At 50.4% G+C, this 105,673-nt stretch overlaps 4 protein-coding genes and 1 pseudogene across 8 annotated transcripts; all 5 read left to right on the top strand.

Moving 5' to 3' along the window:
- Positions 1-13,087: 13,087 nt before the first annotated feature.
- Positions 13,088-20,294, top strand: LOC131834650 (interstitial collagenase-like). Its single transcript, XM_059179321.1, has 10 exons — positions 13,088-13,267; positions 13,710-13,954; positions 14,045-14,193; positions 14,433-14,558; positions 15,223-15,378; positions 15,492-15,609; positions 17,297-17,430; positions 18,827-18,989; positions 19,486-19,589; positions 19,770-20,294. The coding sequence occupies exons 1-10, from the start codon at positions 13,151-13,153 to the stop codon at positions 19,868-19,870; spliced, it is 1,413 nt and encodes a 470-aa protein (XP_059035304.1). The 5' UTR covers positions 13,088-13,150; the 3' UTR covers positions 19,871-20,294.
- A 5,546-nt stretch (positions 20,295-25,840) lies between these two features.
- Positions 25,841-39,883, top strand: LOC131828489 (stromelysin-2-like; annotated as a pseudogene).
- Positions 39,884-43,074: 3,191 nt separating this feature from the next.
- LOC131834604 (interstitial collagenase-like) lies at positions 43,075-65,218 on the top strand. 4 transcript variants are annotated; one of them, XM_059179297.1, is made up of 14 exons: positions 43,075-43,215; positions 44,134-44,394; positions 51,665-51,909; positions 52,000-52,148; positions 52,344-52,469; positions 53,237-53,392; positions 53,554-53,671; positions 55,136-55,269; positions 55,813-55,975; positions 57,300-57,403; positions 57,572-58,772; positions 60,944-61,099; positions 62,275-62,406; positions 62,895-65,218. In XM_059179297.1, the coding sequence occupies exons 3-11, from the start codon at positions 51,758-51,760 to the stop codon at positions 57,679-57,681; spliced, it is 1,212 nt and encodes a 403-aa protein (XP_059035280.1). In that variant the 5' UTR covers positions 43,075-43,215; positions 44,134-44,394; positions 51,665-51,757; the 3' UTR covers positions 57,682-58,772; positions 60,944-61,099; positions 62,275-62,406; positions 62,895-65,218. The 4 variants fall into 4 exon arrangements, with proteins under 4 accessions (XP_059035280.1, XP_059035275.1, XP_059035272.1 ...); XM_059179292.1 differs by having other exon boundaries at positions 43,075-43,323; XM_059179289.1 differs by lacking the exons at positions 43,075-43,215; positions 44,134-44,394 and adding an exon at positions 51,098-51,245.
- A 7-nt stretch (positions 65,219-65,225) lies between these two features.
- Positions 65,226-79,652, top strand: MMP8 (matrix metallopeptidase 8). Of its 2 annotated transcripts, XM_059179309.1 has the most exons (13): positions 65,226-66,042; positions 66,821-67,040; positions 68,611-68,901; positions 69,092-69,346; positions 71,321-71,565; positions 72,192-72,340; positions 72,423-72,548; positions 75,072-75,233; positions 75,577-75,694; positions 76,406-76,539; positions 77,064-77,217; positions 77,875-77,978; positions 78,131-79,652. In XM_059179309.1, exons 4-13 carry the CDS (start codon positions 69,221-69,223, stop codon positions 78,229-78,231), a joined length of 1,419 nt encoding a protein of 472 aa, XP_059035292.1. In that variant the 5' UTR covers positions 65,226-66,042; positions 66,821-67,040; positions 68,611-68,901; positions 69,092-69,220; the 3' UTR covers positions 78,232-79,652. The 2 variants fall into 2 exon arrangements, with proteins under 2 accessions (XP_059035292.1, XP_059035296.1); XM_059179313.1 differs by having other exon boundaries at positions 66,824-68,901.
- A 3,097-nt stretch (positions 79,653-82,749) lies between these two features.
- Positions 82,750-93,061, top strand: MMP27 (matrix metallopeptidase 27). The gene is made up of 10 exons (XM_059155727.1): positions 82,750-82,871; positions 83,660-83,898; positions 84,889-85,037; positions 85,130-85,258; positions 87,766-87,927; positions 88,107-88,227; positions 89,474-89,604; positions 90,373-90,532; positions 91,292-91,395; positions 92,713-93,061. The coding sequence occupies exons 1-10, from the start codon at positions 82,770-82,772 to the stop codon at positions 92,955-92,957; spliced, it is 1,542 nt and encodes a 513-aa protein (XP_059011710.1). The 5' UTR covers positions 82,750-82,769; the 3' UTR covers positions 92,958-93,061.
- The last annotated feature ends 12,612 nt before the right edge of the window (positions 93,062-105,673 follow it).

Genomic DNA, 105,673 nt, shown 5'->3' with positions numbered 1-105,673 from the left:
GCTGTCCCCAAGCAGGGCAGGCTCGAGAAAACACTGTGACACAGAATCTTAGGACTGTCACGGACCACCTTGTTCACAGGCTTCTCTGTCAGGTGCAGGAAACCAAACCTGTTCTTCGTCTCCTCCTTCCACGGACAGCCCCTCGGGGGGCCCTCCCACCCGCCCTAGCAGCAGATCTGCTCACGTCCATGCACACCTGGAAACACCCTCTTGTACTCATTGTCTAGTTGTCCATGCTTGAAGCCCACGGGCAGATGCTGCTGTGAAGAGAGACTCATGGCCCTAGGTCAGGCGCCCAGCACGGCACCTGCCACACAGTAAGAGCTCGTTCACGCCCCGACGGGTCCGTTCATATGAGGACGGTGCACTCACCGTATTGCACGTGCCAGGCCAATCCGTGCTGGGGTGTAGGTGTAGGACCCTGCGTGACCCTGCGTGAACGGACACAGCCCCTACCCTCATCAAGGTCATAGTCAGCGAGAAAGAATGTATGCAAAGGAGCACACACACGTGCGTACTACCGTCAACCTAACGGGTGCTGAGCCATCGACGTCTTCGGTAGGCTAGCAGGACGGTCACCGGCTCTGGGCCGTGTTAGGACTTCTGAGGGGATGGCCCTGGAGGTTTGGAGGGGAGGCTGGAGAACCGGGGGAGGGGGTCACAGCTCAGGCAAAAGCGGTCACACTGCAGAGTCAGATGAGAGCACGGAAGACAGCAGGACTCGGCAGGGGGTTCGAAGAAGAGGAAAGAGACCACGCACCATTCCCCGAGAGCTTCCTAGAGCAGGAGGATAGACGTCACCTACCGTGGCAGCATGTGCTGGGCTCGGGGACAGCTCGGAGACACAGAGCTTTGTGAGGAAAAGGTGAGAGTGGAGAAGAATGGCTGAGGTTTGCCAAGTTTTGAAACGTCTGTGAGATGCCCAACGAGGCCATGAGTGAGTGAGTCTGAACTTAAACACGGTGACCCAGAAACTCGAGGGACTGCTCTGTGGGGACTGTGCGCAGTGTGGACACAGGCGGAGTCCTTCCTCATGCACCTCAAACAAACCCAGTGGGGTCCGTCGATCGTACCTCAATTTTGTTTTTTAAAGAGAGGAGATACACATCTGTGAATGGTCAGCATTTAGACCATCCTTAGGACGGTGAGCACGGAAGAGACCGTGTGGGAGACTGTAAGACAGAACTCTAATACATGGCAGTATTTTGGTCGCAATTGAGCATTTCTTTATTTTATAAATTCCCTGAATTTATTTGGATTATGCTTTTGCAGGGGTACTAAGTGGCCACACGTCTGAAAGGTAGAAAACACGGTGAGAAGTCAGTTTTCCTCACACCTGTCCCCACCAGCTGGTGCCTTTCCTCAGGGGCTGGTGTGACAGCCCCGTCCTCATGGAGCGCAGAGTCCAGCGAGAACGAACACACCCAAATGCAACCCTCCAGCCACCCCGTACACACGCAGACATTAGCACGTTACGTCTCCTAAAGTGAGATCAGTGGCCGCGAATCTCGCCACCGTGCTCTTCACTCTTCCCACGTGAAACACCGCGGCATCCCCTCCTGGTTAGCACAGGCGCCGTTCTTCTATTGGCCACTTTCTCCGAAAGCCTGGCTTCATTTCCTCAGTCCCTTACTGGTGGCTTGCGCCGTTGGCTTGTTTCCGCCGGGGGCAGAAGTGAAAATTTAGAGGGACTCGGGGACTCTGCTGTGGTCACGCTGCACACAGCTGAGTCAGGAGCTGATTTCGTTCTTCCTGGTTCCCAAGACCATGCTCTGATTTTGTCTAGAGCGACGGGCAGTAAACCAGCGGGGACGGCCCTATCTTGCTGAGTTTGGACTCGGTCTGAGCCGGGCGCCATGCCGTGCACGACCTGCACCACCTCAAAGAGGGCAAGTCCACTCTTGCTCAGTCCAGCAGCTTAAAATCCCCACAGCCCCAAGGCCAAGGTTCTTGTATCTGTGTCTGACTCCTGGCCTCTCCCGCCCCCCCCCGCCACTATCCTCAGTGACGAGGGACAACGGGGGACCACCCACCTGCCACTGCTCCCTGCTGCCCTTTACCCCAAGACATCTCGTTCCAGAAGGACTGGAGTGCACGTGTGTGTGTGCGCGTGTGTGTGCACTGACCAGCCGGGAACCCATGTTCCCTGACACCGAGCAGAGACCGAGCTCCAGGGACCAGCCTTGCAGCCCATGTTGGGGCAAGTCCAGCCCCGCGGTGACGTGCTGCTGAATCCCAGGACGATGTTCAAGAACTGGCTTGACTTCTCTGGCCTTGGAAATGTGGAGCACGGCCGCGCTACAGGGAGTGCCGTCAGCTCGGGGGGTGAGGGGATGAGAGAGCTGGACGGCCCGGGACGGGAGAACACGAGAAGGGGCTGGACGGGGAAGGACGTAGCTGCTGGAAGCGTGGGGCTGGAAGGATCTGCTGGGCCGGTCCGAGGCTCGCCTCCAGACGGGCTGCGTATTCGAGGCTATTCGAGGCGTCTATTCCCATCCAAGCACCAACCCGAAGCCTCGCGGTCGTCCGTCCGATCCAGCAGGAGAACGAGTGTGTCAGAACCTGTGAGTGTGGATTCCCTCTTCTTGCTCTCGGTGAGAGCCTGGGATGACTACAGTCACATCAGCGTGTCTGACACAGCGGGCAGGACGTGGTGTGCTGGCGGCATGGACAGTTTGGGACGGGTGCGTGGGAGCCCTCATAGGTGACCCAGCGGTGAGCCCGTGGTGGGTGGGGGAGCATCTCGGCAGCTCGAGGGAGGTCAGGGAGAAGGGAGTGAGGAAGGGAAAGGATTAAGGTATTACGATGACAGAATAGAGAATCACAGGAGGAAAGTAATCTAGATTGGTCACGTAGGAAGTGGGTAGGGAACCAGGAGGAGGGAGGTGTCTGGAGAGAATTTTCATCCGGGTCCCAGGGTGAGGCTGGAGACCACAGGAGGGCTTCCATTCCTCAGGGACTAGGGGTCAAGAATGCCCTGGCTGGTCCACCCGAGAAGCAAAGCCAGACTTGGCCCCTCAAGCAAGGAAAGAGGTATGGCTGTGGCTCTCTGCCTCCAGCCCTCCTGTCCCCATGTTGGGACAAGATTTATAAGATCATCAAAGCTTGAAACTAGAATTAAGACCATTAGACCTCAAAGTCCTGCACAGACTGATTTACAGGGAAACATCATCCATAGAGCAAAGCTGGTCTGCAGAAAAAGGAAAACCAGCAAATACTCAGGCTCAGACTAAGAACAAGAGGGAGAGATAGAGAGAAAGACAGAGAGACAGAGAGCCTGAATCTTCCCATTTCTCAGGACGGTTGTCCTGAGATTCTATTCCATGAGATTCCCCAAGTTCCTTATAATGATTCTACTCTAATTAACCCCCAACGAAATGATTCTTGGTTTGGACATACATGGGAAGTGGGCTGACAGACCACAGACCTTCAGAGAATATGTGGAGTTGGCTGTGGGGTCCCAGCAGGCAGAGGGAAATGTCCTGTCAAGGTGAAGCCAGCAGTCTGTGAACAGAGAAGCAGCAGCTGGTCCCACTACGGTCTGTGTTTCCATGAGTGTGTCTTTGCTCTCCACATCCTGCCTTCTGGCTGTGTTCAGTCTTCCTTTTCTGTGCACCCATTGACCCACAGTGTGCTCTCACTGTCCTCAAACGTCCCTCCTTGGACTGTCCCCAGTGTCCAGCATGGCGCCTGCCTCTTAACCTTTGCTTATTAATAAGCTTTTATTTAATGAATGAATGAATGAATGAATGAGTTTAGGAAGGAGGCAATGCTTGATCCTAGATGTTCCTCAAGCAGCAAGAGTCTAGCAGGCTGAGCGTGGAGGGAAAGGAAACATCACGTTTGTGCTGTGGCGACAGGACGGCTAACAACATTTGCAGAGCATCACACAGAGTTGGTTTGACTATGGTGAAGAAAAGATGTTTTTTTCTGAGTTACATCATAGAGGGAAGAATAAGAAGAATTCAACTTGAATTACATACCTAAAAACATTACATTTCCATTAATATAAGAACGGAGAAAACACCCCCCAAACATACTAGTTAATTGATTAATTGATTGATGGATTCAGTCCGTGCGTAATTCAGCAGTACATCCATCGTGGAAGTCATCAGGCTACAACCAACCGACCTGGTCACGTCAGCGAGCATCACCTCCTGTAGGCACAGTACGTTTATCAAGCATTCAAACTGGGGGCACAGCGTTTGGGGGAGAAGCGCTTTGGCCTTTCAGATTGACCAAAGAATCCACAGTTCCAGTGTCCTTTGATCCCTGTTAGTCAATAGGGAAAAGCCACTTCGGGGTTGGGGGTGGATCGCACCCAGAACAGACCGACAGCAAGAGCTGATTTAGAACATAACTTTATTTATCGATAAAAGCTCCTCCGTGACGAAGAGAAAACTGGTCCACTTTCCCAAGATAAAACCAAAGGTGAGTATGTGTTTTACATGACTTCCTGGCCATGGTCTATGCAACTGAGAAATCTGCCACCTGGATGTGTGGGATTAGAGACCCATGCAGCCCGTGCCAAAGGGGAGGGTGAAACATTGTATAGCGTGTCTGCCTCGTGGTCGAGCTTCCAAACTAGTCAAGGAGTCACTCACCACCATGGCTTTTATGATGGGCATTTAGCCAAAACTGCTATGGCCAGTGACGTGCTGTACCTCGTGGCATAGCAACAATTTCTTCAAGAATTGCTATTAATCTACATTATCGATGGTTTCTTACTAGCCATGTTTGGCATTTTGCCATGTTCTCATCAGGACTCATAGTGGCAAGAGTTTTGCTTCCAAGAAATAAAACACAGGAAAGTATAGGACTTCACTCTCTTCATGGCCAGTGCTGGATGCCTAACGTGGATGATCTCAGGTGTCTCCCCCCCTCACGAGGAATGGATGCTCATTGAGCAACTATTACGAGACGAACATGACGTGTATTTTTATTTGGGGATTCACGTAGCCCTAAAGCTGTCCTGGGAAACCTCGGTATTATTGTTTGCGTTTTATGTGGGAGAAAATGAGATTTTGAGAAGATTAACATGCCCAAGGCTACAGGTCTAAAAAGCTGCAACATCGAGTTTTGAATTCAAATCTGCTTTACGCAAAAAGGCAATTTCTTTCACAGTCAGAATCCTGCCTCTGGTTCTGGGTTCCGTTTCTGTGTCTGCGTATCACCAGTCCACGACTAAACCACGCTCTCTGGAGGGCCCTTCGACGGGAGCCAATTAAATGTATAATGCATGCGTAGTATTTTGGCTAATATTCTAAGAGAAAAATTGGTCTTTCTGTTTCTAGAAAATGCTAACTGTAGACCCAGAAATTGAGTTTCATGTCTGTGAAGCCCCAGTTACCTTACATCGCTGTGGAGCCCCATGTGCAGTCATGCCTTTTACGAGGTACCGACCAGTTCAATCCCATCAGAACCCCGTGGGCTAGGTGTTCAATACATTTCCTTTTTGCAAGTGGTAACAGCCAAGATGGCTCAGCTGTGATTCAAACCTATGTCATTTGACTCAAAATTCTGAACTTTTCCTACCACACCTTTTGGAGGTGGCAGAAAATTCTCTTACACATGCCCTCCCCAGGTATGAGGAAGGTAACCATCCTCGCTGGCTGCAATTAGGAAGCCTACGTTTGGTAACTAAACGTTGGTGTTGGAAGGCACGTGGACCTTGGAAGCGGACGGGGTTTAAACCTCCGCTGCGCCACCTACCGGCGCCTTGGAGAAGACAGTGTGTGTTTCCATGTCCCCCCGCCCCGGATTTTGGGTGCATCCAGGCCAAAGGAACCCAGCCTCTTCATTCCACTGGACAGGCGCCCCCAGGAGCTTCCAAGGAGCAGGATGGGGAGTGCTGGTCTTTAGGCCTGGGGGGACTGCCCCAATGTTCCGTTTTCCAGTTTAAGGAAACTGCTACTGTCCCTCAGGCTTCCTTCCAAACATTTTCCTTTCCCTTCTTGGTTGAAGACACGTCATGTAACCTCCCAGAATGACCTCAGGTTTCCCAGAAGCTGGGAAGAGATACTGCCTTTAATCAAGTCGCTTTTGATTGCAGTCCTAAAGACAGCTCTGAACCGGGAACACACTGTTCTTCGTCAGTTCAGGGGGCATTATGGGACAAAATACCATTTTACATCCCGTCCGATGTATCATCCAATGACATATGTTCCCCATAGAACTGCGTGTATGCACTCTTCTGCAGACACTGTGCTAAGTGTATTTATGCATATAAAGTTAATCACACAAGCATGTTTATAGATTCTGAGTCATGAAGATCCATATAGATCTACCTGTAAAATATGCAGTCCACACTGGTCTGCCTTTATACAGAGCCTGGGCTAACCCTCCATGTAAACAAGGACACAGATTTGTTCTCACAGCCTGGACAGCAGGGCCCTGGGAGGGAGGAGGACAGAGGACTCTGGGGATTTGATGGGGTCTGTGACCTCAGGCTGAGCTCAAGGCCAAGGAAGAAAACACCCCAATGTTCTAGCTGTGTAGCTTTTAGGATAGAAGCTTCTAAGAGCTTCTAGCTCTTCCTTTGGGGTAAATTTCTCTAAAAACCCTTATGCCCTCTCCACCATATGTGTACATATCCTCCTGCTCCTCTTGAAAGCCGTGTGTTCTGGGACATGCACCTAAGGAGAGTTTCTGTATGGAGCCCACGTCAGGCTCAGGCTGCCGCAGACTCGGGCTGAAAGGAGTCAGCTACAGGCACCTCTGTGCCTTACGTCGGAGTCAGCTGGTTAGGGACAACCGCACCTGGAAACAGTAAGGCTAACTCCTCTCTAGCGCTCAGCCAGTCACAGAGTTCCAGGTTCCGTCCTGGTCGCATGTAATTCATTTAGAAAATAGTCTGATGCTTCCCCAGCACAATGGCTGTTATGTTGTCACCTAAGCTAAAATGGGGAAGCAGAAGTTGATGACCTTTCAACTGATCTCTGAGATTAAATTATTTCATGTGGCAATTCAAGGACTTGGCGAACTGCCCGCCTTCCTGGAATGGAGTGAATCTCCGAAATTCTCTGCCGTGTGATGCAAGAAGAGCCTGAAATGGACAAGTTGCATGTCTTTCCCGCTGCACCGAATCCCAACCGACCCGTACTCGAGGTTTAGTGTGCAGAATGGCTGGGGAGCCCTTCACTCTCATCAGCTGCCCGGGACCCAGCAGGAGACCCTCCAAGGGGGCTTACTGAAGGGTAGTCGAGACACATGTCTAAGCACGCAGCCCCTGTGTGCCCCCTCCACCTGTCTCTCCAAGCACACCCACTGAAGCTGCTCACACCAACACGACAAGATGTGTTACCAGTGCTGGTTTCTCAGAACTGAGTACCAGAACCAGGAGAGGGGAGCTGACGTGAGTGGCAAAAAGAGACCACAATTGGATTTGTTTTGGTCGTTAGTGGATTTCTGGGTACATTGGCTGAAAAGTATATCCTTGTGCTTCAAATCTTATTTTTTCTGTTATCTCCCATAAAATTTTTGGAGATCTATGCCTACATAAATATTCATTGATATAATATAAATTACACCTATAATTTTTAACAGCTACTTCGAGAAATGATTTCATAGCAATCAAGCCGTAACCCCTTCATGAGAACTCCCTTCTGAGAGCAAAACTGGGATCTGATTAGTTTTGCAATTCCTAGCAGGGGGCCTATCACGCCGATTTAGTAAACGAGACTGAGTTCCGTTGATACACAGGCAGTTTTTTATAGAAAAATCAGGGAATAGGTAACTGGTGTGTTCTTACCCACATGTGCTGCGGTGACCTGAGCCTTCCCATCTCTTCCGGAGTTCACTCTGGTCCTTGGGTTTAACCATTTCAGCCCCCAGAGTGGCTATGGCTCCTCCCAGCCAAACCAAAGTGAGAGAAATCTCTCCAAAAGAAGAGACGCGGGGCGCCTGGGTGGCTCAGTGGTTTGGGCTGCTGCATTCGGCTCGGGTCGTGATCTCAGGGTCCTGGGATCGAGCCCCGCATCGGGCTCCCTGCTCCGCAGGAAGCCTGCTTCCCTCTCTCTCTCTGTCTCTCTCTGCCTGCCTCTCTGCCTACTTGTGATCTCTGTCTGTCAAATAAATAAATAAAATCTTTAAAAAAAAAAAAAAACAAAACAAAAGAAGAGACGCCCTCCGAAGTATGAATGTGTCCATTTTTCTATCCCATAGAATTTAGCCTAACACGTTCCATATCAAGGAAGTGGTATCCAAATCTGGCGTGCCCTGGAAAGTGGACAGAAATGCGCACACAGAATGCCGGCCCTCTTCCCAGCAATCTGCATTCCGTTAGGGGAGTCAAGTCAAGGTAAGGAAACTATGAAAACTGCCTTAAGAAAGAGGAATGGTTTGTGAAAACTCAGAGTGCGGAGGAGAGAGGAAAAGTTGTAGATGAAGTGGCCCTTGACTGGGACCTGGAGGGACAGCAGCATTCTGTGACGTCAGAACAGAGGGGTCATGACCCTAGACAGGGCAGAGAACTGGGTGCAGCGCACATGTGGGGAGCAGTATAAGTCGGTTGGCGTGCGAGAGAGGGAAGCAGAACCCAGACATCACTCTGGGCCTGAGCATGGTACGTTCTCCACATGCCATCTGCTTTGGTTAATAAAGGAAACCAGGGAAGGATTTTATTCCAAAAAAAGAATTACTGGACTGATGTCGTTCCCGCAGACCGTGTCCCAGCCACCAGACTCAGTACATCCGATCTGTGTGTCTCATCTCTGAAACCTGCCTGGCACCGGCAGGTTTAGGTGGGAAAACCAAGACGTAAAAAGACTGCTTAGATGAAAACAGAGACAGAGACAAACCATGTGTGACTCTTAATCATAGGAAACAAGCGGAGGGTTGCTGGAGGGGAAGGGAAGGGGGGATGGGTGGCCGGGGACAGACATGATGGGGGCACGTGATGGAACGAGCGCTGGGTGTTGTGCACAGCCGATGAGTCACCTCCACATCTGAAACCAATTAAAAAAAAAAAAAGACCTAGAAAGACCAAGTCACAGGCTCTGTAGTTGGGGCACAGTCTGAACCCCCGTCTGTGGTTTAGGAAGCTCTGTTCCAGGTAGGAAGTTAAACAGTGAGTGAGTCCAGCTCCAAAGGAAACGATGCCACCTCCAGGTGGAGCTATCCCGGCGGCCAGAGGCTAGGGCCTGTGTTCCGGGAGGAACGGTCCTGAGGCTGCAGGCTGAGCTTGCAGGAGGAGAGAGCCCTGCCCTGGGTAGTAAGTGGCCAGAGGTGAGAGACGAGGGCTCCGCGCAGGGCCTGAGCGAACAGAGAGATTCCGGAAGGGAAAAGGGAGAGACCGCGCCGAGAAGAGGAGGCGATCAGAAAGTACAGGGAGAAAAAGCAAAGTGTGGAGACTCCTGAGCCAAGGAGAGGAGGGTCTGTCCAAGACAATGCAGGCAGGGTCGGGGCACCGTAGACCGAGGAAGCCATTTGACCCCATGGTGGACGTTCATGTCACCGCGGAGAGCCCGGGGCCAGGGATCAAAGTCAGGGTCAAGCTTCAACAATAAGGTAGACGGTGAAGAGCAGAGAGATGTTTGGGGAGCTGCAGTCATCAATCTGGTCCACAGAGCAGACAAGTTCTCAGCGTGAGGGAAGACATTTACACGCAAGGAGCTGCTGACAGCAAAGCGAGAAGAGTGGCCATCACAGGGGAGGGCGTCAGCCTACACACCGACGGGCTGCGCCACCTCCCTGCCTTTTCCACACTGACCTCCCGTTAGAATGAAGAGAGGTTTTCCAGCGTCAGGCACACAGGGACATCAGGGTTCAGGAAGATCCTCTCAGACGCGAGGGTCTGGATGGTGGCATGGACACGCCACTATGGCATGACAGAGCCCACGGAACCAGCCTCGCATCCCATGACACCTTCTCTGGTAGGAGGTAAAGTCCCTTACCCAGAGCCTGTGTGTGGCATCTGGCGACAGGGCACCATGAAGGCTGTGGACTGGAGGTACACGCACGCGACCGTGTGGGACGATGTCAGGCATCTCCGCCTGGAAGGTAGCCATGACGACGGAAGGACGACAGGTGCACTCCGATGCGTGCACACACGCGCGCACACTCACACACACACACGCTGGTTGGCCATGGTTGGCCATTCGTAAGGAGAACATACTGCATGGGGCAAAGCCGTCCTTCACGTTACTCCCCAAGCAAAACAGCATTAAATATTTAAAGATTCTGCTGAAGGTCATTTCACGACTTTTAGGACCAAAAAACTAGCAGGAAAAAAAAATCTGACACTCCTGTTGAATTATCAAATGAAAAGGCTGAATTTCCAAGTGTGGGAAAAATGTGAGGCGAGATGGCTCTTCCAGGACGGAACTTAATATGGAAAAACAGGAGCATGTCTGAGTTGCTCCCCGAAGCAGCCAGCGTGAAGCGACCGAGAGGACTTGGGAAACACGTTGCCTGTTTGGAGATAGTCAGGAGCCCGTGGAGGCCACCGCAGTCTCGAGTCTGAGTTCCCCTGAGTCCGCCATCCTCCTGGGGAGCACGGGACGGAGGAGTGATTTCCGCCAAACTGCAGGCCATCGGGGGCCAGAGGGATGGACAGAGCCCCCCGGGAAGAAGCTTCCGAAGCTGAGGAGCAGATGACGCCATTTGAACTGTCCTGAGCTTCTGGGGAGCCGCGGGACCCTGGCAGGACTTGACCCCCAGCTTTCGGTCGAGATGGTTCTGTCTTCCTTCCGCTCGGGCCGCAGCACGCGCCGGCGGTAATCTGAGCACCTCCCTGGGAAGTTCAAGACTCAGGACCCCTTGAGTCTTTGAGGCCGGCTGCCTACCCAGAGCTTAATTTTAAAAAATCCTTTGTCCTTTGGGGAGAAAACTGCACAAACAGCTGTTTCGGTGACCAGTCTGCACCCGCGGCCGCATTCCTGAAGCTGCGAGGAAATGCGTGCGGCTCTCAGGCCAGAGCTGCGCCCCCAGACCCGGAGCAGAAGGCAAGAGCCAAGCTCCTCGCGCTCTCCCCAGGCCGCGACACCCCGGCCCTGAAGAGCTGTGACTCCTGGCCCGCGGGCGACCTCTCTCTCTCTGTTCGCATCTTTTCTTCTGGGAGTAGGGCTGCTGGGCCGGACGCCGGGTTCCCGCGTTTCACTGCACGGACATGGGACAGTGGGGGCCTCGCCGGAGGACAGGGGACGGGGGACCCCGTGGGCGGGAGGGAGGCAGGACGCTCAGGCCCCATTTCCCACTTTCCAGAGGGCACTTCTGCTCTCATCAGCTTACGGGTTGGCTTCCCAAAAGGGATTTCGTTTGTGGACAAACAAAATGTTTGTTTGAAGGACATGAGGGTCCGCAAACATTGGAGGACGCGCCGACCACAGTCTGTGCAGAGCCCTACCCCGCGGGACGTCAGAAGAGCCTCTGCCCCGGGCTCCGTTGTAATTCCGGGCCCAGCCCCCGACGCTCACATGCCCTCGAGCTACCGCGGGCACCTGGCTTCCCACCGCCCCCTGGAGCGGCGTGCAGCCTCCTCACACCGGCCAGACTCCCCAAGCAAGAGTCAGGGCGTGTCTGCTACCCCTTGACTTTAACTGCGAGCTCTAGCGTGGAGGGGCTCTGGCAGGATTTCCGTGGCCTGCACTGAAGTCAGTTCAGTCGCTGGTGCCCTGAGGTCCCCGTCCCACTGTACCACTCGCTCCCGCGGATGCGGGGGGCAAGGAGAGGGCACCAGCCTCCTGAGAATTTCTTCCAGTTCCTCTTACTGTCTCTAACTCATGAGTTGCTCCACATTGATGAGGAAGTTGCGGTCAGACAATTAAGGAGGAAATGAGCCCTTCCACACCAATCCAAAATACACTGAAGCAACATTTATGGACAAGACGTGGTGCTTTGTGTGGCAAGGAGAACGGAAGTCGGAAGCTGGCGAGGTGAGAAAGTTTGACAGGTGGGAAGGCGGGGGGCCCGGCAGCTGCTGGCGGGGAGGCAAGTGGTGCGGACTTTACATCTCATTCAACACTTTCTAGGCAGGAGGGTTGGGCATGAGTAGAGGAAGCCACAGATTTCCATCATCTTTTCTCACCACTGGTAGAAAGGTCACCCCCAAAAAACACTCTAATATGACACAGGGATACAGAAAGGCACAGTTTTCATTTCATAGTCATAAATTTATTTTGACATGCATGGAAAATAATAAGCCACTAAACCCTGATGTTACAGATAGGAGAGCCTCTAACGAGGCAAAACTTGGGGCACCCAGGTGGCTCTGTCATTAAGCGTCTGCCTTTGGCTCCGGTCATGATCCCAGGGTCCTGGGATCGAGCCCTGACTAGGGCTCCTTGCTCAGCGGGGAGCCTGCTTCTCCCACTCCCTCTGTTGCTCTCCCTGCTTCTGCTCTCTCTCTGTCAGATAAAGAAATAAAATCTTTAAGAAAAATAAGACAGCAGACTCCCAATAAGACAATAAGACTTGGTGGGCCACCAGCCCCAGCCTCCCCTGGTACGTTCCGACGGGTTTCAGAGAAGGATCCTGTGTGTCCCATGATGCCAGTGTGCAGGGTCTACGCAGGGTGTGAATTACCACATGTCCCACTTGTGGGCAGGGGTTTCTCAACCAAGGTCTTCACCCCTGGGGCTGAATAAAGGTAGAGAGCAACTGTGGGACCCTGGAGAAGGTGTTCCGGGAGACTTAGCAGAGGAGGCCGGGATAACCACCCCACGGCAAGCACCTGCAGGGCTGCGGACTTGGGCAGTGCGGGCCCTGAACAACCACACAACACAGCCACAGGTCAGCCCCTCTGCCCTCTGCCTGGGGATCAGGGGCTGGGGGCCACCCGGCGCACCTCACGGCCAGCAGGATCAAGGGGCAAAGCCTCCATTTCCAAGTGCTCCTGGAGCCCTCTACACGATGCCCAACAGGGTAGAAAGGGACTGAGGCAAACAACTGTCTTGTGCCTCCTTCCCACACGTCCTGTTTGGTATTAATCATAAGATTGCAACACCAAGAGAATCTAAATAATCTGCAGGCGTCACCGTTTCTGATAATCGCGAGAGCTATTCATCGCTAATCAAAGAGGATATTATGGAGCATGAGTCAGCCAGCCTCGGGCTTTCTGGAAGCACCGAACTGTATATAAAGAGGGAGCTTCCTCGTCGAGGTGCTGGAACTGCAGGTGGGGAGCCTCACAGTTCTCCAGCGGGGCAGGAGCATGAAGGCCAGCATGCCCAGCCTCCCTCTGCTGCTGCTGCTGCTCTGGGGCGTGGGGTCCCACGGCTTCCCCGCCACGACCTCGGGAGCACAAGAGCAGGACACGGAGCTGGTTCAGGTAAAAGCAGAATTTCACACAGCACAAAGGCAGGAGCCTTTATTTGCATTTTTGCTCAGTGGTACAGAGTAGCAGTCATAGTGTAAAGGATTTTACAGAAGGGTGGATTTCTTCCAAAGAGAAATTTTTGGTAGAAAGGGCTCTTTCCCCAAAACTCTGTCCAGCCATGCACAGGGTCTCCTCTTCTCTTTCCAGCTGGAGGTGAGTGGGGGCTAAGGGACGTATGCAGATGTCCCCATGAACTGTCATTCGGACTGCGTGCTCCCTAGTGCCAGGGAGATTTCTACTGGGGACTCGTCTCCACCCATCAGGATTTCCACCATGAAATCGAAACACGGTCTTTAGAAGTGGTTCTCCGCTGTAGCTAGGGCTTCTTACTGCCAGTCTTGAGAAATGAGAAAGAGTTCTCATCCAGCATTTCAATAATTTTATCTTTCATCAGAAATACCTGGAAAACTACTACAACCTGAAGAGTGATGGGAAGCAAATCCCAAGGCAGAGGAACAGCAGTCTGGTGGCCGAGAAGCTGAAGCAGATGCAGGCATTCTTTGGGCTGAAGGTGACGGGGAAGGTGGACGCCGACACCCTGGCTTTGATGAGGCAGCCCCGATGTGGGGTGCCTGACGTGGCTCCGTACGCCCTCGGTGAGAGGACCCTCCGCTGGGAGCACACCCACCTGACCTACAGGTAAACAGACGGGCACCAGAGCGAGGGCGCCGTCTCCCAGCAGAGCCATGAGCCATGAGTCCTTATGTCTCTTTTTTATTCCATTTTAAGGATTGAAAACTACACACCAGATTTGTCAAGAGCAGACGTGGACAGTGCCATTGACAGAGCCTTTCAGCTCTGGAGTAATGTCTCACCCCTGACCTTCACCAGGGTCTTGGAGGGCCAAGCGGACATAATGATATCCTTTGTCAGGGGAGGTAAGCGCTTCTGGCCGCACAGCAGCACTCTCACCCTAAGTCCCACGTGCCCCACACCCCTTCATCTTTGCGGCTGGAGTTGCTGGTTCAGAAGTGGTGTTGACTTTGTAGGCTTAAGGAGGGAAACGAGATCCCATCTGGTGGAAGTCTGTTGTCCTCTCAGCCGGCCAGTGCTTTCTCTCCTGGGTTAGCCTGACTGGGAACCAAGAAGGACGTGTCTCGCATTCTGTTTCTGGCAGATCACTATGACAATTCTCCCTTTGACGGACCCGACGGAATCCTCGCTCACGCTTTCCCACCAGGCCCGAATCTTGGAGGAGATGCTCACTTTGATGAAGACGAAAGCTGGACCAAGGATTACAGAAGTGAGTCGACTCGTCTGGCCTCTCCCGATCTCCCCCTCCCTTCTCGCTCCATGGGAATCCTGTTTGGCTTAACGGAAAGAACGCATTTGTAAAGGAGGCATTTTCTACTGCCGCTTACGAAATGAATGATACATGTGACAACCGGAAGAGAAGGCTGGTTTTGTTAGTAATGTCATCTTGTTGGCTGCCAACAGCCTGCTCCAAAATTTCTGTTAAGACAATGTTGAAAATCTTAATGTTTTTCTTGTGGGCATCTACAATAGAATCATTTTTTTATTAGAAGGATGTGCCACAATTTAACAGTGTTAGTAGGAGTATGTGAAAATTAAGGGAGGAGAGATTGTATTTTCCGAAATTTCTAGCATAGGCATGTATGAGTTTGTAGATAGGAAGAAAAAATCGTTGCCAGAACTCCACTGCGTCTCCGTGAGCTAGTACTCAGGAACGCATCCAAGACCGGTCTGCGCGCGACGCAGAATCGGCCGAGCTTACTTTCTCATTGTATCAGTGCACACACAGAGCTTGGGTTTTAGCCTGTGTCTTCCCTGTCAATAACAGCCTCCAGTCCTCCCCCCTTGGGGAAAGGCTTTCTAGCTCTTTCATGCCAGGTCCCTCAACGGAGAACACTGCGAACAGTCATTAATGGCTTTATTGGACCTTTTAGATTACAACCTCTATCGCGTGGCCGCTCATGAGTTGGGTCATTCCCTTGGACTTTCTCATTCTACTGATATCGGGGCTCTGATGTACCCCAACTACATGTACGAAGACCATGTCCAGCTGTCTCAGGATGACATCAATGCCATCCAGGCCATATATGGTGAGTGGACAGAAAACTAGGGATGAGGGGCCGTTAGAACAGCTGTTGGCTGCCTCCTTTAAGAAGCTGTGCGAGACCAGGCAGAACTAACCCCATGTCTCTTTTTCTTTTAGGACCTTCTCCCAATCCCGTCCAGCCAACAGGCCCCCAGACACCACAAGTGTGTGACAGTAACCTAGTCTTCGATGCTATCTCTACGGTTCGGGGAGAACTGATGTTCTTTAAAGACAGGTAGGACATCCCTGTGCCTTGTGCTTGTGACAACACGGCTCTCACGGCCATGGGCGCACACATAGTGTTCATCCTGCACTTTCATGTACGTACAGTTAGAATTACAAGGAACTGCAAGCAGTTACACACACCAGCACAGAGCGATGAGCTCGTAACAGCCTTTCCCCGCATGTACTCTGTTGTTCGGTTCTCAGACAAAAATACCACTGAAGTAGAAAATTCAGTGGATAGAGTCCCGTTTCACAGATCAGTAAAGTAAAGCAGGGAGAAGGAAAGAGATCCTTTCAGGGCACAGAGTTCTCTGGTGACGGAGCAGTAGCTGCTCTGACTCCCACCCCGAGCTCTCCTCGCCAACGCCGCTCTTCACGATGAACCGTGAATGCAGGAGGGTCCTTCTCAGGAGAAACAGCCCGTGATGCTGAGCAGGGCCATGCAGCCGCTCTGTCCCACTGAAGATGCCCCCAGCCCAAGCCCGTGACCTGCAGAGACCTAGAGAAGGGGAGGAGCCACCGTGGGGAAAACCTCCAGGAGTTCACGAGGACCCTCCCGCGAGCACATACGGGTGGTCCCCGCAGGCTTCTCTCACCACAGGAGAGTTCTGGCGCCCCCTCCGCAGCGTGGGGGCTCAAAGATGCCAGGATCACCTCACATGCAAGGCCCAGGCCTGCTGCCTGTGCCACCCTGATTCCTAAAGGACCGTGTGCAGGAATAGTAGGTCCTTTTCTGGAAGATGCTGTCCCTGGGATGGGGACAGAGGCCGGGCCGGCGCGTCAGCACAGAGAAAGGAGGGGGTTCGGATTGGCTCAACGTCTTAGCTGCTGTTCCTGGGGTCTGGTCCGCACAGTTTGGTCACTCTGGTCAGACCCACGCGAGAGTAGAAGGCGTTGGTTCCAGATGCTTGCCATCCTCCCCCTACGAAGGAAAAGGCTGGGTGCAAACCCTAGCAGCTGCGGCTCAGAGCTGGGCAGGGGCTACCGAAAGAGTGGGTCTGAAAGGAAAGGTTTTGGTAGGGCAGGACATGCCTCTCAAAGCAAGGACTCAAGAGATTTCTGCAAGGAACAGACACAGGCCTAGGATTCTCAGGAACTGAAAGGACACTGAGCATCCATGTGTGACCACGTCCTGAAGCCGTGGGAGGCTAGAGACCGCAACAGCCTTGCCCAGGGTATCCCAGCAGTCGAGGTGGGATCAGAGCTGCCCAGCAGGTTCCACCGGCGGGGGCCTTGGTGTCCCCCGTGGACTGTAGGTCCAACCGGAGGAGGAGGAACAGAGTGGCTGCCAACTCTGGGTCTAAAATTAACCTTTGCCTCTATCTTATCACAAACGTGGCCGTAAACAGCTCCTTCCCCTCGCCGCCCTTGATCTCTCATCGGTGAGGTGAGAGGGCCAGGCTCTCAGGTCGGGGGGTAGAAGGTGCAAGGGAGAGGCCCTGCTGCCCCGTCTGCACGGGGTGTCGGCCACCCGCGGTGGGCTGCGGCGCGGGTGTCCGGCTCCGGCTCCAGACGCCGCCAAAGCCAGCGGTTTCACTGCGGAATTCACGCGCCGCCCGTCCCTTTGTACTGATTCGCTACATGTGACTGTTCATGCTCTCGAGGTTGGCTGGGCCGTCGTGCTTGCTAAAGGTCAGCCCCCCCCCCACCCCCGCATCCAGGAGATCAAAACCTTTGCCGTTTTTTTTCTACATCAGGTTCTACATGCGCCAAAACCCCTTCTACCCGGAAGTTGAGCTCAATTTCATTTCTACTTTCTGGCCAGAGCTGCCGAGTGGGCTTCAGGCTGCTTATGAATTCTCTGAGAGAGATGAGATCCGGTTTTTCAAAGGTAACGCTTCCCCCAGGGGTCCCGTTTCTGTGGATTCCCATTTTGGGGCTGAGAAATGAGTGAGCTCTGGCCGCTTTCTCTCGGTGGCCTTTGGAAAATCTGACGCTCTCACTTCCCACACCGATGGGAGTCCAGTCCCTTACCTAAGCATTACCCCGTGCATTTCTGAGTCATTTTAGATAGAAAGTGTATCTGTGGGTGCTCTGCGGGGCCACGAACCTGGCTTAGGAAAGTGTTTTCTCTGCAAACTACTTACATACCCCCCCTGGGACCCACAGAATAGAGCAGATGACACAGAAGCATTGGAGTGTCCAGATTTCCTGGAGTCTATTTTCATACCAGTGGGTCTCCTGAGGGAGGGAGAGCCAGCTGTCAAAGTAGGGTCCTCAGACCAGCAGCATCGACAACCCCGGCGGGGGTCTGTTAGAGACCCAGACTCTCACTTAGCACAATGTGCTCAAGGGCCATCCACAAGATCGGCTCCCACTCCAGACCTTCCAGAATTCTAACAAGATTCCCAGGCAATTTGTACGTTAAAATACGACGAGCCCTACCGTGATCAAGTGGGACAGACTTTTCTTATTCCATCAGAATGAAAATAATGATGGGCTCTTGGCTTGGAAGACACTGTGCCAAACGCCGGTACTTCTGCAGACAGATGTCTGGCCTTGTACACACGAGCATTCGAGTGCTTGACCCTGCCGAAGGACTGACTGCGCTTTGGACGGGGAGAAAATATTGACACAGGCTTTCTGGCCCTTCTATCACAAAGTTAAACAGGATTTTAGAGGCACAAAATTTCAAGCCGCTTTCTCATAAGGGGCAAATGAGTGTATTTGTGCCGTGAGGATCATCCCGGCTTCAAGGTCTAAGACCCATTTTATGTGACGTGGGCTATTGAGTATGAACACACAGATCTGGAGCCAGCAACCACTGGCTATTTGGTGCCGTATTCTAGTGAGACACGGTGGTTCTTATTTACAGAGGTTGCATGTCGTTACAGCCTGTGAGTCATTACGACCCCCTGGCCTTTGGGAAACCACTGGTGTGACTGTGCCCAGCCCTAGGCTGCCAGAGCAGGGAGCCCCGTATCGCCACCGGATGCAGCACGGGCAAGAATGTGGTCGAGGCCGCAACTGGCTTTGGGAAGACACTCTCAGCCCCACAGGCCAGTCGCCCTCCAAGCTCACTGCAGATTCAAATGATGTAGGAAACTTCAAAGTGTATATAAATTTAAGTGATCTGGTATATGATACTGGCATCGGTATCTTTAAGAATCTCTCTAGACAGTCTTATGTGCGGCCAGGACGCTGGAGTGGGCTCGCTGTCTTCTGTTGTCCAGGACAAGTGTTTCCATCCTTTGTTTTTTGTTTTTTTTTTTTTTTTTGATTGGCAGGTAATCAGTACTGGGCCGTTCAGGGACAGGAAATGCTGTACGGATACCCCAAGGACATCTACCAATCCTTCGGCTTCCCTCAAACCGTGAAGAACATCGATGCTGCTGTTTCTGATGAAGAAACCGGGAAAACCTACTTCTTTGTTGCTAACAAATACTGGAGGTAAAGATTGAGCATAGAACATGTTTGCGCAGCACCTCTTTCTAGCTAGAGAGAACCTTCTAGATCGAACCATAGCCAAATGAGTCTCCGACGGCCCAGCAGTCCAGCCGCCAAGTCTGTGGCTGGCGACCGTTACGCAGCCCCTGCAGTGGGGATGCAGTGAACACGTGGGGCTGAATTTGGAAAAGGACAGCTGAGGAGGGGCGTCTACCTTCACAGAGCCCCTTCTGCCAACAGGAGTGTATCTTTCACCGCAGTTTACCTTAGCAGGACAATGGGCGGCACCTCCTGGAGGATTAGAATTAGTTGTTGGCATTGACACGGACTTTAAAGTTCTGCTCTTCACCCAGCGTCCTACCTCCCCCTCCCCCATACTAGACAAGATCTATGGGGTTGAAAGTTCCTCTAAGAGTCCCGCTACCAAAGTCCCCGTAATGCCTTTGAGAAGTCTACACACTTAGCACGTTCTGACATTTTCAATCACTGTTTTGACCAGGTATGACGAGTATAAGCGTTCCATGGACGCAGGTTACCCCAGAGCGATCGCAGCTGACTTTCCTGGCATTGGCCATAAAGTTGATGCTGCGTTCCAGAAACACGGTAAGTAAATGTGTCTATTTCTTTCCTCCACCTCGCTGTCACAGAACAGTGTCAACGCAGTTATTTGGAAGAGCGAGGGCCCAAAATATTTGTCCTCACAGATGGCAGGATTTTTCCAGAATTCAGGTCCCACCTGAAATCATGTGGGTAGAGTAGTGAGTCTCGTCTGCTTATTTCTAGGGTTCCTCTACATCGTGCATGGGACGACACAGTACCAATTCGATCTTCGGACCCAGAGGATTCTGAGTATCGACAGAGTTAATAGTTGGTTCCACTGCTAACGGAGATGACTGACTGTCGCCCCAGAGAAATACACGTCAAGAGCCCAAGGAGGCGTCTTCCTGAAGAGTCATTTGCTTACATAAAATCAGAGCTATTAAGTGTTTCATCCCAATACCTCCTTTTGCACTTACTCTTTACGCCTAGGAGTGCGACGTGACACACACTCCTGTAACTCAGCCCCACAGCTGAGCTAAGAACGGTCGGGCTTTACGGCTTGTGGATTCAAATGGACCAGTTTTGCAAAGAAAAAAAAAAAAGCTTTTCCAAAGTATAGGACCCTGACATTGACCCTGGAGTGCAGCTCTTCAAGACAGCAGACCAGAGCAGAAATAGCTCCTGAACACAGAAGCAGCCACTAGACCATCCTCATATGCAAGGAACAACTTTGATTACAGAAAATAAAGCACTTGTGTTTCAAATAAAGCCTTCCGTGTCGTTACTGTTTAATATACTTTCTAGTACATTTATTACATGATTATTTCCTGATGATAAAGACATACTTCCAAAGATTAGCATTCAAATTTGAAGTGGGAATAGACAAATACGTAGAATATTCACATGGGGAGCTAGGATATGCAAAAAGTTGGACTATTCCCCTATTTTCATGGAATTTACATCCTGTAGAAGAGGTTAAAACCTACTTCCTGGGTCCCGTGTAAAGATTCCAAAATTGGCTATTGGTAGATACTTCTCCCTCTGAGCACGTTGGGGGCTCTGCTGTCCTGGGGTCCCACTCCCTGCCATTGTGGAGGAGAGGGGACTAGGGCATGGTGGGGGACCCGTATCGCCCCAGATGGAAACATGCAACCACTGGTGCAAACTTCTCTGGCGGCCCCACCTTGCCATGGGGATCGCAGAAGCCCAGAGGGAGCTTCCACGAGATGGAAGAAACCAGAATTCTCAGGCCACCACTCAAGACAATTACTCTGAACCTCAGTAGAGTTTGCTTAAGAAGTAAACTGTGGTGGTTCTAGACCACTAAGAGTCTGGATTTTGTTAAGGCCACACAACCTAGTTTTTCTTTATGGAGGTTTTCATGCCTTGTCTGGGGGAATGTTAATGTCAGCGGGGTCCCCAGTAGTAGCTCAGCCCATGGGGTGGGGGGGCGTGTTCATGGTGTGTGCGGAATTTCCTAATACGAATATTATAAGGTACTCACGGTTCCGAGGCAAGCAGCTCTTGACTCAAGAATTTGGAAAGACGTGTCACCTCTCCTTTGGCCAAGTCTCCCCTCTTCTAATGAACATTTTGATACTGAAGTGTACGTCGCATAAGTACAGAGAAATGTGCAGATGTCAATCACTAAGTCCTGTCACTGAGTTATGACAACGTGAACAGCCCATGTAACTCTCCCCCAGGATGAAGGAGTGCAGCATCGCCTCGAGATCCCGCTCAACACTCTCTGCCTAGCCCATGAGACTCAGAGCCTGAAACAGGAATACCTCAGTGGGGCCATTGGGGGCGGGGGGTTCTCAGGAGAAGATTGGCAAAACATTCTAGAGCATTCTGCAGCTAAAGAATGCGGTCCCAGATGGCTCCAATCCCATGAGCAAGGGCTCTGGAGCGAATCCTGCATCATGGTCGGCCCTACCAGAAGGCATGGGGCCAGGCGTCTGTACCTCAGGGTGGATCCATCCTCAGCTGAGGTCCGGTCTGGGGGAGAGGCAGAGCTCCCGGGCAATATGGCTCCCACTGGACAAAGAAACGGGATAAGTGGGAACAGCAAGCCACCGCCAGAGCCCCCCAGAGTAGCAGGAGAGTGCGTGGGCTGGTGCTGACGGAGGCTGGAGACGCAGCCAGCCACGTTCTCTACCCGTTCTCTGTTCCCCAGAGGCAACCGGCACACTGACTTTGAACCTCTGAGATGAAACCTACCTATTCTGGAACTGAACGAGATCAGGTTTATATCCTCCTGCGTCTACCTTGCTGCGTCCGGCACCACGTCTCTGCGCTTCGTTCACGGGCGATGCATTTTGACTTCTTACATTTGGGGTTTTTTGTAAGTTATGCTGCACTTTCGCAGGCATGTCTGCTGGTTTTGTACCTAACAGTGCCCCTGCTGAGCTGTAGACGTCCATGAACAGGACCACGGCAGACCTGCCCCCAGCCTCCGGGCCTCCCAGCCACAGCAGCAGGAACCCACTCTCTCCAGCTTTGACGCCAGCTTCTCGCCTTCCGGCTGCCCTCCCTGGGCCCATGCTTCCCGCTTCAGGGCTCAGGTGCCGCCTCTGCTGTTGCGGGTCCAGCTCTGCCGTCGACCTCACTCAGAACTCACGCAGAGGCAGCCTGCGAGGGAGAAGCCCCGCCGCGGGTGGAGCCATTGTCTTCAACGTGAGAGACACAGAGGAGTAAATGCAACGCCCTCTCTTGTCCCAGAGCGATGTTGTTACGACGCCGTTCAAGTGTGTCCTCAGCTGGTCCCACTCTAAACAAGATGTTTCTCGTCTCTGCCTGGCTGGCAATCCAGCTTTGCGTTGTCTCCCCTCCTTTCCCTGTTTTGCTCTCCCCAACCCTCTGTCTAGCCCTCTCTCCGGCTCTCAGGCTCCGCTTTCTAAGAATGCCGGGTTAAGCTTGCTTCTGCTGGGAGTGGGGTAGAGAGGACCCTTGGTATCACTGTGTCATCACAGCTACCAAGACTCTTCTCTGCCGTTGATGACGGAGAAGTAGAGATGGCTGAGGAGCAAAGGGCCATCAGCTGGCCGTGACACGTAGATGGCACGAGAGGGTTGGGGCTGTGGGAAGTGGGGAGTGGGCTGGTCAACCACACTGGGACTTTGGTGGAAAGAAAGTCATTCGTTCAAGGCAGCCGAGCATCCACCGAAGACACACTGTGAAAGTCAAAAGACAAGGGTGACATTAAGGAGCTCCTCACCTGAAACTCCTTTCCCACTGTGTGTTAATTAACTAGAATTTAAATAAAAATTTTTAATAAAAACTTAAAAAAAAAAAAGAAAGAAGTCTTATGAAAGTTAGAGGTAAGTAAGGCTCTGACTGCAGCTCATGCCGGGTCTGGTGGGCCCATGGACCATCCTGCGGCCATTTCTCTGGTCAGACTCTCCCCCGGGCTGGCTGACTGCTGGAGTTAGAGGCTTAGAGCCAGAAGGATCCATTGGAAGTTTCTGGAAAAGCTCCTCCCTACATTCTCTGTCAAGAAAGTCAATTAGAAGCAACAAAACCCATACCACCTCTGAAGGACTACAACGAGCCGTCAGACCCTTGAAGACTTAAAAGCCACAGGGATGGATGGGGCTCCCTTTCGTGACCCCATTCAGCTTAGCACCGGCCTGTGCAGAAACCAAGTGAACCGCGGCGGGTGATGCGGACTTCTGTCACCTCACCAGGTGTAGCATGCATCCCTGCGACGGGGTCCGACACGGTTGCTCCCCTGCAGCAAAACAACCCGCCCAGAATCTCGGCGCGCCGTGACGCAGGAGGAACAGTTGAGGATGTCGCTAACTTTCTACGGCCCAGACGCTCTGAAAAGTAGAGTGTTCACTAGTTTTTGCTTTGTTCTGGTTTTAAGCAAAGACCTAGCTTTTCTAGTTAGAGGCTTTGGGAAGAATTTAGCCTCCAACACTACCACAAATGGAAATAGACCTTTTTCCTAGACCCAGTCCATGTCTTGAAGAGGCACCGTGCTGGCCAGCGAACTTGTGAGAGTGTGAGATCCGCTCCACCGCGCAGGTCTCCAAGGTCTCAAGCAAACGACCCGAGCTTTCCCGAATCCTTGTTTCCTGTCTGTGACGAGGAGCCTGGATTAGCGGGACAGTGAGAGGGCTGACAGGAGAGCAGAAGCTGGAGGGTGAGCTGGAGGCAGTTTCAGGCGTCAGTCTCCAGAATGAGGGAGAACAATCAGAGAGTGTCCGAAAACGTGAGAGAAAGCCGTGGGAGAGAGCCAAGGTTCACAAGCCAAGAGGCTTTGGGTAAAAATGTAAGTAGTTATGGTTAGGATTCTTTTCATTTCTTTTTATTTATTTATTTATATTTATTTTCAGCGTAACAGTATTGTTTCTGCACACACCCAGTGCTCCATGCAGTCTGTGCCCTCTCTATTACCCACCACCTGGTACCCCGACCTCCCTGCCCCTTCAAACCCCTCAGATTGTTTTTCAGAGTCCACAGTCTCTCATGGTTCACCTCGCCTTCCAATTTCCCCCAACTCCCTTCTCCTCTCCATCTCCCCATGTCCTCCATGCTATTTGTTATGCTCCACAAATAAGTGAAACCAGATGATAATTGACTCTCTCTGCTTGACTTATTTCACTCAGCATCATCTCCTCCAGTCCCGTCCATGTTGCTACAAAAGTTGGGTATTCATCTTTTTATTTCTTTTTAAGATTTTAAGATTTTATTTGCTCCTTTGAGAGGGAGAGACAGGCACAAGCAGGGGGAACGGGGGCAAAGGGAGAAGCAGGCTCCCCTGGAGCAGGGAGCCGACGCAGGGCTCGATCCCACAACCCTGAGACCATGACCTGAGCCGAAGGCAGACGTTTTGGAAGGCCCGCAGACCGAGGAAGACCCTCAAAGGCTGACCGAGGAGGCCCGCAGGTGCGCGTGATGGTCAGCACCCTGGGTCCTCCTCTCCCACCTGGCCGCCGCCGGCCTCGCATCAGTAAGCCATTTTCCTGCTCCGAGTCTACCCCGTTGGGTTGTTCTAAGCATCAAGGGCCTGGCGCCCAGGGTTTGTACCTAGAAACACTTTAGCTTTTCTGTAAGGACCAATTCTGCACTTGCCCGACCGCGCGCACCCTGGAACGTGATCCACGTGAAGAGTTGGAGCCCCTCCGGGCCAGCCCGACGCGCCCGCCCGGGTCCTGAACTGCGCGCAGGTGCGCCGGGTCGGTGTGGATCACGCACGCGCAGGGACCACTTCGATCGCGCACGCGCCGGGTCCGGGTCGATCGCGCATGCGCCGCTTCGCTCCCGCGAGAGCCGCTCCTCTTGTCAGTCAGAACCGCGGCGCCGCTTCCCGCGCGAGGTCATGCCGCGTTGTCCCCCCGCGTCGTCCGAGCACCGCAGAGCCGTCAGCGGGACGTGCCCACGCCGCCGAGGCGGTGACTCCGATGCAGACCAGCATCCCGGGCTGGCTGGGTGCTGGGGAGCACCGCCCGCGCACGCCGCCGACACGCTTCACCGGAAGACCCGGGAGCCGCGGAGAGAAGCCCGGTGCCCAGCGGAGGCCCGCAGGACGGCCCGTGAGGGAGGCTGCGTCCGCCCCAGTTTTCTTTCTTTATTTAGGTGAGAGAGCGAGCGTGAGAGGGGAGAGGGCCAGAGGCAGACGCGGACGCCCCGCCGAGCGGGGAGCCCGATGCGGGACTCGATCCCGAGACTGCAGGATCGTGACCGGAGCCCAAGGCAGTCGCTTAACCAGCTGGGCCACCCAGGAGCCCCCGTCCACCCCATTTTTACAGACGACGAAACCATGGCCCCCCAAAATGGTAGACCCGCTCCCTGTCCCGCTGTCCGCCCAGGCCGAGGGCCACCCACGCCGCCGTGCCCGAGCTAACCCTGTGGCCGAGAGCCGCCTCCCCCTGGAAGCCCACCGCGTGCCGGCGGCCAGCTTCCGCTGGGCGGGGCCGTGAGGGACTGTCCTTGCACAGTCGGGAACTGACCGTTCCGTGGCTTCAGCGGGACACGTCCTTCAGGCACGGTGGAGTTAATACTCTGGAGTGAGAGAAAATCGGGGTGCGGCTCTACAGAGAGTTCAGGGTCTCCGTATTAGTCAGCGGATTTTGTAGAAACAAGTCACTGCAGACCTGGGATGCGAGGAACACCGCCCTGGGCTGGGGAAAGCAGAGGGAAAGTGAGGTGGCCGGGAGGACTGAGCATCACTCCCCGTGCCCAGTCCCCACCCATCCCCTCCTGGGCACTTGGGGCTGGGGGCGATGAGGATGAGGACGAAAACATGTTTTTTAAGCGAAGAAGAAGAAGAAGCAAAGAAGAAGGTAGGATGTAGTTTTCAGCCCAATATGCGATCTGATTGGTTGCGAGGTAATGAGCTCTGGGGGGTGGCCACTGTGAGCCAGCCTGCCTTTCCGGAGTGCCTGGCGTCCACTCGGAGGGAGCGGACAGGACAGGACGGTCCGTGGGCTCCTCCCTTCCTCAGCAGAGCCTCCTTTCCAGCGCCGGCTTCCTCCGCTCGGGCCCCCCTTCCCCAGGGACAGCGAATCCGTCTGAAAATCAGTAAGGGCTGAGATCTGGAACTCCAGAAAGGAAGCCTCTCTCCTAGGATCTTCTGGAGCACAGCGCCCACAGTTCGACCAGAGTTATATCCATGCGTTCCTAACCTGCTTATATTTGAGTTTAAAATCCAGTCTTTTTAGAAGGAAACGGCCTGCTTTGGAAATGGCTGCTCGGGCACCACATGGCCAGGCCGCCTGGCCGTTTCTCAACACACACACGGAGGTGAAGAGCCCGCCCTTCCTCCTCCGTGCAAACACAGAGACCAGTTCTTGGAAACCGGTCCTCCATCTTCATCCACGTTTAAAAGGGGAAGGCTTCCCACTACATTTTTATGAGTGTTCTTGATTTCAGATTAAGAAGAAAACACAGGTGTGAATCATGCTGTTCAGATAAAGCCCCGTCCCCTTATAAAGGACATCCGCCGAGGGGAGACACGGAAGCCGACAGCAGGTGTTCTCTCAAGTAAGGACAGTTGAGAGTGCAGCGTCTCGCCGTCCTCATGCTGCTGTGTCTGCCCGTTGTACCCACTGAGGGGAGCCGCGAGCAAGGAGGACTCCGACGTAGACTTTGTGAAGGTACTTGGTGAGGGCGGCCACCGCAGCCACGGCCCATCCCAGGGGCGAGAACAAATGTGCCGGCTTCGTCCCGCAACCCGGAGGAGGCTTGGACTGGTGGTCCCTGTGCAGGAATGAGTTAGCCCCAGGAAACCGGCAAGTGCTGGAGATGGGTTGTCGGTAGCTTTGAACGGAGAAGGGAGGCAAGGGGCAGGAAGGGCTTCGAACCCCTCCAGCTCATGGAAGAAGACACTAGCAGCTGTTTGGGGCCAAATGAGGGGAGCAAAGGAAAAATGCATGAAACGTCCCTGGCTTTAGAATGTCTGTGGTTGCAATAGGGAGGACAGACATACTCATTTTGATTTTCAAATAATTGTAGGTAGTAATTTTCATATCATTACTTGTCATGTGTAGGCAAAGGAATTTATCCTACATCAGTCTTGAACAGGGTCTGTATTAACAGTATAAATTTCGACCCCCTTTTTGCCTTTCAAAACCCCTCCTATTCTGTAGCTGGATGGAACTCCTTTACATGTCTTAGATGGGTTGCTGACAACTCATGAACTAGTTAATAAGGTCAATTTGATCTTTTATATTATTATGTTGAGTTTCTGTTGTTTACTACCCCATTAGCAATACCTGGAAGAGTACTACAGCCTTGCAAAAGATGTGAAACCATCTCTTAGAAGGGACGGTGTTCCCCTCATTGAGAAAATCCAAGAAATGTAGAAGTTCCTCGGGTTGGAAGTGATGGGGAAGCTGGACATGGACACTGTGGAGACGGTGTGTAAGCCCAGGTGTGGCGTTCCCGACGTCGGCGGCTTCACCACCTTCCCTGGCATGCCCAAGTGGAGGAAAACCCACCTTACCTACAGGTAATGGGACAAAGAGGTTTTCACACACTACCCAGATTTTACTAATGACTATCACAGGAGAAAATAACTTCGTCAATTTTCCTCTTAAAGGATTATGACTTCTACACTGGATTTGCCAAGAGATGCTGCTGATTCTGCCACTGAGGAAGCCCTGAGCCTCTGGCAGGAGGTGACCCCACTGACCTCCAGGGCTGATGACGGAGAGGCTGACATAAAGATCTTCGCAGTTAGAAGTAAAACAAAGGGAAAAAAAACCCCACAAAAACCATGAAATGCATCCATTTATCTAGTTGCTATTGGGGGAGGGTGCTCCAAAGAGATCCGAATTTCCTATCCTTCCAATAAAAACACTTTCTCTGTTAGATCATGGAGACTTTAGCCCTTTTGATGGGTCCGGGACATGTTTTGGCGCATGCCTACCCGCCCGGCCCCGGCATAAGAGTAAGTCTCCATAAGAGATGCTCACTTGATGAGGATGAACTCTGGGTGGAGAATCGGTCAGGTGGGTCACCTACCTCTCGGGACGGTTTCAGGAGTAGCGTCTACCACTGTCCAAGAATACCTGGACCATTCAGAATGAGCAGTAAAGGTAACATACTAATGACCACGATGTGGAATTAGGTCTGCGTGTCCTTCCTCCTCCCAGCAAGCGCAAACCTGGAGGCACCATTCCATCTCACTTCCACAACTTAGGGTCCCAAGGAGGTTTTAGAATGGGCATTTTCACAATGCTTTTGATGATTTTAACTGGAAATGATAAAGGTAGAATGAATTGCATTGAATCACTTCCAACCTAACATGTGCCCTTGGGTTTCTTCTTGTCTTTCCATTGAACTCTTTCTCTTAAAATATCAGCGAAAATGTCGGAAAATAAAGGAAATTGTTAAGTCCTCTATTTAAGTGAACCTGTAACTATCTCTAGCTTAGGAGCTTTTTTTTTTTCTTCCTAAGTTAATTCTGAAAGCTTTTACTAGGTTTAAACACAATGACTAAAGCTAACTACATTTTAGTTATTTTTTTTTCAAGTGGTGCCTGAAGTTTACAAACACTATTGAGAAAATTGCTATTTTCAAGATTGTTTGAATTTTTAATGCAAATGCAAAGAGCATCTTTACTGAGAGTAAAAAACTTGTGCTGCAAGATATGTTCTTATTTTATTCAAACAACTATTCTATTCTGCATAATTACTTGGAGGTTTGGTTAAATTAACTCTACTGTTAATTTCAATAAAAATGTTTATCATATAAAGAAAAGCTGAATTCAGCTGTCCTTGGGCTGCAGAAAACTGTTATTGGACATATTTCTGTTTTAAACTAAAGATTGTGTCTATCCCTTTTGGCACCTACTCCTGGAAAGGTTTTTAACCATCAAAAATTATTGGATTATTTTGAAAAGGAGGAAGAACAACTCTGGTTAAATCCCCACAGGAAATGACCAGTTTTTGTTGCATAAGAGTTTGAGGAATAACATAAATCCTCTGCGATTAATTTCAAACAAGGTTATCTCTGGCACATGTTACTAAATTTGAACAATAACCGACTTTGTATTTGTAGAGACAATGATGATTCACACATGATGACACGGTAGTCTTGGTACCTCCCAAAAAAATATCTTTTGGAAACGATGTTTATCATTGTCACTGTGGTGAAGTGACCAGCTTTCCCTGACCAAAGAGATGATTCTGAGTCCCTAGAACGTACGCTGGATGAAGGCATGGGGTCTTATGTGTGTGGTTCACTTTTGGGGCCCCAGGACCTGGAACAGGTCTGGCCCACGTGGTGAGTGAGTTGAATTAGTGAATGAGTAATTGCTACATTTAAATCCCATCAGCCCCGTCCTGTTTCAGAAGGCACAGGTGCGTCTTGAGAAGTAGAAGTGTATCTTTACCTTTGCTGACAAATGCTACTACTTAAATTAATTTCAGAAAAAGTGTTTCTGGCACAATATTCAAATAGCACCAAAAGACAGAATGAAAAGAAAAATCTCTCTCCCACGTCTGACCTCTGCAGAGCCTTGTTCTTCCCGTATGGGGGACCACCTCGACCCACCCTTTGTCCCTTTACAAAAACACTCCATTCCCATACAAACATAAATAGGTGTATTTTTCCTGCTACTTTTTTCAAAAATGTTAATGAGTGCATAATATATCTATCATGGATGGACTTTTTTTTTAAGATTTTATTCATTTATTTGACAGAAATCACAAGTAGACGGAGAGGCAGGCAGAGAGAGAGAGGGAAGCAGGCTCCCCGCCGAGCAGAGAGCCCAATGTGGGACTCGATCCCAGGACCCCGAGATCATGACCCGAGCCGAAGGCAGTGGCCCAACCCACTGAGCCACCCAGGCGCCCCTATCATGGATGGACTTTTAGAATGCTTTGGGGCCAAGTGACAGCCGCCCCAAAATGTGTCACTTGGGCATCTCGAATATTTTAAATGAAAGTCACTCAGGAGCCAGCCTGGGCAGGAGGGACACCGAGACCGTCCTCTCTCTCCCTGAAAGCAGGGGGTGAATGTTCAGGTGAAGGGCGCCCTGCCCTCCCTGTTCCCGGAGGTAAAGACACGTCCTCCTCACTGGAGATGGGGCATTTAGAGCAAGAAGGCCGTGTCCACAGCCCTTGCGAACTGTTACTACTGGGCTCTGCCAGCCCAAGTCTGTTTACAATTCCTTAGCAACCGAAGCACCCAGAGTTACATTTCCTTTGTCCCGACGGTGCCTCACAGCTCCGTGCGCTCTCTGCCTCAAAAGTGTAACAGCTGCCCCCCCGGGTCATGTCTTCAGGTCTCAGTCTCATAACGGGGCTCTGTGTGCACATAATAAACTCTGGGTTTTTTTCTCCTGTTAATTTGTGTCATGTAAATTTACTTCTTTGTCCAGATGGAAGATCTTGAAGGTCAGGAGGAATTTTTCCTTCCCTTTGAACATTACTAAAGCGTAACAATTACATGGTCATGGATTTCATTACTCTGGGATCACAGGAAGGAAGATGGTCCCATACCAACTTCTGAGTTGCCATTGTTTGAAAGAGAGAGAATATGTTCCTTTATATACATATCTAAAGGAGAAAAACAATTGTAATTAATTTCTGTGTGTTCCAGATATTTCTGGCACAGATCTGAGTGGAGCCTTGAACTGAATTTCATTTGATTTCTACATTTTGGCCCTCTCTACCCTCAGGCTTGGATACTGCATATGAAGTTACAAGCAAAGATACCCTTTTTGTGTTTAAAGGTAAGTGCTGTGCAAGAATTTTAATTCGATGAAATAACTTCCATTACAACAATTTCACCAAGACATTAATTTTCTCTATTAAATTAAATTTATTTTATTTAGTTTATTACTGTAAGGCCTAATGTTGATGCTTAAATAGGATGTGTACAAAGAACACTGTAAGTTATATTTTAAATATCCAGTAAGAGGGTGTCTGGATGGCTCAGTGGGTTAAGCGTCTGCCTTCAGCTCAGGTCATGATCCCAGGGTCCTGGGATCGAGCCCCGCATCGGGCTCCCTGCTCAGCAGGAAGCCTGCTTCTCCCACTCCCACTCTTCCTGCTCATGTTTGCTCTCTCACTGTCTCTCTCTGTCAAATAAATAAAATCTTTTTAAAAAAATTAAAAAAACAAAATATCAATGAGACCTAAGTAATAGATGCTATTTCATGTTCATGAATAGAAAAATAGTAATAACTAATACAGAAATGTAACAATAATAATGTAATATAGTAGTATAGTATAATAATAGTAATGTAATATAGAAATGATAAACACAAATGATAGACACATCTGGATACATAAGGAATTTTCCATTCAAATGCCAAAATATTTTCTTTTCAAATGCCAAAATATTTTTCACAGAACTTCACAAATTAGTTCCATAACTTGTATGGAAGAGCAAAGGCCAAGAATAGGCAGGATGGGGCCCTGGGTAGCTCAGTCAGTTAAGCAGCTGCTTTTGGGTCCTGGGTCCTCGCATTGAGCCCCGCATCGGGCTCTCTGCTCAGTGGGGATCCTGCTTCTCCCTCTCCCTCTGCCTGCCTCTCTGCCTACTTCTGTTCTCTCTCTCTCTGTCAAATAAATAAAGTCTTTAAAAAAATAAAAAAGAATAGGCAGGATGCTCCTGGAGAAGAAGAAGATGAGGAGGAATGTCCTTTATTGTAGCGCTTGGGCGGATGAAATAATGTAGTGTCAGTGCAAGGATGGGTGCAGTAGCTAATGGGACAGACACGGCCTCTTTGCTCCTGTATCAGATTTGTAAACTGCTGTTTCCACTTGTCCCACAGTTAATCTCCTCTTTGAGCTGCTATTACTTCTTGAATCAGTTTTGCTAGCATATTTTTCTAAAACTGTATTGACTTGTTGTGTTTTTAAGTCAACTGGTAAGGAACTTTCTGAGTGTTATTTTCTTATCTTCATTATTGCTGAAGTTTTGCTCACTTTGTCCTTCCTAATACTGAATCTTCATGCTTCTCTCTTTACCCGTCTCTGGGACTACAGGATGTGTAATGATTTTATTCATCCTCTCAGAGAATGAATGTTCAGCTTTGCTAATCCTCTATTGTGTTTTAATGGTCTATTTAAGTTGTTTCTGTCTGCAGCATTGTTGCCCCTTCTGTGCTGTCTTTGAACTTATTCTGTTGTGTTTTACACCTTAAGCTTGGTCCTTAACTTGTAGCTCTTTCTTCTTTTCTGGTGTAAACTTGTACACCTGCAAATACCCCTTTCTCAGCTTTTGCTTCATTTCTACAAGGTTTGATATGTAGTGTTTATAATTTTGTTCATTTTTCAGGTTTTTTTTTTTTTCAAATTCCATTTTTAATTTTTTCCCTTGACTCTGAGTTTTGGGGAAAATGGTTAAACCTCAACCTGTGTGGGGATTTTTCGAAGTTAGGTATTTCTGACAATCTCACTTTTATGAGGAGTCAACGAAACGTTGTGACGCTGTGCCGGATGTCGCAAAGGGTTGTGTAGCTCTGAAGCACGGCACTCGGCCGTTAGTTCACCCAGCGCTTACACGGTCTTGCGACGAGCTGGGCACTGTGCTCGTTGGCGGGCGGAGAGCCCGAGCAAGGCTCCTGTTCTAGAGAAGGCGGCTGAGATGAAGCTGGGAGTGCGGACACGCGGGCAGAGCGGGGTGGAGGGTCCAGCCGGGCCCCACACCCAGGAGGTGGAGTGGAGGAGGAGGTGCCGTTAAGGATGCGTGTTGAAGGAGAACTTTGCTGTGTGGTCCGGGGCCAAGCGTGTGGAGGGTAGGAAAGGTCTTCAGGGCAGAAGGCGCCGTCTGCCCCCGGGGGAGACTGCGCGGGAGCCAGGCGGATGGGATCGGCCTCATGCAGGTGAGGCAGGAGAGCCGCACCGCGACGGGCGTTTCAGACGTGTCAGCCCGGTGAGACGTGAGGCGGCGGTTCGGGATTGGCCTGGAGGGGAGGTGTGAGGAGGAGAAGCAGAGACGCTGAGGGTCCCGCTGCCCTAAGTCGCTGAACTCCGGGTGGCTTCCTAAGGTGTCAGAAGAAGCGCAGTCCACACCTGTGACCACGAGATCCCAGGGAAAGTGTCCCGTAAGCAACCAACCTAGTGACACAGACACACGAATAGCTCCACGTTAGATACTTAGGTTAAGAAGTCACCAGTGACCAGGACCAGTCACCATAATTATAAACTGTAATAAACTCTCCTATTTACAGATAATAAACATACGACCCAGAAAGGGCAGGGACTAGAGTTAACAGCTCATTGACTCACTCGCTCACTTGGGGCATATTGGTGAAATACTGGCTATTGCCTGGGCTTTGGGTTAGTGGTTGGAATTAAAACCAAGGATTCCGGTTTTGCACAAAAATGTACTAAAACCTTTTCTAAAACCACAAGTCTTCACTAAAATTTCTTGGCTTTCCTTTTTCAATAGGAAGTCAGTTCGAGGCCATGAGAGGAACGGAGGTACAGGCAGGTTATCCGAAAGGCATCCACACCCTGGGTTTTCCTGCAACTGTGGGGAAAATTGATGCAGCCTTTTCTGATAAGGAAAAGAAGAAAACGTACTTCTTTGTAGGGGACAAATGCTGGCGGTAAGACTCAGATGGAATGGCTTTGTATGAAGCCTTGTTAGGGAAATTACCCTCTTTCCTGAAGGAACTCCCCCACTCCCACCCTCTACCCTGCTCTAACTAACAACCTTCTGATTGTGAAGAAGACAACTTACAGTTACTCGGCTTCTCCCATATAGTAATGGGCTCTCAGAATGGCTGGGTACTGGGTCATAGATCCAGAGACCAGAAGACATCAGGAGAGGCCACCTGCGGTCGTCCAGACACCAGGCCCCCATGGGAAGTGCAGGTGTGTCAGGCTGTAGAGACAGGGTCTACAGGGCAGGTGCAAGAGCAAACGAGGAGCTTTTCAGCCAAATGACGAACTCACTTCCCATGTCTTGTGCTTGTGGTCCTCATGCATTTCTGGCAGGAAGGCATCAGGCCTCTGGGTCGAGGCTTGGAAACTTGACCTCAGACATATGTAGAGAGAACTCCCATGGCACAACCTGATACTCTGGTCCCTGGAGAAAAAAGTTTCTGTGCTAAGCTTATCATCCAGGAAAGTGATAAATTTTTGTAGTCCTAAAATGTTTGACACTTGTTTCTCCTGACTTGAGAGGGATCTGGGATCCCACACTGGGGCAGTAATACTACGGCGTGCATGACGTGGAGCTGTGTTTTCTTCACTCGGTACAGATTTGATGAAAACAGCCAGTCCATGGAGCAAGGCTTCCCCAGACTGACAGCAGATGACTTTCCCGGGGTTGCAGAGGTTGACGCCATGTTTCAGCAGCACTTTGGTAAGGAGGCACTCCTTTCGTTGCCAATGGGGATGCTCGGGGGCATTTTATGGTATGAAAATCACGTGAAGAATCTGAATGATTTTCAAATCACTCAATCTTATACCCTTTTTATTCTAAACTTCTGAACATTTTAACTTTCTAATTTCTGTAATTGGAGTTTAAATTTTGTTTTTCCTGAATAATTTCCAAGTCTCTGCTTCATACCTGCCCATACTGCCAAAGGTGCTTTCTCACACCACGTGACTCAGGTCACTACGTTGCTATAAACATGCAACCAGGTGCGAGCTAAGCTTACGGACGGCAGGTGTCCTCCTTTCTCATCCTCTTGCCTGCTCTCTTCCATCCCATCCAGACCTGCCTGGACTTCTGCGGCAGTCACGCATTGCCTACATTAAATAATTCACTTGCTAAAAAAAAATAATAGACTTCCCATGTCCTTGAGATAGACGAAATTTGATCCCTGGTAACGGGCAGATGAGAAGGTAACAGCTGTGCTCGTTCTAAGACAATTTGCAGGGAGATGGGAGGGAGGGTCTGAGGATCCTAACACATGAGTCTCATGATCTTATCACTAAGACAACTTGACTTTGGTGCATATGGAGTGGGCAGTGGGCCTCCGGGGCTTTGTACGATTGGCCTGATGCTCTTGGGTCCAATTGCCCCCCCCCACTACACTTTAAGACCTAGTGGGGTAAGCGGGGGGTTTTTTTTATACTTTAATTGTTTTTTAAATTTTTATTTATTTATTTTGAAATTAATAAAATGCAAATTTATTTTGAAAGATAGAGAATTCATAGGAGCTTTTGAACAGGCTGAATCAGGATACTATAATTCCCAGCATGTGTGATTCCCAGCATTACATTTTTCTTTTTTTTAGCATTTTTAAAAAAATTTTTTCAGCATAACAGTATTCATTATTTTTGCACCACACCCAGTGCTCCATGCAATCCGTGCCCTCTCCAATACCCACCACCTGGTCCCCCCAAGCTCCCACCCCCCCACCCCTTCAAAACCCTCAGATTGTTTTTCAGAGTCCATAGTTTCTCATGGTTCACCTCTCCTTCCAATTTCCCCCAACTCCCTTCTCTCCATCTCCCCTTGTCCTCCATGCTATTTGTTATGCTCCACAAATAAGTGAAACCATATGATAATTGACTCTCTCTGCTTGACTTACTTCACTCAGCATAATCTCTTTCAGTCCTGTCCATGTTGCTACAAAAGTTGGGTATTCATCCTTTCTGATGGAGACATAACACTCCGTAGTGTATATGGACCACATCTTCCTTATCCATTCGTCCGTTGAAAAGAATCTTGGTTCTTTCCACAGTTTGGCGGCCGTGGCCATTGCTGCTATAAACATTGGGGTACAGATCGCCCTTCTTTTCACTACATCTGTATCTTGGGGTAAATACCCAGTAGTGCAATTGCAGGGTCATAGGGAAGTTCTATTTTTAATTTCTTGAGGAATCTCCACACTGTTCTCCAAAGAGGCTGCACCAACTTGCATTCCCACCAACAGTGTAAGAGGGTTCCCCTTTCTCCACATTCCCTCCAACACATGTTGTTTCCTGTATTGCTAATTTTGGCCGTTCTAACTGGTGTAAGGTGGTTTTAATTTGAATCTCCCTGATGGCTAGTGATGATGCACATTCTTTCATGTGTCTATAGCCATTTGTATGTCTTCATTGGAGAAGTGTCTGTTCATATCTTCTGCCCATTTTTTGATATGATTGTCTGTTTTGTGTGTGTTGAGTTTCAGGAGTTCTTTATAGATCCTGGATATCAACCTTTTGTCTGTACTGTCATTTGCAAATATCTTCTCCCATTCCGTGGGTTGCCTCTTTGTTTTGTAGACTGTTTCCTTTGCTGTGCAGAAGCTTTGATCTTGAGGAAGTCCCAAAAGTTCATCTTTACTTTTGTTTCCTTTGCTTTTGGAGACATATCTTAAAAGAAGTTGCTGTGGCTGATATCGAAGAGGTTACTGCCTGTGTTCTCCTCTAGGATTCTGATGGATTCCTGTCTCATTGAGATCTTTTATCCATTTTGAGTTTATCTTTGTGTATGGTGTAAGAGAATGGTCGAGTTTCATTCTTCTGCATATAGCTGTCCAGTTTTCCCAGCACTATTTATTGAAGAGACTGTCTTTTTTCCACTGTATATTTTTTTCTGTTTTGTCGAAGATTATTTGACCATAGGGGCATCTGGGTGGCTCAGTGGGTTAAGCGGCTGCCTTCAGCTCAGGTCATGATCTCAGGGTCCTGGGATGGAGCCTCACATCAGGCTCTCTGCTCAGCAGGAAGCCTGCTTCCTCCTCTCTCTCTCTCTCTCTCTGCCTGGCTCTGTGCCTACTTGTGATCTTTCTCTCTGTCAAATAAATAAATAAAATCTTTTAAAAAAAAAAAAGATTATTTGACCATAGAGTTGAGGGTCCATATCTGGGCTCTCTACTCTGTTCCACTGGTTTATGTGTCTGTTTTTATGCCAGTACCATGCTGTCTTGGTGATCACAGCTTTGTAGTAAAGCTTGAAATCAGGTAACGTGATGCCGCCAGTTTTATTTTTGTTTTTCAACATTTCCTTAGCAATTCGGGGTCTCTTCTGATTCCATACAAATTTTAGGATTATTTGCTCCAGCTCTTTGAAAAATACTGGTGGAATTTTGATGGGAATGGCATTAAAAGTATAGACTGCTCTAGGCAGTATAGACATTTTTAACAATGTTTATTCTTCCGAGAGCATGGAATGGTCTTCCATCTTTTTGTATCTTCTTCAGTTTCTTTCATGAGTGTTCTGTAGTTCCTTGAGTACAGTTCCTTTACCTCTTTGGTTAGGTTTATTCCCAGGTATCTTATGGTTCTTGGTGCTATAGTGAATGGAATCAATTCTCTAATTTCCCTTTCTGTATTTTCATTGTTAGTGTATAAGAAAGCCACTGATTTCTCTACATTGACTTTGTATCCTGCCACATTACTGAATTGCTGTATGAGTTCTAGTAGTTTGGGGGTGGAGTCTTTTGGGTTTACCGTATAAAGAATCATGTCATCTGCGAAGAGAGAGAGTTTGACCTCTTCATTGCCAATTTGGATACCTTTTATTTCTCTTTGTAGTCTGATTGCTGTTGCTAGAACTTTTAATACTATGTTGAACAAGAGTGGTGAGAGTGGGCATCTTTGTCGTGTTCCTGATCCCAACGGGAAGGCTGCAAGCTTTTTGCCATTGAGGATGATATTTGCTGTGGGTCTTTCATAGATAGATTTTATGAAGTTCAGGAATGTTCTCTATATCCCTATACTTTGAAGCATTTTAATCAGGAACGGATGCTGGATCATCGAAGCAGAAAATCAATAAGGAAACAAGAGCATTGAATGACACGGTGGACCAGATGGACCTCATAGATATATACAGAACATTCCACCCTAAAACAACAGAATACTCATTCTTCTCAAGTCCACATGGAACCTTCTCCAGAATAGACCACGTACTGGGTCACAAATCAGGACTCAACCGATAGCAAAAGGCTGAGATTACTCCCTGCATATTCTCAGATCACAATGCTTTGAAACTGGAGCTTAATCACAAGGAAAAGTTCTGAAAGAACTCAAACACCTGGAAGCTAAAGACCACCTTGCTTAAGAATGCTTGGATCAACCAGGATATCAAAGAAGAACTGAAATAATTCATGGAAACCAATGACAATGAAGACACTTCGGTCCAAAACCTATGAGATACCACAAAGGCAGTCCTAAGGGGGAAATACATAGCCATCCAAGCCTCCTTCAAAAAAAAATAGAAAAATCCAGAATACACCAGCTGTCTCTCTACACCTTAAGGAACTGAAGAATCAACAACAAATTAAACCAACTCTACACATAAGAAGGGAAATAATCAAGATTAGAGCAGAGATCACTGAGGTAGAAACAAGAGATACAGTAGAACGTATCAATGAAACTAGAAGCTGGTTTTTTGAAAGAATCAATAAGATCAATAAGCCATTGGCCACACTAATCCAAAAGAAAAGAGAGAAATCCCAAATTAATAAAATTATAAATGAAAAGGGAGAGATCACAACTAACACCAAGAAAGTAGAAACAGTCATCAGAAGTTATTAACAACAGTTATATGCCAATAAGCTAAGCAACCTAGATGAAATGGATGCATTCTTGGAAAACTATAAACTCCCAAAATTGAACCAGGAAGAAATTGACAACCTAAATAGACTGAAATCTAGTAATGAGATTGAAGCAGTGATCAAAAACCTCCCAAAAGGGACACCTGGGTGGCTCAGTTGGTTAAGCCACTGCCTTCAGCTCAGGTCATGATCCCAGGGTCCTGGGATCAAGTCCCACATCGGGCTCCTCGGTGGGGAGCCTGCTTCTCTCTCTGCCTCTGCCTGCTTGTGCACTGTCTCTCTCTCTCTCTCTCTCTGACAAATAAATAAATAAATAAAATATTTTTAAAAAAAAAAAAAAAACCTCCCAAAAAACAAGAGCCCAGGACCTGATGGATTCCCTGGGGAATTCTACCAAACTTTCAAAGAAGAAATAACACCTATTCTCCTGAAGTTGTTTCAAAAAATTGAAGCAGAAGGAAAACTTCCAGACTCTTCTATGAAGCCAGCATTACCTTGATCCCCAAACCAGGCAAAGACCCTACCAGAAAGGAGAATTTCAGACCAATATCACTGATGAATATGGATGCTAAGATTCTAAACAAGATCCTAGCAAACAGGATTCAATAGCACATTAAAAAGATTATCCACCATGGGTCGCCTGGGTGGCTCAGTTGGTTAAGCAGCTGCCTTCGGCTCAGGTCATGATCCCAGTGTCCTGGGATTGAGTCCCGCATCGGGCTCCTTGCTCCGCAGGGGGCCTGCTTCTTCCTCTGACTCTGCCTTCCACTCTGTCTGCCTGTGCTCGCTCTCGCTTGCTCTCTCTCTGACAAATAAATAAATAAAATCTTTAAAAAAAAAAAAAAAAGATTATCCACCATGACCAGGTGGGATTCGTCCCCCGGCTACAAGGATGGTTCAACATTCGCAAATCAATCAATGTGATAGAACAAATCAGTAAGAGAAGAGAGAAGAACCACATGGTCCTCTCAATTGATGCAGAAAAAGCGGAGTATTTAAAATACCATAGAGTTTTATTACTTTGGAGACTGCATAATTTAATGTTTTAAGAGCTCTGGCTTTGAAATCTGAGAAGATGGAGTTCTTCCTCCATATTTCCTTAGAGATGTTACCTTGGGGAAACCACAAACTCTCCCTAACTTTCACTTTGTTCTCATTAGTGACCTCTCCCATTTTTCGGGGAAGGAGAGATGCCACAAATCATGTAAACACGTAGCACAGAGGCACACGCGTGCGGCCACTGATCACTGCCGTCCTGCACTAGCTCGCTCTTGTTCTGAGTTATGTGTGGTGCAGAATGGATTCACTCGAAGATCTCTCATTATTTCCCTCATCTGTATTTCCAGGATCTTTCTATTTCTTCAGAGGACCATTACAGTTTGCCATTGACCCCAATGCCAGGACGATAACACACACACTGAAGAGTAACAGCTGGTTGTACTGTTAGATGAGAAAAGAAGATTGATTCAAATGAATATAATAATTATTCGCCTAATTTATTATAAGTCCACATGATGAGTTTCCCCCTCTGTTTAGTGGCCAAAGAGCTTGAGCTCTGTAGACATGGTCATGGTCCTGGAGCTTTGATCTGGGCCCCTTTACTTGCTGTCGGATCACGCTGAATGGAAGTTGGAGGCAATGGCGGGCACCAAAGAATGTATCTCCATGGGTGTTTTATTTGGTATTTAATAAAGATTTTTAATTTTGACCCATTCCTTCTTCCTAGAATAATTCACTTTTAATACAATGACCATAGTGTGGGTTGAGCCCTTCCCTGAAGTTCTGTCAGTGGTGCAGAAGGAGGACATCTTCCGTGACAGTCCCAGGGGCGGTCGTGCGTCCTCCCCAGTTCTCTGTCCCTTCACCCACAGGACGTTCTTTCCACCTCCGGATCTTTACGCATTCCTAACACATCGGAGGAAGAAAGAGCTTGGTCAACAGTAGTCGTGTAGGACTGGGTCTGGACAAAGTCGGGAAACAGAGTTCGAGAATGTTTGGATTTAAGAAGCAAATCGTGCAGTGTGTGTTCTCACTTACATGAAACAAAACTAGTCTGAAATCCAGCCGCCTATTTTTTTTTTTTTTAACCCAAATGTTCTCTTAGTGGTGCCTCTTCACTGCCCTGGAAGCTCAGTTGCTCTATTGTCCTCACTCGTCAGTAGAATGTTCTTTGCTTCCCGTTTTCTCGGTGGTAGTGGCCGAGTAGTCACAGACTCTGAGCACCTGCCAACCTGGGACAGGCTTGTGGCCACAGAGTCGTGCGCCTCCCACCCCACGGGGGGCCACCAGGAACTTGCTCCCTCTCCTACCGAGTCACTCAGATAACAGACACGGTGTCAAGGATGAGGAGTCGGGCAGTGACAGAGACTCACGGAGCCCCACCTCTTCGAGTTCCATATGGTGGGAGTAAGAAATCAAGCACAACCAACACAAATAGATAGGTAATTATGAGGTTGTTATTAAAGAAATGACACAGTGAAGGGGAGAGCGGTGCTGGGGCTGGGGGAGCTGCCCGCTAAAGTCCGGCTGCTCAAGGACCCTTTCCTGGGACAGTAGTGCAAGGGGAGAGAGAAGAGCATCTTCTTCCGTCAGCTGGTGGGGTGGGTGGGAGGAGGTTCCCCCCTCTGGGAGGAGGAAATGCAGAATAACGTCCAGGCTAAGAGGCGGAAAATCTTGGTGTGTTCCAGGGTCTGAGAAGGTGGTGCCTGATTGTGTGTCGGGGGAGAGTGTGGCATGAGCAGGTCGGAGGACTCCACTGTGTCCTGTGTATTAACGAGCCAGGTCTTATTTTAAGGGCATCATGGGTTTGCTCGAGGAGTTTTTTTTTTTTTTTTTTAAACATTTTTTTTTTTATTATTTAATTGACAGACTGAGATCACAAGTAGGCAGAGAGGCAGGCAGAGAGAGTGGGGGAGGCAGGCTCCCCACCGAGCAGAGAGCCCGATGTGGGGCTTGATCCCAGGACCCTGAGATCACGACCTGAGCCAAAGGCAGAGGCTTAACCCATTGAGCCACCCAGGCGCCCCGTTAGAGGAGTTTCTAAGCAGAAAAGCGACACAATCCAGGACATAGGTAGAACAAGCTCTTTAGCTGGAGAGAACTGGAGGGAAGTGGTATTGGGCCTTGGAGGACAGGTCAAAGGATGCTCACAGGTGAAGGAGATTGGGACACACCATGGACTTGAGGTGTCATTTTAGTGTTATTCGGACTCAGCAGCAGGCTGGTCCGGAGGGCAAGGACGGGGTTCGGAACGAGAACGACGAGTGGGTTTCTGGCCTGAGCAGCTGCAGTAGCCAAGGCTCTAGGGTCGTCGAGGGAGCCTGGGAGAGGAGCAGTTTGGGGGACACGGTAAGAGTGAGGAAGAACCGGCTCATTTTCCTAATTTAGCAATTCCTTTGAGGTGACCAAGGGAAGGTGTCATTGGGCCATTAGATGGAGGGTCATGGAGCCCAGCACACGGGACGTGAAGCTGTGGGAGGCGGGGGATGTCTGTGAAGTCATGGGACTAGGTGGGGGTGCGCGGAGAGGCTGCAGGGGGGAGAATGCGAGGGACCGGGTCCTCCGATCGGAGTGTCGCTCATCGTGGGCCGCGCCGCGGGAACACCCGGCTCCCCAATCTCTCTGGGTAAGACTGAAAGCCCATCATGGGCCCTGGCGGGATTTCTACTCTAGGCCAGGGGTGGAATAGCTACCCCGGGAGGATACTGCGCAGACGGAAAGGGTTGTTGCTACGTTCCTCCCCGGCTCCTAAGACCCCACGAACTGGAACAAACATGCTTCCCGGCTCACATCATCAGCCGAAGGAGACGTGCTTTGCCTCATCTAATGCCAGGACACAGCAGCGCTGTCCTGTCAGGAGCCCAAGCGGAGTCAGAAATCCTTATCACAACCACCAACATAACCAAGAGCATTTTCTTGTGCAAAAATAGGTACTATTTAAATTTCTCCTTCAAATATTTTATGTGAGATTCTTGAGGTGGAGTCCACACAAACAGCCCGAAGTCCAAAGAGGGGAAACATTACTCACTGAAAAGTGTTTCCCTCCCAACCCTCTGCCGTCTTTCCCAGAGGGGAGCATGGCTGCCAACCCCCACGAGTCTGCCCTTCTGTGCTGTGCCCTCATGAGCGCGTCCCTGAGCCTTGTTTCACACCCAAATGTAACCAGTATTTTGATTTTGAAAACAACAATGTCACGCGCATCACCTTTCATCTGCTGTTTCAGAGCGAGCTCCAGTGGAAAAGCTGCAGCGCGGAACGGGGAGTGGAGAGGGGGCAGGGCTGGAAAAGCAGCTCCCTGATCAGGCCACCCCGACAGCGGCGGCATGGGTGGCCACCCGGTGGTGGGTGTCAGCAGGGCGCGGACTGCACAGAGCCCTGGGTGTTCCGCGCAGACGGTGAATCATGGAACACGACATCAAGTGCGGATGATGTACCGTACGGTGACTAACATGACACAACAAATCAGAAGGAAGGAAGGAAATCTGACCACAGCGTCCAGGGATGATCTGGGTGTGGATGGGTCGAGTGGCCTGCAGACTAACGCGAAACGTCCGAGGACCGTCCCCAAGGGCTTCCTCTCTGCGGTTCGGCTCCGCACTCAAAATGATCCTGTAGCCTTCAGGCTGGATGTCCGCCTTGACCTCTCTTCAGTACGTTGTCTCTGTCCACCAAATAGGGCGCCGCTCCCCTCTGGTCGAGCTGCCCTCGTTCCTGGGCCGCACAGAGTCAGGCGCCGTGGGAAGGAGCAAGGAATCCCACGACTGGCTGAGACCCGTGAAGGTGGGAGGTGGCTAACCCCAACCTCACACCCCGCCATGCGGGTGGGGTGGGGGGCAGATGGGACGGAGAGCCGGCAGCGTCAGTGTTTTCCACCTCGAACGATGGGAGGTGAGAAGGGCAAAGTGTGCACAGTCTTGGGGAGGTGTTGGCAAGGAAAACGCTTCCAAAAATGGTTCTCTTATGTGTCCGGGCTCCTGAATGCCTTCATTTGGCTGAGGGATAAGAAGGATGTGGACTCTCCATCTCTCAGCTCTGTACAAGGTGCGTCCCGTGTGCAGGACTGGCTGGTTCTCGCCGGAGCTGCAGTGGATAGTGCTGTCTACCAGCCGCAGAAACGGAGGCTCTGAAGGACAGCCTTTCCCGGGGTCAGCAACAGGCACACAGTCAACCAGGACTCGGCTCCAGAACTCTCAGCTCCCAACATCTTGCTTCCTGATGCTAGATCAGTAGACCATTCGCAGGTCCACCAGGCTCGTTTCACTTTGTCCCCATCAGGCACTAATTAATGTCATTGCTTTCAGAGCCACACAAGTTCGCGGAGCTTGTGCTTCCCCGAGATAGCCGCATGACCTCGCAACCCTTCCTGATTCTGCAGACCTCAGCCTGCCCAAATGGTCAGGACCCTTGGCACCAAGACAAGATTGATTCTGCTCACCCTTGGGGCCCGCGGCCAAGTGCTGGGCACGTGACACTGTGCGCACTTCGAGACTCTGGCTCAGCAATGCTGACCGGCCTCCTCCAGGCCCCTGGAGATAGGAGGGACATGACTCTAGCAATTCCATCATTCCTTAGTGTATGTGGCCTCGCTGGACTCTCTGCCCCTTCTTCCACCTCCCTGGTTCAGACAATAGCACCCCCTTCTTCCTACATCTTCGTCTTGAAATCTCCATCAACTTCGACTTGTTGTCTGGCTCACAGGCACATCCTCTCGTTGGCCGTGTCCTCTGAACTCTGCCCGTGCCGTGTGCGTAGAGACAGCGCAGTAAGGGCTTCGGCTGAAGAGTGGCAGAGGGGACAGTCCTCACCATTGTCTGACCACACGCCGGTGCTCACGTTCCCCACCTTGCTGTCCTCCTACCTGCCTGACCTGCAGAAGACCTGTCACCCCGCCATGCCTGGGTCATTGTCCACCTTGTCCATGAGATCCTCCCGCACAGAAGCATCTCCCAATAGGGACCGGTAAGTCTTGTGATCCGTTTAAGCACAATCAATTTCTTAGAGTAAGAAATGGTTCCAGATGCGGGTGCTGACGAGATGCAGCCTGGGGGCAAACACATCCAGAGGGGCACAAAGCCGAGGTCAGACATAGCGGAGTCGAGCCATTGAGGTTTGAGGATGGGTTCATGGAGAGCCCCGCAGCGGGGAGGAACTCAGCAACACTGGGCCATCCAGGCGGGGATATGGATTTGGACCCCACAGCAGGACAAGACCAGCCCTGGGGTCGGTGGATGAGGGCTCCCGGTGGGGGTGCAGCAGATGCTTTAGGGACCCCTGCCTCTGGTCAGCTGTGGTTCAGGGATCTGGAAGAACGCCTTCCCCTAGAGGAAGGATGGAGTGCCTCTGGCTTCGGGGAGACAGAGAATTGCTGAGGTTGCAAACAGGCCAGAGCTCATCAATAAGTTGCCGTAGGATGGTGGGAACGAGGCGGGAAGGAATCAAGTGAGTACAGGCCGAGTTTGGAAGTAGAGTCCCCACACCCCTGCCCCAGGTGGGCACGCCGCCAGCCAGGGCCTTGGGACTGTCCGTGTTAACCCTGCTGAGCCGCTTTCAGACTCATGCCCCAGAAACTAAAATAAGTAACATATTAACCTCTAAGTCTGTGGTAATTTTAAAATCAGCAACGATTATGTAACACAGAGCGATGTTAGGTGGGGTCGCGGCCAGTAACAAGGATCCAGATAATTCGGGTCAAAATCCAGTCCTGCTAAAGGTTTGGAGGCAGAACCCCCCCCCCCCCGCCCTGGGGAGCTCCGTTTATCAGTGACTCCTGGACAAGAACAGACACGCAACTGTGTCCAGCGTGAGTGTTAAGGCACATTTTTGAAGTAGGGAAAATTGGTCAGGGAAGCCCGTAGGTGGTTTGGGGTATTGTCCTTTCTCTCTGTGTTTCCCGGCCTCCTTACCTGGTACCACACGGCACTGTCACACAGCGCTCCAAGGAGCTGAGGAAATTATGAGTGACAACATGTTCTCACAGTCATTAGGTCCATGTGTCAAATACGCCTGTGCAGAGAAATCAGGAGACATAGGAGTCGGAGCCAGACGAGGAGAGAGGGAGGAGAGAGGGGAGAGACTGTGAGACAGAGGAGGGGGTCAGGGAGAGAGGGACAGAGGGAGGGACGAGGAGAGGGAAGAGGAGGCACGGACGGTAGGAGCAGGTGTGGCCGAGAAACTGTGAGCCGTGCTGGGGACGCACAGAGACGCCCTGGTCCGGAGCCGACCAGCGAGGAGAGGTCTGGCTCGGTGGGGGACCAGGGGGACACCGTGCAGGGCCACAATGGAAAGTGACCTGAAGTCACTGGGGGACCGGAGAGAGGAGAGGAGCCTCGGAGCCGTTTCATCCCAACCCTGGCGTGAGACTCAACACCTGGCGGGAGGTGTTTATGTCTCAGACACGAGGGACAGGAGCGGAAAGCTGGTGCAGGAAGAAGCCGTGTCGCTCTCCTCGTGGGAGCCGAGTGCTTGGCCAAGCAGCCTCCCAAGGCTGGGTGGGGTTCCGCCTTCTCGCTCCTGCACCCCCCATGGACTCAGGCCCTGTGAGGTCCGCTGCACCACGGGGGATGTTGCAGACACGGCTCTGCCCTCCAGACTTTACATGCCCCACAGGGGGACGGAGAAGTGAGTGGCCTGGTGACTGGGTACCCAGCACTGTGGCCATAATGGGGAAGCTCACGGAGCTGTGGGGTCACCTACAAGGGGCTCAGCCCCAACATCCAGTAGGGAAAAGCACATCATGCTCCCAAAACACTTGTCACACTGCACTATAACGCCTGTCCCGTTTACCCCGTGTCAGGCTGCAGCCTCCCCGAATCGTTTACCGCTCTCATCTCCTCAAGGGTGCCACGACGGGCATGAAGCAGGTGGCCAAGAAAGGATCGCTGAGTGAAGCAGAAGTGGGTCCGTGATCCTGGGGAGGAAAGGATGTCGGATCTGAGAGTGGAGAGTGGGGGTCGCCGGCCACAGGGCAGGGGAGGGAGGGCGTCCCCTGGGCAGGGGACAGTGTGCGCAGTGGCACAGAGGGGCTAGAGGAAATGTGATGCTTGGGATCTCCGAAGATGTCTGCTGAGACTCAAGAAAAGAAGAGGCCCCTTTGGTCCCGATTTTGGAGGCGACCATCTGCAGCTTCCCCTTGTGAACCCATCATAAAGAGTGGGAAACTTCGTTCAGGATATGAAACAGTTGAGTCCAAACTCTCCACAAAGCTCACGTCACACCTGACCTTGTCTTTGTCATGATTCATTTAACACATTCTTTCATGCATTTGTTCGACAATCATTTGATCACAGCAGCAAGCGCATTTTTTGACCCGCAGAATGTACGTCGGAAGAGAAGGCCGTCCGCTGGCAGGCACGCCAGCGTCTGCTGTGTGCCCATCGCACGTCTTCAGCAGCCCGGGGAACACACCTTACGTCTTTGCGTGTGCAGGGGAAGGAATGACGCAGCCTCCAAAAGATGTAATCAAGGGATATTTTCTGTTCTCTATTGCTGTATAACAAGAAAACACTCTGCAGCCTAAGGGCTTAAAACCACAATCCCTCGCGGTCCGGTGGGCTGACAACTTATAGCTCCCCAGGTCTTGTCAGCCCCTGCCTGTGCTCAGATGATGCCTGAGGCTGGGGACAGAGACCTCGTCTCACCCAGGCTGGGGACAGGGAGGCAGGGCTGGAATGGGTTTGCTTATCTGCCACATTGATACCTAAGACTCCCGCAAACTTGGTCCCTGCAGAGTCAGCAGGAAACACTGCTTTTTGGGGGAGAGTCCTTGGACTTGATAAGTAATAGGTCAGTTACATCTGAAGCTGATTGGTAAATGTGTCGGTAAGCTTTCCTACCAAGATTACAGGGTCGGTATTGCACTGTCATTAGCGAAACCACAAGTTTGATTATGCAAGATTCATGACTCGGGCACAGTTTATCGCCCTTAGAAACATGCCCATGTAGCAATCATTCTTCAAATTGTATTCAGCTCACCGTGGTGATGGTCACAGTCAGGAACACCTGGCCACCGGGCTCCTTGGACAAGGCTCCGAAATCTATAGAAGACACAATTCAAAGTGTTGTTTGCAATGTGGATTCAGCTAAAAATACTTTGTTTTGTCTCATTCCCGAAACAACGTAAGTCACTTTTCCTTTAAGGAGTTGAAATCTACTGTGAGTGATCTCACCCATCCCTCAATCACTTCCCAGCTGTTTTCTCCAAGAGAACAACTGAGCCTTTCTGGATATGTTTCCCCTTCAGTCATGTGAGAGTGTTTCAGTAAGTTATTTCCCAGCAGAGCTCTCTCGAGTCTAGAAAGAATCGGCTCTCCCTGAGCAATGCGCTTCAGTGTGATAAGCATTGAGAAATACACATGATTCCTCTTAATTCTCCCAAAATACATTTCTTGGAGATATTACTATGCTTATTGTCCCTGTTCTCCAGCAAAGGAACCAGTCTCCATGGGGAGACCCTCTCATCTTACAGGGAGGTACGGAAGCCAGCATCCCTCTCTCTCTGCTGCACAGCTTATTCAATAGCCAAGATGAGCGCGCTATTCCCTGATTCGCACTCAGAGCTCGGGGGCCTGTCCGGGGCGCACTGTGTGGTGTCTGTGCAATCGCGGGCATGCCCGCTGCTCCCGTGAGGAGCCGACTTCCTCGTCTACCCAGTCCTCTACTGGACTGCTGCACAGACGAGTTTAAGCTCATTTTGTAAAAGCCCTGCAGATGCTAAGTATCCTTCTCATACAAAAGCTGACTCAGCCAAGAAAAATCAACCAGTCTCTTCTTAATGGACTTTCTTCTCTTTCTTCCCTGCCTCCTGCATGCCCTTTCATCCTAAGAGAAGCAGCGTTCTGGGCTCAGCCTTCCCCTTCACAAGCTACTGCTCTGTCTCTCTTCCCTTCATCACTTCTTTTTTTTTTTTTTTTTTTTTTTTTTTTCCCAAGGAGCGCATACAGTCCCTCCCGCTGTGGCCCGGCAGGCACTCAGGACAAGACCCAGGTCCAATCTGCAAAGATACTTCACTGTCTGATTAGATCCCGGTTTATTTTGCTCTCTTTGGGGTGACTACTTAAAATATCCTAGAGAGAGGGGCATGTGTGCAGCTCCGTGGTTAAGCATCTGCCTTCGGCTCGGGTCATGATCCTGGGGTCCTGGGATCGAGCCCCACATCGGGCTCCCTGCTTAGCAGGGAGCCGGCTTCTCCCTCTCCCTTTTTCACTCCCTCTGCTCCTGCTCACTCTCTCTCTCTGACAAATAAATAAATAAAATCTTAAAAAAAAAAAAAAAAAAAAAAAAAAACAAGCTAAAAAAATTTTTTTTTTAAATATCCCAGAGAGAGGAGGAGTGAGTGTTGAGGGGATGTTTCAAGTGCAACGCCAGTACTTAAGGGTGGGTACAGCCCACCAAGGTCTTTTCCTTTCGGCTTTGACATCACACCGCATCTGTAGGTGCACCAGGAACGTCTCGTACCCGGTGTGGTTTACGGGATAACCGGTGAGCCGTTCCGTAGCACAGCTCATCAGCCACAGAGAAGGCAGCTCTCGTGGGAACCAACCTGCTCTCCAGGGCAGCTCCTCTGGAAGGAGCTTGAACCTAAATGCTGTGCCTCAGCGAGAACCGGGCCCCCAGCCCCCACCCCTGCATGGGGTCGAGGTGCGTGGGGGTGCTCAGGGTGATCCCAGCCACACCGCAACCCAGAGGATGACTTGCTTGCTGTGTGTCTCTAAAGTGTGTTTATTTCCTGCCCTAGATCCTTTTTCTGTGAATCGGTTTCCGATTAGGAAACAGATTGTGTTCTGTTTTGCTGGATTTGTCTCTGCTTCGGACAGATGCCAGACCCACACGGTTCTTCTGCATTCTGTTCTTAGTTTTCTAGGTCACTCCTGCCTCAGTCCTGCTTTATCATAAGGCCAACTTGTTGGACCCGTTGCTTTTGTTCAGTGAATCCGTACTTGGTTGGCTCTCCAAGTCGTCTACCTGTGGAGCCGCGGGGGGTGCGCGGGAGCCCGCTCGGGGGTCCCACTGTCCGGGACCCCGCCTCACTCAGGAAAACCAGAGCTGGACGCCAGCTCAAGCGCTAGAATCCAAGTCTACTCCACAGCTATTGTGACGAGGAGAGAGACCGAGTCCAGTAGGAGGTCACTTCCGAATGTGGTGTGGGAGAGTGACTGTGTGTGGCCCAAGAGCAGGGGGCGGGGGGAGGGCGCGAGATGCTACAAAGCATCAAGGTTTAGAGGAGATTCTGGCTGGAACAAACTGGCAGGTTCTTGCCGAGCTCGGACCAGGCGATGAGACACTGAGAGATAACAGTGTTGGTGAAGGTCAGGGAGCTCGGGTGCCAGGCGTCTCCCAGGAGATCAGTGTCTCCGTCTTTCTGCACCTGTAGCTCCTGGTCCCCGTCTCTTACAGCACAAACCTTCGCTGACCTGTTCCTCCTCTGCGCTCCTAGGAGCTGAGGCAAAGTAGGTGTTGCACAAGCTCCATGGCAGGGAGAAAGGGCTCGGGGAGAATGAGTAACGGTCCGGTCCCACACACCCAGCAGCAGCCTCCGGCAGAAGATGACCCTCAGCCGCGGGTCTCTCAGACACGTCTCTACCTGGGACCCGTGCACAGCCACCCTCCTGTGTCCCAGGAGCCAGACAAAGCAGAACTGAAACTGAGCAACAAGTTAATAAAACACCTGCCCTGTGGACCTGGGAACTTTCTCCTCAACAACGGCTCTTCGTGCTGATTTGTGATTTAGGCAGTGTGTGGCCACTAAAAAAACAAATTATATCAGGAAGCTGGAAAGGGCAGGAGGAGGGGCTCCTGGGTGGCTCAGTCCATGAAGTCTCCGCCTGCTGGTCTCAGCTCAGGCCACAATCTTGGGGTCCTGGGATCAAGCCCCACGTCGGGCTCTGCACTCGGGGTGGAGTCTGCTTGTCCCTCTCCCTTGGCACCCCACTCCTCCTCTCTCTCTTTCAAATAAATAAATAAAATCTTAAAGAAAAATCAGGAGGAAATTCTTTGAAAATGGAGAAGCCAGTGATTCCTAGAGCCAGTCGTGGAGGGTAGAAGTGGAAGAAGAGGAAACACACTGACAGCTGTTTTTCCCGCACCCGGGAGCGGGGCAGGACCAGCGGAACCAGCAGTGACACCCAATTGTTTAGAAGCACATGGACTGCCCTCCAAGCTGTACGTTCTAGCGTAGATAGTAAGGCTTACTCTTTTTTTTTTTTTTTAAGATTTTTTATTTGTTTATTTGACAGACAGAGATTACAAGTAGAGAGGCAGGCAGAGAGAGGAGGAAGCAGGCTCCCCGCTGAGCAGAGAGCCCGATGCGGGACTCAATCCCAGGACCCTGGGACCACGACCCAAGCCGAAGGCAGTGGCCCAACCCACTGAGCCACCCTTGCCCTTAAGACGGCACAGAAGTAGTTTGAGAATACAACCGTGTGGGATGAGGTGTGTTCCTTTGGGGATGTCCTGCTTGATCATAATCATAAGATTGTAAAGACAAGAGAAGATGCAAGATTAATCTATTTATGTCCCAAGTTTTGAAAGTTGAGACCACACATTGCAAAAAAGAGGGTGTAGCCCCTCTCGTCAGAGGTGAGTCAGAGAGCCTTTGTTTTTCTGAGGATGCCAGGGCCCTACATAAGGCAGAGGCTGCGCCCAAAACCTGCCTCAGGAGGTCAGGAGCCACCAGACACTGTGGGTAGGGCAGGAGCATGAGGGCCACCAGCCTCCCCCTCCCTCTGCTGCTGCTGCTGCTCTGGGGCGTGGGGTCCCATGGCTTCCCCGCCACGAGCTCGAGAGCACAAGAGCAGGACGCAGAGTTGGTCCAGGTAAATGCTGAATGCCACATGCCACAAAGGCAGGAAACTTACATTCTCATTTTTCCATGGTCAAGAGTAGAAGCTCAAGCAAGGGTGGGGTTCCTTCTAGGGTGACTAGAACATGACCAAAGCAAAGATGGACTTCCCCACCCACAGACTGTCCTTTAGAAGACAGAGGTAGAGGGGGCCAGAGAGAGAGAGAGCCCTGCCTGCCTGCACACCGAGCTCCCGGGGAAGCCAGACTCGGCCACCATGCCAGCAGTCACCTGTGGGATCAGGGCACCGGCACACAGGTTTTTTTTCCCCTTTTTGCACTAAATCTTCAAGACGAAAGAATTTTCTGCCGCCACAGAGAAATCCTGAAGATTCACCGGAAGAAATAAAGAAGATTTCACATCCTGTGTTTCATGTTTTTTTCTCTTGATCAGAACTACCTGCGGAAATACTACCACCTGAGGACTGGAACCAGCAAGCCCGGCAGGCAGAGGAGCAGCAGTCTGGTGACTGAGAAGCTGAAGCAGATGCAGGCGTTCTATGGGCTAAAGGTGACGGGGAAGGTGGACGCCGACACCCTGGCTTTGATGAGGCAGCCCCGATGTGGGGTGCCCGACGTGGCTCCATACGCCCTCGGTGAGAAGACCCTCCGCTGGGAGCACACCCACCTGACCTACAGGTAAGCAGACGGGCACCAGCGCGAGGGCGCCGTCTCCCAGCAGAGCCGTGAGCCATGAGTTCTTACATCTCTGTTTTATTCCGTTTTAAGGCTTGAAAATTACACACCAGATTTGCTGAGAGCAGACGTGGACAGAGTGATTGACAGAGCCTTTCAGCTCTGGAGTAATGCCTCTGCCCTGACCTTCACCAGGGTCTTTGAGGGCCAAGCGGACATAATGATATCCTTTGTCAGGGGAGGTAAGCGCTTCTGGTCTCCCAAAACCATCCTGAACTTCGCCTCCCCCTGCACTGTGCTGAGGAGGCAGCGTTCCTGTTCCTAACGGGCTGTGGGTTTTACCGGCCGAAAGGGAAAGAATGCTGCTGGGCTCCTTGTCACTGTCCTCTCTCCTCCCGTCTGTGGAAGCGGGATAGAAACGGGAATTTGTCGCACAGATCACAACGACAACAACCCCTTCGGCGGACCTGAAAACATTATTGCTCACGCCTTCCCACCGGGAGAAGGCATTGGAGGAGATGTTCATTTTGATGAAGAGAAAAGATGGACCAAGGATTTCAGAGGTGAGTGCACCAACTTGTGCTATGTTTTGCTTTCATAGGTCAATATTTTATCTGAAAGAATCCCTTCAGTAAAGCAAGCCAGCTATGTGATCAGCCGTAAATACTTTACTAAACACAAGCTTTTATTAAAACTATAATTTCTTAGAAAGGTAATGGTAACTCCCTTGTGTCCGTATATTTAAAACTGTAGGGGAATATTGTTTCTGCAAGTAGTTTTTACCAACAAAATATGTTACTTGGAAAATGGGACGTTTTAAAATCACACTGTCCCATATACAATCCCATACCAAAGTTTTCAAATGGTTATGTTTGGTGAAGTGGTTTTGGGGAATTCTTCTGGGTACTTTCCTATATTACCTAAATTTTCAAATCAGGCATAATGTAATATTTGTGAGCAAGAAAGAAATGATAAATGTTAATAGAATACTATTATGCCTCTGGTGTGTAACACTTTCTACCTCATTTTGTGATATTTGTTGACCAATGGGATTTTTCTGTGTTGGCGGACTTCATCCAAGAATCAGACTAACCCTCATCTCAGAAATTCAAACTTTAACCAAGGTATCTGGAATCATTAAAACCCTCTCCATTCTCTGATTAAACTATGCATGCATCGCTACCCCACACAGACCCAGACCACCAGAAACACAGCAATGTTGCACAAAGCCAACAGCAATGCTGTGGTCATCTGGGAACTTCTGTTTTCTGCTGGGGTTCCTCAGAAGTGCATTCCAGGACCCGCAAACACGTCTTACTGCTGTCTTTAGATTTCAACTTGTACCACGTCGCAGCACATGAAGTGGGCCATTCCCTCGGACTGTTGCACGACGGTGACATTGAGTCCCTGATGTTCTCCAGCTACAACTACTATGGGGATAATCTGCTGACTCAGAGGGACATCGATGCCATTCAGGCCCTCTACGGTGAGCACAAAGGGGGGCACCTTGGACCGGCGACTGGGGCTCTGTATGTGGGGTTGAAATAAAGAGTTTTTAGCTTTGTCCTTTAAGAAAGAGCCTTCACTCCAAGTGATTTTGTGTTACTATAATAAGCCAACACTCCAGAACCTTTGTTTATGTTTTAGGACCTTCCAAAAATCCCATCCAGCCAAGAGAACGTCAAGTACCACAAGCCTGTGAAAGCAAGTTAACATTTGATGCTATTACCGAAATTCGTGGAGAATTGTACTTCTTTAAAAACAGGTGAAAAGAGTGGGGGACACCTGAGTGGCTCAGTGGGTTAAGCATCTGCCTTCGGCTCAGGTCATGATTTCAGGGTTCTAGGATTGAGCCCCTCATTGGGCTCTCTGCTCATTGGGAAACCTGCTTCCCCCTCTCTCTCTGTCTGCTGCTCCCTCGGCTTGTGCGCTCTCTCTCTCTCTCTCTCTGTCAAATAAATAAATAAAATCTTAAAAAAAAAAAAAAAAGGCAGGACACCTGGTGGCTCTCGGTTAAGCCATTGCTTTCGGCTCAGGCCATGATCTCAGGGTCCTGGGATCGAGTCCCACATCAGGTTCCTTGCTTGGCAGGGAGCCTGCTTCCCCTCTCCACCTCTGCCTGCCTCTCCGTCTGCTTGTGCATGCTCCCTCTCTCTCTCTCTCCCTGATAAATAAATAAATAAAATCTTTAAAAATAGATAGATAGATAAAAAGATTTTTTAAATTACCACGAACACTGACTTATGTTTTTAAGGTGTTCTCATATTTTGTTGAACGTTCCATATATTTCTTTAGTAATATATTTGTAATTTCTAATTTGAGTAATCATGCATTTACATGAAATGATTGATCCTTCAAAACTTTTAATCACAGAGCAGGGGCCTAGCGGGCCCCATGGAAAGAGCTTGTGACTCTCAGTCTCAGGGTCATGAGCTCAAGCCCCACACTGGGTGCAGAAATTACTATAAAACAAGAGTAAGAATATTTATATCACAGGTAAGGCATTCAGTTGCCAGAAACTTGGTGGAATAAAAGGTGTAGTGAGTCCCTCCTTTACGACTAACACACATGCAGATCTGTGTGGTCAGGCAGACAGACAGAATTCCCCTTGTTGAGGTCATAGACTTGTCAGTGATGCAGCAAGACATGGTCTTCTAGTCCCTTTTACGTCTCGTGTCCAGGATGGGAAATGTCAGTGAGTTAGAACAAACCAGTTCCTCTGAACACCAGTGCTCAGCGGTCTACACCAGGCCTGGGCAGTGTAGCCTGGAGCCCAGGAGGGAAGGGCCGGCCCAGCATGCTCCCGGGGCTGGATCTCTGGGGCCTGGGGCTGACACTGCAGGCGACTTTGCCATGGGATGCAAGCATGGGCCGGGCTGCTGAGGGGCGGACGAGGAGGACCCTGCCCCCTGCGGTGGCCTCTGGTCCTTCCCAAGGCTGGGAGCTCGCCGGGTGCTTGCGTCTGAGCTCCATGGTCCTGGTGACCGTCCGTCTGCCCGTGTGGACGTGTATGCCGTCCGTTCCCCGGGCTGCTTGGAGCAGCGCTGGCCCCTCTGTTAACCTCAGTTCTTGTCTGCTCCCACGGGGACTTCTGTGAGATGAGCCACCATGTAGGCCCGGCCTGTCGCCATAGCCCTGGGGGCATGTGTGACTCATCTCCCCGAGAAAACAGGCTGGAGATGGGCCAGCAATATGCTGCCAGCTGGACCGGCCCTTCCTTTTAAACCAGGTTCTTCCTACGCACAAGACCCTTCTACAAAACAGGGGAGCTCGGTGCCATCACTGACTTCTGGGTCCCGCTGTCAAGAGGAATTGACGCTGCTTACGAGGTTGCTAGCAGAGACGAAGTCTTCTTTTTTAAAGGTAAAGCTTCTGGGGTTTGGGGGTCAGTGTTTCTGAGTTCCATTTTCATCAGGTGCTTTGGCTGAACATTAAGGGGGCCATTTAGATAAGTCAAGACTCTTGAAGCAGATCTAACACGTGTGCTGTGAGCTTCAGAAGGATTTATGCACCTGGAAAGTGTCCCATGGCCTTTCTGCAGGTGCTGGGGCATGGCATATGGCTGTGCAGACCAGCCCCAGCTTTGTGAGGGACAGACGAGCTCCCATGCTGGAGGAGGTCCACAAACACACACAAAGTCCTCCGTCAGGACCCAAGCCAGCCAAGAGCTGAGTGTGCCGTCCAGGGAGGCACGCTAACCCACAGGAGTGCATGTGGCCCGGCCACCTGACCACATGCGGCCCTGCGCTAGGGAAGGGGGCCCACCGTGCTGCAGAGAGGCCCGGCCCAGGGGCACCTCCCTGGGGAATCAAATCTCCCTGCTCTGCTCATTCCCAGCATGGAAACCCTGCTGACTGTCCTCCAGAGTCCCAGACAAGTTTTCACGGTCGATTTTTTGGTTGACAGATAGTAAAGTCTGGGCCTTCAATGCAGTTAAGATGAGGCGAGGCTACCCCAAGGACATTTACCACTCCCTGGGCTTCCCGCACACAGTGAAGAGCATCGATGCTGCTGTTCACGAAGAGGAGACCGGGAAGACGTACTTCTTTGTCGCCAGCAAGTACTGGAGGTAACGACGGACCCTTGGAAGTCAGGGTCAGATCCGTCCATGGAAGGAGAGTTGCCTTTTGTTTTTTTTATTTTTTAAGATTTTATTTATTTATCAGAGAGAGAGAGGGAGAGCAAGCAAGCACAGGCAGACAGAATGGCAGGCAGAGGCAGAGGGAGAAGCAGGCTCCCCGCTGAGCAAGGAGCCCGATGCAGGACTCGATCCCAGGACGCTGGGATCATGACCTGAGCCAAAGGCAGCTGCTTAACCAACTGAGCCACCCAGGCGTCCCGGAGAGTTGCCTTTTAAAATCGTTTACAGGTTGGGACACCTGGATGGCTCAGTGGGTTAAAGCCTCTGTGTTCAGCTCAGGTCATGATCCCAGGGTCCTGAGATTGAGCCCCGCATCGGGCTCTCCGCTCAGCAGGGAGCCTGTTTCCCTTCCTCTCTCTCTCTGCCTGCCTCTCTGCCTACTTGTGATCTCTGTCTGTCAAATAAATAAATAAAATATTTAGAAAAAAAATTAAAAAGAAATAAAATCGTTTTCAGGGCACCTGTAGGGCTTCGTCAGTGAAACGTCTGCCTTCGGCTCATGATCTCAAGGTCCTGGGTTCGAGTCCCATGTCGGGCTCCCTGCTCAGTGGGGAGCCTGCTTCTCCCTCTCTCTCTGCTGCTCCCTGACCTCACTCATTCTCTCTCTCTCTCAAATAAATAAAATCTATAAAATTGTTCTCAGACGGTGCCAAACCTCCATCCTCCCATGGTGGATGGACGTAGCCAGACTGAGCGTCTGTGAGTCTCCTACCTGGTGTCACCTCACCGTATCTGTCCTTGGAAGGCAAGGGACTTGTAGGATGGAGTTTAAAAAGGAGAATAAAAGGAGAGCACCCAAAAGGAAGCTTCTTGCCTGCAGTATTTCCCCTTGATAGGACAGGGAGTGGAGTCCAAGATGAAATTTGAATCAGATTTTTAGTTGATGCTACTCTGAGCAAGGTCTTGTCACGTCCAGTCTCCCATAACCCTGTCGAATTGGGACCCTTTCCAGTTAAAAGCTCCCATTATTTTCATGCTGGTGATGGGCCCACTCAGAACTATTGAAAGCAGATATCAGTTTTCTCCAAACTAAAAATTAGGCAGCCCCCACCTCTCAGTTTTGTAGGGAAGATTAAATGAATCCATGCACTCAAACCACACAGAACAATGACTTACCGCTTAATATTGTTTTTTTTTCTTTTCAGCGTAACAGAATTCATTGTTTTTGCACCACACCCAGTGTTTTCTTTTTTTATTTTTGTTACATTAATCGCATGTTCTTATTTTTCTATTAATTTTTTTTTTTTACCAGGTATGATGAAAACACACGGTCTATGGATACAGGTTTTCCCAAAGAAATAGCTCATGGGTTTCCTGGAATCGGCAAAAAAGTTGACGCTGTCTTCCAAGAAAGAGGTAAAGACCATCCAGTTTCTCCTTTTTCCCACCATAGAAATGACACACGAGCTGTTCCTTAGACATGAAAGCAAACTGCGTATGTGAAAATGGATATTGTTTTCACAAGTTCATGCAAAACCACTGTATCTTTGTCAAATATGATTTTCATTTTCATTTCATTTCCAGGATTTTTCTATTTCTTTCGTGGAAAAAGACAGTACAAATTTGATCCTCACACAAAGCGAATTTTGACTATCCTGAATATCAACAGCTGGTTCAACTGTAGAAATAAATGAAGCCTGACTCTCCCCAAGGAGAAAAGAAAAAGCAATACTCCTCATGAGCTCCGGGGAGGTGCTTTCCTTCAGCGCTTGACATTCACCTCTCGGCAATGCAGAGACGCGGACGCTCTGGCGCCATCTTGTTAAAGCTCGGCCTGGCCGCAGCCTGCGTTCCTGAGACGGCCTGGCCTCCCGGACTCTCACTATTTAGCTAGCATTAAGGGAGTGCTGAGGTCATAGTCTATCCTCGGGCTTCCACAGTGGAAAGCTTTCTGTCCCTATTCTCTGCTGTTTGAAGGGATTAGACGTCTCATAATAACCACCTCCTCAAATGTTCTGTCTCTGAGTAGGGGAATTCACAGTGCAAGTGCGTGGGAAGGTAGCACGTACGGAATTTCTAGCACTTCCCATGGCATACGCGTTACGGGACAGGAAGCGGCTGGTTACTGACCTTCTCTTATTTCCATTTCAAACTAGGCCTTTAAGTCAAATAGTGGAAGGGACTGGGGTGCCTGGCCGGTTCCGTTGGTGGAGTGCAAGACTCTGGGTCTTTGGGTTGTGAGTTCAAGCTCCGTGTCGGGCGCAGAGCTTACTTTAAAAAAGAAAAAGAAAAAATAAAAATGAGCCACTTAAAAAAAAATGATGATGATAATGGAAGAGACTTATTGAGGTTTGGCTAGGTCCTGGTGGGAGCACCGGGTGAAAACTTCTCAGCTGTTCTCCGGGCTAGCTCCATCAAGTTTGGAGCTCATCCCTGAAGATCAGCCTGATGGTCTTGTCCCCCAGGGAGTTTCCCTCCAGAACACCCGGGGGTTCCAGGCTGTGTTGTGCAGGCAGACGTTTACAGGGCCTCGCTCATGCTGCTGAGGTAGAATGACTGTGAGGCAAATCGTCTCTTTGGCTCATACTTATCATGTCTCATGGGTTTTCTGGTGGAGCTCTGGGGTTAAGAGTCCCTTGATTTTAGAGTGAATGATTTGTGTACTGTGTGTTGTTGACTATTATTTTTATTCTGTTTGCCATGAGAATAAATGCACGCTGAGAAGCTCTGGGCAAGATGCCAAGTCAGGTGTGTGAGCTCCTTCCTTTGAACCAAAGCCACAGAAGTAAGAGGAGGTTGGTAGGTGCATTCTAGAATCAGACACAAACGGGAAAAAACTTGAGTGGGCAGACAGAACCAGCTGGCATGGGGGAGGAAAGGCATCCTGTATGGGGGAGGCCCAGTGGCCCCCAAAGTGGGGGCCGGCTCTGGGAAGCATGTTCTGCTGGTGTCCCTTCTCTCCCCCCATTGCTGTATTGCTGGTGTCTATATGGCAGGCCTGGAAACATCAGGACCCCAAGAGACAAGGGACTCAGACCCTATGTCACACACAGCAAAAGCTTAGGTCCCTATAAGGTCCTACAAGCTCTGTCACCTTTGTCCTCCTTCTCTAGTATCCCCCCTTGGTGGCTTCATTCCAGGCATACCGGCTCCTTCGCCGTTTTCCAGCACGTGAGGGGTATTTGGGCCTCAGCCCTTACTCACTGAGGTTCCCTCAGAGGTTTGCCTGCTTCCGTCGGGCTCCTCCCCTCCAGCTTTGCTCAGACGTCCTCCCCAGTGAGACCTTTGCTGGCTTCCTCTTTGAGTATGACCCCATATGCCTCCCTGCCACATAGCCAGAAACATACTCGCAACTGTCCTGTACAACTCTGCCATGAACCTGGAGCCCTAACACCTTCTAACACGGTCAGTGACCCCCCCCCCCCATCGCCTCTAGTGTTCACCCCCCGGCGGCTCGCTTCAGCAGAGGGTCCATGAGAACAAGGGCCATCGTTTGGGTTCAGCTTTGTTGTTGTTTTGTGTTGTTTGTCCGACTTATCGATGTAATTCAAGAACCAAGTGAGGGTTCCCAAAATTAATACATTAAGACCGAATGGATGCAAGAGGGCAGCGGAGCTGGGAGGCCGGCAACAGGTGTGTCACCAGCCTGACCAGCAGCTAGAGGACTCTGGCCTTCCGTCCTCTCTTAACTACAGAAGGTCAGACATAGCAGCAGCCCCCAGAAATGCCCAGAGCTGGAGACAGAATGTCTGAGTGGTCCCAGTGGGGGAGGCTCTGACGGAGAGGATAGGAAATGACAGTGGTTTGTGCTGACTTCCTCACCAAACACGCTGCCCCAAGTGGCCTTGAGTCTATCTTGGTCCAGCTCACAGAGAACAAGCCAGGACCCAGGCCTTAACCCACCTGCAGAGCCCAGGGAACCTGATAGTTCTGTGGGAACGTTTGTAATACACATATCTCACAAAGGACTTTGACCCAGCATATATAAAAAGTCCCTGCTAATCAATAATAATGTGACAAATAATCCAATTAAAAATGCACAGAAGCCATAATCAAATCAAACTAGTCATAAAGAAAGATAAAAAGGCCAATAAACACATGAAAAAAGTACTTCATATCATTAATTATCAAGAAAGTAAAATTCCTATAACGTATTACTACAAAACCACTAAATGTATTCCTATTAATGACTGACAACACCAAGTGAGGACCTGGAATATTTGTGCCTCTCGTATGATAGGGAAGTTGCCTACAGAGTTAAATATTTACCTACCCTATGACCTCCTCTGCCTGTTCTCCTGGAATAAGTGAAAAGCATACAAGAAACTCGTTTAAGAAGGTTCATAGCTTGATATACGAGCCCAAATCTGGAAATGACACATTCAGACAATTTAGTATTCTAGACAAATGGAAGTGAGTGATTTACTAGGACACACAACAGCATAGATTAATCTAAAAACCATCTTCCACATAAGAGTTCATTCTCCTGATTCCATGCATATGAACTTCATGATTAGGAAAAGTAATTGATAGGGAAAGAAATCAGGGCAGTGGTTGGATCTGAAGAAGGATTGGGATTGGGTGAGAAGGAGCCCAGAGAACTTGCTAAGGTGATGGAAACGTTCTGGTTCTTCATGGGCTGTGGGTCACATGAACCTGTGCACCTGTGAAATTCACTAAATTATGTGCCCTTAACATGTATACACTGCACTGTATTCAGTATCTCAAAAATATAGAAACAAAAGAGAAACTAATAGAAAAATGATGTTTTAATCATTGTGTAACTACTAAGATAGTTACATTAAATTTAATTAATTTAAATTAAATTTATTTATTGTAAACAAAAACAGTGGTTTGCAAATCTTCCCACAAACACTGGCCTAGATAGTTCTGTCTGTTTTGTCAGAAGTCCCTTTCAAGGAATTGATCGTTCCAATCTCATGTGAACTCTTCCAGAGAGAGCATGTTCCTTCAGTGTGTATGGAGAAGCCGAGTCACCGTCCCGTTGACACTGCAGAGACCACACGGCTGCCTATATCACTGGCACCTGGTCCACACAGTACTGAAGTCTGGCCAAGAAGCAGGATGAGAGGAATAACAATGGCAAAGAAGGTAAAAGTCACATCAGGTGGAAGGGTCAAGAGGGAAGGGCCCAGATTACCATTATCCGAAGACCATTTGGTCGCTTACGACGAAGAGCCCAAAAGAATCAAAACTCTTTGGACAGGACAGACATTTCAGGGTTTCCAAACATAACATCAACATATCAAAATCCTTTATATTCTTATACTCTCACAACAAACAAGTAGATAAAATATAGAAAATAAAGTACTAACAGCTACAGCAAAATCTACGATCTATGTAGGAAATAATCTAGTGAAAACAGAACGAGACTCCAATAAATAAAATTTTCAGACCCTATAAAGGAAAAAAATCCGAACACCATATAAGTGTATGGAGTGATCTAACACTCCAAAGATGAAAATTTCCCCCAAATTAATTTATAAATGTAATGAAACTTCTATTAAATCCCAATGGAATTATTTAGGAAACTTGATTTTGAAGTTTTTTTACGAAGGAACAAATACACACAAGGAGCTAAGAGTTTTGACAAAGAACAAAGACAGAGGGAGTCCCAGCAGACATGAAAACACATCACTGAGCCACTGTGACATCAGGGCATGGGCCGATACAGAAGGGGAGACAGATGCTAACGGAACCAAGTACAAGTCCAGAAACATGCCCTCGGGAGGACAGAGGTGGCATCACATGTTAGAAGGAAGATCGTGGATTATCAGATTAATGTCTTGGAGAACACCTGCATGTTATCTGGTCAAACAGAGATGCATTCTAGCTCTCACCACGTTTTCGTGATTTCTACTCTTCCCCACATGTTTCCATGTCTTGCTGGACACATGCAAGGGTCGCACTCTAGCCCAGCGCAATGGTTTGGGGTCGGATCGGTAGTTACGGACAGTGAATTGTGAGTGCAGGTGATGTGGGGCTCTTCTGGGCTAAAACATTCACCTGCCTCAAAAACCCTAAACATTCCAGGAACACAGCAGAAGTCGTGGGTCATACACCTCTGATATTTGAATGCTTGTTTTTCTCTCTAAATATGAAAATATATTTGAATGCTTATTTTTCTCTCTAAATATGAAAATATATAAACACACGTTTTTATCACCCAGATTTTCCACGGAGCAGATGTCATATTAAGTAGTCTCTCTATTGTAATAAAAGAAAAAGTACTTTTTGACCACCACGTACGTGACGCTCTGTTTTAGGCGCTTTGGATTCATCAGCAAAATATCAAGAGCTGTGTTTGTGGGGATTTCCGCTCAGGGAAGACAGACAAAGAGTAAATACAATCAACAGAGCATGCGGGAAGACGGCGACGTTCCGGGGACGCACCCAGGGTGAGAGGAGTGAAGCCTGTCCCCAGTGTCCCCAGCTGTCGGGTTGACACTCGCGGACAAAGGGGCCCTGGCAGGGATGCCTGGGGAAGAAGCAGGGGCAGGGCACCTGGACGGCTGGGGAAGAGTGCTGCAGCAGGGGTAGCCAGCCAGGGTGCAGGCCCCCGGATTGGGCATGCACCGCTGGGGCAAGGAAAAGCCGGGGGACAGTGTGGCTCCCGCTGCGCGGGGGGCACCAAGCTCAGGAATGGATGGACAGAGGGGCCTGAGCAGAAACTTCCCCGAGGCCATTGTCCCAATATGCTCAGTGCTGAGGAGCGGGAAGATGGGCAGGAAGGCCACAGACACTGGGGGCTCAGCACCCCCGTCCTTTCCTTCCCTGCACCGACACCAGCTTCCTGCAGGGGTCACGAGGCCTCCTCCTGCAGACGGCAGGTGGTCAGCAAGGCTTCAACTGTCCTTGGATGAAGTTTTTCCTTCTATTTCCGCAGCAAACGGTGATGCGTCCGGACTTTGGGGTGCATCCCCACCCCCCATAGGCGGTACAGCTGCCCTCCTCTGTCCCCTGAACTCCCTGAGAAGCTGCTCAGCAGGGACAAAGTTCCGTGGGCTGGTGCGCGGTCCTGTGGCCTCCGGATGGGTCTGAGCCACGGTGGGACACGCCATGCAGGAAGCCCGTTCGACCACATGTGGCCTGTCCGTCACCTTATAAAACTGTGACTCATGATGGGACATTAAGAAGGTGAATTTAAGGGCATGGAGGACGACCCTGATGTGGAGGGACTCCGGCCCTTCGGGGAGCTTTCTCCGTCTGTGTTCTCGCCTGGGCAAGCCGCACCCAAGGAGTGCTGGCTGGTGATGCCAAGGGGTCCCTCGAAGCTGCCTCGTTCCCTCCTGGCCGGTGGCCCGCGTGGTTTCTGCTCCGTAGGCCGCTGGCCACGCAGCTGCCCTGTGGACCCCGAGCGCCCCCTCCTGGCCTCGCATGGCCCAGCCCAGCACCCGCTCAGCGCTGGGCAGGTCCCCATCTCCCAGGACGTGGGTCACACCACTCGCCTGCCAGCCCAGCCTCGGGGCGTCTGAGTTGACACAGGAACACCAGTCCCGGACACTTCACCTGTATCCAGGAACGAGCTTTCATCCCTACGAACACCTGCACGGAGACATAAAAACGCTGACGGTGTTCGCCTCCACGGGGCATCCCATTCCCTTGTCATCCTTCTGGGTGTTTGAAATTGCTCTTTTTCACAGAAACGTGTGCAGGGCTGTATTACTAGACTCTCACATGACGTCTAAAGTAAGTCCTCGGAGGAGCACGTCGGTTTATGAACTACTTGTCATCCGCTGTCTCGGCGGAGCCCACGCCCTCCCGCGAGAGGGTCTCACAGCCACCGTCCAGCCGCTGGCCTACACCGCACGGGCTGTGGGCTGGGCACTTCCCATGCCTGCCTCCCAGCGTCCCTGGGACGTGGGTACTGCTGTCCCCGCCGGGGCACTCGGGGAGACCGAGGTGTCAGGGGTGTGTGCCGGACCTCACAGCAGCGCGGTTCCTCGGGGATGTACGCCTGCAGCGCGGAGGCCGTGGAGCTTGTCCAGGGTCAAGGGAGGAGCACAGAGGGTGACAGGTCCAGCCCAGGGCTCCAGACGTCAACCCCACGTGCGAAAGAGAAAGTGGCCGCCTGTGACCGCAGCCTTCTCAGGCTTCTCCGTCCCCATGTCCTCGGCAATCGCACTTGGGAATCCGGGAGAAAGATGACCTAGAATAGTCCTCCGGTGACCTCAGCGTGATGTTTAAAGCAGCAGCTCCTTGGGTGAAAGGTCAACCCCAGGCTGTGACCTTGTTGAGCTTTAATGGAGACGGCTTCAGGTTAGAGTTACGATATAGGCCCCCCTATCTCCTTACCTGACATGCCTGTTGGCTGTGTGACCTTGGATCATTCACTTGACCTCTCTGATCCTGTTCCTGCTTCAGACTCAGGAGACTTCCTGAAAGGGACTTCACAAAGGCACTTAGGACCACACCCGACTTACACCGGGTGTTGAGTAAATAGTCCAGCAATACCTGCTGGTGCTGATAGTCAGAACGGGGACCACAGCATGTGCAGGTAGCCCCGGGATTCTGGAACAGGCAGACCGCAGACCCTCCGCACATGTCCGGACCACCCTCTCCCTTCCCACCGAGAATGACTGCCAGTCATAGGCAGAGTAAGGACCCGGGGACCTCGTCCTACTCCCCGCAGCCTGTGAATAGTTACTTCATGGGGCAAAGGAGCCTGGGCAGGTGCAATGGAGGTGGAGGACGCTGAGAGCAGAAGGGTGATGCAGGTGCAGCCAATGCAATTGCACGAGCCCCGGCACGCGCAGGACGCCGCTGATGGGAGACGGGGAGATGCGACGGGAGACAACCTTCGCTGGCTTTGTCGCTAGAGGAGGGGCCGCAGCCCAGGCACGCCGGCCCCCCAGAAGCTGGAGACAGCAAGGAGCTGGTTCTCCCCCCAGAGCCTGGAGCGGGGCGCAGAGTCGTTGGGAACCTCAACTTCCGCTGGGGAGACCCATACCCGACGTCCGCCTGCAGAACTGTGAGCCACCTCGTCCCAGCAGCCGCAGGAGGCTCAGGCCCAGGGCTGGCCAGCCACAGGGTGTATGGCCTGTTTTTGTGGTATTTCAGGTTAAAAATAGAAGCCAGTTGGGAAGTGCTGGCGAGGCGAGAAAGAGCAGGGCCCGGTGGACTGTGCGGTGAGTGGCACGAACCCCTCGGAGGACGGCTTGGAGCCGGCGGGGCAGCACGATGAGCCCCGGCTGCTGTGCACGGGGGGGGGGGGGGGGGACTCTGGTATCGAAACACCGAGAGGTGCCTGGACCCACCACAGGGTACTCACGGGGGCTCCAGGAGGATGGACGCCACAGCACACTGTCCCCTAAGGGAAGAGGGGACGTCCTTCCGTGCCGCGGGCCTGAGGCTTGACCAAGGAGACGGGGCCAACTGAGAAAACCCGCGGCTCAGGAAACATGAACAGTGAGACTCGTGGTGCAGGCCGGAGGGATGGACTGGGGATTGAGACAGAACTCTGCAAAGTCACGGGCAGCTTCCTGTCTCCCGAAACCCGAGCAGCCTGGTGTGGAGATGACCGTCATTCCCGGTCTGTCCTCGGGCGTCTCGGCCAGGCTGGCTGGTGGACAGTCGCGGACGGGCCATCGTCAGCCCCCTCCTGCTGGGAAGGGAGGACACGGGAACTCGGAAGCTAATGAACGAGGTCCGGAGAGGCGGGTCACCACTCAGGGCAGCGCCCCCTCCCATTCCCGCCAGCGTGGGGGCCACCACATCCGCTCATCAGCTTCATCTGCCTGTCGGACCCGCCCCCACTGGCCACCCACAAGACAGCAGCTCCACTGGGTCCTGTAGTTGGTGGGAGCCGTGAGGACTGCCCGTGAACACTTCTCTTTCTGGGAGAGAAGAGCTTTCAGCAGTGCTAACTCGGCCCGCAGAATGGACACACGGCCTCCCCGCCTCCATCCCACCAAGAGGACAGCACACCGGTGGGTTCACACGGGCTCGGCCCTGGCCCAGCCTCCCGATGCCTGCGAGGGAGGCGCCAACGTGTGGGGTCAGCGGGGTAGCACGGGAGACTCGAAGGGGCCAAGGTGAGTCGCTGGAAGTTGCACGAGTAGAAGTGGCAGAGCAAAGACTTGAGCCCAGGTAGTGTGATTTCAAGTGTCGAGTTCTTGACCCGACCCCAGTAATGATTCTGTCGACTCGGTCACCGGGAACCCCGTCCTGATGGGCTGAGTTCAAGCATGCATGATGCATGGGGCGTTTTCCCTTCGCTTTTGGGAGTCATCCCTGGGGATGCTCCCAGGCTTGGCGCACCCCGCTTCCCCGGCTGGGTCGCAGACCTCATTGTGACCTCTGACTCCCCCTTCAGGATTCAGGCACACATCCACACGTCCAGACAGCTTGGTGAGCTGCCTATACCCATCTCACATGACTGGGGACTTCCCTACACTTTATTTTAATTAAAGAGAAAACAGACTAAATCTTGCAACTAAATCTTGGGCCTTAAAAGCAAAGCCGAGCTATAGAAATCCAAGTTGGTCTTTCTGCTGTGGGACAGCACAGCAGATAACTGGGCCAGGTTGCTGTCAGAGGGGGTGGCGTTCCCCAACTAAAGATCCTGCCTTGGCTCATGCCGTCCAAAACTTTATTTCTTCCATCTTCTTACTTGATCCAAAACTCCTATTATATGGAACAAAGCCTTCATTTTTAATAAAGCATTTGCTTTTATTCTCTCTCTTAAGATGACTCAGAAGGCAAATAGCCCCTAAGTTCATACTAAAGTGTACATGACTGGTGGTGTGTGGCGGCCCCACGCGGGTGGGGAAGGGGTGTGGCCCTGAGCGGGGACTGATCCTTTCCCCGTAGCAGGTTTTCAGAGGCGAGAGGGCCTGAGGGGCCCTGGGCTCCGGGCATCAGAAGGCGGGAGGAGCAGACGCCTGCGGGCACGCGGTGACCTGGTGTGAAGAAAGCATTTGGAAAGCAGGAACGGGAGGCTCTGGAAACGCTCCCAAGGCCTTCTCCACCCCCTGCTCCGGAGCCCTCCAGTCACCACAGAGGACCTGGCGCCACCTGTCCCCACACGCAGGTACTACACTCTTCCTGTCTCCCCGTCCTTGTCCTCTTGGGGACTCAGCTGGTTTATACCTGTGAGCTCAGGCCTCTCGCTCCGTCTGTCCCATTTCTTCTCTCTCCCTGGCCCCCCTCCCCTCCGGCAGCCTCGCGTCCCCCAGAGGCAGACGTTGCTGTTGTTTGTTCATTTTGTTGTTGTTTTCCTCTTTGGCTAAATGCCCAGAAGTTGGCTACTGGGAGGTCCGGTAGTTCCACTTTTATTTTGGGACAGTTCTGTCTAATACAACATTTAGAGAAACAGCACCAACCTTGGGTTCTTGTCTAAATCATTATGTTCGGAAGAAAGTACCTTTATGACCTTATGAGGAAGCCAGTGCATCAGCGTAACTAAGGATAGACCAAGGTGAAGACACTCTTCTTCAGTCGGACGAGGTGTTTTCACTGAAGACCTAATGTGGAGGAAGTCACAGCGTGATTGAGTTGGGGCCCAGGGACGGCTGCCGCGATCACAACTTTAGGGCAGCTTGGACAACCTGGCGGGGAAGGTTGGGGGGCGTCCGCACGCGTGCAGGGAATGGATTGCCCGATCTCAGCATGTCCACATCCCATTTCCCCTTAAAGGTCCAGCTCAAAGTCAACCTTCTCCAGGAAGTCTTCCTTGATTGCACCTTCCCCCACTATAGTTTTTTTCCTCCAGACTCCTACAGCATTTTGTCTCAACTGCTATTATTTTTTTAAAGACTTTATTTATTTATTTATTTTACAGAGAGAGAGGGATCACAAGCAGGGTGAGTGGGAGAGGGAGAAGCAGACTCCCCGCTGAGCAGGGAGCCCGATGCAGGGCTCGATCCCAGGACCCTGAGACCACGAGCTGAGCCGAAGGCAGACACTTAACTACAGAGCCCCCAGGCGCCCTGAACCACTAACTTACCCCCAGGAATCTGGTCCTTATGACAGCACCTGGAGTGTTTTACGTTTTTAGAAAGCACGTGAGACACACCAGGAGGGACCTGAACTACTGACCGTAGCATCTCAAAGGCATCATTTACGTGCTAACACATGTCTGTGTCATACACGTTGAGGCACACATTTATACCCGAAACACCCACCCTTGCAGAACATGTAAAGGTACAGAAGTGAGCACACGCGAAGACCATTCAGTGACATCATCTTGTGCACATAGTCAGATAAGGGGGACCAAGGCACAGGACTTTAAGCCCGCCCCCCGGTCCCTGACCAGGGCAGCCACCTGGTCTAAAAACCCTCTCCGTCGTGGGCCAGCTGGGTGCTCCGGTGGGAGAGCCTGATGGCTCCGGCTCACCGAACACCACACTTGGGCTGAATCCTAACTGCCCCCTTCTTAACCTGTGACTCGCACAAGTTGTCTCCCTTCTCTGGAGGTGATTTCCCCTGCGGAATGCAGGAAGTCAGCATCCCAAGGCCGCGTGAGGTTATAACAGACGCACGGCATGTTATGTCCCGGACGTAGTAAGTACGTGGCGGATTGTTTATTACTGTCGCCGTCCACATTGCCCTCCTCGTCCTTCCCATGGAGCGCCCAGCGCGCGGACTTCTCTCATCCACAGAGGCCAGAACTCCACCCCCAGCAGCTGCCCCGGGACGCCCACACCAACCCTGCTTGCCGACCCCCGACCCAGACGCGCTCTCCTCCCAACAAGGGTGGCTGTGTGCAGAGCCGCTCGACGGGGGCCCCCAGGTCCCAGACTAATGACGGCTCACCCGGCCATGCCCCTCCATGAACCAACACAGCCCCGGCGACGTCCCTGACTAGAAAACGGAAGCCACAGATAGCGGCTGACCGTCTCCTTCAGGAGTAACCCCCCGTGCCTTCTCCTAGACCACACAACTGTGCAAAAGTGAGTCTCTAACCAAAACCCCAAGAGCAAAGAATAGCAATTTGCGCTTATTTTTTCTGTTGAAAGCGACTCCTGCCCCCCCGCCCCCTGCCAGCCGGTTCTGAAGGACTAAATCACTGGAACGTTGCAACAGCCTCAGAGCGTAATTAACCTGTGTTGCTTCACATTCCCGATGGGGCAACTGTTGCAGATGCGGCTTTTATAAGGGACCAGAAGAGAGAGCAGTGACTGACCCACTATCTGGGGAGCTGGAAACACCCACAGTGGAGGGGACCCCTCCCGGAGGAAGGCCAGGAGGGCAGCGTTTGCAGAAAAGGCCATGATCCGTCTGAAGACATTGCTTCTCCTGATCCTCCTGTCTGTGTGGCTCTCCCAGGCCTTCCCAGTCCCTGGGGGGTCCCCAGAAGAGGCGGACACACAAGAGATGGACACACAAGTCGTTCAGGTAAACAGGCTCTCCGGTGGGTCGGTCGTTGACATGCTGGTTCTCAGGCAACTGTGGCTTGTTTCTACTTTTTTTTTTTTTTTTTTTTTTTTGAGAGAGAGATCACAAGTAGGCAGAGTAGCATGCAGAGAGAGAGGAGGAAGCAGGCTCCCTGCCGCGCAGAGAGCCTGATGAGGGGCTTGATCCCAGGATCCCAAGATCGTGACCCAAGCTGAAGGCAGAGGCTTAACTCACTGAGCCACCCAGGTGCCCCTTTTTTCTACTTTTTAATAAAATCAGCCTGAAAGAAGGTATGTGGATACTCTGTTTGAGCTCAAACATCTCATTTCTGGGACCTGGAGGGTTCCTAGCTGGAGAGCCACTGAGAAGGAATGGTTTTATTTTATTTTATTTCTTATTGTGTCATGTTAGTCACTGTACAGTACGTCATTCGTGTTTGATGTCGTGTTCCATGATTCACTGTCTGCGTGTAACCCCCAGTGCTCTGTGCCATCCATGCCCTCCTTAATACCCACCACCGGGCTCACCCATCCCCCCACCCCCGCCCCTCCAAAACCCTCAGTCTGTTTCCTGGAGTCCGTAGTCTCTCATGCTTTGTCTCCCACTGCCCCCCCTACCCGCCCTTCGTTTTTCCCTTCCTCATCCTAGTGTCCTCCATGATATTCAAGAAGGAATGGTTTTAACTATAAAACTAAGTGGTTTTCTTTCTCACTCACCTAAGATTCTCCCCATCCGTTATATGCAACCCGGTTCCTCCATGTCTGGTGGTTTCTGTACCGACTGTCTCTGCAGCCAGAAACCTCAGGGGAACCAGGGAACACGAGGACGGGCTTTTAGAAGGAACTTGAAGTCAGTTCCTGGCACGATGAGATTTCCTATACCAGATTCTGCTTCTAAATACAGGTTCATAAATGTTTATAAAGCAAAACCACTAGTTATTTTCCATCATTACACGAAAGTCAGGCCAAATTTTGAAGAAACACCAGGGAGTGCTGTCATGGATTTGCCATGTGTCCTTTCCTTGGCATTGCAGTTGTAGAAAAGCATTGTTCTTTTTGTTTTGTCCTTTCCTTCTTCCTTAAATACCTCTCACAGTGGGAATAGTAATAACCCCGGGGCCAACAGCGAGGGCTCCACGAGTGCTGAACGTGTGTGGGGCGCCCCCCTGGGCACCTCGTCCCTCCTCCCTGCAACCCTGTGAGGAGCTAGTTCTATTCGCACTTGAGAGACCAAAGTGAATCTTCAGTCCTTTAAATGACGTGACCAAAAACCGTAGCCCAAGCCTCTGAGTCCCACAGGTGGGAAGAGCACAGAAGTCCTGTGTCACCTGCCTGGTGACAGGTGTTCCCAGGCTGCTTGGGGCGAGAGAGACCACTGACGTAGCCCCTTCCTCCCACCTCTGTGGCCTGAGCAGCGTGGCCCCTTGCAGAGGTGGCGGGTGGGGAAAAGGCTAGTGTCCACGAGGGCGCCACTCTTCCTGAGACACCATCAATTCTCATTTGGGAAGCCTCGGGGACAGTGGGGACCCACATTGTCACCTTGGCAGTTTCCCTATCTGGGCACGCCCGGGTCTTAGGAGGATGGAACGTTCTCTACTGGAGCAGGAAGATGGTTAAAAGAGAACCCACTTAGTGCAGTTAACACCCCAGACTTCCGCACGCACCAGCGCCCCTTGTTCCTTGTCACGAGGAGCCAGGCTCCTGCCTGCGCACCAGTGCTCCGCGTGAGGACGTGGGCCTCGTCCCTTATGAAATACCTGCTTTTGTGTATCAACACTAACCGGAACACTGAGCGGAAGGGCTGTCCTGTCTCGTTGTCCCTGCTCTCTAAGAGTGGCCCCCGAATCCGTGCTGCCGCCCTCCCGCGGGTCATTAGCCAGTTAGGAGTCCACGGCGATGCAGAGAACGTGTGGGATGCCCGGGGAGTGGGCGGCGGCACCCCAGCAGGGCCTCTTCCGTGTCTGTCTGTGCCCAGGATTACCTAGAAAAGTTCTACCAGTTACCGAGGAGAGGACTGCGGTCGCAGAGGCAGAACAGCCCTAGCGTGATCGTTGAGAAGCTCAAAGAGATGCAGCGCTTCTTCGGGCTGAGCGAGACGGGGAAGCCGGACCAGCAGACGCTGGCGGTGATGCGGAAACCTCGCTGCGGGGTTCCCGACAGTGGGGACTTCATGGTGACCCCTGGAAACCCCAAGTGGGAACAAACCAACCTGACCTACAGGTGAACATTCGAGCCCAGAGCCCGACAGGGGTGTTTGTCAAGGCTTTGTGATGGGCCGGGCGCTGTCCTAGGATGCGGGATACATGGGAGACAGGTGTCCCTGCCCGGGAGGCCAGAGCTGGTGTGAAGGAGCAAAGACCCCACCGGCTCTCCACCCCCCACACAGCCTGACGCTCCGGTCCTCCTCCCCCAGCAGTCTCAAGACAACAGGGCAACATTAGGCGGTCTCTCTATGAACCCCACTGAGGACCCCACACAGCCTCATTCGTTGCTGGGCAGACCAACCCCAGTTCCGTGCCTCCTGATCACAGCAACGGTACCCAGGATTGGTTCAGTACTGTGGTTTGCCGAGATCTGGGCTGAATACTTAGCATGTCCATAATCCCCTCAACCCCTCTACGAGCTACTATTCATGATGCTCTTAGGAATAAAGACACTGAGTTTAAAGATCAGGAATGACCTGTCCAGAGGCAGGTCTATCTGCAGCCCCGACTCCCGTCCCCCTCCCGCCCCAGACCCTCCCCACGGCTGGTTCGTCACATACACCGCTCCCTCCCAGAGGGAGCACCATGGTCTGCTGGCAGCCTCTAAACCATGAGTCCTGCTCCCATCTTCTCATTTTTAAGGATTATTAAGTACACCACACAGTTGTCCGAGGCCGATGTGGAGGAGTCTATTAAGAAAGCCTTTCAAGTGTGGAGCAACGCGTCACCCCTGACCTTCACCAAGACCTCGCAGGGAGAAGCAGACATCAAGATCACTTTTGTCCAAGGAGGTAGGCTCGTTGTGCTCAGATTGGCCCTCCTGGCTAACCTGGGACCCTGCCGGGGTTAGCAAAACAAACTGTCTTGTTTCAGATCATGGCGACAATTCTCCATTTGATGGACCCAATGGGATCCTGGCTCACGCCTTCCAGCCGGGCCAAGGTGTTGGAGGAGACGCGCACTTCGATGAAGATGAAATATGGACCATGAATTCCAGCAGTAAGTTAACCAGGATGGGGTCAACATGCAGCTCCTGACCAAGCTTCCTCCCACCAGAAGCCCCTCTTGTGCGTGTGCGTGCACACACACACACACACACACACACGCCTGAGTTACTGTAACCTTTCACACTCACGCGGGCTGATCGTTCTAAATTTTTGAGATCTCATGATGCTAAGTAAATTTAGGTTTTAAAAAAGCCCTAAGGCTAATTATTTACCTTGCTTTCCTAGGACAGGCATCGAAAAGCTATAGACCGTGGCTAAACCCCGCCCTGTCCTGTTTGCATAAAGTTTTATTGAAACAGGGACACGCTTTCTTGTTTTTGTACCATCTATGGCTGTTCTCATGGTTCAACAGCAGAGCTAAGTACTTGCTATGGAAAGCACGCGGCTCACAGAACTAAAATGCTATCTAAACCCTCACAAGCTTGGGGGCCGCTGCTTCAGGACTTCTGTTTCTTTGTAATAATCTGAAATTTAATGATGTTTGGAGAAGGTCCTTATTTTGAAATCCAGAAACAACTGGGTTCATTGAGAAAACTACCCCACTCAGAAAACAGCCACCCTATTTTTTGTTGAGCTGTTTCATTTCACGGAGCTCATTTTTGGTGGTTATTCCTATGGGACAAACCGCCCCTCTCAGGTGAAGACTGACCATGAGAAGAGTCAGACCACGTGAAGGAAGAACACGTTAGAAAATAGGAAAGGAACCTTGAATCTTTGCTTGGAACGTGCTCCTCCCTCCTTTTTCTCAGTCTGTGTTGTGAACGTTTGCCCGCCCGAGTCCCTGCGCTAGGCGTGGGATTAGCCAAAGATAAAGAACATTCTTCAGGACTTTGAATTCCTCTTGCCCGCCCCGCTGGTGCACGTGGTCATCCCCTCTTACCTGAACTAAGTGACCCAGATTCCCTGGCTGTTTACCTCCAGTTCTGCTCTAAGCTTTCCCAGCACCACAGCAGAATTTACACTGGGAGAGCCCGTGGTGGACCACATTACCCTCTGGTGTAAACTTCCAGTATTATGTTTCTGGACCACGTAACATCTGGATGCCTTTCCTTGGCATCGAGGGCTCGTGGGAGTTGGTGGACTCGTCCTTCGACCTGTCTTCCCGCTCCCTCTGCAGCAGCCACGCTGCGCACGCGCTGCTCCCACGTCACACCATGTGCCTCCCGACCACCCTCTGTCTGCTCACATGGCACCCCCAGACCTCCCTTCCGAAATCCCTCTCTGCCCTGCCCCACGCCACCCCTGTCTCGTGTTTCAGCCGGAAGTAAGGACTTTCTGCTCAGAATCCCAACAGCCTCTGTTTCTCTTTCTCGGCCGCTCTGCTCACTTTCCCGCGCCACTCGCATCGTTGAGCTATAGCTCCCCTTCTAGACTGTGCATCAGGACCCACCCCACAAAGCCCATCACACCGTGCTCCAGCACTCAGAGAGGCTTTTGAGATCTACTCAGAAATGCAAAAATGCAAGGATGTGAGGGTCAAGAAAGAACGTCTTGGGGCAGGGGTAGAATTTCAGCAGGCTAGCTGTCAGTAGGAAGCTGGGCGCTGTTGTCAGGGCACAGGTCTTGCCATCAACCTGGATTTGGCTCCAGCTTGACTGCTTACTGGTTGCAAGACCTCTAAGAACACACCCAAAATCTGTGGGCTTCAGTCCTTTACTGCAGAAATATTTCTAAATACTTGACACAAATGTGGCAAGGACTGAATCGTATCGCACGGCCCTGCATGTCGAAAGTGCTCTTTTTTAAGAGGTGAGCGTGGAAGACAGGGCATGTTGTGTCTGCGGGACGGCCGGAGTGAAGAGTTCCCCTCTCACAGCAGGTCCTCAGGTGTCCGCCGGGCCAGTGAGGGGTCCTTGCTCTCGGCCAAGGAGCTTGGGCTCTGTCTGACCAAAGTGTGAGCCTTGGAAGTCGGGTTCCCAGCTGGGGAAGGCACTGTGCTCCTGGAAGCTAAAGCTGGGGGAAGGAGCAAGGGGGAAGGTGGAGGGTCCAACAAGGGGGAAGGTGGAGGGTCCCTGAAGCTGCAAGGAGAACTAGGAGTCTGGGAGGAGCTGATGCTGGTTGACAGGGGGTCAGGGAGGACAGGCAGGGCCGTCTGTATCTGGGGCTGGTCGTGACCCAGCAGGGCTCTTCTCTAACTGAAGGGTGAGGGCCTGGGGGGCTGAAGCGGGCGGCGGAGCCCCACAGGACGACGGAGCCCCCCGCCCCACCCAGTCCCTTCTCTCGGGCTCTGGTCCACACCCGTGCAATACCAGAGTCAGATCAAAGGCCATATTTGTATTTCTTACTTCTGAGCTCTGATGAGGAGCTTCCTGCACCCGAATCCCCAGCTCCTACCTTGAAGCGTCCAGCCTCCATCTCTTCAGGTGCCTGAAGGGGAAATGCGGGAGAGAGAGAGAGGCAGGGCAGGCGGTTTCTCCGGCTCCGCTGGGCCGGAAGCTGTGTTCCCCAAGGTCCTACTGTCCCCGCCCTTGCCCCCACATGGAGCCCCCACCCACCACGCACGCTTGCGTTTCAGGTTACAATCTGTTCCTCGTCGCCGCCCATGAATTTGGCCACTCCTTGGGGCTCTCGCACTCCACGGACCCCGGAGCCTTGATGTACCCTAACTACGCCTTCCGCGACCCCAGCACCTACACCCTCCCTCAGGACGACATCAACGGCATCCAGGCCATCTACGGTGAGGTCCCTGCCGGAGCCCCGGGCACCCGGGGAGGCGCCGGCTTGTCTGGGCATCCTTGAGAAGAGGGACCGGATGAGGAGTTTGAAGTAGCATGTGGGGAGGGGGAGGCACGGAATTCGAACTATTTTACTTCACAACTGAACCTGGAGCATCTCTGAAAACCACCATTCCGGTTTAAGGTAACTTGAAGAGGGCCACGTGTAGGGTGGCTTTGATCCCCTGTGGGAGGGTCTGGCAGGCGTTCTCGTCCTGTGAAAACCCTCTGCTTCCTGAGGAGCATCCCACGTACTCCAGCAGTCACACTGGACGGAAGCTGATAAAAAGCTCTTTTTTTTTTAAGGTCCTTCAAACAACCCCATCCAACCCACTGGACCGAGCACGCCCACAGCCTGCGACCCCAGACTGACGTTTGATGCTATCACCACCCTCCGTGGAGAAATACTATTCTTCAAAGACAAGTATAAGATTGGACTGTTTCTTCCTTGGACTTAATTTACCAGCGTGACTTAGAGCTGGCTCTAATTGGTCCCCGGGGGACACATCGCGCCTTTTCCTCCGGGTCCTGGGCTTCTGCAGCCCCTCCTGTGGGCTGTGCTTTCCGAGTAACTCGAAATGTCCTGGAAAATTAAAAAAAAAAAAAAAAAAAAAAAAAAAAAAAACGCAAACACACGTAAACATTCAGATGTGGGTGAGAGCTTGGGGACCCGGGCGCCGGCTGCCCGTGGGTTTACCAGACACCGAAACCTCATCCACTCCCGCCCACATTCAGTCCAGGGAATGGGACTGAGCCCAGGATACACTGGGGCAGGTCACCTCACGGGTTGGGGTTTTCAGTCTTCCACAGGCTGCTTAGTGATTGTGGGATCGGGGATGGATTTACTCTTTTGCCTTTGCTGGAAAACTCGAAAGAATCTCGGCATTCTGTAGGAACAAGAGCGAGCCTTGCCGGGGCGTGTCGGGGGGACAGGGCACATGTGATCCTAGAAGGTCACTCCTAGGAGCTCCCCTAAAGCCTGGGAAGCACCCCGGAGGTGAACAGCATCGCGCACGTTGGCCACGGTGCTAGAAACTGCCCCTGGGACGGGGTCCCACGGTCCCTGCAGTGTCGGCAGGGCGGGCGCACGCAGGGGTCTGGGGACGCTGCCCGCTCACAGCCTGTGCTCCGCTAGGTACTTCTGGAGGAGACACCCTCAGCTGAGAATAGTCGAACTCAACTTCATCTCCCTCTTCTGGCCGTCCCTGCCCGACGGCATACAGGCAGCCTATGAGAATGTGGACGAGGACCTTGTTTTCCTATTTAAAGGTAACTGCCTACAGTTTTCACCCTGTTTTCGTTGTCCCCGAAGCGAGGGGAGGATTTCTTTGGGGTCCCTTCCGGGCTGAGAGTAGCTGAGCCGATGAGAGCATGTCACCCCGGCTGGACTTGCTCAGGAGACCTGGGCTGGGTCGGGACCCGGCCACTCACTGCTCGGGGAGCTGGAGCAACTCTTCCCACCTCAGCCCTGCTTTCCCACCCCGTCCTACCCTCCTCGTCCCAGGTCTAACAGTGTCCGAGCCCCCGCGGCTGTAACAGCATCTCTGCTTCAAAGGCTCATGACCTGACGGAGTCCCCAGCCGGGATGCCCTGTTCGTCAAGCTCAGAGTTGTTAGCAGGGGCTGGAGAACCACGAGGGCTGATACAGCCCGATGAACTCGACCACCTCGGTCTTTTCAAGACTCCTGTTCCATTGTTTCTGTGATGAATTTACACCAAGACTAAGAAGTGATACCACATGATGTTGCAGAAGCAGAAAACTTTATCTAACGTGTGACCCGATTCGTTGGCAGGTGGCCAGTACTGGGCTCTGAATGGTTATGACATTGAGCAAGGTTATCCTAGGAACATCTCAGACTACGGCTTCCCAAGCAGCATCCGAGCAATCGATGCAGCTGTTTACTACAGGAGAAAAACCTACTTCTTCATAAATGACCAGATCTGGAGGTAAGGCAAACTATTGTTTCCGTTGGACATTTGCCTGTTTACTGTCTACAGACCACTAACAAGCAGCCGTCTGAAGGTTCTAAAACCTGGGTGATCTCGAATAGGCATTCTTTCTCACAGAATGATTGATGTTGCCATGGCTTTGGAAAGTGTCATTTTTATAAAATTAAAAAGTCTTCACAATGGCATTGAAGATTCTATGTCAGGAAACAAATCAAACCTTGAAAAAGCCCCGGGAAGGGAGGCAAAGAAAGAAACTGATTCTTAGGAGATGAATTCTAACACACTCAAGAGAACCCACAAAATGTGGGGGCCGCACTGGACTTGTTACCTCACTACTGGGGGTGGGCAGGGGGTGAGAGGAAGAGAGGCTGACTCTGTACCCGTCGAGGAAATCTCAGAAGAGCAAACCCTTCTTTCAGAAAATAACATTATGCTAGCCATCAGAAGCCTGCTTCAGTGTTGATGCTATCCGCGTATTTTATAAACGGGATTTTGTACTCTTAGGTAGAGAAGTCCGCCATTCTTAGGCCCAGGACATAAGACCGAATGAGAAAATATGTGTGAGGACACTTCATAAAGTATTCGTAATTTAAAGAAAACTGTTGTCGTCAGATACTTTACTGATTTTAAAACATGGGATTTTTTTTTCATCAGATATGATAACCAAAGACAATCCATGGAACCAGGTTATCCCAAAGCCATAGCAAGTATCTTTCCAGGAATAGAAACCAGAGTTGATGCAGTTTTCCAGCAGGATCGTAAGTAAAATAATGATGATGATGATGATAATAATAATAATAAATTTGTTTAAATTTTTAAAATAGCACATTTGCATTTAAATGTTATATTAGAAACAACTGAAAACATCTGAGATCTAAAAGCTAATTCAATACTTTTTTTTTTTTTACAGATGTCTTCCTTTTCTTCAGTGGACCAAGATATTACGCATTCAACCTTGATGCTCACAGGGTCATCAGGGTCGACAGAAGCCAGCGATGGCTGAACTGCTGAGAAAACCAAAGCCACGTCACACCTGCTTGCACCCCCTTGCTGCCTGCAGAGGGAAAGCCCAGTTGTACAGCCATTTTCCTGTGTCCTGTTTATACTTTTCCTAACATATGTAATGCTGTTTGCTGTCGCTGTCCTCACTGAACCTGCCTTCTGGGAACATACATCTGGAGCACCCGTTGTCTCCAGGTTCCTCTGATTCCATCTTGAGAGGAGATGAAGCTTCCTTGTCACATCAATATCCACTCTACCGGTACCACTTACCTGACTTCTGCAATGCTTGTGTATAACCTAAATCTCCTTTCTCTGCTGTATACTGTTCAACACTGGGCTTTGGTGAAGTGTAGAGACCAGGAACAGCATGAACAGTGCCTCTTGCCTTTACTGAAAACGTAGTGTTATTCTCCACCCTCAGAAAAAATACTGTGGATCCGTGTTGTGCCTTGAATTGTGTCATCCCAGAAAGAGAGGCTGAAGTCAGTGGTAGGTACCTATGAGAAGACCTTATTCGGAACTAGGATCTTTGAAGGTAGCAATCAGGTAAAAGGAGGTCATGCAGGAGCAGGCTGGACATAAGGGCTGGGGTCCTCGCACGAGGAGGAGCCACACAGACACGTAGCGGACAGAGATGCGCGAGCACAGAGACAGACCCACAAACGGCGCACCCACAAGCCGAGAATGGCCAGCAACCACCAGAAGCCAGGAGGAGGCAAGGAAGGATCCCTCCTTGGACCTTCAGAGCAAAGAATGTTATCCTCCACACAGCTTGGTCTTAGACGTGCAGCTTCTAGAACTGGGATCGAGCAAGCTGGGCGGGAGCCTGCGGTGCTTCCTTCCGGCAGTCCTGGGATATCTGACAGCTTAGTCAACAGGAAAGGACAAAGTTGAACCCTCTTGGAGGGTTTCTGTCACCTTCCCCAACAAGGAGAAAAAGGGGGGTACCACATTCTCTTCTGTCTCCGCCCTACTCTGTCCTTTTAGAGTCTAAGCAAGTGAGCTAGTGAATGGACCTGTCGCTCCTTATTTCTTCTTCTCCAGGGATACATGGGAGGGCACACTCTCCCCCAAGGAAGATTTACTGCACAGACAGAACAGCAGCAGGCACAGAATTCAGTGAACCCCATTACATTAAACTAAGCTGCGATGTATACCTTTGATAGTGGTTCTTTTCTGTCAAGAACTTTAGGGCTCTGGGACCATAATGACTAATCCAGATATCAAAAATCATTAAAATGTCATATTTGCAGTTGCTAAACTATAATGCAGCTTATTACTCATTAAGTAAGCGAATTGTAGAATATATGTATTACTAACACATTCTATTTCCTTTTTCTATTTTTAAGTCTCACAGATAATTTAGTAATTCAGTACCTTACTCTGGTTCAAAAATTACTGGGTTGGAAATAAATATATTAAATGAGTAACTGGTGATCTATAATTTCTGAAGATGTTGCTGCCTAGTTCATATAAAGTAGAGAGACGAACGGCAAATTTCACTGTATTTGAAGTTCTTTGTTTTCTTGTCAGAATTATAACATTGACATTAACTTTTTAAAAACTATTTCCATTCACAAAATACTTTGGAAATACTCGATTTCCTTCACAGGTTCCCTCAAATATGTCAGCACATTTTCTTCTCAATTTATTTTATGAGATGAGAAAACAAACTTGGATATACTATCATTTCATTCATTCACTCATTCGTTTATTCAGTAATAACTCGTCACCTGCATGTCCCAGGTACTGTGCTGGGGAAAGTGAGAGAGAGAGAGAAGGCATTCATTGCATCAATGTAACAAGTGCAAACATTGGAGCCAAGTTCAGACTATGCTATTTTCTGAGACATCTTGTGTCCACTTTTACAGGCATGAAGAGGGGATATTCAGAACACTGGCTAGTTATGCTAGGTTCTTGGCCCAAACCTCATCTATATACACATTGTTGAGATGAGAACCGAATTCATAGTATTTCTTTAACCATATTTCAGAGAGTCCTTGAAAGCGAACCACAATAAGAAGTGAAACAACTCAAAAATTACTCCTTTTTAAAAGTCCTCTTTGTGTAGTATTTTCTGGCTATTACACTGACATTTTATGTGAATACAAGAGCTCCAAGAATCTGAGCTCAGAACTTAAGTAATGAGATGACTTTTTACCTTGGGTTAAATTTCTTCAAAAGCAAAGCCAAACTCCAGACCTTGGTGTGGTTATTTTACTGGGGACACGTTCCTAGGAAGCAGGAGTGGGGCAGTGGGCAGAGTGAGTAAGAGGAGAAAAGCCAACACAAGGGCGCTGTCGACGTTCTATGACGGGTGACAGAGGCTCAATGCCAGCTGGACCTCCTGAGAAGCCTACCCAACACCTTTCTCTGTTGAAATCTGGAAGGGATCGGAGGCTGGGTATTTGCCCATCCATTCCCTCCTGCCTAGGGTGGGTCTAGGTAACGCTTGGGAAGAAAGCAGAAGGCATGCCAGAGAGATCTCCTGCATCTTGTTGATGGGAAGTTAAAATGTTGGGAAACTGGAGAAGTCTCTGGAGGATTTTAGCAGCCCAAGGAAGAAGACTTTAAGATACCAACACTGACCTCTGTTAACACTTTCTCCCCGCTCCTTTGTTGTGACAACACCCCAATTTCACTTGTGGTCGCGATACATCCAACGAATGGAATACATTCTGTGCCCCTGCTGGATGATGCGGCCAGTGTTTAATTTCTTGCCAAAATGCATACGCAGAGTATCCTGTGGGCTTCTGGAAAGACACTGGGAACTTGTTTACTCTGCCGTCCTCCTTCCTGGGGCCTGTAACACGGAGTCTCCAAACGTGTACAAAAAATCTTCTAATATGAGGGGCACCTGGGTGGCTCAGTGGGTTGAGCCGCTACCTTTGGCTCGGGTCATGATCTCAGAGTCCTGGGATCGAGTCCCACATCGGGCTCTCTGCTCAGCGGGGAGCCTGCTTCCCTCTCTCTCTCTGCCAGCCTCTCTACCTACCTGTGATCTCTCTCTGTCAAATAAATAAATAAAAATCTTTTAAAAAAAATCTTCTAATATGAGAAACAGGCACCCAGAAAGAAACTTTGAAGAAATAGAGACATTTCTGGGACCAAAGCAAAATGTCAAGATACACTTAAAAATACTATACATTATCAAAAGATAGGGCATATTCTACATCCAAAAACCACTAACAAAATGCAAGAAAATAAATAAAACATTCAGAGAATTAGAAAGAACTCTTGGAAACTAAAAACACAACTGGGCTGGAAAATAATGTTGGCAGAAAGCAGTGAAAGAAATATTGGAGCACAGAGTTTCAATCAATGAGGTCCAAAAGATGTGCATTCCAGAAAAGGGAAGGGAAAATTGAGTGGGAAAAAATTATCAAAGAAATGACGGAGGAAATTTTTCTGGAAATTTTCATAGTGAAAGGGTCTGCTTACTGCCCAGCAACATTAATGGGAGAAGAAAAAGAAAAAAAGAAAACCACAAGAGACTTCAGTATGAAATTTCAGGATAGCTGCATAAAGAGAATATTTCCAACATTTTTCAGGAGAAAAAAATGAAGAATCAGAATAAAAGACTTCCCAGCAGCAGCACTAGATTCTAGAAAACCAGTAAGAGTGCCTCTAACATCCGAAAGAAAATTTACTTTGGTACACTCTCGATCAGGTGTCAGGATAGAATAAGGGGCATTCTTAAGCACAAGAAGATTGTGAAAACACTCATTTTTCTTGCACCCTTTCCAGCGCCCGCCCCCTCTCCCTTGGCTGTCTTCAAGTGTATTGGCTCTAATTGGCCAGACCTCCCAAAGTGCATCTCTGCCGAGCTACCTGCTTCCTATGGGCTCCCTCCGCACACCCCCTGTGCCATCCACATCCTATCCATTTCCTTCTTCAGGACCCACTGGAAGCCCCACCTAGCTGAGCCGCTGGGGCACGCCCATCAGCAGTGACCCCCTCTTTGGCTCTTCTCTGCTCTGGAATCTTCTGTGCACATTTTGCCATCCGTCTCGGTTTTGTCTGGTATTAATGTCTGTACGTGTCTGAATTTCCCAACAAGATGGGAACCACAACTCATTCACGCTTCGGTTTATGGTGACAGGCTGATAGCAGGTGCCCAGCAAACATGGGCTGTTTATCCTAGTTAATTATGGCAATCTGACTCCGGATTCAATTGTATTTTCATGATACCTTTCTAGCCAAGATATCCTGGCATTTCGTTCAAAAGAAAATTACTTTATAAACTCTCAAGAATGTCAAAGATAAGAAGAGCTCCAACTTTGCAAGGACAACAGTAACTTGGAGGCCGGCTCCCTACTATATTCAATTCAGTAATCAACAGGGATTGTGTTTCCTCAGAAACTGCAGATCATGATTGCAAAATCAAGTTAACCTAAGGGGAAAGGACTTATCCTGACACACTTCATGGCAAATGTCCTTTTCTGGTATTAATTAAAAGACAATACAAGCCAAGTCATGCCACGTCTCAGTCTTGTTTTCTAAATTCCGTGGAAACAGAAACAGGCTTCAGCAGAAAGGAGAGAGGAATGAAGAACCTTCTGCTTCAATGTTTGCTCCTTGTAACGTTTTCTTCTGCATTTCCTATAGACCGAAACATGGACACTGGCGAGAACGCGCGGCTGGTGCAGGTATGTGTCTCAATATATGGTAATAAGGGCTATCGATAAAAAATTAATTTTCTTGGTTGCCTTGGAACCTAACAAGACAGCAAATTCCTGCAAAAGATTGTGGTACTTTCCCCTAACTCAAGGACACCAAGTAGCCGTGTGTGGGGCAGAACCTGGGGGTGTGAAAGGAAAGGAGATTTGCTGCCACTTCAAGCCATGGGTCCCGGCGGAGACCGAGCGGGGAGAAAGGGAACAGCCCTGGGAGAAATGGGGTCTCTCCACAGAAATATCATACCAGCTAGGGAGATCCAACTCCAGCTCTAGATCCTTACCCCTCCATGCATCAGAAACACTTGGCCTTGGAGATTCCCTCTAAAAATCAGTCCAGTCAATTTGCCATATTTGGCTAAATTAACCACATCTGCAAAAAGAACAACCACGTATCTCTTCTAGAATTTGTTTCAAGGGAACACCCAAATGCAGGGGCAAGCAGCAGTGTCTAAGCTGTGCGATCATTTAACACATGGAATCCGCCGATGCTCCTCCCTGCAGGCGTGGAGTTGTGTGGGCTGCGTGGGCTGGGTAACCCCAGTCCCACGGGCTCAGCCACTCGTGGGGAGCTGGAAAGGCAGGCTGGCTCTTTTCCCGCTTTTCTCCTCCCCTCCCCCTCCTTCCTTCCCCTCACTCCTCACGTCTTTCTTCCCACCCACTGCCAAAAAGGATTTCAGGTGATTTTGTTTTATCCGGAGATACAGATGTGCCGTCCTGTAGTGTGTGTCCTACTTTATTTTTTCTCTCTCTTGGATCAGGCATATCTCAACCAGTTCTACTCTCTTGAAATAGAAGGGAGTCCTCTTGTCCAAAGCAAGAACGGGAGTCTCTTAGATGGCAAGATTCGGGAAATGCAAGCATTTTTTGGACTGACGGTGACTGGACAACTCGACTCACGCACCCTGGAGATGATGAGGACACCGAGGTGCGGAGTGCCAGATGTGGGTCAGTACGGTTACACTCTCCCAGGATGGGGAAGACACAACCTCACATACAGGTAACACCTGCGCGTACTGTCTCCCCCCCAGCGCCCTGGTCCAGAACTACAGGACTGTAATGTTTACTTTACCGAGCGCTTCCTAGGTCACTGATCTCATTCACTCCCTCCTCCCTGCGACGCTGGGATGTCGGCAGCCCTGCCGGGACTACCCGAAACAGACACTGACAAGGTTATCGAAGCACCCCCCAGTCTTCCCAGCAGACTGGCTCTGGCAGTTCACTTCACTTTCCCGCCTGGGCCACTCGCATACACGCTCAGCACCAGGAGCGCGACGGGCGGCCGACGCGACGGCTCAAGCGGAGAAGATGGGAAGAGCCTGGGACTCAGCCAGTTCATGTTAGAGATGCCTCGGGCTAGCGTCGTCAACCCTCAAGTGGAGCCCGGGTGGAGCGGGGAGTCCACCCCAGGCGGGGCGGGGAGAGGGGGCCGGCTCACTGGCAAAAAGAGGGTGGGGTGTGCTTCCCACCCGAGTCGGTGGCCGTGACTGTGGCTCTCAAGCCCTCCCGCGGGCCTCGAAGAACACGTCTCCTAGCTCTTCCTTCACTGTGTTGAGTCTTAGGATTTAAAATAATCATAGCTCTAGCAAGACAGGGAATGGAAGCCAGAGGGAAGTGTTTTCCCGAGTAACTGAGTCTTTCAAGCTCTCAAGGGAGACTCTTTGCATATGACGGGAGCAGGAGATTGATGCCCTCGAGCTGCCGAGAACGCAGATCTCCGCTCGTGCACCGCAAGCCCACCCCGGAGAGGGGCGCTCCCCCGTCAGGATGTGATCTCAGGGAAGTCAGAACCTCTCTGAGCCTCGTTTGTTGACGTCTTGACAGGATCGGGTCACAGAGCATATGGAAAACTTTGTTTAAATACTAACACAAGAGCGGCCCGACACTATCAGTGACTGCTGTGTATGATTTATAAGAAACGATCGTTTTGTCTTTGTGTGTCTACATGCATGTGCCGTCACCGACGCATCTGTTTCTGTAATTTTTGAAGAATCGTCAACTACACTCCAGATATGGCCCAGGCAGATGTGGACGAGGCCATCCGGAGCGGCCTTGAGGTGTGGAGCCGAGTGACTCCGCTGACGTTCACCAAGACTTTCAAGGGGGTTGCAGACATCATGATTGCCTTTAGGACCCGAGGTAAGGTTTCCGGCAGAGGGAAAAGTCTGGCTATTTCCATCTCAGGAGATTTGGACAGGCTGACCTTTCTCCCCCTGTGACCTGTGTCTCAGTGCATGGCCGGTGCCCTCGTTATTTTGATGGCCCCCTGGGAGTCCTCGGACATGCCTTTCCTCCAGGTCTGGGTCTGGGTGGAGACACTCACTTCGATGAGGACGAAAACTGGACCAAGGATGGAGCAGGTGAGCCCAGTTCTCTTCGTGAGCAGAATCTTGTTCTAAAGAATCCCTGAAATGGCTTCACGATTAGTTGCTTTTTACTTTCCAGTTGCCCCACAGTTTCCATATTCACTGATGGACGTTTCAGTATCTATTAGATAACGGTGCTCTTCACGTCAGGGCCTTACCTGCACAGTGTCCTCGTGAAGACCCTGATCCTTTCCGGATCCGGGCCTTCTCCGCGTGGTCACACACGCACGCACACGCTCACAGCGCCTGAAGGTCTGCCCTGTGCCTGGAACCATGCAAGACCCTGGAGTTGTGCTAGACCAGCCACAGAGTTGTACTAGACCACAGAGTTGTACTAGACCAGGCCTTCACAGGTTCATGACCTTGTGTGCTGCAAGGCCCGGACCGGCACCCTACAAGTCAGCGTGGACTGTGTGTTGTAGCAAGGGTAGAAGTCCTAGGGGCTGGGATTCTGAGATCGTGACTGAAGGATGGTGTGTGGGCTCGCGGTGCCTAGAAGGTCGATTCAGAGGCATGAACTTCCTCTTCTAACACTTGCCCACCTGCTGAGGAATTGGACCCCAAACCTTACTCAACCCATTAGACCAAATGAGTTGATTTTATTTCTTTCCTAGAAAATAGGACATTTTCTACTACTTCTCAAACAAGAAACAGAACTTTACTACAGTAAAAATATGTGTATCCAACAAGGGAGCCAGCTCCGGAGACTCTGGGTTCTCCCCATTTCGTTTTCTGTCATTGACAGTAGTTGCCTTGGGTCTGGGATCTGGTTTCCAGGGTCCCAGGAAAGCAGAGGCTATGGCTTTCCTGATGTGTGGTCTCTCCAATCCCACAGTTCAGTCCTGAACAAGTAAGTCCAGACAGTCTGTGAGCTGTTCCATAGTTTCTGCAAACCAGTACATGATAGATGTTCCACAGCTTCGGTAAACAAAGTCAATCAGTGATCCTTTACCAGACAGCCGCTTGAGCCGGCTCTGCGCTAGAGCTGGAGTACACAACTGACCCTGACCTTCAGGGGTTTACAGCCTAGGGCACACGCAGTCTCAAGCAGCATTTAAATCAGCGTGACCCACCCCGGGATAAAGGAAACGATAGTAAAGTGGTAGGAGCAGGGGGAAGAAATGGGAACGGGAACACAGGTCAGGGGAGGACGTGACGGCAGACCTGAGCAGGAGGCTAAGCAGGCACCCGGCCGGAGAGCACTCCTGAAAGCGCAGCCTGACCGACTCAAGCAGCAGGATTGTGGCGGAAACGGTGAATAGGGCCCAGACCACGCAGCCTCTGAAAAGCCAGCATAAAGGATTGAAAGTCATGAGATGACTTGAGTTTGAATTATCTTTTCAAAGAGTCCCTTGTCCCATCTTGTCCAAACGCACACCCAGCGACACGGTGAGCCAGATGAGAGGTACCAGTCGAGGCCAGAGCACAGAACCGAAAGGACCGTTAAATAATCCCTGGTCATTCTGTGCTCATTTGTGCCTGCATCATCGGACAAGGCTCCATCAAAAAAGGCTCGGCCTTTTCTTTAGGGTCCATAGGCTGAATTGCAAGTCTAAGGACAGTCTTTTATGGTTCGAACCTTACAGGCTAGTGGGAGAGACAGGGAAAAGGGCAGCTTCGCCTGCATGCAGAGCCTTCCAGTGTGGGTGCGTAGGAGCATATCCAAGCATTCTTTCATCCAAATAAACCCCTGGACATCCAGCCACCCTTATGAAGTGCCCACTACTGACAGGTTAGCAGTCACCGGAGAGAAACGGTGGCTAAGACGCAGTCCCTGAAAAGACGCACAACTTCTTGAAAATGGTCAGTGCAGTCCCTCACGTGCTATGGCAGAATTCCACACCGAGTCTGTGGAAACGCAGAAAGGTGCCTCTAACTCAGCCAGGAGAGGAGGGCTGCCTACGAGAAGCCTCGCGCACAGGCTGATGCTAAAGGGATTTCCTGAGCGACAAGTGAGACAGCTCGGCACACGGGGCAGGAGAGACGATGTTCCGGGTAGAGGGGATGGAGGCAGGAGGACAGAGAGATTAGAAGGGATGTGGCACGAGTGAGAGATGAAAATGATGGCATATGGTTAGCTCATGAAATATGAAAACAAAGTATGAGCCTGATACAAAGGCAGGGACTAGATCGTGGAGGGCGATGGCGAGCACTTGATCCTACAGCAGGGAGGACTTCCACAGGATACAAGTAGGATAAACGTGATCAGACACACAGTCTAACCCAGCAACAACCCAAAACTGGTGGCTTCTTCTTTTTTATTTTCTCTAGTAATATCTGCTTCTCACACACCTGTTTCCTGCCATCTCGTTGTTCTTGATCATAGTTCTCCATGGTATGACTAGTGTTGAAATACTTCGAGATAAATGATGGCACATGGACCAATTATCCACTCTATGGCCAGCCTTTCCTTCTCTCCCCTTGGTTACTTCTTAACCTCAGATGCAACCATTCTCCTTTTGACGGACCCATATACCCATGTCTTTCCTATTTTTGTTAAGGATTCAGCTTGTTCCTTGTGGCTGCCCATGAATTTGGCCACGCACTGGGACTCTCTCACTCCAACGATCGAACAGCTTTGATGTTTCCAAATTATGTCTCCCTGGATCCTAACAAGTACCCGCTTTCTCAGGACGATATCAGTGGGATCCAGTCCATCTACGGTGAGCAACCTCAGAAATCAGAATATAGGTGAACTCAGTAGGAAGATTTCCAGAAAGGAAGTGAAAAAATCACTTCTTGAAATATCACCATGAAGAAAACACCCACTTGGGTAAGATCCTTCTCTAGGTATTTCCGCATGCCTTCTGAATTCACGGTGCCCTTTCTTTTCTCATCAAAGGGAGTCTGCCTAAGACATCTGCTAAGCCAAAGGAGGCCACCATACCCCATGCCTGTGACCCTTATTTGACTTTTGACGCTATCACCACCTTCCGCAGAGAAGTAATGTTCTTTAAAGGCAGGTAAACTCATTCCCTTAAATACCTCAACTTCCTAGGAATATTTTATTTTCAAAAGATTTGGAGGTAAATAGGGAGGAAATCACAGAGATGGGGGAGAATGTGTTCCTTTTCCTTTTCATTTTATAACTGTCCATACTCTGTGGAATACTTTACTATGTGTATTTATCTCTTGCTTGTTTGATAAATTAATTTTTAAGAGTTGTTAAGCAAATTTTTAATTGCCCTTGTATAAAAAGGTGAAGTAGGATCATTTTCAGTGACCTCTTCACTAAAACCGTACACCCATCCCAGTGGTGCGGGAGCTGACCATTTCAGGAGCCAATTTCATTTCCGGAGCCAATGGTTAAAGTTGGGGGAGGATTGCAAACCACTTCGCATCACTTCTGTAGCCTGGAACTGGCCATGGTTGGGGCATTTGCACCCTGGAAAGCAGCAGATGATAAAAGGTCTTTTTTCCAGCGAGAGCGCCAGCTGGGAAACACCGATGAGCAGACCGTTCCTTTACGGGGCAGCAGGGACGCGGTCGCCGGGGTGGGAGCACTCCTCTCTCCCCGTGGACAGCTCACTGGGCTGCAGTGGCAACGCGGCCCGTCGGCTGTGTGTACCATGACTGCGTTTTCAGAACTCAGTATTGGGACACAGACCATCTCACAAGCACAGGGGCACAAGGAGAGAATATTTGAAATCAGTCTCCTTCTGCCCACAGCGAGATAGCCCTCGGATGCCATGCTCCGCGCCGTGGGGGCTGAGGCCGCTTGGCCGGGACGTCAGAGAGGGGCGGTCCAGGGCAGGAAGGGCTCTTTGGTCTTGCTCATAGACTCAGAACTTTACTGCCCGAGGGGAACATCTGAGGAAATCTCTTACCGTGCGATGCTCACAAGTCTTCATTCTAGCGAACGTCAGACTAAAAGCTTCTTCTGAGATGCTCGCTGTTGCCTTGGAACTTTGAGCATCACTGATTTGGCAAAAATGAGGCCCCTGAGCACTGAGCACTGAGATTTCTGAGCGGGTTTCTATTCTCGGTTCCCAGGAGAGCGAGCTCACAGGTGTGTTTTGACCTGGGTAGTGACAGAGGAGCCGTGAACTCACAACCACCCACATCGGCTGAGGAGAAGTGTGTGCATGCTCTAAATGATTTGAGGGGAATCTAATGAATTCAGTAAAAGAGAAGCCTAGATTACAGTGTTTCCACTGCAATATACGCTGTTTGTGTAAAGTGCTTTTTTGTTGTTGTTTTTTAACACAGGCATGTGTGGCGGATTTACTACGATATTGCGGACGTTGAATTTGAACGGATCTCTTCGTTTTGGCCCTCCCTGCCGGCAGATATCCACGCTGCATATGAGAGCCCCAACGATAAGATTCTAGTGTTTAAAGGTAACTTTGCCCATCACGCTTTCTCTTCTGTCTCTGGATACGTAAACCGGTTGGTGGGTGTTTGGGGCAAGGAACACAAAATCCATGCGTGAGGCAAATGGAGAGTTCTTCAGCCGTGGGTTCCTATCAGAAAGAAAAACTATCCAGGGTTCTCTGTGGCTGTGAAAACGAACATTGTCCCAACTACACCGCAGCTAAAAGAAGCCTGTATGGTAAAAACTAAAATAACGATCTTCTTTCTGCCAAATAAAGGGAACCCATCCCTCTTTTATATCCCTTTTATACTAGGATTATCAGATTCGGCAAATTAAAATACAAGACACCCTGAATTTCAGATAAAACACACAATTTTTTTTATTATGAGCAGGTCCCTTGTAGTATTTGAATATAATTATAGTAAAAGTCAGCCAGTGTTCATTTGAAATTCAAATGTGCCTGGAATCTTACATTTTTCAGTGCTGTTTTTATATGGATTTCATCAGATTACTTGCCTTTGCGAAGAGCCGAGGGCTGGAATCTAGGAGAATGTGTACAAATGAAGCTCACTGGGTTGTCCGAGTCAGAGACATTGCCAGGAGGCACACTAGTGAGCGTGTTGCCTGGCGGTCGGCGTGTGTGGCGCGTGGACTCAGGATGATAAAGGCAGCTGAAGAAGGCAGGAAGAACAACCCCGAGAAACGAGGCATCTAGTTATTTTCGAGTTTCGTAGGACACCTGTTTTTCCCTCTAGGTAGCAGATGAGAAGATAATCACGTTCTCTCTTCCTAGATGACAGGTTCTGGGTGATCAGAGGATACGCTGTCTTGCCAGATTACCCCAAACCCATCCATACGCTCGGCTTTCCAAGACACGTGAAGAAAATTGACGCGGCTGTCTGCGACCACAGCACCAGAAAAACCTATTTCTTTGTGGGCATTTGGTGCTGGAGGTAAGTGTGCAGTCGACCTCTTCATTTTATTCTGCAGAAAACATCCACACACCATCACTTTAACATGGGCAGAAATAAAACTCACCTGTAGTCCTCTTAAAATCATTTATGTTCAAGCCCACCCCGGGTAGATGGCATTCACCAAACAAAAGAATGTTTCAGGGAGTCCAAAGCCTTTCTCAACATAAAAAATAATAATAATAAAATAAAATAAAGATAAAAAAAAAATAAAACAGGTGATGCCAACCAAATTGCTGATAATACAAACATACCCTGTCAAAATCTGCAAGCTGAGCCTTACTTTGTGTGTTTTTTTTTTTTTTAATTGCAACATACTTATGATACAGTGTCATGTTGGTTTCTGGTACAACACAGCAATTCGACACTTCCCCCTCATCGCCTGGTGCTCGTCACGACAGGTGCCTGCCTTCCTCTCCTTCCCGTTTCTGTGTCCCCCACCCACCTCCCCTCTGGTGACCAGCCGTGTGATCTCTGTAGTGCAGAGTCTGTTTTGTGAGCCCACGTTCTGATTTAATAGCATCAGTCTGATGAAGGACGTGGCTTGTTTCCACTCCTTGCTTTTTCTTTTCAAGACACAAGTGATTCAGCCACACACAATCTTTGACATGTTTTTCATCATTGATGGAATTAGAAGCTGCTGCTTCTCCACATCCCCCTTTGACTCCGACTGGGGCAGTGGAAGGATTAAGCTCCCCAGAGCAAAGATCCTCTGGGAACATTTCCAATCCCTGCTCGTAGATATGACGAAGTGACCCAGAGCATGGACAGAGGGTACCCACGGAGGGTGGTGAAGCTCTTCCCAGGAATTGGGCTCCGAGTCGATGCTGCTTTCCAGCATAAAGGTGAGCATCACTGCCTAAACCTGTGGGTACTCAAGAGACCTCAGTGGCGGGGAGAGAACATAGACAGAAGTGAAAATGCTTCCATTTTCCTTGGTTGGGTTTTTTGGTTTTTTGAGGTTGGCCCTATTTTTTTTTTTTTTAATATGTTCAGTTAGCCGACATACAGTGCGCCAATAGTTTTTGAGTAGCATTCACTGATTCATTAGTTGCATATAACTTTTAATGTGATTTTACTCTTCTCGGGTACCTATAATAATAAACTCCACCCAGGCTGGCATTCTCACAAACCTGATTAGTGAGCTCTAATTCTAAGTTCTGTTATACTATTTCAAATCTCTGCAAATGGTACCAAGATTAATTTTACTTATCATTGATCCAAGATAGCCCCTGAAACATACCCCCTGAAGAGTTGTTTTTGGTTTTGTTTTTGTTTTTCTAAGAATTTCTTTGTCAGAGACAGAGAGAAAGAGAACACAATCAGGGGAACAGTAGAGGTGGAGGAAGAAGCAGGCTCCCTGCTGAGCAAGGCACCCAGTGCAGGACTCGATCCCAGGGCCCTGGGATCATGACCTGAGCCGAAGGCAGACGCTTAACGACTGAGCCCCCCAGGCATCCCGCACACCTCCGGAGAGTTTTAAGTGTGAGAAATGACTAAGGACATGAACTGGACAGTGACTCTCGAACTAGCATGTGTGTAGTTAAAGTGTGCACTTGGGGGGTGCATGGGAAATGACTAATCCTTCAGAGTTTTTGAGGCGGATGTAGGACTGTGGGTAAGAAGCAGAAGTCTACAGCTTTAGAAGCACCCTGGTACTCAGAACGCTACGATGGCCTCGGACTTAGACCATGGATAACCACCTAGAACATGGGGTAAACAGAGCCTAAAAAGTTTCCTGAATGACACCACCATTTATTGCAGTGAAATCACACAAACCTTAACACCTAAAACAGAGCAGAACAACTGGAGGAAAATGAGGATATAGGGCCAAGGCCAAACCCACAGGGGCCTTCTCCTCCCCCTTTGCTAAGACACTGTTCTGAAACCTAGTATGAGAACCTCTGGCGTGAACCACAGTCCGGCGAGACAAGGGGTAAACCCCTTGATATTCATGTTCAGACCTTGGCTTCTTCCTTGGGGAAATAAAACTAACAATATTTCTCATGTGACAATAGTAAAGTAAAATGGATCTCAGTAATACACGAGTTCCTTTTCTCTCCATAGTGTGCAATTATTTTTTTCTATCTATGCCTATAGTCAACAAGTGTGGAGCCGTCACAGAGTTGCACGAGATAACTAATGATATTCTCTCTCTCTAGGGTTCTTCTATTTCTTCCGTGGATCAAAGCAATTTGAATATGACCCCAAGGCAAAGAACATCACCAGAATAATGAAAATCAATTCCTGGTTTCGGTGTAAAGAGCCATTAAACGCGTCATCCAATGTTAGTATCAGTGAGGAAGAAGTCTGTTCAGGAGGAGTAGAGATGTTTTATCATAAGAATTCGTACTTGCTTATTCTCAGCTTTGTTCATGTGCTGAAAAAAATCTGTAGTTATCAATAAATTCATAGACCTAAAATAAACCACCAGAGGTCTTTTAATCTGAACTCTACTTCAAAGTGGAGTAGAGCTGTTCTGTCACCCACGTTGCTGGTCCTGACTCTGGGTATCTGTTGGACAAAGATCCCGTGGGTATCCTGAGCTGCCTGATGCTTTTTACAGGAAGTTGTGATGTGTCAAACTCTCACTGTACTTTAATCCCATTTTATGCTTTGTGAACCTGAAGAAGTGAGCGTGTCTTATAACTGAATACTGCAGACGTTATTAAACCAATCTTCAGCACCTATTTTGTCTGGACCTGAGCAGTTAGAGGCCCTACAAACTGAACCCTCTTCCCCACCCCTATTCTGAACCCACCGAGAAATAGTGCTCAGTTCGGACAGAAAAACGCTACCTTTTTTACTGATAAAACTTACATAAGTGAATGTACCTATGGACAAGCTAGTTTCCTAATATCAGATTCTAGAATAAGAGGTACTTGCACACAAGTCGTGGGGAGAACTGGAAAGAAGCAGGTGTCCACAAGAAGGTGAGCCTTCTACAGGTAGCTTGGAGCCCAGAGAGAAAGAAAGAGGACAGAGCTGCGTGTGCCACATTTCTGTTCCTGAATTCACCATCAAATAAGTTATTCTACCTGCCAAAGGGAAGAGAGAGCCTAGAGAGAGACCAAAGTTCTTACATGACAGGTGGTCCCCCAACACTTAGGAAACGAGTAGGAGAAGGAAAGTAGTGTTCCCTCCACCCTCCCAAGCATAAGCCAGTGCATTTAACCATTTCTTAGAGAGTTTAAAATCAGATTTTACACACAGTGATCTCGTATACAAGAAATGTATACTTTTCTTCCCCGTGTTTGAAATATTGGGTTTCACCTGAGCTGAAACCCATAGATGGGAAGTTCCTGTCCTCTTTGTTATACCAAGTCCTTGCTGAGTTCCTAAATTCTTAATGGTTAGATTTTACCTTTCCACCCTTACAGCTAAAAGCTTGGTTAAGCTCTTCATGACTTTTCTGACCCAGAAGAGGGGAGTTGTCAGTTGAACTTGATTCTGATGCAGTGATAGATTGAGCAGGTGTCAGCTAATAGAAAATATGCATAGAAAAATCTTGGGAATTCCTACAGTCGCATTCCCTACCTTGAGTTCATTGTTCCCAGACTCCTTTAGAAAGGGATTTAGGAAAGAGTTATTGCATATTTGAAATAGAAAGTAAACTTTAAAGAGTACAGCTTAATACTTACAATACAGTAGATACTAGGTCAGTCGTGTAAAAAATAGTGTTGGAATAATCAAATGTTTATACATACACAAAAACAGAACCTTGATCCCTACCTCACATGGTTTACAAAAATTAATTCAAAAGGAGCCATAGACCTGTAGTAGAAGAATAAAAAATACAAAACTTTGAGAAGAAAATATTAAAAAATTTTTGTGGCCTTAAGCAGAGATTTTGAGATAGGACGTAAAAAGCTTGAACCATAGAAGAAAACCCTGATGAATTAAATATCCCGAATATAGAAAGGATTCTTATAACCCAAAAAGAAGACAAACAACTCCCTTTTTTTAAATGGCCAGAATATTTGCTCTCTGAGTGGCATAAACACATAAGGAGATGTTCAACATCTTAATCCTTTAGGAAATGCTAATTCAAATCACAATGACTGCTGCATCCTCAGTAGAATGGTTCAAAAAGACTGAAAGTAACTGGAACTCCCTTGGAGTGAGAACAAAAAATTAGGCCCTTCAGAAAAGAGTTGGGTTACTCCTTGTAACACTAAACATTTGCTTTCCATGTGACCTATGACCCCATTCCTAAATGCTTACCAGAGAAAAATAAAAACATGTGAACGGTTGTTCATAAATGTCAATGATCGCTTTCTTTCTTTATGGCAGCTGAAACTGGAAATGACCCAAGTGTCCGTCACTCGGTAAATGGATAAACTGTGGTCCATCCATCCAGACGAAGGGAAACCACACGTGCAACCATAAGGAGGAAACCCAAAAGCCTTGATAAGTGAAAGAAGCCAGACACAGAGGACTCATTATCACATGATTCCCTTTATATCACAAATTAGAAAAGATAGAAGAGAAATTATAGAAAACATATCACTGCTCGCCACTGGTGGGGCACAGGGGCAGAGACTGAACGTGAAGGGACATGAGGCTGGAGATGTTCTGTGTCATGACTGTGGACATGAGGCTGGAGATGTTGTGTCATGACTGTGGACATGAGGATGGAGATGTTGTGTCGCGACTGTGGACATGAGGTGGAGGTGTTCTATGTCATGATTGGGGCAGTGGCAACACTGCTGAGTATATTTGTTCAGACTGCACTAAATCAGTGAATTGTGTTATATGCTAGTTCTGCATCAGTGTCACTGATTAACAAGAGCAGTGGGGCGTAGTGCTTAGTCGACCCTCAAATGCTGTTTGACAGTCTTTTGTTTTCTTGCATCTATTCTCAGGTCTGTGGCATAAATGGCTGTGATATTATAATTTGGGGGGGCATCTGAAATTGCACTCAGATTTGCTATGGGCAGGTACTTTCTCTGCGATTTTCAGGGAAAATATTGATCCATAGGAGAGGACACAATTCAATTATAAAAACAATCCTATTTTACACTCAATGGAACATGTAAAAGCACGGTTTTCTGAGGAATACATGTTGACTATGAGAGCTATGTTAAACATTTATAAGAATAACCCAGAGGTCAGGTGATATCACTCAGCCTTTGAAACGTAAGTAAACTTGACTTCCAAAATCCTAGACGATTGTAAGACCCTCCACCAGCCAACTGTCCCTTAGCCAAGCCCCCTCCCAGCCACGTCCAGGCCTTCAGCCCCTGCTCCTCGGTCTAACTCCCTCCCTGCTTTGCCTTCTGTGACGAACCCACGTTTCTATTATTTTTTCCTTTGGAATGTGTAGCAGTGAAACTAACTTTGATTTGTTCTCTTCATGGTGCCATCAAGGCCTCTGCTTTCTTGGAAAAGCAGTTTAGGTGATATGTTTTGCTCCTAGACAAGAGCACCAGAGTACATGCTCACCGTCCCTCATGCAGAAAGCGTCTGAATTTCCCTCGGCATGCTTGGAGGCTGGGCAGGTCATGGGCTCTGGAGCCGGACGGCTCAGGTACATGGCCCACCTTGTCCACCTAGCAGCTGTGGGACTTTGGGCAAGTTCCTGAGCTCTCCGTGCCTCAGTTTCTCCACCTGTGGAAGAGATCCAGGCTCAGGACAAGGGGTGACATTAGGATTTCAAGCAGAGCACGTGCTGGACAAGCGTGCGCCATCATTACTAGGGGAGATGAATGATTTATCCTGAGGTACAAGCAATGGGAAATACGAGAAGCCGATCTCAGAGTTTCCCCGAACTGAAATAAAGCAGGAAGCAGTTCTTCCCCAGCCACGCCGCCCAGTTACTGGGAACAAATTGACCAGAGGGGCAAACTTTGTTTCAGTTTGCTGTGTGAGCCGGTCTTCTCCAGGGTGGGATCGGGTCTGGAAACAAGGAAAGAGCTTCAAAAGCAACATGACAGGACCATGTGGACAAGAGCTCTGCATTTTGGAGATCTGAGCCATGGACATGGAACACGAGTGGATTCACACAGACAGAAGGCGTTGGAACGCCCTCTCGCCTGCAGACGGAGAGGGAACTCGCCGTCCCCTGTTTGTCGGGTCGGCCCTCCGTCCACGCTCAGCTGAATGAGTCCCTTGTTCCACAGGGAAACGGAAGAAGGTTTTTCTTTCAGTCTTGAAGATCATTTAAATACATGGCCTATCTTTAGGCTGAAATTCAGTCCCTTGTTTGTCTTCAGGTATAAGGAACCCTAAAAAGGAAGTTCAGTAGCTAAAAAATACCTCTAACTTTCTCAAGCTGGTCCCAGGGTCATTGATGCTAAGTGTGTATTCTCAGTCCCAAATACAACTACCTACCTGAAGTTTCCACAGGAAAACAAAAACCCAACTTTCCCTGACAGGAGTCACTAGAGGAGATCAGGAAAGCCTGGACAGAACAGGCAACCATGAATGAAGACTCCCTCAGAGGGAGAAGTTTCCAGAACAGAGAAATGTCTCTGTCTGACCACACTTCATAGTTCTGTGTGGCTTTTACTGCTTAAATGACCATAAAGCCAGACTTGGTTTTCATCTCGAGAGCTGATAAACTATTTTTGTCTATTTATTTCTGAACTATGGTGTTCAATTTTATTAGCAATAAATAGTACAAGACTTATTTTCAAGCTTGTTTTATTTACTTATTCTCTGATAAATTGAGTTCAGTGTTTCAGATTCCCTGAACTATTTTTAAAACTTAGAAAGCAGAAGAGCCCAAGAGGGAAGACTTCAAGTGGACAAACCCGCGAGGAAGAAACAAGGTTTCAGGCATGGACAGTGCGCTGGAAGTAGGAGCCCGGGGTCTGAAGGGTCACATACAAAAGCGCATCACACGCTACAAGGTTCTCAAGATGAACGTGACCTTCTGGGAGCCTCGTGTTAGAGAACATGCCAAGTCGGGTTTCAGCGAAGGCGGCTCTCGTTTTCACGTAACACCCGGCTGGTGGCGGGACCGTGGCTCAGTCTCGTCGGTTCGACACGCCTGTCTTCGGGGCCTGCTCCACCCCATCGCCCTGTCTGCGAGGCCCGCGCTTCCCCTCGGATGTTCACCGCGGGCCTCCTAGTGCCACGCTCTGCTCCGGAGCCAAGGATGCTGGCGTGTTCCCAACTGCAGAGCCCCAGGCTTCCTGCGCCTCCGGTGCCGGTCACAGTAGAGAAACCACAAACAAACCAGAAACTAGGAGTATGTCCAGTTGACATACTCAGAGACATCCTGGAGCAGGCTGGGCCCCGCCGGGCAGGAGCTGGGTCAGGGCGCCTGGGGGGTACCCCTGCAGGTTGGGCCGCCTCTGGGTGCGTTCCTCCAGGGGCCGCCAGGAGAGCAGGACCCACTCCCCTTCGTCGCCGGCAGCGTTTCTCCTGGTGGCTGCGTCTGCAGGGCCCCAGCTTCTGCTCTGGCGAGGTGATACGGTCCCTCTCTCACCTCTGGGCTCTTCACTGTCCCCTCTGGCTTCTCGGCCTCCTCCATTGCTCTTAGAATGAATTTGCTGCAGTCAGTCCCCCGTTTCCAATACTCAGTGATTTCTGTTTTCCCATTGACAAGTCACTAATACTCAGTACGGTGCGCACGTGTGGGGTGTCTGGGGTGAGCTACGTGGAGTTCTTGGTGAAGACCCGAGTCCTAAAATCCGAAGGAGAGAGCAAGGAAACCATGCCTCAGGGAAAAGAGTGCCACAGGAAGAACAGTTCCATGCAAAGGCCCTGAGGCTGAGTAACTGTGAAGAGGCTCCTGGGACCGGGGAGAGGCTTGGGTAGGAGGAGAGACTGAGGGGAAGAGATGAAGTCGGAGGAGCCGCGGGGAGACCGTCATGGGGGGCTCCCAGGTCATCCTATCGACCTGAGAAGCTAGAGAGATTCAAGAAGAGAAGCGACGTGGTGATCGTCTGACTTGCGTTTAGAAGATCCCTGCAGCTGCAGACACAGGAGGCGGACGGGAAACTCCGAGCACCACCGGTGATGCTGGCCGCCGAGAGAAAGAGCGTGAGGGGTGCCCTGAGGGGGCCACGACAGGATGGGCTCTTCCGTCTCATGGCCGTAGTGTGACTCAAGACAGGAGTCAAGGGCAAGCCAGCCTTCTTCCCAGACAGCTGGGAGAACGGAGCGTGCATTCACTGGGCCACCAGCCCCGGGGAGGAGCAGCTCTGAGCAGAAAATCCAGACTCCAGCAGGCGGAGGATATGTAGGTCAGAGATTCAGAGGCGAGGCTGAGTGTGGGGTGTTCATCCAGTCCAGGATCGGGTCAGGCCCCCTGGGCGGTGACCCAGAGAGGGACGAGAAGCGGCTGGAAATCCATTCCTCGTCATCAGCAGCCTGAAGGTGAGCTGTGCTGTACGTTTGGGCCCCACAGCCATCACACAGGGGCACGTGGGCACGGGGTCCTGCTGGGGTCTGTCCCCAGGCGGCCTGCCCTGAGAGGTTCACCGCCGCTCCCAGCCCATCGGCCGACCCTCCTGGTCAGAGCGGGCACGTCTTGTAGGACAGGGACAGATGGATAGGCAGGCACGAGCTCCCCAGCCACCCAGATTGAAGCAAAGGACGGTCAGCGTGGGGGCCAGTCCAGGATGCGAAGTCAGCCATGCCAACTGTACGTCACTGTCTCAGTAAATTCATGGAAAGATAAATACATTTGTCCTTAATGCAGGAAAATTTACCACTTGAGGAGGCTTCCATCGTGCCTTCCCGAGGAGAACTGTTTTCCGTGATGGAGGGGAGCTCTGCCCGCCTCCTCGCACATGGTCTGCAGCCGGATTCTGGCCTGCAGGGTCGCTGAGACGTTGTTTAGTAAGTATTACTAAGTTCACTGACACTGTTTCTATGAGGATGGGACTTCAGGAACCACAGAGAGAATCCGTTCAAGAAGCCGCTGCATTCCCATCAGAGGAGCCGCCTCTTTCCAACCTGCCTGCCGGCGCAAGCCAGGAGGAGCCCCAGGCCTGCCCACGTGGGAAGGTCTCCGGCCTTAGCAGAAAATGCGATTTTTAAGTCCTTCATTTCACTGATACTCATCTCAAGCCAGTTCTTTTTCTTTCTTTCTTAATTTTTTTTTGTAAGATTTTATTTACATATTTGAAAGAGAGAGAGAGAGCACACGAACAGGTCGGGGTGGGGGCCAAGGGGGGAAGGGGACAGAATGTGAAGCCGACTCCACCTGCGCAGGGCCCCCCAGGCCTCGATCCCACGACCCTGAGATCATGACCTGAGCAGAAACCAAGAGTCAGACGCTTAACCGGCCGAGCCCCCCAAGCCCCCCGAAGCTGGTTCTGTATGGACACTTTAAGCGATTGTACTGCTGACCATCTCCAAACACAGGACGCAGCTTGCCCCAAGCTGTCTCATTTGTCCTGTAGGAGTGGCCACTGCTGTTTTTCACACATGATGAGGCTCTGAGGCCTTAGCTTGCCTGCCCAGGATCATGGCCGAGTGTCAGCCCCCACGGCCCCTCCCATGCTCCGGTGTCTGCGGTCTCCTCGCAGAGCACCGGCCTCTGCACATTCCGCACGCACCGCAGAACAGGCTCCCCCTGCGTGGTGGTCTGTGCGCCTGTAGGAACTGGGCTCCACCCGCTCCAGGCTTGCAGCAGCAGCAGGCTCAATTGCACAGGCTTCCTGGTTCTTCTGCAACACGTTTCACCAAAGCTGGATTTCACGATTCCTGTGGTTTCTTTTCTCAATGCGTGTAAAGGACAAAGAAGGAGCATGGTGCATTCCCCGTTAAGCAATCCGACGGCACAGCGAGCGGCAGGCGGTAGCACCTGGGGTGCCCGTCCACAGAGATGCTCTCGGCATGCAGTTGTCAGAGGAAGTGGGGCCCCAGGGGCTGGGTCTCAGCTGTCTGCCTGGGACCCCACTATTCCGTGGTCATAAATGCAGCCCCAAACACTGGCCTGCCGGGTCCTGGCATCGAACTCTGTGAGCAGGGGACAACGCCGTGACCGTGAGAAGTTACTGTTTCACTGACCACCTCTTGATCTTACTTGGTTCTCAAGGCAAGGCTGAGGCCTAAGAAGAAAATGCTGGCCAGGGGGATGCTTTCTACGAAGAGGAAGGCAAAGATCCTGGATGAGCTGAGTTAAAGGAAGAATTTGTGTTCAGACTCCTGCCTGGCCGTGTTCTTCCGGCCGTTCGGGGGCCCTTGGCTGGAGCCCAGGATGACGCCCACTGCCCCTCCCGCCCCTCCTGGCCCCTCTCCCTGAGCTGCTGGGAATCTTGTCCTATCCGCCCTGTGGTGGCTCATGGCCCTCCGCCCGCGCTAGCAGCATCTCGGTCTGAGCTCCCTGCTCACGCGGTGCCACTTAGAACTCATGGCCTGAGCTCCTGGGTCCTGTGCCTCTGCAGACCCCTGAAACCTGCCCCCATCTGCAGAAGGGTGGGGGAGCGTCCTACCCAGGGAAACCATCTGCACCTTGGGACCACCTTTTCTCCTGGAAAACAGAACATGCACTTCGCAGTTTGTTTGTTTGTTTCTTTCCTTCTCTTTTTAAATGGGTGGCTTCAACCCCAAATGTTTATTTCTCACAGTCCTGGGGGCTGGACCATGGAGGCCAGCAACTGCCTTCCAGTGACAGTTCTCTTCCTGGTGATGTCACAGGACCTTCCCTGGACAGTGTCCAGAGAGAGTGCGCTCCCCTCTCTGGTGTCTTTTTATAAGGGCACTAATCCCATCACTGGGCCCATACTCTGACCCATCTAAACCACCTCCCTCCCAAAGGCCCCACCTCCAAATTCCATCCCGCTGGGGATTAGGATGTCCACACAGAGATTGAGCCCCAGGTGTGGGACACCAGTGTTGGCTCCGCAGCAATGCACAATGAGAATTACTCTGGGAGCTTTTAGAATTTCTGATAGTGAGGCTCCTTTCTGCTGGACCAATTAAGTCAGAGTCTGGGGAGGGTGAGGCCTGAGCCCCTGCATTTCCAGCGAGCTCCCCCATGAGGCCGGTGGAGTGTCTGAGCAGCACTGACTTCCTGCCGCAGAGGTTCCCTGGGGTTCCTGTGGATCGCAGCTGCCTGTTGGGTAATAATTCTGTGTGGGGGCCTCCCTCCTGCCTGTCGTCCTGCTAAGGCCTCTGAGGCTATGTGGGCAGAGGGAGGGCCCGTCAGAGGGCCAACGAGGCTGTGTCCTCCTGCTCATGCCCCCGTGACCCCACCCCGGGTGCGAGTGGCAGGCCATGCTGGGGGGCGGGAGGCCTCGTTCTCATCATCCCTGATGCGCTGCACAGACGGCCCCACCAGCCGTAACGAGCACAGGAGGCCCAGCACATGTGCAGCCACTTCAGCGAACGCCTGCGCCCGTGTGCCTGGGGCCTCTCCCTATAAAGCTGGGAGGAAGCGCCCTGCTCTGGGAGAAGGGGCCTCGGTGGGGAGAGGAGCTGGTTAGGTCTGCGGCCCTGCCACAGCCTGGGCAGCAGCTTCCGGCACCTCTCGGTTCCCAAGTGCCTTCTCAGCCAGGGAGGACGATCCTGGCCTTGGCCCGGCCCCGCAGCTCCCCGCCCTTGACCGCTCCGGAGCCTGGTTCCATAACCGCGGCTATGGTGGGGAGCAGCAAGCGTCAGAAAGGCCCCATTTGGGCGCCTTCTGTTTCGCTCACCTGAGCCAGCCCCTCAGGGGTCCCATCCCCAGGACAACAGGCCTCTTGCTCGGCTGGCGTCGGTGGGAAATGCCGGATTCAGGGATTAAAGCTAGTTGTGAAACAGCTTTCCCAGAAAGGCCCCAGCCCCGCCTGAGCTCTGAGGGCTTGGAAATCTGGCTGAAGCGCCAGGAACTCACGAAAAGCTGTCGGACAGACGACTCCGCAGGCAGCTGGCACAGACGGCGCATTCCTGTCCCGGAGCTGTCTGACTCGCTGGGGAGAGAAGAAGGCTTCCTGACTTACTCCTCCTGCCAAGGAGGGCTGCCATGGGTCTCCTCCTCTGTCTTTGCCCCCCAGGCTCTGCGTGACAGGTAGGGTTCTGGCGCTGGTGGCAGCCCCGGGCAATGGGGGGAGGGGCGTGACCAGCCGGTGGCCAGCCTTGCCCAAGGAGGGCTTGCATCTCTGGCCCACTCCGTCCTCCAGCTCCTGCGGGCGAGCACATGGTGCCTTAACTCCAAGCTGCTCTGATGATTAAAACACACTGGAAAAAGGGCGGGGAGTGCCTGACAGCCGTTAAGCCTCTGCCTTCAGCTCAGGTCATGATCCCAGGACTCTGGGATCGAGCCCCACATAGGGCTCCCTGCTCAGCGGGGAACCTGCTACTCCCTCTCCCACTCCCCCTCCTTGTGTTCCCTCTTTTGCCTTCTCTCTCTGTTAAATAAATAAAATCTTAAAAAAAAAAAAAAAGTAAAAGTGTTAAAATAAATAAATAAATAAAAGGCGGGGTGCACCCTGACAAGACTGATCTCCTCAGAGAAAGTTTGGCCCGTAGGAGAACCCTGAGGTCAACACCCAGAGGAGAACCCAGCCAGGTGACAGGACCGGGCGCTCTAGGACCCCCGCTGGGGAGCACACACCTGCTCATGCTGTCCGAGCCCTGCCTGAGCCGCCAGCCTGTCAAGTCTGGTTTTCACCATTTTCTGAATTTAAATCTTTGAATCTTCGGCATTATTTAAAACATTTAAAATTATTTTAAAAATTTAAAAATGCCCGTGCGCACCCTAGTGAGAACCCAACTGAGCTGAGAGAGTGCTCGTGTGGCCCCGCTGCCTGTTAGAGGGAAACACGCAAACCCGGGTTTCTCTGATTTCAGCTTCAGGTGGATCCCCAGGGAGAACGTGTGGCTCCTGATACGAGACGGGACGGACCTGAGATTCTTCCAACAACAGTGAGTAAAATGGTTCTCTTCCTCTGGGATTGGTGTAGGCCACGCAGCCTGTGAAGGTACCAAGAAGACACGGGAGATTTGTTAAAACCTTTTTTTCTTCCCACATAAGGCACAGACCCAGAAATTACAATTAAAAAATTGAATTTGGGCACCTGGGTGGCTCAGTCAGTTAAGCAGCTGCCCTCGGCTCAGGTCATGATCCCAGGGTCCTGGGATCGAGGCCCACGTCCGGCTCTCTGCTCAGCAGGAAGTCTGCTTCTCCCTCTGCTGCTGCCCCTGCTCGTGCTGTCTTGCAGTGAAGAATTCTAAGATGTACGCTCATAGCAACATTCAAATACACCACATAGTTTTACTAACTACAGTGCCCATGCGGTACATAAGAGCTCCGTAACTTATTTATTTTATCACTGGAAGTTTGGAACTCCTGACTGCCTTCACCCGTTTCGCCCACCCCCTCCTCCCGCTGCGTCTGGCAACCACCAGTCTGCTGTCCTGTATTTGAAAGCTTGGGTGGGGTGTATTGTTTTGTTCACCTTCCATTTAGAAGTGATAAAGCAGCTTTACTCACAGTGACCACAAGCTGAACACAACGTAAATGTCCCTCGATAGATGAACGGTAGGTAGACTTGGGTGCCATCGTGGCTAGAACACCAATCATCAGCTTAAAGGGATAAACTATTAACAGACACAACAACTTGGCTGGCTCTCAAGGCATTACATTAAGTGGGAAAAAAAAATCTCAAAAAGTCACAAACTGTGATACCTTCTCTAATTGACAAAATTATAGTGATGGAAAACCAGTTCCTGGTTGCTGGGGATGTGGGATGGCGGGAACCCTACAAACGTGCCAGCTTCATTTCCTGGCTTCCTAAGATGGAATCATTAGGGGAAACGGAGGAAAGGTACACAGGTCCTCTCTGTACAATCTTTCCAACTTTGTGTGATCCTTTTAAATTTTTTTTGAAAGATATCCGTGTTCAATTTAATATTTAACATTTGATTTGTATGTTGCCTCAAAAAGTTTCAAAGACACTGAGGGAGAAGAAAATAAGGGTCAAGAATAATATATAACAGGGACGCCCAGGGGGCTCAGTCTGTGAAGGTCTGCCTTCCGCTCAGGTCATGATCCAGGGGCCCTGGGATCCAGCCCCGTGTCAGGCTCCCTGCTCAGTGGGGAGCCTCCTTCCCCCTCTGCCGCTGCTGCCCCTGCCTGTGCTCTGTCTCTCGCTCACTCTTGCTCTATCTCAAACAAAATCTTTTCTAAAAGATTTATATTTATTTTAATATATAATGTATATGTAGTATATATAATAATATAATATATAATAAACGCCTTTTTTCCCCTTTAGAAAGACTGAATTGTGTGTAAAGCCTTATATATCTGCAGGAGTTTCCTCGGTGATGCTCAAGGCACTAGGAGCAGAGACCGCCCCTGGGCAGGAGCGAGATGGCAGGAATTCAGAGCGGGGACACTTGCAAGGGTGCACTAATGACTGCACAGAGACCACAGGTTGGGGCTGGGACCGGCAGAGCTGCACAGTAACCTCACAGCCTCCCCAGGCCAGCAGGCGTGCTTCCTCCCTCGGCCACCAGATGGCAGTGGCTCCCCAGAGCATTTGAGCAGAAGGTCAGGAAATCCTCAGGCCCCCTCCAGGCGGGCCTCCCATCTTACAAATCAGGCCCAGAGCCTTCTCCTCCCTGGCCTGCCTCCCTGAACCCGCTGCCCCAGGCATCTACGCACCCGGCCTCCGTGCCCGTGTGGGCAGGTCCCCGGTCAGCAGGGGCTGAGCTTGCACCCCAATGCACCCCCCCACCCCGCAGGAGCACAAGAACAAACGTATTTCAGATGAAAGTAAATGAACTCACCTGCTGAAACAGCTCTCTCTGCTTTTCCCAAGAACGCAAATCCTGAATCAAGCCCACCAGAGAGTCGGTGCAGGGTCAGATGCGACCCTCTTGGCTCTCAGACCTCGCTGTGCCCCATGGAGGCTTCTCTGCTAGCCTCTAGTCCTCTCTCATGCAGTGAATTTATTTTTAATTTTTTATTATTTTTATTAACATGTAATCTTTTATTTGCTCCAGGGGTGCAGGTCAGGCTTACACACTTCACAGCACTCACCATAGCACATACCCTCCCCAGTGTCATTAACGCAACCACCCTCTCCCTCCCCCCTCCCCCCAGCAATCCTCAGTTTGTTTCATGAGATTAAGAGTCTCTTATGGTTTGTCTCCCTCCCAGTCCCATCTTGTTTCATTTTTTTCCCCTCCCTATCCCCACAACCCCCAACCCTGCCTCTAAAATGCCTCATATCAGGG

The sequence above is a fragment of the Mustela lutreola genome, chromosome 1 (assembly GCF_030435805.1).
Source record: "Mustela lutreola isolate mMusLut2 chromosome 1, mMusLut2.pri, whole genome shotgun sequence".
Lineage (NCBI taxonomy): Eukaryota > Metazoa > Chordata > Mammalia > Carnivora > Mustelidae > Mustela > Mustela lutreola.
Note: the sequence above shows the minus strand (reverse complement) of the source record. Positions and strands in the feature narration are given on the sequence as shown.

Excerpts from the sequence above, each read along its gene's own strand:
- LOC131834604 (XM_059179289.1), top strand. The coding sequence starts at position 51,129 with ATGAGGGCCACCAGCCTCCCCCTCCCTCTGCTGCTGCTGCTGCTCTGG. Across the intron at positions 52,149-52,343 it reads GATATCCTTTGTCAGGGGAG|ATCACAACGACAACAACCCC; the intron begins GTAAGCGCTTCT and ends TTTGTCGCACAG. Across the intron at positions 55,270-55,812 it reads CGAAGTCTTCTTTTTTAAAG|ATAGTAAAGTCTGGGCCTTC; the intron begins GTAAAGCTTCTG and ends TTTGGTTGACAG.
- LOC131834650 (XM_059179321.1), top strand. The coding sequence starts at position 13,151 with ATGAAGGCCAGCATGCCCAGCCTCCCTCTGCTGCTGCTGCTGCTCTGG. Across the intron at positions 18,990-19,485 it reads GTTGCTAACAAATACTGGAG|GTATGACGAGTATAAGCGTT; the intron begins GTAAAGATTGAG and ends TGTTTTGACCAG. Across the intron at positions 19,590-19,769 it reads TGCTGCGTTCCAGAAACACG|GGTTCCTCTACATCGTGCAT; the intron begins GTAAGTAAATGT and ends GCTTATTTCTAG.
- MMP8 (XM_059179313.1), top strand. The coding sequence starts at position 69,221 with ATGATCCGTCTGAAGACATTGCTTCTCCTGATCCTCCTGTCTGTGTGG. Across the intron at positions 72,341-72,422 it reads GATCACTTTTGTCCAAGGAG|ATCATGGCGACAATTCTCCA; the intron begins GTAGGCTCGTTG and ends GTCTTGTTTCAG. Across the intron at positions 76,540-77,063 it reads CCTTGTTTTCCTATTTAAAG|GTGGCCAGTACTGGGCTCTG; the intron begins GTAACTGCCTAC and ends ATTCGTTGGCAG.
- MMP27 (XM_059155727.1), top strand. The coding sequence starts at position 82,770 with ATGAAGAACCTTCTGCTTCAATGTTTGCTCCTTGTAACGTTTTCTTCT. Across the intron at positions 85,259-87,765 it reads CTGGACCAAGGATGGAGCAG|GATTCAGCTTGTTCCTTGTG; the intron begins GTGAGCCCAGTT and ends ATTTTTGTTAAG. Across the intron at positions 88,228-89,473 it reads GTAATGTTCTTTAAAGGCAG|GCATGTGTGGCGGATTTACT; the intron begins GTAAACTCATTC and ends TTTTTAACACAG.